Genomic DNA, 112,363 nt, shown 5'->3' with positions numbered 1-112,363 from the left:
ATTAAGTGGTATTATTCAAATTAAATTAATAGCTTATTATTAAAATAACAATATAGTTTCAATCTAAATTACAATAAATACTTATCATTCTTAAAACTTAAAAATTTAAATAATAATCCTCAGATATTAATATTAACAAAGTAAAAGTACAAGGGTCTAATATTATACAAATAAAAGTATAGAGATTTAATGTTACGCAAGAATTCAATTTTACGAAATAAAAATATAAAATTTGATATATAAAACTTAAAAATTATTTCTAATACGTGTAATACACACTCTTAACTATTATTGTTAAGAAAAGACTTAAATTTTACAAAAATAGAAAAACAAGAACTCAATGTCATGGAATAAAAGTCCAAGGAACTAATTGGAGAAAAAATAAAAAATACAGTGGGCCAAATATAGGTTATTCCAAAAAAGAAACATCGTTCTTTTTTCCCTCTGAAAAACATCTGTTACGAGAACAAAAAGCATAGGTGGCGCCAACCAGGAACTTAGCTAGAGGACATTATTATGAGTATTGGAAATTATGATTATGATGGTGAGTTGGGGATGGAGTACTTCCAATTGACTGCTTTAATACAATAACATTTTCTTATTTTCATGGGTTTATTTTAGATGTTCAATTACAAGCAAGCAGAAATAAAGATCATTAATATTTTATTTCAATTTAGTTTCTTTATTGAGGACAGAAAACCAAAGTAACAAGAAATACATCTCTTATTCTTCAAAAGAAAAGAAAGAAAATACATCTCTTATTGCTTACTATAAGAATCAGATTTAACCCCCCTTCCTGCTTTGCTCTTTAGTTTTTTCCCTTTTTTTGGTGGGTTGGGCTGTTATTTTATGACTTATTGGATTGGATTTGATATTACTATTTGTATTTGCTGCTCTTGAAATCAATAAAATGATATTTCAAGTTTTGACAGAATAAACATATAAAAGGGATAAAAAGAAAATGGGAAATTACTTTTTCTTTTGGAAATAAAAATTATATTTTTCCCCTTCTCTCCCTCCCTCTCTCCCTCTCTATGTATATTATATATATCTTTCCTTGAAATGGAAGCTACAACAAAATGAGAACTGTATAATTTTCTAAACCCATCCCTTGCCATCCACTATGATACCTATTAACAGACTGGTAACTTAGCTTTTTCAGGGTCTCTTTGATTTATCCTTAACCATTATTTATTACTCAAGAAAAAAAAACCCTTTTCTTCTCTGTCTCTCTCTCTGTCTCTCTCTCTCTCTCTCTCTCTCTCTCTCTCTCTCCTCTGTGTTACTGTTACTTAAAAGGACAGTCTCCAATTCCATCCTCCATAATCACACAAAATTGGAAGTGATAATCTCATGACTTGTTTTCCACTTGGGATGGATTGTTGTTGGTTTGTTTCCTCCTCTTAGTGTCTGGAGTATTAGTATGGGAGGAGTTTGCACATGACCCAACTGTTGTATCATCACTTTTATAGCTCAAGCATGCAGCTTCCAACACCCCATTGGGACTCTGGGGCACAGATGAAGCTGAAGCATTTGCCACATTATCACCACTACTAGTGGTAGCAGACCCACTAATCAATGACAGGTCCTTAATCAATTCAACACACTTCAACACTCTTTCCTGCAAAAACAATTTAAAAAATGTTAATCAGAATAATAACTCGTCAGATTGGTAAAAATTATCAAGCTCAAAGATCTTCATTAGCTGAAGCAAATTTGTCCAGTCCTGAGATTTTCATTTCCTGTGGTTTTTTCCTTTTCCTCTTTTTCATTACCTCTTCTACATGTGTAAAACAAGGCATTGCCTTGTAAACATCCACTGCTTGGACTTCTCCTAAAACAAATATTGCTACTGCTGCAGCAATCTCTGAAGGCCTGAATTCCAAGAAATCAATACCTACATTCAATTCCAACCGCGCACTGCATCAGAGCCCATTAATCCTAAACGACAACCAAGTACCAAAATTCAAAAGAAACAAATTAAATAAAGAATCCACTAAAAGACAGACATTTAATTATGCTTAATATTAGTTGCAATGATCTGGTGATGAGTGAGGTTGACAGATGTTGATTGCCCCTGATCTTGGCCAGGTAATAGTCTATGAAGGAGCAAGGAGTTAGAGATTGCATTCTCCACTTCAATGTGCTCAATACCAAAAGCTCCATTCTTTGTATGGTTTTAGCTTCAAACACAAACTTGGGTTCTCCTACCTACCCAAACCAAAAGAAAACAACAGCAACATCATTAGGACAATAAGATTGAAAAAAGCATTTAAATCATGACCGACTTCAGAACACGTCAAATTGTCATTTCAAAATTAACATTGATGCTTACTAATACCTGTAAATCGACAGAAAGAGGAACATTAGTCTCCTCCATTTTGGCTGCTAGTGACAAACAAGCTACAGCTAACAATTGCATAGTCCAAGCTTTACCCTTCTACATGCCAGCAGTGAGATACAGGATCGAGACAATCAGCAAAAAAACACGAAGTGACAAGATTTTAACTTGAGGAATGCTAATTTCTGCACTTACAGGCAATTGGTAGACTGACAGGAACCTATCCAAGTAATTCATAGATAGGCAAACACTCAATGCGCTAAAACTGTAATGTGCTTGAACCTGTTGATCAAGAGTACTGCCAATTATCAATAAGAATCTACTAATAGACAAGCTATGGAACCATATTATTAGCCAGAAATTAGGGAATATAAAGTCCACCAATAATCACTTTGCAGGATGAGACAAATCCAATTTCAAAATGCAAATACAACTGATCAAGAAGTGAATCCTTAATTGAATTTGATCAAAAGATAGATCTTTGAAGCAACTCCTTTTAGAAATTGAATGGAAACAGATTAGAAAAACAAGAACTCGAATTAGAAATTTAATAAAAGGATGGCAAACTTTTATTGACAAAAACCACAGTTGAGAACCCACTGGCAGAAAACCAATAAAGATCAAACCAAGTAAAGTTAAAACACATCAAAATGGGATCAAATAAACAAAACTCAAGAAACCATTTAATAAGACCAATGAAACAAACCAACCTTCCAAATCCAATCAATAGCCTGTCTCCTACTACCCATATCCAAATCACCACTCCTTAATCTCTTAAGATAATCATCTCTAGGCAAATGCTTCATTTCTCTCTCAACCATTTCTTTAACCCTATCTTCACTATTTATTGTTAAACCCATCAAAGAAGATTTCCAACTATCATCACTATCATTGAAAAAATATTCTCTCCGATTGCGATTGACTTGATGATGCCAAGAAAGGGGAATCCCGAACTCATCTGGGGCATTACAATCGAGAAGATCACTAAAACAAGTGTTTGTGTTCTCTGCACATAAAAGATTTTGTGCCATTTAAGTTAATTTAATGCCTCATAGAAAAAAAAAAAATTGAGACGCATATAACCCAAGAAAATCTCATCAAAACTGAGACTTGTATCAATGTTTTTGTAAAGAAAATGCCTTTTGTTTCGTTTCAGTGATAAACCCAGATAGAGAAAGAGACAAAGGGAAAGAGAGAAAGAGAGATGGAAAAGGAGTGTGGGGGCTGAGGAGAGGTGTTGCAAAGATAGAAGCTTTATGTAGAAAATGTTGTACAATTTTTAGGGTAAAACAGAGAGTTAGAGAGAGAGGGTTTTGTTTTTCTAGATAGAGAAGAGAACTGAAAAAAGAAAGGAAATTACCAAAAAATGTGATTATCTAAACCAAAATGGAAATAATGATAGAGCACTTAAGATGATTTTCCATTACAACAACTTTATTACCACATCTTTTTTCCCTATACAGCAAAATAAATTAGAGCAATAATGATAACAGATTAAATTAAGAGAAATGTTTTATTGCAATTTCTTCGTCATATTTTCTAACTTTAAGTAAATTATGGATGCATTATGGAAATAATGTATGCAACACATGACACATCACTGCGAGTAGGCAAAATGAACAAAAAAATAATAATCAATTTAGAGTTTTCTAGAAAATTATTATACCATACTACTATTATAAATTTAATTTTTAATTATAGTAATAAAATAATATATTAAGTAATTTATTTATTTTATATAATATTTCTATTCATATAAATTTTAAATTATTTACATAAATTAAATTAAATTTTAAAAATTTAATTGCTTAATAGTAAAGTAATATATATAATTAATTAATCTAATGTGTAATTATGTCAATAAAATATTAAAATTAAAATAATATTAATTTTTATAAATTTATACGATAGCATCTATTTATTTATATATTATAATGACTTATCAATTAATTATTTATATAAACAGTAGTAGGAATCTCGTAAATAATGATTTTCTGAAACATAATGAAGTAATAAATATATTGAAAAAATAAACTATCAATTGTGTGTTTGGTTGGTTTATAATTTTTTTTAATTTTTACATTTTTTTCAAACAATTCATAATAATATATAGATTTACAAATAAATATTATTTCTTCAATAAATTAATAAATAAAAGAAGGATGTTATATTTTAAGATTAAATTATTAGTTCGTGATCAATTATGAATTTGTTATATTTAGAAGAGAGGAAAAAATCTTCCAAAATCAATATGAATGAGAAGTTATTCTTTTTGGCCCAATGAAAAGCTATGCGCCAAGAGTCCAACTCCACTCATCTATGTGATTGCTATTGCTCCAAGGATCACATTGGGGCTGCAATGTTTTGTTACCACTCTTTTCTTTTTCTCAAGCTCCCCTTATCGCTTCCCACATATTTACATTTGTACTATTTAAAGAGGCACCAATAATTCAAAGTTATTAATGAAAATGGACTGCCCAAAATATTTACTCTATTTAATGAAGTGGGTTTAAGAAATTTTTTTATTAATTTACCAATTCGTTGCACCAACCATATTGTTCTGCTTTATTTTCTAAAAAAATATTCGTCAGATAAGAGTTATCAATGAAGATTGATGGCAAGTTAAGATATAAAGATTTACTTGATCCGGTTTCGAATAAATATAGAAATTTACTTTCCGAACTCATGTAAAGGTGTCAAATATACTGAATTTAATTATATACCAAAAAATTCTATTTATAAAGAATCATTTAAATTCAAATTTAAAAAAGGTGAATTGTTTGAAAATCACACTCTTAAAAAAAAAAAATTGTTGCCGACTCTATTTTCTTCAAATTTTATTAAAACTTCAATCACCAACCATAGTAATACCCGTCAAAGCATATTTTTAACTACAAATAGTAAGAATATAACATTTATTAGAGCCCAACCTTACCATTTGATGCAGCTTCTTCTCTATCTTTCAAAATATTAGAGATAAACTCAAAGGTGAAATCAGATTAATGTATATATATATATATAATTTCAAAATTCTAGAAAAATCAAGTTATTTTGAATTATCAAAATTTTAAAAGTTTCAACTATAGCCATTCTTAAAGCTATATTTATAGTGAAATAAAAATAAAGAGAAATTCAATGGTAAGCCATGTATGGAAACTATCATCATAAAATTTTAGAAAAATCAAAGTATTTAAAATTATCAAAATTCTAAAAACATATATAAAACACAACATTAATTTAGTTGAGTGGACATATATAACATAATATTCATCGTTTATAAACATAATATTCATTAATTTATTTGAGCAGACATATATAACATAAACATAACATAATTTGTCTTTACAGTTAATAAAGAAAAGCATCAAACTAAAGTTATTCTGTAAATATTTATATTGTGATACAAATATCTTTTTAGTAAAATAAAATTAATAAACGATAAATATTTAGTATTTAATATATATTTAATGAACATAAATTAATAAACATTTAGTATCAATTTAATGAACATAAATTTAAAAAAAAAAAAAAAAGCAAGCGTCAAAATTCTAACCCATATTTTGTACTTAGCCGGACCATATTACAATATGGTCGGGTGCGGGGTATAAGGCCTCCATTGAGAAGCTTTGTAAACAAATAATTATGTATACTAATAATCGTAAATTTTGTTTTGCAATTACTTTATTATCTATACAAGTCATGTTAATTTCTATTGACTATATATTTAAATAACATGCTAATTAACATAAAAGAATATTTTATCAAATTGAGAAAAAAAGATTCATTATTTTTCAACAAAATTAATATAAAATTCAGGAGGAAAATTATCATCTAAAAACAATTAGACCATTGCTATCACATGAATTTTTAGAAGTATCTTTATTCAGTGATTAATTAGACCACCTATTAAGGTTTTCTTATTTTCTTTTGAGATCAAAACCACCTAATAAAAGTTAATAAATATCATTGGAATATTTCTATAGGCCAAAAGACATTAATATGGTAATGGATTAGGACAAAATAGCATCAGAATAATAATCAAAAGTATATGTAATATATTATTATATGATGTTAATGGGACTTGGGTTAAGTAATATTCAGAAACTGCTGCTATAAAGTGGATGAGAAGGAATGTTTTAGGTAATTTTATCACATGTCCTGACACTGTAGTGCAAATTTTGTCATGTTCTTTCTTATTATTATCAAGATTTATTATCCACCCTAATGGTAGAGATATTATATATAAATTAACTAAAAATGTTTATGGAAGTTTTTTTTTTTTTCAATAAAGGACAAAAGTAAAAGAAGATCAAAAGATTGATAGAATGTTTTCATACATAATAGTTTTAGTTTATTGCAGATTGAACCCATTAAAAGCCCCTTAAAGCTATGCCCTCCAACTGGATTTGTTTGCTATTGAGCCCCTAATGAAAATGATCAGGGTGCTCATTTTAGGTTTTTTCTTTTTCTTTTTCTTAAGCGTATATATTACTTTAGAAATTTTTTATATAAATCAATTGTATATATCACGGTAAATAAGTGAGTGACTATTATATATTAGTTTTTTAGATAATTAATTCGTACTCTATTATTTAAAGCTAATAAATATATATCAATCTATTGGTTTGATGTATAGATAGAAACATGCATGTAGAAGTAGAAATAGATAAGAATTTTCTTTTTCTAAAAAAGAATAATATAATTATTTTTAGAGATAAGTATGAAAAAGTACAATGTGGTTTTGCTATTTGATAACTCTTAGTATGCGGTGTTTTTTAGACAAAAAATAAATATGTATTGTTAAAAATCATGACAGTTAAAATATATTGATCGGTAAAATTTAGCCATTTTTAATTCGATCGGTCATCAAAATCATATTTCTTATATTTGATAAATTGAATTTATAGCTTAACAACTCAAAACGTTATTGTTTGATTGTTAAATTAGTTTTATCATATCAATGACTTCTTAAAACCATAATTTAACAGTCGAATAATAGAATTAGGATTTTATTAAGCTTAAAACTCAAGTTATCAAACACGGGTAATATGATATGGCTGATCGAAATGAAAATAGTTGAATTCTTATAAATCTAGACTTTTCACTGTAAGATATATTTTACTATTGCAATTTATAACAACATATTTCTCTTTGTTAAAAAAATACTAAAAATTATAAACAGTGAAACTATCTTTTATTTTTATTACTTTTAATGATTGTTTGATTTTCTCTCAAAGTTGTGGGCTATTTTAGCAAGCATATATGTCATACCTTTAAAAAGAGTTAAAAAAAAAAAAAAGTTCTCAATGTCAAAAGATATAATAATTCAGATATTACTTAAAATTCAATAAGACTTTAAGAATTTAGTAGATAAAACTCAACAAATTTAGAGATTAAAAATGAATTTTCTTATTTTCTAGTAAGTTTGCCCGCATTTCAAAGTTTTTTTTTAAATAATTTTACTCAATGTTTTATTTTACGAATAATACATATTCTTTAATATTTTTACATTTGACTATGTTCAATGCATTGTATCTAACAATTGAACAAGCAACATATATCTTTGAATATTAGTTAATTTAACAAATAGAACAATGATTTATAAAGTTCAGCAATGATGAATCTTTAGGCTAACGAGATGAACAATGCTTTGGACCACTTACTTATTCAGATTGGCTGAAGCCATGAAAAGATAGAATGAAGTTTTAGAATCCAAGAACTTTGCCAAGCAATTTAAGAGATTAACATTGATAATATAATGAAATAATCAATTTGCGTACATATCTCAATTGATTATGGCTTACTCAACTAACTAACTAACCAAAGAAAGAAAACTAAATTCAATTCCAACCTACCAATCTTTATTCAAACCTATCAACTCTAAAAAGGACAAAAACAAGTTAAAAAGAAATCAAGAAAAAGAAAAGGGTTTGTGTTGAGAATTGTGAACTACAACATGTAAAGATGTTGAGAATTGTAAAAATAAATAAATAAAAATAATAATTTGAACTTAGGATCCTTTGATATTGCATTCGACAGCACTCAAAGTACTTGAGATCTAAACATATTAAACATGCCAACTGTTTTTGCCTTTATCAATGTCTTTTTAGCAACACAAATTTCTAGCCCTCTAATTCTTCTTCTTCTTCCCCATCATCATGCCTAGAGATGACATCTTTTCTCATACTTGCCTCATATTCATATTTCCACCACCCCTTTCCATTCTTTGCTTGCCTACCGAAAATTCTCGTGGGCCAAATTTCAACCACTTTGCTTTGGCATTGCAAAACCCACCTCACGTGCATTATAAAACTCATAACTTTTTATGTTTATTATAAAATTAATAAATTCTCGCCATTGTCAATATAATAAGTAAGTGTTTGTAGATAATTAAATTCTCTTTCTATAAGAGTTTTATTATCCTCTATTACGAGAGTGTTGATTTCTCCTACTGTAGGAGTTGCGATATACTTATTGAATTGTCTTGCTATAAAAATATTGAAGAGAAAGAATAGATTCAATATGATATTTTAAACAATCAAATTTTACACATTTAGAGTCAATAGATAAATTAATATCATTTAATGGATCATTTTTTCCGCAAAGTTTGAATGTATTGCTCCATCAACATATATTGTTATGAGTAAGTTTCTTTATATGCTCTTTGTGATTCATATATTTTTTCTAATGTTTACTATTTATTTTTATTTTTATATTAAAATATAGTTATTAATTCTCGTTCTACACTTTTCTAAAAAGATATTTTCTTTATAATTATATATTATTAAATTAATTAGTATGTTATCCGCTTTATTTGAGTCTTGGCATAAAGCAACAATAGTCTCCAAAATTCTATTCTATAACTTAGGCTTAGTTTGTTTCTAGCAAAATATATTTTAGAAAATGGTTTTTACATTTTTGTGTGACATTTTTTAGAAGATATTATATTCCAAAATGTGATAAATTATTAGAAAAACTAAAAAAAATTGTAAATTTTCTTATAAATCAATTTAAATTATTATTTAAATTAAAATAATAAAAATAATCGTATATCACAGTGGCTAACCACTAGTATATAGAAGTTTCAAAACGGATTAATGGATCGTGTTCGTGTCGTGTCAATCTACTTAGACGACATGATTAGAATCGACACGAATATGACCTGTTTATTCATTGGATCAATATATCGCAACCCTAATACGATACGAAATTTAAACAAGTTATACAAATATGATATGTGTAACACGTTTACTTAACTGGTTGTCAAGTAATATAGATAATAAGACACGATTTATATATAACATATTATTAACTTAAAATAATAAATAAATAAATTAATTATATAAAACAACACATCACTGTATACATAACATGTTCAATAGTAACTAAAAGGATTATAATAAACTCACTTCCCAACCCACTATACTAAATGCTTCAAGTTGTATTATAAATGAGTTAAACTATTTGTAACACCAACCCACCAAGGTTCAATCCTAACACAACAAACTTTACGCATTAAATGGATCAAATTTGGGTGTGATGACCCATTTGGACACCCTATTAGTACATATAAATCCAAATTAGATAAAACCTGGCTCAAAACCTTCTTCCCTCAAAACTGTGCAGCAGCGTGGCACGATCGTCACCAACTCAAATTCTCGCACCTACCTTTGGCAGCCATTCATATTTGGTTCACAACATGTAAATATATTCACTATGTTCCCTAAGCACACCTACCTTCTGAAACAATATCTAGTCACATCAATTATCTCTGCTAGCTGTACCCTTTATCATTGCCATATACCTCTTTAGTTATTTGGATCTTTTCAAAAATAATAGAAGAAAAAAAATTAGATGAATTCAGTCGGTCGCATAGGATTATGAGTTTATTTATTACTATGATTATATCACATGACATGTTTGATGAGGCCTTATATTTATATTAGTCGACACATAACCGGTTATAATATTGGTCAATCATAATTGAAAGCAAAAAATACATGCCTTCCAATCATCATTCACCTCTTTTTCCGCATCCTAAGTTTCTCTGTTCCATTATGCTTCCCCTAACCCATTGGAACTAAACACATTAAGCTTTACTCTATGCATCTACAGAAGTCTTTAATATTCAAGGCTGATAATTTGGATTGTGTCAGCATAACATAAATATTTTTAATCCTTAATTGATTTCGTCAAAATTCTAAATTCTAATGTATATATATAATATGTGTGTGTGTTTACGAAATAGATTATACAATACGATTCATATAACTATTTAATTAATTGTATTATAATGGATATTAGCGTGTCCTAATATAAAAAGAAAATTATATATCTGATTTTTTTTCTTATGCTATGGACGAATCATTTCTTTTATAATTTGAACACATTTAACTAAAATTTAAATTTACTCAGTTATTTATTAAGGCCGTGTTATTTGATTGAATCTTGTCAAAAATTAAGCAACAAATTTTAGTAAGGAAGAATCCAGTTCAATCGTCTCTTGAATGATGCTGAAGTGGAGCTTAAGAAGGTGATCAAAAGCTTCTAAAGCTGTAATAGCCTCACAGAGGATTGCGTGAGCCCAAAGAGACTTTGGAAGGACTTGGATCAATTTAGGCTAGCTATTGGCCACTGTTGCATTTTATCACAATTTCTGAAATATTCTTTCTTTTACGTAATTTAGGCTATAATTTCTTTGGAAGGACTTGGATCAATTTAGGCTATAATTTCAGCAAGGAAAGAAAAAAATGATATCAATATTAGAATTACTAACTCATTACAAACATATAATATTTCTTGCTATTTCCGAGTGGAATTTTAGAAATCTGAATTTTTAAATGTTTTTATTGTTGTAATAAACAACAAAGAAAAACAGAAAGAGCAATAGATGAAAAAAAGTTAGATTGCTTGGATTTTTTCGAACCCTAATAAAGATGAATAGAGTTTCAAGAAGAATATATATCATCGTATCATCTATTTATTTACTTAAATAATATAATTTTTATTTTTTAGTTGTGAAATGAGTTAACAATTTTAGTGCTAATTTATATTTTTATTATTATTGTCATCACAATAAATAGCTATATCAATAAATTTTAGCTATTTTTTAAAATTGACTAAAAATTATGTGTTAAATTTAAAAATAAATTAAAAAAATCTAAAATTTATTTAATAATTAAACCGTAAAAGAATTAAATTTACTTTGAACTGCTTAAAAAGTATTTGATAAAAGGTAACTCAGTTATTTTATAAAAAAATTTAGATGCTTTCTTTAAACATAAAGGCAAAAGTACAAAAAAGGCTATTAACCTATTTGGAAAAAGCCAATTAAGTATTTATTCTTTTTCTTTTCTCAATTATACCTTTTATTTGTCTAGAAAGAGTTCAATTAAATTCAAGTTGATAATACTGTTAAATTCTATTAATAATAGAGTCCACCCAAAATATAAACCATTAATATTATGACATGTGGCTTAATCTATTTTTATTTTTTTCTTTTAACAAAAATACTAAACTAAATTAATTAAGATAAATAATAAAATCAAAATTAGAAAAAGTAAAGAATATTAACTCCATCTCCAATCATCATCACCGCCATTATTTTTGTTATCATCACCATCATTATTCTTCTTTGATTAATAATGCTTTCAAAATCATAAAAAAGAAAAACCTAATAATTCAACACTAAACACCTAAAACATCATAGAAATATCTATAACCAAATAAATTATATCTGCAAATAGCTAATTAAAAATAAAAATCTAAAATAATTAAAAAATTTTCAATAAAAATTCTCAAAATCTCACATTTCTTATAATATTTTACCGTAATATAAATTCATCATAAATATATATATATATATATATATATATATATATATATATATTAAAAATTTTAATAATACATAAATAAAATGATGAATATTTTTTATAATTTAATTAAGTTTTTATAGTTCGAAATTTAAAATTATAATTATTTAAAATTTTTAAAATAATATTTATACAATATTTTTTAGATTCCTGTAAATTATTAAATTATAATCAAAATCTTTGTGATTGATTGATGCGACACAGAGAGAAAGAGGAGGGTAAAGAAAGGGAAAGAGTTCCACTCTCTTCAACACATTCTCGTCACCATCGTTGAAGCAGGTGCTGTTTGATCGTCTCCGCTGTGAGCTTGCCACATCGCAAGATTGTTGTCAATCTTTACCATTCCTAACGCTGCACGTTAAGAGATTCACCATTGCCCACAGTTGCTTCATGATAAGAGCTCCAAAACGCACATATGTTGCATGAATAATGGATAGGCTGCTTCTTCAAAAATGGGTGAACTATAAAAGAGATAAATGGGTTAGTATCCAGGAGGGAGAGATTATTATTATTATTATTACTATTATTCTTTTTTTATTTTATAAATAAAAAATTAACTAGAAAGTAAAATAGGAAATATAATTAGAATATGTACATATTTTAAAATAAATTAAAATAAAGAGTTAATTATTTATAATTAAATAATAAAATACTATTGGTATGCTCTTAATTGGCTTTTTTTCTGACCTTTTGTCAAACACAAATTGTAAAATTTTCAATAATATTTTTGTGTGGATTTAGAAAATATAGTTTCGTGGGCTCATTGGTTTTGGGCTTTAAAGAAACGCCCAAACAAGCGCATGGGGAAATTTTGGTTTTGGAGCATGAGCTGCATAGCAAGTGACGAGTGGCGTGGGGGAATGAATCTGACTGGAATCGGTTCCCTCTCGTTTCTATCTTCTTCTCTTCTCTTATTATTATCGTCCAATCACACTACTATTATATTATATTAGTACCCACTCTCACTCTCGCTACTCTCTCGTTCCTTCCTTTCAAACCCTCTTATCTTTCATCTGCTCAGGTCTTGTTTGGATCCTCTTCATATGGTTGTATTCAGTTGTTTCTATTTATGCTCTCATCCTAAAATGAAATTATTTCGGTTTAAAAATTAAAAAATAAAAGACTCTTCTTTTGTTTGTTTCAACATTTGGGGTCACTTTTCCTCCCTTGGGATTCTCAACCATTTAAATAATAAAGCATTTCGGATATCCTTCTTCTTTTTCTTTTTTTCTTCAATATATTAGCCACCAGCAACAACTCAATTTACAACAATTAAAAATATAAAACTAATTACTGTTCTTTCTTTTTTTTGAAATGCTAGACCTTTGTATACAAAGAAGTCTCAAATTGTCACAATCATTTCTTTTTTAAAAATCATGATTTTAATCTATTTATTAAATTTACTAATTACATTGTATTTTAATAACTATATTATTTTTTATTAAAGGCTTCATAGTTGTAAACTATGCAGTATGAGAAATATATATCTATATTAATATAATAAAACTCTTACTTATATTATATATATTGCAGAGAGAAACTCATACTTAATTTTTTAAAATTTTAAAATAAGAAAATAATTATATTAAGTTAATCTATAAACTATTTAATTCGATTGTATTAGAATTATACTCAAGTTAGAATAGCTTATTAATTGAATTTTAATTCTATGATATTTGAATAGGAAAACTATTATTATTATATTATTTTATAGATTATATATTATTTTAATGAGATGGAATTACACTCATATATATATATATATATATATATATATCAAATTGAGTATAGATTTTAAAATAAATATTTGATTAATTTAGAGTCTGAATTTGATGTTTGATTCGAAAAGTCAAGCTCAAATCCGATAGTATTTCACTTCAATTTATTAAATTATATTTATGCTCATAATAAAAATACAACTAAATATTTAATAATTAATATACTTAATGAGCTAAAAAATTATTAATACTAAAAATATAAATTTATTAAGTTTATACTGAATGAAATTTATAGAATATAATGAGATTAATATATACATATATAAATTTACTTATTTTTTTTAATGGCACATATGCGCAAAGTAACTTTTTTATAATTTATAAAATTAACAACTAAAATAAATTATGAACAATAAAAATAAAAAATACTAAAAAATATAAATATTTAATATTTTTAAATATTTATAACAAAAAAGTATTTCAAATTTATTAATTATTGAATGCTAAAATAATTAGTTATTCAAATAAGAAATGAAGTTAGTTTTTTTAAAATTTATTAATCAATAAAATTATCAATTTTAAGTATAAAAATATGGACTATACTAAAAAAATTCACTACCCTAATTGAGATTATTAAACAGTAAACTTATTTATAGAATAAAATATATTATTTATTAATAAAGTTTGATTTAATACATAAATCAGTTTCAGTTTTTTTATTACATCACTTCTTGAGAATAAAAAATATATTAAAATATATTTAAAAATTTAAAATAAAATTATATATTAATTTTATAATATTAAATAAAAAATAATTTTTAACGCATTTAAATTGTTTTAGAATTAATTATATGATAAAAATAAAAATATAAAAAATAATAAATATTAAATTATTATTTAATTAAAGACTAAAATTATTTTATATGAAAAATAAATTTATATTCTAATTTGATAATAAAATTAATTTTAAACAAGTTTGATATTTTATAATAAATTTTAAATTAAATTATAATTTTAAATTATTAATTTAATTTTTAGTTAATATTAAAATAATAATTAATTTTATTAAAATAAATAGAATTTTAATATAATAAAAAACAAAAAAATCGATTCATATTTTAAATCATAAATACTATTCAACCGATAAAATTATTGATAGAAATATATTTTAACCCTGCCAGTTTAGGTTATGGTGTTATTGAGAAGGCAAATATGCTATAATCGATTATTTGGTAGCTGTTAACAGCAACCAATGTGGGACCCATACACTCTGGCCCCCCAAGCCACTAATAGACAACTAAATATCCAAACAGCACCTAAAAAAATCACAAAAGCGTCCGCCCCTTTTATCCAATCAAAAAGCGAGTAAACTTTCATACACACTCGCGCGTAAGCCTTTTTTGCTTCTTTTCGTTCAAATTAATCAACAAAACATATTCCTTCCCTCAAATAAATTAATAAAAAATAAAAACAAACAAAACTATTCCTTCCTTGCCCTCCTTCTCCATTCAATTCAATTTCACAAAAAAAGAAAAAGAAAAGAAAAAAAAAAAAGAGAAAAGAAAGCTCTGCAATTCTTTTTCTCTTCAATGGCGATTCTAGTACCAGAAACTCTAACAAGAGACCAGTGTGTGTACATGGCAAAACTCGCCGAGCAAGCTGAACGCTACGAGGAAATGGTACAGTTCATGGAAAAACTCGCCACGTCATCAACACCTGGCTCAGAGCTCTCCGTGGAAGAGCGCAACCTTCTCTCAGTAGCGTACAAAAACGTGATCGGGTCGCTGCGTGCGGCGTGGAGAATCGTGTCGTCGATAGAGCAAAAGGAAGAGAGTAGAAAGAATGAAGAGCATGTGGTACTAGTGAAAGAGTATAGATCGAAGGTAGAGAGTGAGTTGTCGAATGTATGTGCTGGGATTTTGAAGGTTTTGGACTCTCATTTGATTCCGTCGGCTACTGCGACTGAGTCGAAGGTGTTTTATTTGAAAATGAAAGGTGATTATCATAGGTATTTGGCTGAGTTTAAAGTTGGCGATGAGAGAAAATCTGCTGCTGAAGATACTATGCTTGCTTATAAAGCTGCTCAGGTATAATTCGTTTATATACTTGTGCTTTGATTGTCTAATTGCTGTGTTCTTAATGATTAAAAGATGGTTATTTTGATTGTTTATGATCGGTTTTGGTGTGTAGGATATTGCTGTTACAGATCTTGCTCCAACACATCCCATAAGGTTGGGGTTAGCACTCAATTTCTCAGTGTTTTACTACGAGATTCTCAATTCATCTGAGAAAGCTTGTAGCATGGCTAAACAGGTTTGTTTTATTTTAGAACATGATGTTTTTTTTTTTAATTTATTTATTTTTATTTCTTATGTTAAAGCAGAATAATATAATTTTCTTCATTGAGAAAGCTAGTGCAATTATAAAAGCCATTTTGGGGTATTTGGTACTTGATTTGATTTAGCTAAACTTAAGCTATCAATTAAGTATCGAAGTCTGTAGAAATTAAAAGATTGTCAAATTGTGTGACTGGGATAGTAATTCATTAGTAATTCTGATCATGGATGTACGCGCATTGTTCAAATTGCAGATGTATGTTCTTAAGATGGTAAATATTGATAGCTTCTTGTATGCTTCAAACTTCAGTCCTGTTAAAAACATGGCTGCGATAGTGTTTTTAGATGTTCTGTTTAGCACTGCAGATAGAATGCCCTAGAGCTTCGGTGGCTTGAAATTGGTTTAAGGTCAGAGATAAATAACTCTTTGGGATCACAAAATGTCATCCCCAGAAGATGGCTCCTTTAATGGCCCAAAATTCGTTGAATATCCAAAGGCTTCAATGTTCCTTTGTAGATAGTACTACTTCTGGTAGGTTGTGTCAAAGATGAAGACGGTAATAAAAGAGATTTGACCTGGTCTTTTATTCTATATGTGATTGTTATGCTAACAGCTAGCTTTTACTTACTGTAAGAAACATCTGCAAATTACACACTAGCAGAAGCTAGAAGTATACTTGAGCGTGGCAGAATGCAGAACTAGACCGGATGAGAAATGAGCCAGCTCCAAGGGACATTGGCGAATAACCTTAAATTTTCATTTTGTGATTCTGGGCATGCATGTCAAATGTGTGTTTCTAGATTCCTACTAATGTTAGTTACTTGATCCTACAGAGACTTTGCCACTGAAACCATCCGAGTCCCAGTTCTTATGTGTTATTCAAAGAACTGTACCAAACTGGATTTTATGCAATAATCTATGAAATTTTATTTTCTGCCTACTTTTAATATTCAGGCCTTTGAAGAAGCCATTGCTGAGCTGGACACGTTGGGTGAGGAATCCTACAAAGATAGCACTCTCATCATGCAACTTTTAAGGGATAACCTCACTCTTTGGACTTCAGATATGCAGGTTAGTGCAAACTACATTATTAGATGTTTGGAAAACATATTTTCATAGCATAGTTGATATTTTATCAAAACAAAGAAACACCAATAATTTAACATCAAAATATATTAAATGAACCCATCTTTGTATCACAAATGTGATTATTATGATGTGGAAAGCGACTGTACTTACTATGCTCAGGCCTGCTCGTGCCATACATGCCTATAATATATGTTTAGGCCAGTTTTGAATCTTTTCCCAGTTTCCTTTCCCGTATAATTTGGAAATAACTAAAGCTACAATTATGCAGGAGCAGATAGATGAGGCATAGTTGGATGGAATTGTTATGGCTCTTCCAGGGGGGTGGGCTAGAATGTCATGAACTGTAATCTAAGTATGATATATTTGTGTAAAACTTGCTGTGGTTTTAGCTTCTCGACTATCTCGAAGATCTCATGTAGCTACTACGACATATGGTTGGAAACAATCATCTTTTAATTAAGAAATGAATTTCAATTCCCAGTTGAGCGATTGAATTTCAGATGAATCTTTCAAAATGTGCTGGTTTTATTTTCTTTCACTTTTTTGCTTTTGCAATTACCTGTCTGCAGGATCACTATGTTGTAGTTCTTGTTCTACTCGTAAACAAACATGTATGCAAAAAAACTGTTGCTGATTGGACAGACTTCACGTGTTCTTAGTTGGATACCATGTACTGGGCATGTAAATCCGGTTGCAGAGTTAGACATGTTCATGTTCAGTTTTTTATTTGTACTAGAAATTCATTATATTTTTTACTTTTGGTTTTCCACTTGCATAAGAGGGAAGTACCCAGTAACTTGATGATGATAATAATGACTAGATTTGTACAGGCAACTGATTAGTTGTACTGGATGTCTGCAAAATTAGCTGTAAAGGTCTGTGGCCACCTTGATTCTAAGACGAGGAATCAGGAACCCAAATCTGAGCCCAATTACGAACTTCATTCCTACTGTTGCATTTAAACTTTATTAGGAATAAAATAAAATTATAATATTTTTAAAAATATCATGATAGTTGATTTAATGGTAAATTATTTATAAAATAATTTTATTTTTTTAAAATAAATATTATATTAATATTAAATTATAAAAATTTAAAAATATTAATTTATAAGGTAGAACAATTATAAGAAAATTAAATCACAAAGCAATAAAAAAAATCAGTCCTCTATGTGTAAAAGCGTTTTTTATACTTTTTTCAATTATCTTTTAAGAAGGAAAAACAAAAGTAACAATTAATGTGCTTTATTATTTCTTTTTTAAATTTTTTCTTTGCCCTTATTTGGAGTGGAAAGTTTTGGAATTTATGAATTTAGTATAATCTATAAATTTAAAAAATTTATTGTTTAATTCAAATATAAAAATTAATAATTTTTCCGAAGTTAGTGATAATTTTTAGTATAATATTAAATTTATGAGGAATATTACAATAAAAATATTATAACAATTCATATTCTTTTAGAATTTATTATTTTCTTAAATAGAAAACTAAAATTCTAAAAAATAAGAGATTTTAAAGGTTGAAGAATTTTTTTAAAATTCATAAATTTAAATAATTTCTTTACTTATTCAACACATGAATCTATATATATAATTCTTTGACACATAGAATTTTTTATTTTGAAATTTGTATTTACTTTTTACACCTAAAATTTAAGTTTATATATAATTTTATAGTTTTAGTCTATTAATTTATTGATCAATAATTTACATTCTTAATTAAATATTGATTCTAATCTTAAGAAGTAACATATATATATATATATATATATATATATATATATATAAAATATTTTTGAGACTTAAAATTTTTTAATGTGTATTTAGTTTTGATACATAGAATTTTTGTTTTGACACGTATACTTATTTCAAACACATGGAATTCAAGTTTATATGTAATTTTATAGTTTTTATATTAGTTTATTGATTAATAAATTATATTTTTAATTAAATATTGACTCTAATATTAAAAAATAGCATATTAATTATATTTTAATATTATATTAACTAATAAATAGTTTTCTAATCATATAATGATACTAATTCTATTCTACGAAATAACATTTTAATTAAATTTTAATATTTTATAACTAACAAATTTGTTTTATAATTAAATAATACTTCTAATTCTAAAAAATAATATTTTAAATTATATTTTTAATATTAATTAAATAATAAATATTTAGTCTTAAAAATTAGTGATATTAATTTTATTGATAGTATTGATATTAATAAAAATTAATAAAACTCTATGTTGTATAACTTCATTCAAAAAATATTTTTAGAATCACTACATAAGTTACTACAAAAATATTGAAACATTATTTATATTTTGATAGTTTCTTCTTATTTATTTATTTAGTATTTATATATTCATATGAATTTGTATCATTTTTAATATTTTAAAATGAAAACGTCCCTCTATTTTTCTTTAGAATACCTTTTACGTTTTTGGTTAACTTTTCTCTATTTTTATTTTAAACTTGAATTTAATTTATTGGATTTTGTTAGTTGATTCATTCATATAATATCTCCAATCCAATACAATAAAATAAAATAAAAATATCACACGATCAAATCACTCAAATTATTTTTTATATACAACTAGATTTTAAGACTAGTAATTCCAATTATCATTTTTTTTAGATTTTATATTTTTTGTTTCATATTATATTTAATATTAAATATTAATACAAAAAAAATATTGGTTATTCAATTATTTTGTTATTCTCATTCTTTCTCTTTCATCGAATATTTTTTACTATTGATATTTGTTAATTTAATAGATGACTAACCAATTTTTTAAAATAAAAAATAAAATGAAAAAATAAAAAAAAAAGAGGGAGAGAGTTGGGATTCAAAAAAAAAAAAACTCTTGTTCTATTGCCACAAAAGTTTTTAATTTTATATCTAATTGAATTACGGAAATACGATAATCTCCTCCATAAATTATTATTATAATTTGGTAAATTCATATTTTACCCGACTTTATTTTATGGTACACAATTATACAGCAATAAGAAGACAAAAAATGATTATTTAAGATTGTTTCAATACTGATTGAAGTTAAATTATTGCATCAGAATAATGATAACTATATTGATTCAATATACTTTAAAGAAATCTTTAATGCAATATCGATCACAAAGATTAAATTTTAGTGAAATTACATTTATTGGTATCATCTTTTACATAATTGATCTATTTTAGTTGTACTAAAATACGTGGATAGCTAAAATCAATTAATAAATGTTTTAAAATAATTTTTATATTATTACACTAATAAATTTTTAAAAAAATTAAGAAAGACATTGAAAAATAATTAGTTTAATATTATTTTTTAAAATATTATAATAAATATTAAATATCAATTTTTTTATTAAATCTTATCTATCAACTTGGTTTTATAGTCGGAAATAATAACAATGATCGTGCAATGTATGAATAATTGACTAGTAATATATCAGTTTAGATAATGATTATTCTAAAAAGTGATATATTTTATTATATTTTAATATTATATTAACTAATAAATTAGTTTTTAATTAGATAGTGATTTTAATTATAGAAATTATATTTTAAATATTATGTTCCCTAATAACTTATTTTTTAATTATATAATAATTTTTAATTCTAAAAATAGTAATATTAATTTATATAATACTTGAATTATTTAGTAAATTTTTTAAAAATATTTTTCACATCAATACACTAATTAAAAACATATAATTTATTTTTATTTTTAAAATATGATAAATAAATATTAATATTCATTTAAATCTTATTTATAAATTTTATTTTATAATTATATAACAATAACGATTGTATAACGTATCGATAAACGATTAATTTTATAAAATTTCTCAATATAACACCTTTTATTTATTTTTTTCTCTTTTAATTGGAGATATTAAGCTCAAAGCTAACCTATTGCATATGAATTTAAAGGGGTCGTGCTCGTATTATTGTAATGGACACCTTGCTATTTTAAAACATAAAAAAAAATTAATTAAAAAAAATCTCGTCATAATTATAAGTGTATTTTATTTTTATTGATAATTAAATTAATTAGTCTAAAAGTCTTATGTCTATTAATTTATAAAATCCATATTATTCAACGTAATTGAAGTATTTAGTTAATAAAAGATTAATTTAGTTTTAAACTTAAAATAAGTTAATTATTAAATTTAAAAAAAATAATTTAATTTTGATGTAATCGTGTCTTAAAATCTAATAAAAATAATGTTTTATTAAATTTCTTTTCTTATTAGAATAAAAGAAATAGCAACATTTCATAGAATATTTATACAAAGATATTTTCTTATACGAATATTTTTCTGGTTTAAGATATTAATTTTTATTATTTTGATAGATATACAAAGATATTTAATTCGATTTTTAAAATTTTATGTAGCTATATGGTCTCGAATTTATGATATAATTTGTCCATTTCTACAAGCCTAAAAAAAAAAAAAAAATCGTTTTGAAATAAATTTTGTGGAGCAAGAAAAAAAAAAAAAACAAGTAAAGGAGAAAGAAAAGAAAAACCCCGGAGGATAGAAATGTAAAAGTGCAAAACCCTAGAAACGCAACCACATGTTATTAGCCTTGGCAATTTTTAAGTGCCATTCCACTTCTCAAGTGCTTGATTGAAACAGCTTCTTTCTCTCTAGCTCTGACCATGGAGCTGTGCACTACTACTACTACTCAATCCATCTCTCTTCTCCCCTCCAAACCCTCTTTATCTCTTGCCCATCTCCCAATCCCTCGCTCTATCCGTTGCCGCCGCACCAACTTTCTCCACCCCAGTACGAAACCGGAACCCTAGGTTCTTTTATTTTTGTAATTAAAGTTTGAATTTTTAGTTTTGATTTTATTCACTCGTTAATTTGTGTGTAAAGGATTCTGTTTGTTTCTCAGGATTGAGTAAGCTAGTGCTCAGAGCGACTTATGAGGATAAGCCGAGTAGTTTTGCAGCTACTACTACCGAAGAACGTGAGAGTTCAGTGGTTGTTGAGGTTGAAAACACAGTCTTCAATGACAGCCCTGTAACTGAACAAGAATCTCCTGTTGCTGATGACCAAGTTAATGACTTTTTGGATACCCTCAATCTTAAGGTTTGTTTAGTTTTGACTTGCGTTTGCTTATATTCTGATATTTCATATTTTTGTTTTGGTTTTTGTCTTCGGTCCGGAAGCTGTTCTTTTTCTTCCGTATTTATTTTTATTTTTATTTATATTCTTTTGTTTTGGTTTCTCTCATGAAAGGGCCGTATTATTATGGAATGAAAAACTTGGTTGCTATGATGATATTCTAACTTAGTAGAGAGCATTCATTGGATGCTTGATGAAACTTCGACACTAGTGTCGATCCTGAGCGGTTACCTGAGCAACATCTTAGCTGATTTCCTATATGTTTTCTTAAAATCTAAATTCTTATTTATTATTATTTGTTTTTGAACCAGAAGCCTGCTTGTTAGTTTGTGTTAAATTTGTAATCCTTGTGTTAAAAATTTAATAATAAAGGATGATGGATAGCACCATGCAAGTGATTTGAAATTTATTTGGGGGGTTACACTCCATCTTGTACTTGTATTTAAGCCTATTATTTTTATCCACTTTTCCCTCATTCTATTACACATGATTTTGACCCTTTTACTTTGTTGATGAAACGTCAGCAACCTTCTATTAATGCTATATCACAACCCTATGTTTTTGGTTTTCTTTCTATGTCGCCATTTTTTGGGCCTGCTTTTTTGTAAGTTCTGGAAAGTATGTTTTGAGTCCAAGTGATTGTAGATTGCTGTTTCTCTCAGATATACAGGCATACAAACATTTTAAGCTTCTAATAGTAAAGGACAATGAAGATATTCAATGGTTCGCTCGACAGAATGGTTGCATGGCCTTGGTGATACATAATAATTCGGAGTCCTTTTGATAATACTTTTTTTGTTTTCTTTTATCTGATTTTTTGTTTCTATTTATCTTTTCTTCTCTTTTTTTTTTTTTCCAAAAAAAGGCTATCTATACCCAACAGTTTTGATGGTCATTGGTTTTGCATTTGCATGACTATTCAATAGAAATCGGTTGCTATGATGAGTGGTACAAACTAATGAAAGTTTATACAGCAATTGCTTCTTGAAATTTAATCCTGAGCGGTTATCTGAGCAACGCATAAATACATATTTTATTTGCCTTGAAGCTGTTTTGAGCCTTTATCATTATAAATTTCCAATCCTTACAAATATTAGAATATTTACTGGAAATTGGTTGCTATGATGAGTACCAGAATATCATGAAGTTAATATATAGTTACTTGATTAAATTCATCCTGGTGCGGTTACCTGAGCAACATGTGCTTGTGTTGTATTTTCTTTTGAAAGAAAAAGCTTATTATTTAACTCCTCCATTCTTCACTTTTTACCTGAGAATATGGAAGCCGCCCAAGGGCATTGGATAATAAATCAGGTCAATATATGTCAATCTATGAGCTCTTTTGAACTTGCAATTTAAGTCTACTCCTAGTAACATCTGGGGTATTTGTCTAGAAGGCTCTCTTCTCTACAGACAAGAACAACTTATCCGACTTAGTTTGAGTGGCTCAAAATTCTTTCTCATTACATTGCAATCATTGATATTTATTTACAATCATCAGGTGTATTGTTTATGGCATTTATTAGACTTTTGTATGATGCACTGATTCCAAATGTGCAGTTTGACTCTGAGGATACATATTCTGTTCTGTTCTATGGTGGTAGTGCTGTGGTTGCCCTGTGGTTAGGATCAGCTGTTGTTGGTGCGATTGATTCTATTCCACTGGTGAGTTGCTGTAAAAAAATTTGTACCTTTGGATATCAGAATTGCAGATAATCTTCTATTCTTTTTGTTTGAGCATGACACAGTTATTGAATTCAGATTCCTAAGTTGATGGAAGTTGTGGGTCTTGGCTACAGCATATGGTTCACAACCCGATATTTGCTGTTTAAGGTGAGTCATTCAGCAGCAAATAGCACGTAACAATCTGTAGCATTAGAAGAAATTCAAAATGGTGATTGTTTACATGTTCTGCAGGAAAATAGGGATGAGTTTGTTACCAAAGTTGAAGAGCTGAAGCAACAGGTCCTCGGTTCAAGTAATGATTGACGTGCAGGATATGCTTTTCCTGGGGGTATAATTTTGTTGTGGTATACTAGAGGTTGAACGAGAGTTAGATATTATGGTATTTTGTCAAATATTAGGCATCTCATACAATTTGTCAATAATTATATACACTGCAGTATATTGTATTGCAGCTTTGAAATGAATATAGATTTAGTTATATTGCTCCATCCGTTTCCTTCAGACTTTTTTAATATACGTTAATGTTGCTGCAACATTCTTCATCTCCATGTTACGTTGCATGCACTAGGAATAGAATAGGATGCACCATGGCTGTTTGAACGGGAAACTGAACTACGGTGTAGATTAAAAGGAGATTTATCTTTACAAATAACAGATTTTAATTTTTTAATAATTTTCCTCTCTTTATATATCGATATGACCTGAATTATAATTTACTTGTAATTATTCATATGTGAGTATTCTTTTGCTATATAAATGTTAAGATCATATTTCTTTTTTACATATATATATTTTTTAAAAAATAGACTGATCTAAAATAATATATGACTTGAAAATAGCATTTACTTGTATTTAATATGAAGGCTCATAATATAATTTCTGTATTTGATGAATCATGATATTCATCAATTATTATTGAATAATCTGATTTTGCCTTTTATTGTTTTGTATCTTAGAGACCCACTGGAAGTCTTTGCTTAAGCTAAACTAATTTCTCAAGATCATTATCCAATACAAAATATTGTAAAAATCACGACGTGCCGTCCAATTAAAAATCTGAGGATATTATGGATTATTTATAGATTTAATATCTTTTTATTTTAATAACTGACCACAGAAATCTGGCTATCTATTTTTTTTTATGTCTTTTATTTTTGCAATAAAATTGTACGGATTAAGCGCATAAAAAAGAAGTGGACGGAAGTCATATTTCGAAAATACATGTAGTATTTTGTTGTTTTTGTATATTGTGAGGGCAAGTATTGGGTTGAAACCCATTTGACCATGATCGAGGCACATGGTCCAGCCCCAAAAAAGTATGGTGTGGAAAGCTTTACGCCATGATGACTATGCAAAAGGTGTCGTTTTCCAGCGTTTGGACGGTGCCGCAACATTGTCTGACTGCTTTCTCAAATTTGGAATCAATCGCAGCGCTATCTGGCATGTTGTATGCCCACTGGGAAGGCTTGGGTTTCTTCAGTTAAAATTTGGCAGCTGGGGTGGGGTGTTTTTCTCACGGTTTCTTTTCTTGATTCTAACTTAATTAAAATCTTTAAATATAAAGCTGCCATAAAAAAAGGAAAAAACTCTAAATACTGAAAAGGAAAAGAAAGGGTAAGAATTGTCCGCTTGATGCCCATCCAAATGTAGTCTCACTAATGCCTTGGTTCAGAACAAAAAAATGAAGGTATTGTGTTGATTGTTAATTTTACAAGCATGCACCCAATGAATCATCACCCATAATGGAAATTAAACTTTTGAGCAAACATTCATATTAATTGCTGAATCTATTTAATTCTTTGACTGTTTTTTTTTTATGTTTGGCAAAGGTTGGTGCTTAACAGTTGTATAGATTTGCCTTTGGAGGACAGAGAGCCAGGGTGGGAGACAATAAGAGAATTCAATCGCAGGGACCGAAAATAAAATTTAATGAAATCCAAACAAAGCGTTATAGCATCTCTTTCTTAGTAGTTAAGCATACGTCAAAAAAAGTTGACTATTTAAAAATTTATATTTATATTTTTCTGGATGCATACAGCACACTCCCAGTAAGCACTCAGTACTAAAGACTAAAAGCACAACACACACAGAATCAATGTGGGTCCCGGTTTTGTCCTGCTAATACTAATGTTAATTTACTGATCATATCAGTATTTGTATAAAAATTTACAACTTTTAATATTAAATATAAAGACTAATACTAATTATATGCATAATAATAATTAGTAAAATTAATTTTTAGTAATTATTTATTAAATTAACAACTAAAATAAAAAGTTACAACGAAAGACAAACTTAAAAAAATGAATTATCTACTTAGAAAAAAGGAAATATAATTCTTTTTTTGTTTTCCTATTGGGGGAAAATAATGCTGCAATTCAATTGTTTGATAGTAAAAGACAGGGAAAGGAAGGGAAGGCCATGGGGAGAAAAGCGCAGACTGCATGCCCAACCGAACATCAAAAACAAAAGGAAATATACAAGAAAACCTTACCTTAAGAACAGCAACTGCAACAGCAACAACATTCGACCGTTACGAAAGAGCGCGTTTTCGTTTGCCACGTCACCTTCACACGTTAATCGCACGCTTTCTCCGTTAGTTCCCTCCCAATCCCATGAAAGGAAGTAGTAGAACATCTCCTACGTTTTCTCAAATCTATTATTTAACTAATTAATTAATAATTATGTCTTAAATTCATACTTTCCTTTTTGTTTTTCGAATTTCAAAAAAAAAACTGGTTCCTCTTCTTTTATATTATATTATATTATATATATATATATATATAATACATATATATATTTGTTTTTCATTTAAATTTAATTTTTTATTATAATACTGCTAAAATATTATGTAAAAAAAGAAAGATTAAATATTAAAAAGCAGAGTGGACATAGAAAAGAAAAAAAGAAAGAAAGAAAGAAAAGAGTGACTTCACTCTAATCAGATACACAACACAACTTAAGAAAACCCCATTAATCCTTTTTTTTTTTTTCTTTTTTCTTTTTTGATTCTTTCTTTTCCTTGTCTCTCTCTCTCACATTTTCTCATTGTAAGTGCTTTCATCGCTCTCCCTCTCTCTAAAGTTCATTCTGCATTATTGAAGTTTCCATTTCTAATGTACGATCTTATGCGGGTATATCGTCGGTAAGTGATTTATGTGATGTATTCCTGATTTTTAGTGATCTCTATTCTCTTTTGGGTTACTTGTTTTTTGTTCAGATTTTCTCTCTTTTCTGTGTTTATTACTGGGAAGTCTAGTTTTGCTAGTTTGTGAATTGTGATCTTTTACTTAGATTGTTCAACATATATAGATATAGATTTTCCAGAAGAATGGCGATTACTACTGTAGATTATGATGTGAGTTCTTATAGTTTAGGAACCGTTTATAGTTATATTTTAATTGTTTTCGTGATGATGAATTAGAAGAAATGTAATGTACTTGTTTTGTCTTTAAAATTCTTGATTTGGGTATTTGGAATTATTTTCACTATTCACATTGTTGATTAGGTAAAGTTTCAGCTTTGAGTTGTGATATATTTTGACTCTTGTTTTAGTTTGGTTACTAGAAAAGTGAAAAAAAAGGGCTACATTTTTTTTTTGTTTTGCGTTCAATTTGTTCCTTTTCTTGAATTCTGGGTTTAGGTGAAGAAGAGAAGATGATGTTCACCAATAAATGGGTTCAAGAGGTGAGCCAATATGGAACTCTTCATTTTGTAGCTTATCATAGAACTTGCTATCTATGTTTGATTTAAGTTTCTAGAATTTGTATCAGGAAACTGCTACCAAGAGAAAGGATGTCTCCAATTTCATTATAACTGAGAAACTAAGTTCTGAACCTTTTGGTCATATGAAAATGGGTGGAGGAGGTGGCTTTGGGTTGCCTTCTCCGGCTAAATTCCGTAGTGGGCACATGGCATTCGATGCAATTCCTGTGTCACGAGCTATACCTGTGAGGGGGAAAAGTGGGGGGTCTGGATCAGACATGGATACATCTTCTGACTCCGAAGATGAGGTCTATGGGGATCAATACTCACTGGATTCATCTCCTCAAGATGATAAGATTTCCAATATTGTGGCTTCTAGACATACTTCTCCAATGAAAAGGAATGGGAATTATAACGTTGATGAACTTTCAGATTCTTGCTATAGCACTAAAGGTTCATATATGCAACAGAAAAGCATGAATAATTCCCATTACCATAGTGGAGTATATACCTCAAACAGTTATTCTCCCAGTGTTACTTCACAGGCAAAACCTGATGTGACAGCTAAACAGGTTTTATTTCCAAACTGCACCTCTTGTCAATACAGAAGTTAATACTTTGTTGGTAATGATGGGTGGTTACCATAACAGTGAAACTACTGACTCCTTATTTTTATTTTACAATGACATAGATAATTGCATGCGTGCAATGTTGGAATTTTCGGAACTAATTAATATTTTTTGGTTATTCGTCCATGGCTGCTGTCATGTAAAAAGAAAAAGAATTCGCTGGCAGTGATGCAGTTTTGTTTATGTATAGTCTGAACACCAAGGTTATCCACTATTATGTGCTTGAATGGCTTTATAGAAATGAAAAGATTATGGATCACTCTTGGCTCCATTAAGGCAATGCTTGAAATATGGCACAGTTAAACTGGAATGACATGTATCTTTCACTCTTTTCATTCAGGATCAAGCTTGCTGAAACTTACAATATTTTGCATTTTTTATGAAGTTTCTTAATCTTTAGCAGGAAGCTGTATTATCAATATATATTATTTAATACAGAAAAATGAGATTTTTCAATCCTATTTAAAAACCTGGCATTTAGTATAGAGGATGATGTGGCAGCATCAACTATTAATTGGACCACCTGGTGATTTTGGATTTGCAACCTTTGAGATAGCTAATAATGATGCTAGTCAAAGGCTGCCAATTTTCCTCTTTGCTTTGCTGCATTTGTTAGCTTTTCTGCACTTGGTGGAAATGCATGTTAATTATAAAGAAACCCAAATATGTTAGTAGTTTCAGTTACAGCCACTTCTTGGACAATGGATATAACGAAAACTACAGTTTTACTTTATTACAAGTTCTAATCATGGCTTGGTTATAAGAAACCATGTAATTATGTGCAAAATCAGCTTATGAAATGGCTTTGGTAGCAACCTCATTAGGATTAACCTGTTGATAGTTAGCCACCAAAATTACCAATACATGAACAAGCACTTTTCTTTTACATGTATTTTAACTGGCTTATATGGATTGGCTGTGATTGCAACTCATAGGTGAAATAGTTTCTTTAATTCGCCAATTTCTGTGATATCCAAAGAAGTGCCATGTTGCAGTTGGCCTATAGTTTATTTTTCGGTCAAAAACACATTTTTGGATGGGTTATGAAATAGTGTCTCTTCTCCAAATATTGATTACTAATTCTTCTGGACATATAAGAAGATTCTAATAAAACATACTGTTATGCTCTGCTTGGACCAGTAAATTGATGTTCTAAGTGTACTGTGTTCTGAGCTGCTTTAAGCTAAATGCTTTGCAGGATTACAGTGAGACAACAATGAAGATCAGAAAGTTTGTATATAAAGATATGCCCAGTGCACCTCCTATCAGTTCTGGTCCAGAAATTGAACACATGACCGAGAATATTTCAACTTTTGAAGATAATGGCATACCTCGTTCGGCTAATTTGAATAATTTGCCAGCCACATATGAATCAAAATCATCAAATCATGTTCATTTTAGCTCAACTATACTGGATGGAACTCGCAATGGGACTCCTAACCCAGCAGAAAGGTTTGTTTGGATGCTTTAATTTCTTTATACCTCCTTTCCTGACAAGAACTTAGAAATATATTTTCCTTTTAAAGGATTGCAGCTGGAAAAGAAGTTAATGTACCTTCAAGTTCTTTACCTGCTCGCCTCCCCACATTTCATGCAAGGTATGTTAGGTAGCAGAATTTGATGGTAGACATATGTAGGTTCGAGTTTTGATGTATGCATATATTCCCTTTTGAATCCAGTAATTTTATTGGTATAATCATTTTGACTGGATTCAGTGCACAAGGTCCTTGGTGTGCTGTGATTTCCTATGATGCATGTGTTCGGCTATGTCTTCACTCATGGGCCAAAGGTTGCACTGAAGAAGCTCCATACTTTTTGAAAGATGAATGCGCGTCTTTGCGCTATTCATTTGGGTGAGTCCATTTTCTTTCCTTGTTACTTGTTGACCTTATTTTAGCCTTAATTTTTCTTTTTCCTAGTGTTACTCCTGAAGTAGTATTTGGTAGAGCATAGATACCAACTTCTTCACCAATATTTGGATTTTAAAAAAGTGGAAGTCTTGAATAGGATTACTGAAGCTACATCATTCAATAATTTTAAATTCTTAAAATTGAAGAACCGTATACATGTTAGATTGAAATATGCCTTTTCTCATAGTGAGTATCTGCTTTATATTTCGCTGTTTGTGGTAATATTGGTTAAAGAACTGTTAAGTATCTCTATCTCCTAAAAATCAATGTTTGCAGTAATGGAAACTTTATTATGACATGCTGCATTTAATTTTAGTTTGCATCTTCGGTAGAATCCCAGTTTTCTCATTGTTTTCATACTTCTTAATATCATAGTTTACAGCATGTATTATTACAACCAGAAGAAGAGCTTTTGGCGAAACGATCTTCAGAGGTGGTAAGTGAGGGAGTTGCTTCAAAATCTAAGAAAACTTTTGGCAAGATGAAAGTGCAAGGTACTTACCTTTTCTGTATGCTTATTCATGATTCTTAATAATTAGTTTGATTTTAAGGTCTTTGTCTGTTTCTTTGAACTCTTACTTGTTCTACAGTACGCAAAGTGAAAATGGGTTTGGATCCACCTGCTGGCTGCAGTTTTTCATCTCTGAACCCATCTATGATAAAACTGGAACCACTTCGCCAACATTTGTCAACTTTAAGTTTAATATTACATTCTGGATGGGAAGCTGTGCGGAAAGTTCGTGTGACTCCCCATATTCCTCCAAACGGTTCTCTTTCACAACAAAGTCTGGCATACATGCGGGCTAGCACTCAGTACATGAAACAAGTCTCCAGGCTATTGAGAGATGAGGTTAAAACTTTGCGCAACAGTCCCTCATCATATGAAGTAGTACAAGGTATGCTAATGCTCACACTCGGCTAGAATCTTTAAACTTAGATATTGATACACTAGGCTGCACAAAAGTTATTTGCATGCTTAGACGTCGTTATCAAGTTGTTGAGCTGTTGCTAGCCTTACAAATTTTCTGCTGTGTATCTGGTAATATGATTAGTCATCATCTGATATTCATAATAAGGGACAAGCTTGAAATCTTACCATTATATCATAGAGAACAATTCAGATTATAAAGGTTTTAGGACGTATGATTTTGAGGCAGTCAAGCCTTATCCATAGTAATGGAAATGGTGAACCTTTTCTTAACCTTATTTACTTTTTGTAAGGAATGCATTGATACTTTGGCAGGTAGGTGCCGTGGAAGGAAGATGGCCATTTGTATACATAAATGAATTTCACATTTCTTGTTTCTTGTTTATCATTTATTTTTTCAGACTAGTGTTGACATACTTCTCTTTCACTTATGTAACTCAATTTGATTTCCGGTGTTATCAGAAACACATACTTGCTCGTTGAGATTGAAAAGCTCTTCTGAAGACGATTCAGTTCGAATGCAACCAGGATCTGGTGAAACTCACATGTTGTAAGTAGTGGCCTTTTCATTACTAGAGTTTTCATTTTTCTCTCCGTGTTGCTTCCTTGTCCATGAAAGTTGTTTCATTGCAATGCAGCTTTCCTGATAATCGTAGTGATGACTTGATCATCGAAGTCCATGATTCCAAGGGAAAATATTGTGGTCGTGTGCTGGCTCAAGTGGCTGCTATCGCTGATGACCCAGTAAGACAATTGTTTTATCAGTTTTAAGTCTTAGAAGTCAAATTTTGTGCTAGAAGTTCTGAATAGTGATTCAATGTAGACTGACAAGCTTCGGTGGTGGCCCATATACCATGAGCCCGAACGTGAACTCATTGGAAGAGTACAGTTGTATATAAATTATTCAACTACTCCAGATGAGAGTAATCATCCTAAGGTATGTCTTAGACTTTATTGTCTAATAATTAAGAGGTTTATAGTTTTGCAATGAGACTGCCCTTATGGTTCTTCATCCAGTAGAATCGTATATGAAACTACCAAGAAAAAAGATTTTCCATTTTATATCATAACCCATTTCTTCTGTCCAGTGTGGTTGTGTTGCAGAAACTGTAGCATACGACTTTGTTTTGGAAGTTGCCATGAAAGTTCAACATTTTCAACAAAGAAATTTATTGCTAAATGGCCCATGGAAGTGGTTAGTGACTGAATTTGCATCTTATTATGGTGTATCAGATGCATATACCAAATTAAGGTATTGTGATGAGGCAGAATGCATTGTTTTACAATGCCAATTAAAAAAAGTTTGCCTACATAATGCAGGGTTTAACTCCTAATCTACTGTCTTGTTTTTATGATACCCACAGATATCTTTCCTATGTCATGGATGTGGGTACACCCACCAAAGACTGTCTTGACTTGGTATATGATTTGCTACAACCTGTAATTATGAAGGGTAATAGGAAAAGTGTATTGAGTCATCAAGAGGTATGTTGTTTAAATAAATTGTTATACCATTTTTTTAAATTCATAGTCAGATCTATCTTACATAGAAAAGACGTGTTGTAAGAGCAACATATGTAGCAACCCACTAAGGATTTGAGTTAATTTAATGATCTATAAGTTTGAAGTTATACTCATCTTCTGGTAATACAAATTGAGCCTGACTTCGGGGCTATCTTATTTTTATTGCATAATGCCATATTGTTAGGCACTTTCGATGAGTGATAAGAAAGCCTTGACTTAGAGTAGGGGTTTCGACTTTTTCTTCCTTTTAGTGCAAGAGGAGAGACTGTAAGTTATAGCTCAATTGTAAATTCTCCACAAAAGAAAAGTTAATGTCAGTGATTATGTGATGTTACCAGAATCGCATCCTTGGTGAGGTTGAGGATCAAATTGAACAAATTCTTGCTCTGGTTTTTGAGAATTACAAGTCACTGGATGAATTAGCACCATCTGGTATGATGGAGATTTTTGGCCCTGCCACTGGATTGGCAGCTCCTGCATTGGCACCTTCTGTCAAGCTATATTCTCTCCTGCATGACGTATTAAGTTCTGAGGTGCAATTGAAGTTTTGCAGATATTTTCAGGTACTAAAGAATTACTTGTTTTCTTTTATTATTATTATTTTTTTAATTTGCCTCTTGACTTCATGTGATGCCATTGAACATTCAGGCTGCTGCAAAGAAGAGGTCAAGAATGCATATGGCTGAGACAGATGAATTTATAAGCAGTGCTGAGGGCACATTGCTGGATCCCATGGTTGTTTCAACTTCTTATCAAAAGATGAAATCTCTTATTTTAAGTATTAGAAATGAGATTTGCACTGACATACAGATCCACAATCAGCATGTACTCCCCAGGTAAAATCCTCATTTTAGGGAGAACAGCAATCTGTTACTTCTTTTTTCAATATTGTGAACTAAGCTATTTCAAATAGTCAGCAGATAATTTTAACTCAATTCCTTTTCAACTCAAACACGGTTTTGTTGCTTATTTCATATTTACCATCCCAAGACTAATTGCTCTTTTTTCTTTTCAGTTTTATAGACCTTCCAAATCTGTGTGCTTCCATATACAGTGTGGATCTTTCCAGTAGATTGCGCACATTTCTTGTTGCATGTCCTCCTCCTGGCCCCTCACCACCCATCTCTGAACTTGTTATTGCAACAGCAGACTTTCAAATGGATCTTGCTTCTTGGAACATTAAGTAATTTTATTTATCATAATATCACTTTTGGTTAATTGAATATATAGTGCTTGTAACCCCCTGTAATCATATCCATCTTGTTACATGTTACAGTCCTGTGAAAGGCGGAGTGGATGCCAAAGAGTTGTTCCACTCATATATAACTCGTTGGATCCAAGACAAGCGTCTTACCTTGCTAGAATTGTGCAAATTAGATAAGGTATAAAGTTGCAGCACCATACTTTTTTAACATTTTGTACTCTTTAAGTTGTTTAGCAATATTGTTTTTACATGTTATGGTACATTATTTATTCAAATGTATTATGATGATCATTACCATAGTTTTATGGTTGGTGCCCTTTCTTTTTGCTTGATCACGTCAAATGCAGGAAATCCATGAGATTTCTTACATTCCCACAAAATTGAAAACTCCAAGTTAATTGCATGTTAACTTCTGTGTACATGTGTACAAGTATAGGTCCTCCAGTCCTTGTGGATCCGGTATTTAAGCATCAGCATTCTAACGGTTATCTTTTTCCTCACATAGATAACCTTAAGGCTTTGATGTATTGCAAGTAGCAGGACTATTACTTTTTCATTTCAGCATTAAAATCTTTGCTTTTAAGTGATCCAAATTGGATGCCATCATTGCTGAATACTGTCACAAACTCTCAATGTCAAAACTCATTAGTCCGTAATCATGCATAACTATACCAAAAAAAAAATATTTCTTTAGTGTGATATGTGCCTAAAACTTTTTCTAGTCTAGGATGATTTTGTGACTTTTGATCAATTGAAATAAAATTAAGTTAATCTCATTTAAGTGGGCCTCTGTAATTGATGACAGAGGTGGATCAGGTAGTGATGACTCTTCTAATGAGGTACAGAGAATGATTCCCAGCGGGAAATGCAAAGAGAGGAGAAAGGAAAAAGAAAAATATTTTTGAATATACACTTAAATTAATTAGAAAAATAATTTCCGAAGGAAACTTTTGTTCAATAGATGTGTATGCATTAGTAATATAGCATGTACAAAGGGGGGCACATTAGGTGGAGCAATACATAGATACATGCAATCATGCATATAGAGATATATGTTCCCATGAGATTACTCATATGGTCTTTCTTTTTGTTTTCTTAATATGACAAGTTGAATAAAAATTGGTTACTTTCAGGTGAAGTGGTCTGGTGTCAGAACTCAACATTCAACAACTCCTTTTGTTGATGAGATGTATGAGCATTTGATGAATATGCTGAATGAATATGAAGTAATAGTTTCCCGTTGGCCAGATTATATTGTTGTCTTGGAGAATGTATGTTCTTATATTCCTCGATCTTATACTTCTTTTACTCTTTTATTTGGCTTCAGCTTTAATTACTGTTGAATAACATCTGTATATATCAAAAGGCCATTGCAGATGTTGAGAAGGCAATCATTGAATCTTTGGATAAGCAGTATGCTGATTTCTTATCACCATTGAAGGACAGTCTAGCACCCAAAATCTTTGGCCTCAAATATGTTCAAAAGTTTGCCAAACGGACAGGGGAAGCTTATACTGTCCCTGATGAGGTGAACATCTATACTTATTTGCATTTGCTCTTAGAATTGATGTATCTTCTTTTCTTTGTAATTCCAATTGTTAAATTTCTGTACTTATGTTTTAGTTGGGAATAGTTCTGAATTCCATGAAAAGGATGCTGGATGTGCTGCTGCCCAAGGTTGAGACTCGGATGAAAACATGGATTTCTTGCACCCCTGATGGTGTAGATACAGTCGCAGGAGAATGTCTTAGTGAAATTACAGTTCTACTCAGGTCCAGATTCAGAAGTTACCTACAAGCAATTGTGGAAAAACTTGTAGAAAATGTACGTCCTCTTGCTTTTCAATTGGCTTGCTGAATAGTAGTGTTTATGGAAAGAGAATTAATACTTTTCTTCTATGCCCAGTTAAATTTAGTGATTGATGTTTATAGCTCCATTTACGTTGTTACATTTGGTAGCCAATCCAAAAAGCAATCTGCAATGAGCTACCATATTCTAAAGGATTTCTCAGTGAAGGATACAGTTTGCTAATAAGATTCATCCTTAATTGCTTGTAGTATCTTAATACATGTCGTGTGTAATTTCTTGCTCTTTATTTATGCATTAATGACGATAGATGCAGCTTTGTATTCCGAAACCGGCCCATTAACGAGCTTGACTAAGAAACATGCTTTATCATACCACACCAATTATACAATTTGGAGCGCTTGTCATCACTTGGAAACATGGTGATTAAGATAGCATCTAATTAGTCAATGACAACTCTCTGCATAATGGTTCTCGCTGTTATGTATGTTCTGTCTAGCAGCAAATGCATTTGTTTTTTCACGTTTTCTTCCTCTTTGAAGCTGTCTCTGTTGTAGTGGCTTTATTTCTTCTAGTGTGCCGATTAGATTGAGCATATATATATTCAGGTGAAGTTACAGGAGATCCTTGCATTGCTTGCTGAGTGGATGGTGGTGGTTGTTGTTTGGTTATTTGTTGTGTTTTTTCCTTTCCTTCCTTGAAACAAATGATAGGATCTGAGATGCATCTGTTTTCAAGTTAGTTTGTTCTTTATCTGCACATCAAATTGCTCTTTTGAGGATGTGAATAATGTTTTTGTTCCATTACTTTATAGACAAAAATGCAGAGTGCTACAAAACTGAAAAGCATAATCCAAGATTCAAAGGAAACTATGGTGGAGTCAGATCTTCGAAATCGAATACAGCCTTTGAAGGATTTGCTAATAAAGACAATAGATCATCTGCAAAATGTTGTTGAACCTCATGTGTTCATAGCCATTTGCCGAGGTTTCTGGGACAGAATGGGACAGGTATATTTATTTCGCATCATTTGTATCTTAATTGCATGTAGGGATATGAATTCTTTCATGATTCTTTTAAAAGAACTCCTTGCTCTAACATCTTTCTTTATGATTATTGTTATATGAATCAGGAGATTCTACAGTTCTTGCAAAACAGGAGAGACAATAGATCCTGGTACAAAGGCTCCCGAATTGCTGTTTCTGTAAGTCGCACTTTAATCACTGATCTACAGTTGATGTGTCATGAGCTATCTCATCTATGTTTATAAATTCACAATTATGGAAACAAACTTGCAAATTTTACCTTTGGTCTTGAACTATTAAATCTCCCATCAAAAAGAAAAAAAATTCTAATGCTGTTGAGCGTAGCTCAATTATCTTGCTGAAACTCTGCAGGGTTGGTTCCATTACATTGCTATTTTCTTATTTCTGAGATGGGATCCAACTATATGCAAGCGTGTCTAGAGTTTCTAGTGGATCTATGCCAGCAACTTAACATGGACTTTTGCTCAAGCTGCTATTAGAAATAGCTATTTCTTGACATGTTCATATAGCCATACATGCTACACTATAACTGATCATTGGACTTGATAGATATTTAACCAATTAATATGAGCATAATTCTCTTTTTCTTTTTCATTGACTTACTTGGTTTGCTTCATTAAATAAATGGGTTTGATGAGTGAATATATTTTATTAAACAAAGTAATTTGCGACTTATCGAGTATTCTTAGCACCTTTTGTATCCATAACGAGTGAGTGCTCTGCTGTTATACTCTGGTTCATAACTGCTACTGAATTTGCAGATCTTGGATGATATTTTTGCATCACAAATGCAACAATTACTTGGAAATGCACTGCAAGAGAAAGACTTGGAGCCGCCAAGATCCATAATGGAAGCACGGTCAGTGCTGTGTAAAGATGCCGTAAGCCACCAAGACAACAACTACTATTATTAGATTCTTTGTTGCTGTACATACAGGGTTCATGTTTTCTTTTGCTCATTTCTTCATTGAAGGAGGAATGGTGAAAAAAATATATAGCTGAAAGAGGACCACACACATTGACTTCCACAGAATGAATTTGTGTCAATTTTGATCCATCATCTCTCATTTTTGTAAAGCTTTCCCATCCACCATGGCCTTTGTGGTGAATTTCCCCCCTTGTCAGGAATGTTAAAGTTTGGGAACTTCATTGCAACTCATCCCAATTATAGTTTATATGTAAAAATCTTGATTATATAATCTCACCTATTATTCTTCTCCACACGCTGGAGATTTTATCTTTAATTATTTTATCTTTTCTTTTTCACTCTTTATTTTGATTTTTAGGTCTAATTACAAATTTAATTGTGCACTTTACACTTTTGACAATTTTATTCCATGGTTTCAAAATTTTAAAACAAATATTCATTTTTTAAATTTATTTTCACATATACCTTCCGGTGACAACTTTTGAGATCTCCAGTACAAAAGATGATGTAGGAAGTCGATTGTGCTTGCTAAAAGAATAATAATTATGAATCGGTAAAAATAAATTATTCTAAATTTAATAATATTGTGTATTTTTTTATATATTTTATATTTAAATGAAATAAAAAATTTATTATCTCATTAGTTTTTATATTAATAAGTATAATTGACTTGTCATGCTATTTTCTTTATTGTAAAATTCTAAAATTTATTATTAAAAAATATTTTTGAAAATAAATTGAAAGTATAGATATATATTTTAAAAATTTGAACAATTGGATAAAATTATTAAAAAAATATAAAATTCAAGATTTAATAAATAACTAGACCTTGATTTAATGCACTTTCACCGGTAAAAGTTAAAAGAAAATAAAAGAAAATTTTAAATGGCCATTTATATATTTAAACACATAAATTTTAGCTATTTGGTCAATTTAACACTTTTAATTTTCGGTTTAATATAATAGATATATCAATTTGTATTCTTTATAATATTTAAATACTTTTTAACATGTGCCTTCATTTAATATGTACACGTATAATATGTGTAAGTATTTTAATGTTATTATTTAATAAAACTCAGGTATCTATTAAATTAAAACGAAAATTAAAATTGTTCAAGAGATTATAAAAATAAAATTTAAATGTTTATTAGATTAAATTAAAAATTAAAGTGGTAAAGTGATTAAATAATCAAAGTTTAAGGATCTAAAGATGTATTGTGCCAATTTAAACCATTAATACTTATAAAGAAATATAATATTGAGCAAAATATTAAAAAGAATTATTGAATATAAATAATTTTTTTTATTTTTTATAATTAATATTTTTAATATATTTATTATTATAAAATTAATACTTTATAAAATAGATAGCACTATTAGATTCCTCTAAGTTACCTCTACAGTGGTCTGAGTACCAAGCCAGGCTGTATGAACTGTCTTTTTTGAAGACATATATGAAAAAATATTAAAATATTATAAAAAATTAAATTAAATTAAAAATTAAAATATTAGAGTAAGTAGTAAAATAAATATATGTTTGCCCCTTTGAAGTTTTCACTATCGAGTTTATGGTACCACTTGCACGTGGCAAGATGAATAAGAGTTGCCGGTGGATAATCTTTTATTACAAATGCTTTTCGTGTGGGACAATTTGGCTTTTCTGTACCGCACATCAGGATTTCTTGCCCCTTGTTCATCCTCTCTCTCTCTCTCTCTCTCTCTCTCTTTCTTTCTTTCTTTTTTTTTAAAAAAAAAAAAACTATTTATTAAGCTTTGAAACTGAAAATCTAACTCAATCTTAATAGGCTTTTAAATATAAAAATAAATTTAATTTTTTATGATATTAATATTAAGATTAAATATTATTTATTTCATATAGTTTGGCTTAATATATGAGTCAATTTCTATATTTCTTCTTATTATATTAAAATTATTTTAAATTTTAATAAAACTAATTATTACTATCTTTCATGTCTATTGAAGGACTAAACTAATAATTTAATATTATAATTTAATCTTTAAATTTATTATTAAATATCAAATTCGTTCGAAATTAATTTTATTATCAAATTAAAGTAATAAATTTAATATTCTTTTTCTTGCTCTAATTCTTTATTTTTAATATAATTTAATTAAAATAATTTAAATATTTTAAAACTACTTATATTTATAATAATAATATTAAATTACTATATAATTTAACTTCAGTTATTAATATAAAATAAATATTTATAATTAAAAGATATCATTCTATTATTATTTCTCTTATATATTATAATTAAATTATATAAAACATAAGAATTAAATTAAACAATCATATCTTAATCTAGTGAAATAATTTAGACATCAAATTGATAAATTCACTATCAATGAAAGATTATGTTAATCTTGTATGTTAAAAATGAAATCTTTTATCAACTATTCAAATGAGATTAATACGAGTAAATTTTTATTTTTAATATAATTTGATTTGAGTGTCTAGTAAAAATAATAACTTATAACTATTTATTTTATTTAAAAATTTAGAATTAGAATACGTAATAATTAAATATATTAAACAAAAAACAAATATTTTTAATATGTTTAAATTTTTTAAAATTAGATTATACTAAAAGAAATAAAAGATAAAAACAAATAAAATTTATTATTTTAAAGACACTAAAATTAACTTGTGCTAAAAATAAAATTTTATTCTAATTTGATAATAAAATTAATTTTGGATGATTTTGATACTTGATAATAAGTTTAATGATCAAACTGTAATATTAAATTGCTAATTTAGTCATTCGATTAACACAAAAGAGACCGTAATTAGTTTTATTAGAACTCAAAGAGATTTTAATATAATAAAAAGAATACAAAAACTGAGTCATATATAAATTACATAGGATAAATAGTATTTAACTCTTAATATTACCATTCCAATCCAAATGAATATTAGGTGAATTACAAAACCCTCCCTGAGGTAAGATAATATTATATTTACATCCATCTTTTTTTGAAAAATTAAAGTTCCTTTAAACTTATATTCGGTAAATAAATTTATTTACTTGTACATAAATCATAACTTAACCTCTACCCTTTTGTTCTTTTCCATCATAACACTGTTTTTTTGTATTTGTATTTGTTGCTTTTTCTCAATCTTTCTCATACATTTTCTTTCCTTTGTATTTTTCTTACATCTAAGTAAAGAAAGAAAAAAAAGGTTACAGGCTTAATGCATATGTGGATTGTTCTTTCACTTCTTTCCATTATCTTTTCTTTGATCCTTGTCTAAACTAATTATACTACTAAGAAATGCAGCAATCTGATGTGACCGAAAAGAATTAAAAGCAGAGAGTCATATATAATTGATGCAATTTAATTTTAATTTCCTAATCAGGAGTAATTTCAGAAAATAAAAATTCGATTTTGAATATGGATCATATCATTTAATTTTGACAAGAAATTTTTATTAAAATTTTTTGTGAAGAAATAGATTATTGATAAGATTGAATATTAAGTATTAATTAGTTCGATTGCTAAAATTATACAGATGCAATTGTTTTATATTGTCATACGTTGGCAATTAAGTATTTCACATATTCTTTTAATTAATTTTATTGTTGGCTTGAAGACAACCTCAGGAATTTCATCAATCCAAATATGTTCTAAACTTGACTCACGCACATGAATGTCTATTACTTGATCACACCAATATTAACTAATTATAAGCTGAATATTTACCATTTAGGCTTTGTATTTCACATATGCACTGGATGTTTTTCTTTTCATTTTTCAATTCTTTTTTTCAATTTTTATGAGAGGGACTGATTTGTTGATAGCGTCAAAGAACCATTCCATCCAAAAATAAAATTGTCCAGTGAAATTTGATGTATAATTTTTTATATCTCTAATGGACGTAATGTAATATCAAGAGGTTTTAATTTATTTTTTAAAATTTCAATAATAATTTTATATCTCTAACAGATAAAATTTCAAGATTTAAAAAATAATTTTATATCTTTAATAGAGAGAATGAGACTTTAGGTCATTTTTCTAGATTTTAAAATAATTGTATAAGAGACAAAATGTAACATAAAGAGGCATTGTTCACTTTTCAATAGAGGGGATTATAATTGTTAATATTGCCACAGTGGCAGAATAGGAAATGGGATGAGAATGTGTCCTTACCAGGATGAGGACTGGTTTCAAACGACCTAAGAGGAGGGTAAATTCAAATATGGAGGGTGGCTTAGGAGCTCGTTGAATCCCGGAATAGGTAAGGAATTGAGGTATGCAAGGCAGGAAGGGTTGGCTCCACATTCTCTTATAGAGCTCTATTTGAAATGGAGATCCCAGGTGGTATTTTTGTCTGAAACGAAGCAACAAAGAAGATTTCTGGATAAAGTCAAGCGAAGGCTAGGCTTTGGAGATGGTTGGTACGTGGAACCTCATGGTATTAGCGGGGGTCTTGCTCTCTGGTGGCACAACAGTGTGTCTGTAAAGGTACTTAACTCCTTTGAACATTATATACATACTTTTATTTCTGGCTTTGATGGTAAAGATTTCTCTGTGTCATTCATTTATGGGAGCCCATATAAGCATTTAAGGAATTGTATATTTGATTGCATCTCCAACCTTAACCTGGGGTTGGATGTTGCTTGGGTATGTGCTAGTGATTTTAATTGTGTGCTTGAGGATGTTGAGAAATGTGGGGGGAATGTACCTTATAGGTCTCAGAAAGCCCTCTTAGCTAATCTGATTAGCAGATGTCACCTCTTAGACCGGGGATTCAAGGGGAGCCCCTTTACCCGGACCAATCGTCAGGGTGGGAATAGGTGCATAATGCAAAAGACTTGATTGAGCTTTAGCTAGTGTGAAATGGCAAATACTCTTTCAACATGCTCAAGTCTGGCATGGGGAGCTTATTGGCTCTGACCATCGCCCGCTTGTCTTGGTGTTGAAGCCTGATGGGGGCAATAAGAGGAGGTGTTTCAGATTTGAAGCAAAATGGCTTGACCATCATGAATTCCTTAGTGTTCTGTTTGAGGCCTAGGAGGGAACCGTTAGAGGTTCTGAAATTTTTAGGCTTGCCAGAAAATTGGAGGCCTGTAGGTCTGCCCTTATAAAGTAGAATAAACAATTGAGGGTCAATGCTGGAGAGGCCATTAGATCCATTTATAACAGAATTAAAGACATCCACAAAGCCCCCTTTTTTAGGAGAGTATAGCGGAGGAAAAAGCACTTACAAAGGATCTGGCTAGGAAATGGAAGATGGAAGAAGTATTTTGGTACCAAAGTGCCAGGGTGAATTGGTTGCAGTTAGGGGATAGAAGCACAAGATTCTTTCATTCAGTCTCTATCCAAAGGAGACAGAGAAATCAAATCCTTAGACTACAGACTAATTCGGGGGAGTGGGTGGGATTTGAGGATGGTATATTCCAAGAGATCATGTCCTTTTTTCACCAGCTTTATTCATCCAACCCTTATAATAGGGGAAGCTCCATCCTCAACAACATCCCTAGCTTAGTCTCGGTCGAGCTCAACAGTTCACTGTCTAGGCCTGCTTCTGAGGAGGACATTAGAAGGGCCGCTTTCAGCATGGGAAGCTTCAAGGCCCCTGGGCCTGATGGGTTTCAAGGTATATTCTTCCACAAAAATTAGGACCTTGTTAAAATGAACATATGCAGGGCTATTAATCATTTCCTCAATAACGGGCACATGCTTAAGGAATGGAATAGGAGTTATATTGTGCTCATTCCAATAATCAGGCACCCCACTTCAGTCTCCCAATTTAGAACCATAAGCTTATGCAACTTTATCTATAAAATTATATCCAAACTGCTAGTGTTGAGACTCAAACCTTTTGTAAGCCGCCTAGTTAGCCCTTTCCAAGCTGCCTTTGTCCCTGAGAAGTACATTTAGGATAATATCCGACTAGCTCATGAAGTCTTCCATGCTCTTAAAACCAACAGATCCAAGCACTTCAAAGGAATGTCAATCAAGCTTGATATGCACAAGGCATATGACAGAGTTAGTTGGTCCTTTTTGGAGGAGGTCTTACGACAGTTGGGTTTTGAGCAGAAAGCCACCTCAATGATTATGCAATGTGTAACCGCAGTTTCATATTCCATCATTATTAATGGCTTCCCTAGACCTCAATTTAGGTCATCTAGGGGTCTTCGCCAGGGGGATCTGCTCTCACCCTACCTATTCATGTTTGTGTCTAATGCCTTATCTTTCTCCCTCCTTAAAGCTGTTGAAGTGAACTATCTCAAAGGATTGAAATTAAACAGACTATGCCCCTCACTATCCCATTTGCTCTTTGCTGATGATACCTCAATTCTGGGGAATGCCTCAGTCTAGGAAGCGAGACATATTACGGACATCCTAGCTGAGTATTCTCTCGCCTCGGGCCAATTCGTGAATGTTTCTAAATCTGCAGTGTTTTTTAGTAGAAGTGTTGATAGTTGCACTACCAACTCTATCTTGTCTACCTTAAATATGCAGAGAATGCAAGGGGGATAAGTATCTAGGGCTCCCTGACATCTGGGAATCTTCTAAGGTAGAAGCTTTAAAGTTTATAGAGGAAATTATCTCTAGGAAAGCTCAGGCGTGGCAAAGGTCCTTGCTGTCCCATGCTGGCAGAGAGGTGATGGTCAAATCAGTTCTGGCAGCCATTCCTACTTACACCATGAGCTGCTTCAAATTCCCTAAAAGAATTTGTCTCATATTAAACAACTGTCTGGCTACCTTCTGGTGAGGTCTAGATACAGAGAGGAGGGGACTTAGGCTAGAAAGGTGGAAAGTAATGACTAGGTCAAAATTCAAAAGGGGACTAGGTTTTAGGGATATAGAAAAGTTTTAACACTGTTCTTCTTTATAAGCAAGCTTGGATACTTGTACAAAATCTTGAGTCTATATGGTCTGTTTTTATGAAAGCCCTGTACTTTCCTCATTTGTGCTTTCTTAAGGCTGCTAAGGGTTCTAGGCCTTCTTGGGGTTGGTCTAGTATGTTGGTGCAGGGGATCTAATTAAGCAAGCCATTAGGTGGAATGTGGGTAATGGTGAGTCTATTTCTATCTAGGAAAGACCCATTGGTCCCGTGGCTCCCATCTTTCAAGCCATCCACCCATAGACCTAGACATTGTGTTATTGACAAGGTTTCTGAGTTGTTTATAGCATCTAGGGGATGGAATGTACCATTGTAATCTACCTTAATCTCCAAATCTGAAAAGAAGGCGATATTCGCTATTCCTATTGGCCCACAGATTAAAGAGGACAAGGTAGTGTGGCATTATGATAAGAAAGGAATTTTGTCTGTTAAATCAGCCTACCATCTCCTCTGCAACATCTCAGATGAGTACAGCAGAACTAGAGGGTCGTCCTCCTCTGCACAGAGTGAGGAAAGGTTTGGAAATCTATTTGGAACTCCCTTTTCCCTCCAAAACTAAAAGTGTTCTTGTGGTGCGCCTCCCATGACTCCTTAGCTACTAAGGAGGTATTATTCAAGAGAAGGCTCCTTTATGCTTTGTGTGTCGTATGCATAATGAATCTGTTGGGCATGTTATATTTTTCTATGATCATGCTAGGGCTTCTTGGCTACAGCATAATATTAGCTTTGTCCCAAATCATAACTCCATTTCATCCTTTGGAAACTGGTGGATGCAATCCGTGGATCTATTAAGTCAGCTGATGTTACATGGGCAATAAAATTTATTTATTTGTGTTGGAGCCTTTGGAAGTCTAGAAATGATATGGTGTTTAATGGGATTCGATCTATTCCTGAAGCTTCATGTCAAAGAGCATCTAGTTATGCTTTTGATTGACTTCTAGTATTATGCCCTGCTCCCCCTGATAACTTGCATATTTCAGGTGCTGCTGATACACCCCAGATGCAGTGGACCCCCCCTAATGTTGGATTCATTAAGCTGAAAACCGACGCGGCCTTTGATGCTAAGAGGTGCATAGCAAGGATAGCCATAGTTGCTCAAGATCATGTGGAAATCTCGTGGATGGATACTGTAAAATTGTGGAGGCAGCATCTCCTTTGGTTGCAGAAGCTTTGGCGCTTCTTGAAGCAGCCCTTTTTGCGCAGTCTAGGAAATTCTCGAAATATATTTTTGAAACTGATAGCTTAGTTATTGCTAACTCCTTTATAGAGGGAGCCATCGTTTGTTAGGAGATTGATGCTATTATCTCCTCTATCTTGGATTTGTTTAAGCTGCTTTCGTCGCATGCAATTACGCATACTAATATACACTGTAACCAGGTGGCGGATTGGGTGGCTTCGGAAACTCTTATAGGGTCCCTGTCGAGTTGTTGGATCGCCACCTGTTCTGATCCTCTTTTGGCTCTCCTTTGAACTTGGTTAATGAATTCCTTGTTTGTTCAAAAAGTTTTTTATAATTTTTGCTCATGAGTGAATTGGTTATTGATTTGCTTTACAAAGAAATGACAGATTTCACAAAGAACATCACCCAATCCCACTATTTCTGTGATAAGTGTTGAATATGACATGAGCATATATAAATATCCGAATAACTTAGACAAATAAAATTTAGAAAACAAACAAAATCACCTGCCAAACATGGAACATGCATTTGTCACAAATCCAAAAATTAGTGCTTTCCACTCAATTTCAATTCTCACATCACAGGGACCAGCAATTGGCGTGCCTAGTAATGATGGGTCATCCCTGCTATCATTTGGGATTGGATCATTTACTATTACTCTCTCTTAGAATTTCATTTCAACTTTTGCTAAAAAGGAAAATACATATGTAAATTATTTTCTTTGAAAAGTTTGATTTAATGTTTCTGTGAAGAGAAATTATAAAGTTTTTTTAATTATAGATTTACATTAGCCTTAGTTATGGGTTGATTAACCTCTCTTATATGTGTGTACTTGATCATTTGCTAAAAGGAAAATATTCTTCTTGCTTCTGACAAGGGAACCAAAAGACATGAACTCAATAATTCAAAGATATTTCTAGGAACACATTTTGGAGTTCAATGCTCAAACTCCTAAAAGAATATATATCTAAATGAAAAATAAATTATGAAAATCATCCCTTATTAATAATAGAGATTAGTAGATCATAGAGATATATCTAAAATACTTTTAATTATTAATGAGAATTTTATTATTTTTATAGTGAAATTAAAAAAAGTTGGCTATTATTATTGTGTAGCCCATGTTTTTAGGCTTTCCCATGAATAAAATAAATAAAGAAAAGAAATCACTACTAATTGTGAAAACCTGACATGTATCAATCATGTGTATGGTGCAATATGGAGGTGATCAACCGGAATCAATTGAGGCACAATTCTTGGAGCAATTTGCTCAAACATATATTCCTTTCTTAGAGGCTATTCTTTGATTCATTAATTAATCTTATTATAGAAAAGAATGATGCTGCTTTTGCAACATTGGTTTTTCTTTTAGGAACCAAAAAATTGTTTATAGCCATAATTTGGTAAGGGTAGACATATATATGTTGCTTCTCTTGACAAATTTTGTATAGAAAGATAAGAAATGAATTAGGGTCCACTTGTAAATGTTCTAAAAGACATCTTCATGTGCTAGACTACCATATTCCCATGAAACTATCTTTTTCTTTTTTAACAATTAAGAACTGGGAGAGGAGGCAATGAATGGTAGCGACCGAATGATTCTTTCTTACAGTGATCATACGAGCTTTCCTTTCATTATAAAATATTTGTAAGATCATGAGGCTGAAATCCGTCATCGCTTAATGAAAATATTTGTAAAATCATAGGGTTCAAATCCGTCATCGCAACACCAACTGCGGAGCTAGATAGAGAAATCCAACCAAAGTAAGACTCTCTAATATTTCTTTTCTCCTATTGACGGCAGCAGCTGTGAGAATAATGCAAATCCCAGTTCAATTTCCTACCTACTAACATAATTCTGTGATGTAATCAAAAGATTTGAACTGCAAAAGGAAAACCCTTTTAGATAAATTTTACTATATAATAATAAATTTTATAACTATTTATTAGTTGGGACTTAGAAATCTAAAAAATTTCAAGGTAGCCCACCACAAGAATGCTTTGTCTGCCAATAAAAAGATCTGATTATTTGGGATATTTTGCACTTGAATGTTATGCTAAAATATGATGGCTGAAAGCAAAACCAACCAATCTAATTTTGAAGAGAAACAAATTGAATTGGCTTTCAATTGCCTAAAATGGCAATGCTTCTGGATGTGCACATACCATTGGACAGAAGCAAAAGGGTTTGACATAAAACTAAAAACACAAGCTTTCCCTTTCCCTTCGGCCAAAATCGCAAACCTACTGTTATTTGTCTGTCCTATCTTCCCCATTTGGCAATTCTGGGTTTCAGACCTCAAACCAGAAGCCACATACATACAATTTAGCTTATGAAGCTCAATTTCAAGTGTTAACCAACAAGAGGCAAGAATTTAGTATATATTAAAATAATGAAATGAACCCCTTTTTCTTTTTTGATTTGTTCTCATATTAATAGCATTACTCTGTGGTCAAATTTAGTACAAAATAAAATGACTGTTAGAAGTTAAATCCGATCTTCTCTGTTATGATCACATATTAGATACTCGATGATTTAATTATTATTTTTTCAATAACTAATTATTAATTTATTTAGACTATAAGAGAATGACCATTACACATAGAAATAGAAATACAAATTTTGGAAAAAAAAATGAAAAGAAAAGCTTGATTATGAAAAACTAATATTCATAACCACCGATCCAAATCCAAAGAATTTTTTTTTTTTTTTAAAAAAAGAAGCTAATTTTCATCATCATCATCATGAATAGATCCTCAGAAATCCTTGAGCAATTTCCTGACCTGTTCCAAGGTCACAAACAACACAATAGTGAAAGGCCCTTGTCTTGAAATCGTTGGTATAAACCCTTTATACAACGCCATCGGCCCTTCAGCTTTTACAGTCTTCAACGCGCAATCCAACGCTCCAGAATACGGCGGCGCCTTTCCTGGTTCCACCTTCATATTCATCACCCTCGTCTTAATCACATCCACGGGATTCGACGCAACAGCCGCCACAAACCCCGCCGCAAAACTCGCCGTGACATGGGTCCCAAGCCCATCACGCATCCACCCTTTTTCGAGAATCATTTCCTTGAATTGATCGTATGATGCTAGCTGTGATGCTGTTACTAACATGGCACGGTTCACTGTTAAAGATGAGCCGCGCCAGAGACTAGTAATGCCTTCCTGTTTTGTCATGCGGGTGATCGCATCCACAACGCTCTTATAATTACGGCGTTGAGCAGGTGGGAGACGTCCGTCAGCTTGCATACGTACCATCGCCACGTCAGCAGGGTTTCCGACGGCAGCTCCGATACCACCGGCAATTAATCCTGCGACAATCTTGCTTGATAAAGGCATGGTTTTTGTGTTCGGATCTGTCCACTTCTGTTTCAAGATGTCGTACAGACCCATACGGGAGGTGGAGTAGAGAGTCTGACGGAGAACCGTGGCGGAGACACCTGAGAAAAGAGCGGCAACACCCTCTTGCTGGACGATACGGACACCGACAGAAATGGGGCCCACGCGAGGAGGATGGACGTGTATGGCCGATGCGGGGGTAGTGGTGCCAGGAGGGTGGAAAGCAAGAGCAGGACGGAGCGTTTGGACAGCAGTCGGAGCGTGAGTTTCGCCTTGGAGTTGCATTCGGACCTTAATAAGGTCAAGAGGATGCGTGGAGCACCCAGCAATGATTGAAGCTATCCCTCCTTCAACAAAACCTTTCACTCCCATTTTTGGTATATAAGTAAATAAAAGATTATCTTTCTCTGGGTTCTGGTTTCTCTCTTTCTCCAAGAAATTAGAACGATTTATATAAGAAATATATAAATTCCGGGAACTAGAAGAAGAAACACCAGTTGGAATTTGGGTTCATCTCACTGGAAACCAAGAGATGGGAATGGAGACCAAAGGCTACAGAAGAAGAGTGAGGGACGTTTGGCCTCTGAGACATATGCTATTATAACAGATAGATTTGTGTTTTTTCTTTTTCTTAATTGGAGGGGTGAGAAAGAAAAAAGAATGAATGATGGGTTTTGAGGGACGAAGGTGGTGTAGGTATTTATAGTGACTAATGGCTGTGGGTGGAAGGGAAAAGGTAATGGAAATTAGGTTCTTACGCGAAACATTGTGAAGATATGGAAAATTTGTAGCCGTTTCCTTTTGTTTTACGCGGTTATGCGGCCACTTTGTTCAGACTTTTCTCAAGTCTCTGCTGTGTCTTGCACATGCCAAAATCTCCACAAATTATTCTTCTTGTTTTCTTTTTATGCCAAAATACAAATAAGCTCCTGAATTTTGAGCCAAACGCACAAATACATATTTTTAGTCTTTACAATTATTCAGTTACATAATTACATAGTTTTGAAGTTTAATACCTTCTATTTTATTGTATAATGCATGAGATTCAGCTACTGTTAAACCTCAAACTAGTTTATTAACTTTCATGAAAAAAAATATTAACTCTCTTCTTTAATACATAAAAATTAACAATATTATCATTAATTAAAACATAAAAATATCAATAATTTTCAAAATTTTATTATTCTAATTTTCAAATTTAAAGATTATAATTAAGCTATAATTTTAAATTATATTATCTATAATTTAAATCATTATCTAATTAAAAAAATTAATTTATTAATTAACATAATGTTAGAAATATAATTAAAATATTAATTTTCTAAGACTATATTCATTTGTTAGTTAGGAGAAAATTTATCAATTAATAAATTTTGTGAGACTATAATCATTATTTAGTTAAAAAAGAATTTGTTAATTAATAAATGAATGTAAATAAACTATAAAATTAGTCATCAACCTGAATTCTATCCGTCAAAAATAAATTTCATATAAAAAGAATATTATGAAACAAACTAATTATATATATTTATATATATATATATATATATATATATATATATATATATATATATATATTAAATGAATAATTTTATAATTAAATAATAATTATTTTACTTTAAAAAGATTATTTTGAAAATAATTATTTAAATCAACCTGCAAAAAGTAACCTCCATTCAATGCTTTGAAAAATAGTTGACATATTTTTTAGAATTATGATTTCCCCAATTAATTTATGTACCAAACGTGTAACCATTAATTATTTATGCAATCTCAGCCACAAATTTGGAGTCAAAATGGACTCCTAAGTTTCATGATTTCTCACGAAACTTTCTGGTCTTGCTTGCTTAAGTCTTATTTTTTGCTCTTTCTAGGCTACATTTAATTTAGCTATGTGGTGAATTGCAATGTATTTCATATGATTTTTAATTAATTATTCCTGTTATATTACTCAATATATATATATATATATATATATATATATATATAGTCATGGGTATTTATAATATTTGGAGTTATTCATTATTAGAAAAGCAAGTGTAACAATTAGAAAGGTAAAACAGGGAAGACTAAAATGAGTTCTACTGACATCAGAAATAAATTTCACAATATTTCTGGAAACATGATTTTTTTGAATTTCAAAAATGTCATTGGTGAGCAAAGACAAAGAATCCTTACCCTTTCATAGCATCTAGAATTTTCATATTTACAGATATTTTCCTTTCTCTAAGTAATTATCTTGTTCATTGGTCCAATTGCTGAGGTTTTTGTTGTTTATGTAACAAAACCAAAATTACTTAATTTATTTAAAAATAAGGTAATAATAGACTCATATTTCAAATTTTACCTATATATGCTTAATAATTAAATCTTGCATGACTACATGCATAAAATTAACATGTCCTGTTTTTACCATGTCCTTCATGGTAGCATTATAATTAGATTAATTATAAATCTGTAAAGGAATCCCATGATTACATGCATAAAATTAACCATGCATTACTAACTTAGATGAGCATAGTTCTCCTTTCTTCACTTAAAATTGTTCATCTCCTGTTTTTACCCTTTTCTTCTTCTTCTTCTTCTTCTTCTTTCTTGAACAAAACAATAATTTTTGAATTTCATATTCCTCTAAACTGTAACAAAAAAACATTCTTACTTTTGCACCCACTAAATTTTAAGTTTAAATTTTACTTTAGTAAAGATTAATGTATCAAATATACTTAATATGGATATCTTAAAGCATAATCAAATGTATCATATATATGATTAGCTGCCAATTTCTCAATATGGGGAGTTATTTTAGTAATATTCTAAAGAGCAAGAGTATTATGATTATCTCAATGTATATAATGCTCCCACTCATTTGACCTAATCCAAAGTCAACAAAATAACCCAATAAAAATAAAACATAGTTGATTTTTTTTTTTTTTATGTAATATGGAATTTTAATAAGAACTATACATTCTGTTATTTTGTAAAATAATGCATTAAAATGAGACAAATACATGGTCAAATAGAATAACCCATATAGTAATATACAAAATTGAAAGGTATAGCATCATATAGAAAGAATCATAATAAAAAAAGTAATCAATTAGTTATAGATGATGGAATTAATTACCCCTTTTGAGAAAGGCATTAGCTAACTAATGTGTGTAAAGGTAAAGAAGAGGGAGGTGGTGGTGGTGGAGAAAAAGGGCAAATCAAATTACAAAGAGGACCGTCCATTCATTGGGGCCAAATGCTATTCTTGACTTGGATTCCCACCTATGAATTGATTAAAAAATATATATATATATTTTTTGTTTAAAGAAAAAGAAAAAGAGTTCAATTTGGCCAGGTTCTATTCGGGGGAGGATTGAAGCTGTTGTTTACTCGCTGGAATTGGCTTAAATGACAATTTGTCCCCTGAACTGTCCAGTTAGCTCCATATTAAATTTTATCGCCAATTTAACATATTGACTATTTAGGCAATTTATCCCCAATTGTTTCTCTTCTCACTATTGGAGAGAGTAGTGAGAGAAGAGGAATGTGAGGGAAGATAAATTATTTTATTTCTTTTTTAAAAATATACATTATTTTTTACCATTATAAAATAAATTACTCTTTAATCTTAATAATTGTTTATTGCTTAAATTGGTGTGTGATTTCACATATATGCTTGATAAGAGGGTATAATTAGAGCAATAAACACGTCTCGCGAACTATTCTAAGTTTGTATTGATAAAAAACTCGTTTGAAGTCGTTCGTTAATTTAAATAAGCCGAATTTGGGCTCAATTTCAAGCTCGATAATTTTATCTAGCCGAGCTTGAGTTTGATAGAATTTGGTATGGTAGTTTATGAACCTGTTCCTTTACTGGCTCGCGAACAGGCTCGTGAGATCAAGCTTGAGCTTGATTCGTTTATAAAGCTCACTATCTGGCTCATTTATAAAACTCGTGAACATGCTCGTTATAAGTTTAACAAGCAGGCTTGTGAACAAGAGCTCGAGTTCAAAATAATAATAATAATAATAATAATAATAATAATAATATAACTAACATTTAAATTAAATGAAACTATTATTATTAGTAAGAACTGCAACAAAAATAATACATGATAAATAAATATTTTATATAATATTTTAATAAAATGAGCCAAGCTCGAACTTTATTATAAAAGCTTGAATTGAGCTCGAGCCTTTACTAAAATTAAACAAACTAAGCCTTTATATACTTGACTTGATTTGGTTTGATTATAGGTTATAAAATCTTTTGGGTAAATTCACTATGATTTTCATGTTGGGGCTAATTAGACTTGAGTGACAGGGCAATTTGCCACTTTAGCCCATTGTAATTTGTTAGAGAAACAAAAACAAAACACGCAAAATAAAAAAATTTCACCATTTTCGTCGCCTGAGAGATTCGAACTCTCGCGGGGAAACCCCATGTACTTAGCAGGCACACGCCTTAACCACTCGGCCAAAGCGACATTTTTGCTTTTGTTTAAGAAGTATTAAATATGAACGGTGTCTCCAGTGGTGACCGTGGTCCACATTTTGAAACCTTGGCAGCAGAGCCAGAGAACATGATTGAGTACTCATTCTACTACATAATTGGAGGGGGCTTAAACACCATTTTGAGCGTCGCCTTCTGGCCCAAAAATCACATATGATTACTCACTACATAATTACATCATCAATCATCTTCACAAAGCAAATTAGGTCCATAATCACACAATTTGCAAGACTGAAGTTAACCCATAATACCCATATAATACAGCAACTAAAATCCAACTCCCTTTTCCCTCATCAACACAATTTTTTTAAAAGAAAAAAAGAATTATCTTTTACATTGCCACAAATCAGAAAAAAGAAAAAGGAAAAAGAAAATTTATTCACCTTTCTGTCTTAAATTAACAAGAACCTTGATTTCTTGAACTCAGATTGCACGATTTCGAATTAATGTATAAGAAATTTGGAATTGTAGGGTTTCTTTGCTCAGGTCTGATTCTGGGCACTGGGTAGATATATCCAATGTTAATTGTTGAAATTATAGGGTTACAAACCCTACTTTTTCTGTTGATATCTCTTATTTGCAGCTGGTTACACTACAAGTGGCGCAATGCGGTGGCTAAAAAAGAGGAAATCAAACGACTTGTCGACATGGTTTCTAAAGAATCTGAAATGTTCGAGTTTGATTCTGTTTATCAATGCAATTCGGTTCCTAGATTAAACCAGTGCGCTGTTTGCTTTTCCCCTACCACCACGCGCTGTTCCCAATGTAAATCTGTTCATTACTGGTGCGTTTTCTTTGATTTTTACTTGCATGTTATATTTATTTCATTGTCTATACCCAGTACCTATTATCGTCAAATTGTGATAGAAATGTTGTTTATGAATATTATTAGGGCAGTTTGTGCTATTCTAGCTAGTTGTTTGAGTTATGATGTTTTTGATTCCTCTTTATATTAATGGCCAGATAGGATTCCTTTTTTTTTTTTTTTTTTTCTTTTTGTAGTTTTTAGTGTGATTGAAGTACCGGAGGAGGGAAAAGAAAGACTTAGGTGCTGAACTGTAGGGTGGAGTTAAGTAGCAAGTGGGAAGGGGATAGTTAAAAGTAAATGAGGAAAGGAGAATGTTGTTGTGTAAGTATTAACAATTGGTGTGGTGGGTGAGTGGCTGTTATAATTTTGTGAGGAAGTAGGTAATATTCTTGTTACGGATGGGTGGTGTTGGAAATAGTTTCCATGTTCTGTAAGAGTGATGATTTTAGGTCTCTCAAGGTTCAAGCTCTGTTTCATGAATGTGCCTGCCATTTACCTGTCTGAAAATATATACACTGAACATAACTGGGATTTGTGACATTTATTTTATCTAACCAATTCTATGTACTCCATCCTCTGTGTTGAATTAGCTCTATTCTTCAACTATTGCACCACCACTAGATGGGCTTAGTCAAAAGCAAACTATCATAATTTTCAGGATAATAGCTTCTGAGGCTCTTTCATAATTTAGGCTTTGGCTAAAACTCTCCTCTTATAAGAGTTTGACAATGAATTTGCAACATTTATCATATGAGTGTTGGATTTTAAGATGATCATTTATATTCGGTCTATTATCTACATGTGCAGTACTAGTTTAGCATAGAACTACTCACATTCTCATGGCCAAAAATTAAAGTCCTGATTTGGAAACTTGATGTTTGGCCTAAAGAGAATTTCAATACCTGAATCTGGCAATAGGCTCGATTAGCCTGTTCATCAGTTACTAATTTTCCATTCCTAAATTTTTGAAACCTCCTAAAAGTTTGACCTCTTTGTTACTAAATGTCTGTACTATTTGCATTTGTATGTGCATTGACCACTAAATTTTCATCTTTTGTAGTTCTGGAAAGTGTCAAATAATTCACTGGAGACGAGGTCACAAGGATGAATGTCGACCTCTAACTACTGCAATGCATTCAAAAGGGAAAAATGAATCTTTTGAAAGATCTTCAGAAAAAAAAACTGAAATGCATACTGAAGGAAGTGAATTGTTAGCTAATTTTTCTACCAATAAAGAAATTGGTTATAGTGGTACAGGCAGATCGGAGAGACCTTCTGAAGATATTACTCCTGATATGCTGAGTGCAAGGGCTACCTCTAAGAAAATGCAAGAAACTAAATTGCCTCCTTCAATGTCTGCCAAGTCTACTTGTGCAAATAGTGTTTCATATGCAAGTAAATTAAATAAGATGAAATCCAGTACCAACGAAGTGGTTGGTTGCAGTTCTCAGCTTCCAAGTGGCAAGGTCGTGTCTGATGAACTTCCCTCAGCAAAGTCAGTTAATAAGAAGTCAGTCAGAAAAGCTGCATCATCAGAAATATTAGTTACTGATGCTTCTAAGTCTAATTTCTCAGCATCTTTGAACGGTTTGAGGTTGGATTCTATAACTGATAATGGGGAAGATGATTTACAATTACTTAAGGATAAAGAAGCCAGATGTTTGCTGTTTAATGCTTCTGGTAATCATACACGAGATGCTTCTAATGGCTTGAAAAATTCTGTATGGAAAACTGTTCAGCAGTTAAGAGTGAAGCAATCCTACAATTATGAGGTTGGGGTTTTTAGTTGTAATTTGCTTATCCTTAGTGCAACACATACTCTGTTAAGACAAAATGCAATGATTTCGTTGATTCTTTTGGCAGATACTCTTTCCGTACGAACTGTTTCTGAAACTTTATTCGTGTGACGAAGAACTAAGTCCATTTGGACTTAGAAATTGCGGGAATAGGTAAGGAACTCCGATGTGGAGTTCATGCTGTGTTTTGGACTGGTGCATGTTTGTTCATTTTCATAATGTAAGATAAGGCCATGTAGTAATTCAATTTATAGGCAATACAAATTCAATTAGCTATTTTAGAACCCTGGAGCTTGGAATAGTGGTTTCTTCATTTTGATGAAACTATATATATGCGGTTATTCTCTTGTTTATTCTGGAAGAAAGATGTAGTAAGTTAGTGTATGGGTGCCGGTATTTCAATTAAGCTATTTTAGAACTTTGGAGTTTGGATTAGTGGCTTCTTCATTTTGATGAAATTGTATGCTGTCATTTCCTCATTTATTTTGTAAGATGAGCTTACAAGTATCCTTTTATTTTATATTTTTTCTTGCATAAGTATGTTTTATCTTTTCATTGCTGTAGTCTCTCATTTCAGTAGTAACATAGCTTTCTTTGAAACTTCTGCAGTTGTTATGCTAACACAGTTATCCAATGCCTGGCATTTACTCGGCCTCTCACTTCCTACTTTGTTCGTGGCCTGCATTCCAAATCATGCAAGTTTACTTTCTTGAATCTGTTGAGTTTTCTTTTTCCTATTAGTGTAATACTGGAATTTTTAGCTTGAAGGCTTCTTCTTTTTATAGTACTCTTCTTTAACAGGTCGAAGGAAGGGGTGGTGCTTCAATTGTGAATTTCAACTTTTGATTCTGAAAGCAAGGGAAGGGGAGTCCCCTTTGTCACCCATTAGGATTTTATCCAAAATACAAAAAATCGGAAGTCATCTTGGTCATGGGAGAGAAGAAGATGCCCATGAATTCTTGAGGTGAACTGGTCTTCTCTTCAAAATATTGCTGGTCCATAGAATCTCATCCAGTATCAACATATTTAAGATTTATATGTTCTCATTTTCTATGAAGTATGTGATGTGTCAGGTACGCTGTTGACACGATGCAGTCTGTGTTCCTCAAGGAAGCTGGATCTCTGGTTCCATTGTCAGAAGAATCAACTCTAGTAGGACTGACTTTTGGGGGTTACCTTCAATCTAAGGTTGTTTTTCTTTGATAATACCCCATTGTTGCTCTTATCTAACTGATATCCACTCTATCAAAGAGCACACCATTCTGATTATAATTCTTTCACTTGCAATATCATGACTGAGATTCTCAGATAAAATGCATGAGGTGCCTTGGGAAATCTGAGAGATTTGAACGGATAATGGATTTAACTGTTGAGATAGATGGGAATATTGAGTCTCTTGAACAAGCTCTTACACAGTTTACAGCAGATGAAATGCTGGACGGAGAGAATAAGTACAATTGCAGCAGGTTGGTCCATTTTGTTGTCTAAGAATTATAGAAGTGTTTGCAGTCCAATATATTTCTTTCAGCATTTAGGCTCCATTTGGCTGGATTGCTTTTTTCATTTTCTTTAATTTTTTCCCTTTCATCTTTTGCTAATTCGAAAGTAAACAAAAGGAAATAGCAATATTTTGAAGTACAGGATGGTTATTTTTTCATGAAACAAAATTTGTTTCCTTGCTGTGAATTTGTGATTCCCTTGCTCTTTTCTCATGTGAAAGAACATTTATTTATCATCTATGCATTCTAATAATTACATTTAATTCAAGCAAAACTAAACTTGTGGAAGATACCGTTTATTAATCAAAGGAAAAAAGTGGTTAATACGGCAAGTGAACTAAATGGAACCTTAGTTTTCCTTGTTATGTAGATACTGTGACTCCTATATATGCAAAATATATACGGGCGGCTTAGGTGAGTTGGTTTGAGGTTTCAGTTATGCAAATTGAAAGATCCTTTGTATTATTATGATTATTGGTCTTGTTGTTTTCTTATCAGGTGTAAATCTTATGTGAAAGCTAAAAAAAAGCTGACAATATTAGAGGCACCCAATATCCTCACAATTGTGTTAAAGCGATTCCAGGTTATTCTTTGATTTCAATTCTTTGCCTGAGTGATCTGAAATAATTTATAGTTGACAGAAGGTGACCTTGTTACACTTTTTTTTTTTTTCTGTTTGCAGTCTAGTAATTTTGGAAAACTAAACAAGTCAGTTCGATTTCCCGAGGTCCTCGACATGGCTCCCTATATGTGTGGAACAAGTGATAAATCTCCTCAATACAGTCTCTACGCAGTAGTTGTTCACAGGGACACAATGAGTGATGCTTCTACAGGTCATTATGTCTGTTACATAAAGACTTCACGTGGCGAATGGTTTGGGATTAATGACAGCATAGTATGTGACTTATTTATCTCTCCTGCATTGTAGTTGGTCTTCGTATTCACTTTCCTTTTCCCAAAGAACAATAGGAAAAAGGTGTGAGAATGGGAATATTTTATCAGAAGATCCGATTACTATTGGGGTGTTAACTACTAAACATTCTATGTCTAGTATACATTACAAAGGCACTCTTCTGAGAACTTGACTGCACTTGGATTAGAGTTGACAACGATTGCGGTCTTGCATCCCCATCTGCATAAAGCACATAAACTATCATAAGACTTGATAGAACTTGTTTGAATAATTGAAGTTTCCTTTGCATTTTTGTGTGAGAACCCAGAACTAGGCCTTCAACTTAAGATGCATCATTCGGTTTCTAGGTGTCTTTTAATCATGAATTTCAGTTATGGATAATAGTGATAAAGAGGTCCATATATATTTGGAAATTCATAGGTCTTATTGGGGGATTGATATTGTGTAGGTAAAGCCTGTTGAGTTGAAGAGAGTCTTATTGGAAGAGGCATATATGCTCCTTTATGCAAGGTAAAACGTCTGCTTCTGATGGTCTATAAGCCGTCTCAAAACCTTGTTTTTGTGTTTATTTACATTTTGGTTCTCTTAATTTTTTAGGCACTGTCCACAAGCTCCAGCTGTACGGAAGAGCAATGTAGAGACACATTGTACGAAGTCCAAAAAAAGGATTTTAGAAGCTGTTCCTGCCAAAAATCTTAATACATCAAAGACTAGGTGTAACTCCCACTTCTCAAGCACTGATCCTTCAAAGGCACAACTGAAGCATGACAAGCACCTATACTGGATGGATTCGGATGATTTGACCAGCACTAAATTGCTCGATCCAGATGACTGCAGATTTCACCCTGTGGATTCCTCAAGCGAGAGTTCTTCCCTTCTTAGCTGGTCTGATGCAAGTTCTTGCAGCACTGCAAGCACCAAGGACTCAGTGAAGAGTGAAGACTTCTCCGATTTTCTATTTGGGGACACAGGACCTGGTTGGTACGGGCATCGTGGGTTTTGAGCTAACACCCATTGAACGACCTTCCTTGTATAGCAACTCGCATAAGAAGAAAAATTGACGCAGGCAACCAGACCTAAGGAGAGATTGGTATGAGGGTATGGAAAACCCTGCATTCTTTGTATACTGATACAAGTTTTTAGAAAAAAAGGAATATTGTGGAAAGTCAACCCTTCTAATTTTGGTAGTGACAGTAGGTGCGACCTGACTTAGGACAATTAGTGTAGGCTAACCCTCACCATATGAGACTTATGGTGGTGTAATATTAGGAGCAGCAAGGTGAGAGCGAATATATCAACTCAAACATTTTGCTTGAGGTTTGGGTTGAGATGAACTTGAGCTGCTAGTTATTGTTATTATAACTGGATCATAAATTAATCATCAATTCTTTTCTGCTCCTTCCAGACCAGAGAATTGTTCTTAAATCTCCTATTTATTTATGTACATTCTCAGTTAGGAATCAAAGTTATGTATCGTATAAGTTTGATCACATTATGGTAAATGTCATTTGATGCAGTGGCTAGTAGGATAGTAAATGAATGGAAGAAAAAGGAAGGGATAAAATTAAATTAAATTAATATGAACAGAAGTGGCAGTGGATGTCAATTCCAATTATCTCGACATTTTAAGGCTCAAAGGGCTCATGGGTCTGCAGTTAAGAAACAGTGGTATTGTAATTCTTACTCGCTTCTTTTATACTTAAAAGACAACGTCGCCATCTAAAATGCAAGGCCCGTTATCTGTTAAAAACCTTGGTGGCTGAACCTTAATAAAAATAAAAGGAAAAAAGAGAGAAAAATGCCAGTGGCAATAACAATACCCAGTTACCACCACCATTTCCATAAGCTAACCCATCATATCTCCTTCTCTCTGCTGTCAGTCTCCTCTTTGAAGAGAACCATGAGCAGTAGTGGTAATGCTTTCACAACCATCAAAGAAAGAGTAACCTTTGAAAGAGAAATCAAGAAGAGCAAGTTCATAGCCATAGCTGGCCCAATCTCTGATGAACAGTCTGCCTTTTCCTTTCTTTCTCAGGTTACTGAAACACTCTTATTGCGTTCTACTAAAAGCATTACTTTGTATATATTTATAGAAGCCCTGTAACCTTTTTTATTGATTTGATTATTACTATTCTATATAGGTTAAAGATCCACGTGCCACTCATAATTGCTGGGCTTATAAGGTGTATATCCATTTTCCTAATTGTTTATTTTATTTTATGTATCTTGGTTTTCTTAGCTTCAAGATTTGTTCTTTCTGCTACCATTTTAATTGGGTCAAATGTCAAAATCTAATTGAGCATAAATGATAAATACTGTATTGTGTGGGATAGGTTGGAGATCAGTTTAGGTCTAATGATGACGGTGAACCTTCAGGCACTGCTGGAAAACCTATTCAATCTGCTATTGATTCTTCCGGGATTGATAGAGTCATGGTTGTGGTAATCAGGTAATCTCCTGTTATTCATAAAGAAAACTTTTCTTTCTATGGTGCATTATGCTAATCTTTGCCTAGGATATGTCTTGTTTCATTTGAGCACTTCAATTAGTTTTCAACGAGTGAAGTTTGAAACTTTTTGTGGTGTAATTTCTATTCTGGGTTGTTTCGTTTTTTGCTTTACTGTTGTTTCTTTTTAAAAAATTGAATCAACCTGTAGGTATTTCGGAGGTATCAAATTAGGCACTGGAGGACTTGTCAGGGCTTATGGAGGAGTTGCATCAGAATGCTTGAGAAATGCCCCTACTTGTCTTGTCAAATCCAAGGTTAGGCTTCTACACATTATTGTACTTAACTCTCCCTTTTGATTACTCACTTTCTTTCAAAGTTAGTCAAGATGATTATTTAATTTTGAGAATTATTAATTTGAATTTTCGTTGGGCAATCCTTTTAAAATTAATTTTTGCTGGTTGTAGATTCCAATGGGCATCGAGGTTCCCTTTGATCTTATAGGAATTTTGCATCATCAGGTGAGCATGATATGATTCATCAGGATGAGCAGTTAAATGCACGTCTTTCTCAATTTAATACCAGGGTCTGCTCCAACTATTATGTGTTCATTTGATCAGAATAGAAAATTGCACTAATCAGAATATTTTTAGGATTGTCCTTTTGCTTCTTGCTTTTATCATGTCATGCTACTTTAATTGAGTGATTATCTTCTTAAAAGAAATTTATGTTTTGAAAGGGCAGGAGGCATTAGTGGATAACATAATATTTGGAAATTCAACAATTTACATGAGCAACAACTTCTAACTGCAGCAGTTGCTGCCATCAGTTTTAGGATAAACATTTCACTAAATTGGCATCTGAGCATCTTATTGTAAAGATAACCTACTAATATTCATATTAATAGCAATTATTTCCTTCCCGAAACGCCAGTTTTATCATGCATTTCATTCACTTTCTTTTACCCTTATGGCGTATAGACTGAAAAGGATACCTTGTGGTCTTTTGCATATTGGCATCTATTTTCTTTCTCCATGTTTCTTGACTTCTTGCGTTGTGCTTGGTTGATGCAGCTACAATCTTTTCAAGTTGATAACATCATGCAGGATTATGAGACTGGTAAAGATGGCATTGCCATGGTTTCTTTTAAAGTTGATTTTGATCAGGTTGAGAAATTGGAGGATGCTATCAAGGCAAATTGCAGTCGAGATATTGTATTTTACAAGCGGTGAGACAGAACTTGGTGTTAGTCATGCATATGGATATAACAAGAATTATTGCATGGACGATGCCATCATAAATCAAATAGTATCAGGAGTGGTATGTATATTTCTCTTTCCTCTTCTTAAAGCAAATCTTGTATACATTCACATGTAAGCCCAAAGTTTATCCACATTTTGTTCCAGGCATTGTTTTTGTACAATTACTCGTAGGTTGCTATAAATGATGATTACTGAGCTGTGCCCAAGGATGTGGCAGGTAACCCGACATTCAGTACCAGTTTAAAGGCTTCTAATTTATGCCACTTTATAAGCAGAGGCACCTACATATCCTCCCAAACCACTTGTAGGACAGAAACTAGCAATATCTTCTCCATGCTAGGAAATCCTTGGACAGATGGAGATAGTTTTTTTTTTTTTTTCCCTAGATTTGGTCGTGTGTTTTCGAGCTGTTTGCTATCAAATAATATTCTTTTGACAAAAGAATTGGCAAAGATAGCAATACCATGGCTGGGACTGTAAGCTTATTGTTTTTTTTTTTTTTGTCTTTTAAATGTTCCTTTCAAGAAATTGAATGAATGATTTTACTGAATTATAATGAGAAGTTTAGTACGTTACATACATCAAGAAAGTATGAAGTAAAACGAAAATTCCAATTAAATTTGATGAAGCTGGTAATTTGTAATCACTTATTACTATCTTGAAGTGGAAATCTTAATTTTCTGCAAGTCTTCTAGTAAAAGTGTTCTATGCATTTTGTGATTCCTACATCGTGATTAAGTACACTGATGTAGGAGTTGCAGAAATCCTAATGTATTGACTGGCATTCTCCAGGAACATAACTAACGCGTCATACTCCATAGCTGACCTTTCAAAAGCCTTGCACCGGTGAATCGAGGGTAAGAACAACCAAAAATCAGTAACCATCACGAACCCGATAGTCAAAGGCCCTGAGATCAGCCATGGCAACTGCCACCTGCCACCAAAAGTCTTCTTCAGAGCAACCTCAACCGCTAGACAGGATCCATGAAGGAGAAAGAAGCATGTGAATCCCCATGTAGGCTTCTGACGTCCAAGGTAATAGAAAACAAGCTCATGCATGAGACCCGACACAAGAAATGTCCACAAGATTGCCGGAATTGGAGCCCACTTTCTGTGTACTACAAGTGGCAAGGTTGCGGGTGGCTCATAAACGCTGGGTCGCAGTATGGCTGAAACCATAAGGTTCCATCTTTTGCCCTAGAAGTCTTGTAAGGAGGTAGAGAGGTATGGCTCATTGAACTGTGGCTCTATCACTAACCCTAGGAACACTCGAGCCAATGCTCCCATCAAGGCTAGGACTAGTTCAAGAGAAACGTATACTTGGATACAATATAGAAAAGATATGATCTTTGAGTGGATATATTCACTATACTTATAAATATGAATCAACAGTTTGCCGATGATTTCTTACCACCCTCGATCATCTGGAGAGATGGTCTTTTTTGGATGTTGATGGGTAGACAAGCCAGACCAATAAAGCGTGAAAGAGAAAAAAAAGGATCTGAAGCTAATGGACCTTTGCCGAAGGCAAAGAGCAAGAGTTTGAAATTTGCAAGCCAAGCAATGAAAAATGCTGTCTTTCCACCAAGATGCATGGTGGAAAGATGGAGAGGAAGGTAGAGAAAGAGGCAGAGAATTGGGAGTAAACAAAAGGGTCTTGTAATGCCTTTTGGAACTCCCTGACCAAGAGCATGGCAGTAGGCCACAGAGAAAAACTAATAACCAAATTCTTATGAAATTGCTAATCTCATTCTTCATTTTCATTTCTTTCTGATATATCCTTGTTTATTCTTTCTTTTGTTTTTGATGATCCATATATATACACGTCTCTGTGATAGAGAATCGAGACTCGTAAATGGAGCTCGATACATTCAAGAAAGTGTTGCTTACCTTCTTTTCTTTTTTCAGGAAGAAAAGTTAATGAAAGGAATTGAAGATCTTGCCAAATGGTGGCATAAATACATATATTCTTTTGGAGGAGAAGTTCTTTAAAATCCTTCCAATTACGTGACATACATACTCCATGGCTTGAGTCTGAATAAATTGTGAGGACTCCCTAAAGTTTGTCCTATAACTAAACACTCTAAGATTTTCATCAGTAACCCCTTTCCGTCTAAGATTTTGATCAGTAACCCCTTCCCGTTAAAGCTCTACTAAATTCACAAATAGAAAAATGACATGACACACTACGTATTTAATTTTAAAAAGTTTATACCTCATTTATTTTTGCCATGCCATTCATCTTCCTTCTCTCTTTCTCTGTCTGTCCGTATTGTTTGTTCTTTTCTTGATAATTCAATCAACAAAATGAGCTATCAAATAAAATCTAAAGATCACCGGAGTACTTACAATAATGGTTAAAAAGTGTCGGACTGGATTGTCCAACCACTTATTTTGATGATTAAATAATCTGTAAAATATCACTTAAAATATAATGAGTGTGTAAAATAGTATGTGTCTATAAATAATATATTATAGTTTCATATATAGATATTGAAGGTTTTCTCGTTCTATTAGGAGAAGAATTTTATAGATATAGGTCATCCTAATTATAATATGATTTATCCTCTTGGCTGTTCGAAGAGTCCTAGATCGGATCAGACTCTTCGATTAAAGTCCGGCCGTGACACGGTCTCTTAAGCTTCATGTTGCAACGAAATATAAACTTGGTCAATCCTGTCTTTTTTGTTAAAAAATAATAAATAATGCTTGGTTATCACTATTGTTATACTATTAACTTTTTTTTTTTTCATGTCCATATCCTTCCCATATAACTCTTCAACGTAATCAAATTTTTTTGTCAAAAATGAAAACCAAAAATTTCACTCCTCTAAAATATGTTCTCAACTAGAATCCATTAATGTTTAGACACCTGAACTTTGATTATTTAGTCAGTTTAACAATTTAACTTTTAATTTAATATGATAAATACTTGAACTTATATATTTTGTTATATTTAATCAATTTTTAATTTATGGTTTTATTTAATATGTCCACGTGGATAATATATATGTATTTTGGTATTATTATTAAATAGAGTTTAAATGTTTGATAGATTAAAATGAAAATTAAAAATATTTAAAAAATTATAAAAATAAAATATAAATATATATTAGGATAAATTGAAAATTAAATTATAAAAATAACTAAATAATTAAAATTCAGATGTCTACGAATGTATTGTGTATTGTGCAAATAATGATTCCACAGTATCACCACTTTGTTATAAGTTAAGACCTAAAATCCTTCTTAAATCACCAGTGGCAACAACATTAGCACTTCATGAAAGCTGGTAAAAGAGGTAGTAAAAGCCGATCCAACATTAAAACCATGAGCTTCATTATCACGAGACTCAACCAATTGGATGGTATTAGCTCCAAAAGAGGTCCAAGCCTTCATAGATTCTTAAATAATTTATGTTGATTCAATTTATACTAAATATTTATTAATTTATATTTATTAAATAATATATTAAATATTCATTATTTAAAAATTAAAAATTTATTATTTATTAATTTAACTTTATTAGAAAAATATATATATTACTATATAAATATTTGTAGTATAACTTTACATTGAATTTTTTTTTTGTTCACTAACTGTTAAGATGATTTGCATTATGTTTATATTATATTATGCCTATGTTAGGACAATTTACGAATATCTATTAACAAACTAATAAATGTTATACATACAAAAGATGAATGTTTATCAATTATAAAAATATTTTAATATACATCACAAATCAATAAATTTTTTATAAAAAATTAATATTTTATTTAAAAATATTGATGAATATTATTTTTAAATTTTTAAATTTTTGAAAATGACTGCCAAATGTTTTATTATTGTTATTATTATTTAAGAATGAGGTCTATTTTATATCATATTTAAATTATATATTTAGATTGCCATGCCATTTTTTAGTTTGTATTCTAAGCGGAGTTTGATGAAAAGGAATGATACTCTAATTAAATTTAAAATGTTTAGTAATACAAATTAAAAATTAGAAATAATTATGATAGTTAGTGCAAAATCTAGAGAGTAATCACTAAATCTTTGGTTTAGTCGGAGAGCTCACTGAAGGTTTCAAATTTGAACTTCTATTTCCATCTAAAAAGAAAAATTTAAAAACTATCCTGAATCTCAATGTGATAATAAGATGTTATATTGCAATTTAAAGATCAGGAACTTGAACAGAAAAAAGATATATTTATTACAAAGTATTGTCCACAATTATTTGAGTTTTGAATTTATAAGTGATTCCTTTCTCTATAACATTGCTTAACATTATAAGAAAACAATTGAAGCTATGATGGGCCATTAGAGACATAAAATGCCGATGATACAATTGGTGCATCTAATAATTTTAAGCTTTCAATTAGAGATAGCAGTGAGGCAGACCCATTTATGCAAGTATTCCTGTACAGAAGTCATGATTCTAAACAAAACTTTCCGCGTTTTGGCTTTTGGTGGACAAACAAAAGTCTGAGTCGCCACTTCCATCCCCATCAACGGTTTAATCTGTTGAATTGGAAGCTGTAATTAATAATAATAATAATATCGTTAAGAAACTAACGTATTCGAATATTGACTTGTATAAGCGATGATACATTTTAAACTCATAATTAATTTTAAGATCTACACACGTTATTGGCTTGTTTTTCTTTTTCCTCTATTTTATTTTAATGCATAGGAATATTAAAGGGTTAAATTGACGACCTTTATTCTTTTTATATATATATATCTAAATTTAAATTATATCATGTCGAATAAGACCCTTACTGATGGTAAGATACTTTCTAAAACTTTTAGTGCAGCTGCATATTCAAAATTTAAATTTAAATTTTTTATTAAATTAAAAGAAAAATTATCACCATATGCTCTTAAATAATATTTTTAAATATTAATAATTCTTTTTTTGTTAATTTACTTTTATTGGAGTTTAAATTTGACACTCAACCCCTGCATTTATTGATTTAGTATCATAACATAACATGAAATTTTTATTTATTTTTATCTAAACTAATTTCAACATATAATTTTAATAGTATTATAACTTTCTTTTAATTTGCATTTAGAGTATCTCATACCGCATTGATATGAAATCATCTCTATGCAAACCAAAAGTAGTGTAAAAGTTAAAACCCTTTCAAGAAATACAACTTTAAAGATTTGACCTTGTGATCTTTGGTTGTTTTTGGGCTAAAGGGACATTGAGTGGGATGGAATTGGTCATATAGTGATTAAAAGAAAAATTTTAATTGTTTTAATAAGTAATTATGTCTCATATTCCACACGGCAATATATTCTCCGTCTAGAAAGCAAAGTCAACACTTTTGGCCAAGGAAAACAAAGAGTAAATTAACACATGCAAATGGACTGCTTACCCTTCTTCTCTTTGAAAATGAAAGATAAATGTGTTTTTCAATTTAGGAGTGCGTAGATGGTTTAATTTTAACTTTGACTAACGTATCTAATTCAAATACCTAATAAAAATTTTGAAATAATATTTTATAATTTGCAATATCTATATAATTAATTTTATTATTAAATAAAAATATATACAATTTTTATTTAACAGCGTATAAATTATATAATTTAATTAAAATTTTAAATTTAAAGTTTAGATATATATAAATTAAAAAAAAAAAAAAAAAGGACATGCATTGGTGTACACCTTACTTCTAAAAGTCCATAAATTAAAGAGCCCATGTATCCCCCAGCAAGTATTGATTAACGAACAAACATGAAGTTTTCCACAGCGCGAAAAATGGGTACTTTAACACTGTGGATCTCCTATTTTTATGTTCTTCTACAACTATCTTCTCCAGCCATTGCTCAACCAGACTTCATGCACATGACCTGTTACAACGAAGAAGGTTTCTACTCTGCAAACTCCCCCTACCAAAGAAACCTTGCCAGCGTACTTTCGTCCCTAGCTTCCGACACCAGCACTGAATCTGGTTTTTACAATCTATCCGTCGGCGAAGCCCCTAACCAAGTAAATGCTATCGCATTTTGTAGAGGAGATGTTGGGGTAGATGACTGCCGAAGTTGCATTACTAACTCTACTCGTAAGATCTTAGAGATCTGTCCGAATCAGACGCATGCAATTGGAGTATATGATTTATGCAGGCTCCGATACAACAACATATCAATATACGGTGTTGTAGACGAATCACGCACTTTCTTTATATGGTATCCGAACAATGCCTCAAATGTAAACCTGTTCATTCAGGCACAACAAACTTTGTTTGATAGACTTCGAAGCGAGACGGCATCAGGGGACTCGACTCGAAAGTTCGCGACAGGAAACGAAAGTGCAGGATTCGAAAAAGTGTTTGCGCTTATGCAATGCAGTCCTGACTTATCCTTCCAAGGGTGTGATCAATGTCTGTCTGAGGCTATTTCGAATATTGGAAGCTGCTGCGCGGGGTTTACCTCAGCCAGTGTAATAAAACCCAGTTGCGATGTCAGGTATGATATCAAGCTTTTTTATGACCCTACTGCCTCTACCCCACCACAAGCGCCGCCCCCACGCCAAGCATCGCCGGTACCTGAGCCTCCTCCTCCTCCTCCTCCTCCTGAACCACAAACAGAAGGCAGGCACATACTAGTCTTCTTAAACTGCAGATTAAAATTCAGCGCTTAAAATCTCTAAATGAACACGATCTGAATTAACTTCTGCAGGAAAGGAGAGCAACAAAGCAAGGACAATCCTTATCTTCACAGTTCCAACTGTTAGCGTTGTGATAATATTTGTCATCTGCTTCTGCATCTTCCTGAAGAAGCAGAAGCCACAGGGAAAAGCTGAAAGTATAAGTAAAAGTTAGCCTGTTCTTGTTTTATTTCTATATTTCATTTCCATGTATGCTAACTTATACCTTCTTTTGTGAAGCCGTGGATGAAATAGAAAGTCCAGAATCTTTTCAATGGGACTTCGAAACTGTTAGAGTGGCAACGAATAACTTCTCCGAGGGAAATAAGCTTGGACAAGGTGGATTTGGTGCTGTTTACAAGGTAATATAGAACCCAAAATTCTAATGGTTGACATGTATTGTTAGAACCCAAAATTTTTGAATCTTTTAAATCTAATTAAGAGACAATTTACAGGGTACGCTGTCTAATGGACAAGAAGTAGCCGTCAAAAGGCTTTCTAAGAAATCAGGACAAGGAGATCTGGAATTTAAAAATGAAGTCCTACTGGTAGCCAAGCTTCAACACAGGAATTTAGTTAGGCTTCTTGGTTTCTGCTTGGAAAGGACTGAAAGGCTTCTCATCTACGAGTTCGTTCCTAATACCAGCCTTGATCATTTCTTATTTGGTAAGTCTACGAGTCTATTTAGTTTTCTGGTTTACATTTTTATCAAGATAAATTGTATCAATTGTCACTTTATTTCACACTAAATTTTAATTTGGTCATATATATTTTTTCTTTTTATTTGTTATGGTCATTTAATTTTAAGTTGAATACAGATTAGTTACTTATCCGAGATCTAATGATTTAATTCGCTAGAATAATGATATGTCTAAAGCATTCAATGTTAGATGAATACGTGTTTTAAAAAATTAATAAGTCATTACCCTAGTCATTAAACCATTTAATTAAATTACTAATTTAATCCAAAATCAAACACAATTTTAGGCTTCAAAAACTCTATAGGCTTTGATAATAAATCTTGGTTGTAGTTTTCTTATTTATCTTTTCATCTTTTTTTTTTATTATTACAATAATATCTTTTTTCAGCTTAATTTAATCAATATTAATTACTTTTTTTATTTATTTTTATCAAGATATTATTTTTAAAGTAATAATAATAATAATAATAATAATAATAATAATAAACAAAGAAAGAAAAAAGCAAAAAAAAAAAAAAGAGTGTCTAACCACTGAATTAATAATATTTTTACACTTGTTTGTATTTAAGCTATCATTTCTTTTATGTTTCTTACATGTCTACATATTTATTTGAGGATGTATGATTAGTTCCTATTTTGTGTAAAAACTTCAATAGTAAACGAGTGTCTAACCACCAAATTAATTAAATCTAGATGCTAATTGTAAAATAATAGATACGTAGAATTTACAGTATATGAGAATATTTTTTTCCTAATTGTTTACGACGCTAATCCATTGAAATTGATTTTTAAAAATTGGAATTCAATACTTCATTTTAAAGCTTCAAAATTAAGGATTTCATTTTATAGCATTAGAGATTGTGTATTGTAGATTTAGGAGATTTAGAGATTTTTTTTTTTCGAAAAATAAACCACCAGATTTTAGACAAGTGATTAATCTGTTACCCAGCTTAAAGTTAAATAACTTTAATAAAATAAAAAGAATTATGTGTCCAAAATAAAATTTAGTGTAAGTTAAGTGACCATTGTTATAATTATCCCTATTTTGATTATATCACATTCATTTCAGTTAGTCATTATAAATGATAACTGAATGCATCAACATGTAGATCCAAGGAAGCAAGGAATTTTAAATTGGGAAAGGCGTTACGAAATTATTTGTGGCATTGCTAGAGGAATTCTTTATCTCCATCAAGATTCTCAGCTTCGAATCATTCATCGTGATCTCAAAGCCAGTAATATTTTATTAGATGTAAATTTAAATCCTAAAATAGCAGATTTTGGTACGGCAAGATTATTCGTAATAGATCAAACTCATGGTATTACAAATAGAATTGCGGGAACCTTGTAAGTATTAACCAAGTTGAATATATATATATATATATATATATATATATATATAATGGTTATTAATTATTATAATATTTTGATAGATAATTTCTTTATAAATTAATTTCATTTTGTTGGTATATATGCAGCGGGTATATGGCTCCTGAATATGCATTACATGGACAATTTTCAGTTAAATCAGACGTTTTTAGTTTTGGTGTACTACTTTTAGAAATTATAAGTGGTCAAAAGAACACCTCTTTCGGCAAGGAACAGATAGATAATTTATTGAGCTACGTAAGTATGAGTAAATTATTTGTCTCTTTAAAAGAACCATTATAAAGATATTTATATAATGTAATCATTGACAAATTTTGCAGGCATGGAGAAATTGGAGACAAGGAACATCAATGAGCATTATAGACACCAGTTTGAAGTTCGGTTCGAGCAGTGAAATGATGAGATGTATCCAAATTGGATTATTATGTGTTCAAGAAAATGTGGGTAAGAGGCCTACCATGGCCAATGTTGTGCTCATGTTAACTAGTCACTCCCTTACACTTTCGGTGCCCTCAAGACCGGCATTTTTGATCCGACCCAACACTAATTCAGATGTCTCATCTTCATTGAGATATGATTCAAGACCGACCCAAGCTGAAGCTCTTCCCTTGTCCAAGAATGAGGCTTCAATTACAGAGTTATATCCTCGATAAGGTTGTATCATTAATTACTTCTTCACTTCCTCTTTTTTGCATGTTTTGTTTTTGCTTTTTATGGCCTATTTTTCAGCATTAAGCTATGTACGATTGTTTCATTTTCTTTAAGAGAAATTTTAGGTATAATCTGGTAAAATTAATTGCATAATAATATATGAATAGTATAATTATATTGGTTAAAATTATATTAAAAAAACATAAAAATATATGTTGTAGTTAGACACTTTTACACTTAAACCACTTTAATTATTTTTTGATGATAAAAAATATTTTATGTTTTATTTTCTTGCAATTTAATATCCTATTAATTATAATAATAATTATTTTATAATAAAATATTATAATTATTATACTAATTTTAAATTATAAAAATCTAAAAATATCAATTTATAAAAAATAAAAATATAAAAAAATTAAATCACATAATACTTTAAAATCACAATTCACTTTAACACCATAGTTTTTTTAAGTGTGAAAGTGTTAAACTGCATAACACCTTTTTTTTTTATATATTTTTTTCTAAAATATGATATTGCTAGTCACCTATAACTAAAACTAGCAATATATATCATTGAATAAAAATAAATATATATATAGATATATATTATTTACATTTCTTATTCTACTTTAACCCTTTTCTTTTTTACTATTTATCTAAAATAAAGAGTTGGTATCTTTCTTAAAAAGAAAAAAAAATTAATATATGATTCAATTTTTGTATTTTTTTATTACATTAAAACTCTCTTCAATTTTAATAAAACTAATTACTATCTCCTTTCGTATTAATTGAAGGACTCAACTGGTAATTTAAAATTAAAATTTAATTTTTAAATTTATTATTAAGTGTCAAACTCGTGTAAGGTTAATTTTATTATCAAATTATAATACAATCTTATTTTTAATACAAGTTAATTTTAGTGTCTAATTAAAATAATAAATTTAATATTATCTTAATTGTTTATAACTTTTATTTTTTACCATAATTTAATCCTAAAAAAATTTAGACATATTAAATTCAGCTGGAGAACTAAGAAGTTTTATAAAACCATTCACATATTTAGCTTATTTATTTGTGTAAATCCTGCTGTTATGTGCTAGTATATTAAGCTGCCGCATGGCAGCAGGAAATATTATATCTACTGGATGATGTAGAAGACCGATTCCAGATAAGAGTTTCTACAATTTGAGATTTGAAATTCAATTAAATATATATTGCTGACGAAGCCTCTATAAGGCTTGTATGGTGGCAATGTGGTTATTGGTAGACTTGGTTGGATGCGCAATGTGGGCTGAGAAACTGAAATGCAGCAGGTAGTGGAGGCAATTGGATCGTTGGCAGCGGTAAAGTTGTAAGCAGTGGCGCTCCTGGTGGCGGAGCTGCGGGAGTGGCCAAAAGGTTTAGAACCGCCAGGTTCTCACCGCTGAAAAGAAAACATGAAACTATGGCGGAAAGAAGCCATTTAATATTTGGTGATCGAGGGAGGAAGAATTGATTGGCTTCTTCTTTGGCAACATGGAGATTTGCTTGTGACTTGAGTTGAAGGGCATACGTGTCATGGCTTTCTGCAGCTCCTGAAGTACCAGAAACTAATTCATTGGAGTCTCCGTGGACAAAACCTCCTCTGACCATCATAGCTCCGTTTAGTAGAGAAATCTACATCTTAGAACATTCTTAAACTACAAACCTGGTACGATGTTTTTCCCTGTAGTTCTGTTGGAACTAAAATCTCAAGTTTCTATATAAGAAGAAACAAAAACAAATGGCATATAATATGAGGTGAGCCAAGCTAAATTAGCTTAGGCTACTTTGATGGAGGTGAGCTTATTTAAAAGTTCAATTTTAATTTGATAAACCCATTGCATTGGCACTAATGCTTTTTCATAGCATAAGCCCCAACGACAATTTAAAATTTATCAATTATCATACAGTTCGTTCCTTTTCTTGTCTTCTTCTTTATCTGCTGAACTACTTGAAAAATATAATTATCGAACTTAAACAAACCAGACACGAAGTTGCATTTTTACGAGTCAGCAAGAAGGACGGCTTCAGATTCACAACCAGACCTTAATCGGAAGCCTTGGCCTTCAACGGATACATGATAACAAAGTTTACAAGCACGCAACAAACAAAATGTATATAAAAAGTTACATAAGTTTCTTCTTCTTATAGAAAAAGAATTTGACAGTTGGCTTGGACTACAGAATAAAGAAAACATACATCTCTTATATCTGTTATTAATTAGGATGCTGTTCAGATTCTACTTATTGGGTGTTAATTAATAGATTGTATCATACTGGCCAATTCTCCTATGTAACAAGTTCGTCAACTTATATGCATTCTCCTTCTACTGTTACTGGTATTAAATTCTTAGCCTTCTTCAACCAGCACTCTGAAACTCCCATGACACTGCAAATGATCACCAACAGAGCTGTGGCTTGTTATTTGGCCTTTTAGGCTCAATAACAGCACCCAAAGCTGTCTTAAGTATCTGCAACTGTTGATAGCTATTTATTCCTTGCACCCATAAAACACACTCAGTCCACCCGCACATTATCGATATCTCTGCCTTCACCAACTTCCCTTTTACTGACCTCACTGCCCTTGCAATATCAAACATTAGCTTCCTTTTATCCTCACAGCTTAACATGACCTTGACAAGCTTTAGGCCCTGCCCAGGGCTGTACTCTACTCTTAACATGTCAGTCCCACCAGAAAATACAGAACTCAACCTGCCAACACCATATATTTCTTTTAGCTCTGATAGGGTGTTCACCAGATCTTTCAGACATTTGATTGTCTCTGCAAGAACCGATGCTTTCTTCCTCTGTGTTTTAGCACAATTGTGTTACCAGAACAAAAATCAATCAAGCTAACTAAAACCTAGAAGAAAAGGTCATATCTTTGTCTTTAGGTGGTGAAGGGTGTTACATCACATACCTTTATTAAGTTCGGAAGGACAGTGCGGAGTTCTGCAAATTGACCATTGATTCGAACTCGCCGTTTCCTCTCAGCTTCTTTGTGTTTCAGGGCAGACATTAGTTTGGCCTCTTCCTTAGGTATGGATGTGGCCAGTAAGTTTTTATAGTTTACTTCATCCATGAAGTTTGCTGCTGATGAATGAACGTTAATCTTCTTTGAATAGGAGCCTGAACTATAGCAAGTTGAAATAGGTTTTACGCCATGTATCTGTTGAGCAAAGAGAGCATATGAATAAAGAGAAAATTACACATAGAACGAGCAAGAGAGGGAGAGAGAGAGAGAGAGAGAGACCTGCTGCAGTGAAACCATGGAGATAACCACGATTTTGCTTCTTATAGAAGGTTTTTTTTTTTACCTTGAAAGGACTGAAATGATACCTGCTGCAGTGAAACAATGGAGAAAACAACTCTGCTATTTGTAGGAAGTTTCTCCACATCATAAAAATGGGAAAAAGAGGTGTAAATGCTAATTAATGTGGAATAATTGCAAGGCCATTGCCCTCCAGAAAAAATCAATAAGATAGGATAATATATGAGATGCGTATCGTCATGAAGATTGCTGATCAAAGTTATTGAATATCATCAATCTTGAAATAGCATTTTGCATATATAATAATATCAATAACTCCAAGATCCTGTAATCTGCAGTACCTGATATTTTCTTATATCTACTTTATGCAGCATCCCAGCTCCTAACACCATATGTGCAAACCAAGTGTCAGGACGAAAGAAAACCATGAAACCGGAAATGCAATGAGTGCTATTGAAATAGACTGGAAAACGGATACCAAATTCTCAACATTCATTAGCAGACATTTGTCCTTACAATCTGCAGAACAAGAACATAGTTTCTAAAAGCACAACTTTGATGTCTTTGTTTTGCATAAGAGAAGCAAGATCATAATTATACTAGAAAGGTAAGGTCAGCACTGTTGAATCAAAAAATAAATAAAAATTGCACTAGATGATGATAGAACTATTTCTGGATCAGAATCAGAAACTACGATTCTTTCCAGCACAACGATAACTTCAATATAATGGATCAATTATGTAAGATACTCAGGATAAGAACTTACAATTAGTAATTATGCAAACTATTAATACTGTTCCATGTAACAGATATTAATGGCATCATAACTAAAATACATGTTTAAGTTCGTTTTCAGTTGTCAATAATTAAGTTGAATTCAGAATCAAAAAGCACACAAGGCAAGAACAATAGTAGATATTTCCTTTCCTTTTCATAATATAGAAAAAAAGCAGATTGTCAACAACTCAACCATAACTATTTCATTATGGAGAACTAAAAGGTAATTTTAACTTTCCTTTTCAACTATGATACTATGTAGCCAATTTTTTCTACTCTATGCTATACCATTATACAGAGAAAAAAAGAAAAAGTTTTTTCCCCCTAAATAGAACTCCAAGAAACCTTCTTAATCTATCCCATTTCTGTCATCAAGCATCAGTCTTGAAACCAACGTAGATATCATCCTCTCCCATAACGAACTCCAATTCACTCTCAAAAGATCCTTCTATACTTCCATTTCTACCTGCAGTTTCTGGTTGTGCATCTCCATCCTCTTCAGTAAACTCACCACTCATATTTGACATCCCTCCAACTCCAGTTCCCTGATTTCCACTGGATTCTACCATCATAACTTTCTTCCCTCTCCCCATCACCTTTTTTGTTTTCCTTGCCACTGACTTTACCTTTTTATTCACAATCATCCCATCAATATCAACCTTGGTTCTCAGACCCCCCCTGCACCAAAGATCCTTATTGACCGACAATAACATTCTTTACCGTTTCACCTTCTAATCCCAAGCCACAATCTTTTCCACTTCTGTTTTCTCCCTCTTGCCCCCTTCCACAATCACCATCGTCACTGTCATCACAAATTACCACAAAGTCTTCATTTTTCCCTTTCTCTCCACCCAAGAAAGAATCACCACAACCACCACTACTTTCACCTTTCTTGTCACCCAAGAAAACACCCAAATCATACTTCAATGGAAAATACCCAAGCCCGCAATAATAGTGTTCTTTCCCTTCCACCACCATACCCACCGGCGGCGGTGCCACTGGTACCCCATGAAAAGGCCTCTTACAGTTTTGACACCTCAAACAACACTCCTTATAAACCCCATCATACTCGTACATATAGTAGCAATATAGACACACAGTCCAAAAAGTCCCAACTTCACTCTTTTGTAGGTCGTTATCATGCTGAATTTTTTTTTTCTTTTGCGGGTCTGATAAAGCATGCATCCTGGAAGAATAAGGAAATGCCTCTATGGAGTTCCTTGAACTGGTATTTAAACGGGTCGGGTTGTGAAAACGGGTCGAGGTCTCAGCAGAGAAAATACTGGAGCAGTAGAAAAGGCGATGGTTAGTGGGGATGATGAGAAGAAAGGGATAAGAATTAAGTAAGAGAATTGGAGCGAATGCGTGGACTTTCAGGTGGTGAGGAAGTAAGTGGAGAGTCCGATAAGGAGTTCGGGTACCAATTTGTTTCCTATGAAGGTGGCAAATGTGGAGACGGATATTAAAAATATATAGAATATGATTCACAGCAGGTTAGAAATAATATCAAAGAGAGCAGTGTAGGTTTTTAGTGACAACTGCCATAAATAAAAGTCTTTTCTCTTTTAAAGAAAAAACCGAGAGCTTCTGTGATTTTCTCTTCTCTTTTATTTGATCATTTCGACACTTTTAGAAGTATACCGTTAATAATTTTGTGACACTATTTTTTCTATTTCAATTTCTCTTTGAATTCTATATAGAAATGGATATGATTAGTTTAAGTTGATAAAAAATAAAATAGTAATGGAATTACAAGTAATTTATTATAAATTAAATAAAAAAATTTAATAATTTTAAATGTAAATTGCTAATAATTTTTAATATTTAATGTATTGATATCTATAAGTTTGTATTCGCAAGTGTACGACTGTTTTTATAATAAAAATAAGTTTATCTCAAGATCGATCTCATAAGAAACTGTAGTACCACTATTATATAGACTAATTATCACACAAAAATATTAAAAATAAATTTAAATACTCTAAATTAGTAATTTAAAAATTAAAATATTAATAAAATAGATAAATTATAAACTAAATATGTAAAGATATGATTGATGAAAATTATATGATAAAAATAGTATTTAGCCTAGCCAATTACTTAATAATTTTTTTATTTTAACTATAAGTCTAGATCTAATAAATAAAATGATGATATTTCTTTTTCTTTAATTACTCAAACTAATAATATAATAAAAGCTTTTTCTGTCAACATAGATTGAAGTAAAACATAGATTGAAGTAAAGATCACGTTTCTAACCTAAATAATTTCACAACAACTATTATTTTTGAATTAATATGATGGTCATCCAACTATAATAACTAAAACTAATAAAAATATGGAGATAAAGAAATCATTCATTAAATAAGACAAACAAGATCAATAAACACGTAAAAAGACTAAATTAAATATTTATGAGAACTAGTCTGACATATTTAATCAAATAATCATTATAATTAAATAGAAAGATATTAAAACAAAACTAAAAGTAAAAATTTCCTTTTTACTTTAGATCTTGAAAGAATAATAAACTAAAAACTAAAATATTTAGATAAGACGAATTTTAGAAAAAATTATAAAAAGAGGAATAATTGACAAATGCATACTATGTATATCAATTGTGTATTTGATCTTTAATATTTGGAGATATGTAGAGATACCCTTTTGTAGAGTCTTAACAACTCTTAATTATCCTAAATAAAAATAATTAATTAATAATAGACTATAATTATAAAAAACTAATTAATTTCTCCTTTAGACCTTTCTATTATTCGGCCAGGTCTCTAGACATAGCATCCCACGTGTTTTAATTTTGGGACTTGGCAGCATCAGTCTTATTTAAGCTCATTTGTTAATATTTAGCTTCATATCCTTTTTTTTTTATTAATGATATCCGAAATTAGACAATAAAACTAAAATGAAATAATAATCATATGTTTTCATATATTATATATAAAACATACTACTAAATCACTAAAATATTCTAAATACATATATATATATATATATATATATATATATATATATATATATATATATATGAATCTATTACGTATTTTAAAATATTAAAAGAATCACATATTTTTTATATTAAAAAGTTAAACTACATGATTAAATTTTATACTTCTTTCGAATTAAAAGATAATTCTAATTTTGAGTTGAACATCCACCTCTCTCCTTTCCTAATTATAACCGTTTAAAAAAATGTGTCTTTTCCTCAGTATTTTTGTTCATTTTAGCAGTTTTTAGAATTTAACTTTAAAAAAACAAAAAGGAACAGAAAATAAATAAAATTTTCTAAAGTAAAGTACCACATGAATGGCGTAATTAATTACTGATTTTGAAATGGTAGATTAAAAGAAGAGGTAGAGATGCTGATTCATTTATATCTCATATACCAGAAGATTCTAGGAATTCTTTTTATTCTTTCTTTAATAGCATTTTATTTTGAAAAAGAAAAAAAAGAAGGAACAATAAAGTGATAATAGAAGTTGAAACTAGAAAGCGTTAGGTTGTATTCATGGGTTGCAATTTGCAAATTGGGTGTGTGGATCTTAACATAACAAATTAACATCAGCGAAATCTCAATTTTTCAAACACAGCCATCAAAATATCAGTATCGATGAGATCTAAACCGTTGGGCAGATAGACAATCAGATCGGATCACATTCACAGCTGGGAGATTGGAAAAAAAAAACTCATGTAATTTGCCAATTTGGATTGTTTATTTTATTTCTTTTTACATTCTTGAGAGTCGCAAACAATTATGTTAAAAAATATAATCAAATATTAAATTATTTATGCTATGAGAACAATCTCTACATTTTTCGAATAGTAATACTATATTTCAATAATATTAATATCTGAATAATTTTTACATCCGAATTCTGACATTTCTGTACTTTTCACGTTTGATCCTTGACATTCAGATATTCCTATACTTTTTACATTTGATTTTTGACACCCATGTACTTCTATTTTAATCAATTTCATATCCTAACTTTTATATATAACCATGAAACCTACTTTTAGTGTTTGATCTCATTTGATTCTTGTAAAAATACAGCATATTGCCAAAAGCGCATAAAATAAATAGAACACTCACTTTCTTATAATGAAGAATAACAACCTAATTTGTGACGAAAGAAAGGAAGAATTAAAGGTTTTTTTTGTTATGATTTACAATGTAATTTTATTATTTCAATTTCAATTGCGTGATTTGAAAATTTAAACATTTGTGATTCTTTCAGCTCAATTGGTGAGCTCATTAAAATATGTCCGCAGCATTACAATTTGTTCAACCTTTCGTATTTTCAGGAGTGAAATCGATCATGAATAAAAAGTGAAATGTAAAACTGATTAAAAAATAGTGATCACTCGGAAAAACTAAAAGAGTGAAATAATATATTGTACCCTCAGTTAAGCTGTACACTGACAATTTACTGCTTTTCCTTTAGTAAAATTAGGACAATTGTCAGGCAGGAAATGGGGACCATCCAACTTCAGACTAACTGGCATTTTTCCCACGTTTTTGGAAAATGATGCTGACGACCAATTAATAAAATTATCACATAAGTCGTTTTCAGCCATTATCCTGTGCTCCGCGAAAAAACAACAGATACTGACACTATTTATCCAAAAGCATGTGTTAGCCAAACTATAACAAAGACACTTGTATGTCCATTACACATGTTTTGCTTAATATCCCAAAAAAGATAAAAAGAAGGAACAAGAATTCCAGGGCAAAAATGGTCATCTGATATCTCAAGCAAATAAAGAGAAAAACTGGGGGTTTCTAGGCATGTAAAAGTTCTATCTAATCGCATTACCAGAAACCTAGATTTTTCTCCGTAGTGTAAGCACCATATATATATAGACCTCAGTTGCAGCCACCACAAAAACCCCAATGTAGATGCAAATAGTTGTTGCGCACACATACAAGTACCTGAAGTAACAGATACATCAAATTAGTTTAGCATAAATGACATATGTCAGTATTGATGGCACCTGAGCAAATGCTTGAGCCACATCAACAAGTGTTATATTTACTTTGCATCATAAATCCTTTGCAAGTTCAGGGAGACTTACTTTGGAGAGAAGACGCTCCAAACAAACAAATGGTTCCTCATTAGGAGCAACACTATGGTATATGCAGTCAACAAAATGGAATTCAAACCCAGTGGAATTAGGCAGGGAAAGACGAGCATCGCTTTTAAAAATTGCCCCAAATCTACACTCTGGATAGTTACAGCATAGCTTGTGTCCTTCACAGATATGTACATCACCATGCTAAGAAGAACTAGCATGGGGGATGCATAGGTGATTATGAACATCAAAATGCCAGAAAGTAATGTGGAGTGACTTGAGAGGCCCTGGCAAAGAATAAAGCCAATGTTCAAAATTTAGATGATAATGACCCCATTAATCTAAAATAGTAAGAGAAAGAATTATATGAATTGTAAGGACATTGAGAAAGAGAATGTTTATTTTAACTTGGACACCAAAAGAGGGTATATTTAACTATAGCAGGAAAGTGAGTGTTACAATAAAAGCTCCAGCAACATCTATAGTGGCCAAGGTATTGCTGTTCCCTAGAGAAAAATGTCCTGCCATTCCCAAATAGCATAGTAAAGCAACCTAAGACAGTCAAAGAATGTGGCAAATATCAGTACTTGAAATGTAGTCAGTCCTTACATAAATAAAAATAACCAGCTCCTTATCAGCAAATACTTCATATAAATTTGATTTACCTGAAAAACATAATTAGTTACAGACAGTTCTACAAGTTACGAATATTAGTTACATCCTCTACTTAACACAAACCTTATTCTCACATCAGTTAGAATAAATATGGCTAAAGATTTCTACAAGGGTAATAATATCGCATATTCCATTCATTAGTCACAGTTGATGAGACTCCATGCTAACATATCTAGCTGTAATCTTAGCAAGTGATGTTATAGGAACTAACCTCAAGCCATTCCTTGTTTTGTGGACCACTGTAGGAATAATACAACATGCTGGCCAAGATTTGCATTAGAAGCAAAAAGACAGGCATTGAATTGATTGGTTGTTGGAGCAACAGTTGTAAAAGACACCAACATAACATGTATGCCAACCCAATTAAATATGACGCGTCTTTAAACTCCAAAAAAGGGGACTTGTCTTGAATGTTAGTGGAAACTAAATTAGATGAGTTCATATTGTGCCTTGAACATGTACTAGAATTCCAAATTGGCATAATCCATGGTAAGGCTGCAAAAGTGCCAATTGTGGCAATACCCAGAAATGTATAGATAATCTGAGCCAATATGGTAGCACGGTAACTGGATGATACATAGTTATCTTGGTACTCCATAATATGCCATAAAACCAGCAATCCAGATATCAAAAAGCAAAATCCAACCACTTGAACAATTTTTCTCTTCGATCTAAACAGACATAAAGCAAATAAGCCTAAACTGACCACTAAGAGGCCTGAGACCAGTTGAATTAATCTTATAGTATCACTCCCAACCTGTTCAAGCCACTTTGAAATGTCTGGAAGATGTGTCCAGTTAACACCACCCTGATGCCAACCCCTCAAAATCCGCCCAGAGATAAGAAGCAAGAATATGGAAAACAGTTGAAAATTAGTTCTTTCATAGCATCCCTTAAAATATAAAACACCTTCACTGCTCCCAGGAAGAAACTGTACTGTCTTTCGGAGTAATAACAGATATGATGTGGATATCAGAAAACTCCAAATATATTGCTCTTCCTCTACCAGAGAACTCGAACCCATACTCATAACAAGGATCAAAACAGCACCCAATATAAAGGCCTCATCTAAGCACCATCTATACTTGCTGTTGCTCGATTTAGAAAGCTGTTGCTTCTCCCCAGGGTAAACTTCCCTGCTCATGCAAATTATGATGCCTAATAATAATAGAGATGATAGGGTCATTGCCACAACCCCAACAGCAAGTGAGGAAACTGGTTTCTGCCAATCAACAAGAAACTGGTCAGACTAATTCATATTGTTCACAACCTTCAAGAAGAAAAAGAAAATGACATGGCCAACATTTGTTGTCCACTTTTTCAAAATCGACAACTGAATATACATACATCAGTGACACTGCGTGATAACCACTCACTTGCAGTTTTCAGAAACTCATGATATGCTGCATAAGTGCTCCTAAAATCATCCCTGCTTTTGGACCTATAAGATCAATTATAAACAAAGTAAAACCAGTGTCACTACTTACATGAAATACACAGAAAGCCGTGCAGGTAATACAAATATAACAAACAGAACTTTGTTTCATGATAAATATCAAATATAAGAAACCTACCCATATTCTTTCTTGAACTTCCAGGAGTTGTGCAAATTTGCAGCTTTCGTATATAAACAACAAAGTATCCTCTCCATGCTGACGCTGCATTCCCCAGTTCCAAACCCCAGACCATCACTAAAGCAATTGCACGGAAATTTTTCACATGATAAACCAGGTAATTGTGCTTCCAATAATCTGAGTAACTGCCAGGAATTCAATTCCAGTGCCCTCAGCTTTTGATCATCTGAATTCACCGAGAACAAACGAAAGGATGTAAAATGTAAAATTTCAAATATTATTAAGGCTTAAAACTAGATCCAGATGGCACCTCTTAATTTTAGAAGACCCCCCAGTTTAACATATTATAACAATTCGCAATGCTTTTGCCCTATATGGTTATAATCTTTCTATAGAAGGCACTGCAACTTTTACAGTTTAAACTAACTTCACAAAGAACTGCAACTTGCTATTTATTTCCATAGAATCCAGTGCCATTTCCTACTGAATAATTTCTCATTTTTATTTTTTTATCATTTCTAAAATGTTTCTACAGTAAACCAACAGACTGACAAACGAAAAACAGAGAAAGCTGACCTGTCAAAGCATCAAAAGTTCCAGAAATTAAGACACCGACATTGTTCTTAGGAATTGGAACACCAAATAGAAGAGCTAATGTTGGAGCAATGTCCACCTGGCCCATTTGTATTAATTTGCTAACAATGAAACTGTTAATTGCACAGCAATAGAACAAAAGCACAGTGGAAGCAATTTGAAAACTGAGCATTTCTTCTTCATTCTTATTTTTGGGGTCATATCAAAGACTACATAATTTTTAAGCATCATTTGACTAAGGACCAAATATTAGTCATCTGAAGAGATTGAATATGAGTTTATTACAAGAGAAAATAACCAACTGTTCCCTCAACTTTAGAGAGCAGCTAAAAGAATTTTGGGCTCAATTCATTATTTGATAGTGCTTCACATTGGTGATGATGTACTAGGTCTATGATTGGGACCTTCCCAAGTTCCAAAGCAAAACAAAATTTTGGAATTCTAGTTAGATAAACAGATCATGCTTTTGCTTCTGTAATCAGGAAAACTCAAGAGGAAGAAGTGCTATATCAAAAGGAGAGAAAATTTTGTTCTTTCAAATCATGAACTGAAGTAAACATCTAGATACCATCTGCTTTCTTTTCCTTTCTATTAACTTGACAACTATAATTAAAGAATCTCAAAGATGAATCAAAAAGGACATATGACATGTCCCAAAATGGAAATCTGGATAAACAATTTGGAAAAAGTACAATTCTTTTTATTCTTTGAACCAAAAGCTCTATAAAGAATGCAACATATACATCCAAAACACTATTCAAAATAGCCAACGCAAGGTTTTGAAGTAAGGAGAGAAAGAAACAGAAAAAACACATAAGGCATTATATATATATATATATATATAAAATTTAAAAGGTTAACATCAAGGCATTTTATGCAGGATGGTGGAATACAGAAATCTAAGAAAGACAGGGTTGTCTCTTACAATGAAATATATCCAATTAAGATTCTAGGCGTGTATTACTTAAATTTTGTGCCAGAAGCAGATGCAATAGGCCAAAAATTAGGAAGCTTCCAGTACAGAGTGAGTGAGTAAAAAGGGTTGTATAATTCACATACCTGGTGAACAGAATTATGTGTAGCCGATGCATAATCAGAGACACTGTTTTGCAGGCCAACAAAAAGAGCTAAAGAATCAGTTTCTTCGTATGAAGAGCCCCCATGATTACCACTCTCAGTCATGCCATGATCGCTTACTACTACCTACATAAGATGTACAGCAAATAAATATGACACAGGGACATGCAATGTATATCTACAGCAATGAAACCATCAACATTAGAGATAAAGCAAGTGAAGCTTAAGATGCAAATACTAGCCATCAAAAATCTCAAAAAATGCATAATTCATATCATGTATCATGGCAGTGATAGCACAGTCCCTGAGCCAGCAATGGGTGTAGCAGAATAATCCATCATAGACTCTGCATAATCCAGGAATTGTAATATAGGCAATGCTACTCCCACTCAATGAGTTCAAAGTTCATCTTGGTGTTAATTTATGACTTAATAATGTAACTTTTGAAGCTAATGTCCTAATCCTGTTGAAATAATGAGGGCCCATGAATATCTATGAACATCCATCTCCCAGAGTTGCTGAATTAGATTATGCCCAAAATAACACGGATCCAGAATTTTTAATGCTAGTCTAAGTACTTAGAGTTAGCTGAAGAGTACAGAAATGAGGTGAACCAACCAAAAGTGTCCGTCCTTGATTATCATTATTCGTCTGAATAGTACTTGAATGAATCATCTTCACCACTCCATCCATCTCCATAAGTTTTGGGCCCATCAAGAAACTGAAGTAGTTGAACAAACATCCAAGTGAAGCACAGGAAATAAAAGGGAAAAAAAATGACGCTTGATAGAAATGTATAATCAGGGTGCAAATAAACAAGGCAATACCTGCTGCGCCCACCAATATGTCCAACATGATCTAAGCCTAGATAATGAAGAATCTACAAATAAAGTTAGAATGAGAATCATATGACAGAAGAAAATGCAGCATGACTAAAAGAAATGGATATGATCAAGTCTTCAGCTATATTAATGCAAAAACGAAGATATCAATCCAAAAGAAAAAAAAGAGCTCCACACTTCCTAAATGTCACAAGAAATTAGTTAATATAAACAGAATCCTCTCAAACTGAACATCAACTTGCGCAAAAGACTTTGAAAACAGGAGCGGAAATAGAAGAAGCAAACAAAAGCTAGATATTGCCAGGTTCCATGTTCAGACCTGGAGGACCATATGAGGAAGAGTTGTAACTAGTGAGGTCAGCAAGTAACACAGTGGAGAAGATTGCAATAGAATAAAACCATGAAGCAGACATGAGCCTACTCAACAAAGACTAACCAACTCAAGGTTAGTTACACAAATTTTCTTTTTCTCTATATTCAAACAAATGGATTCCACTATATCTTTTATAACACCATGGTCTTTCTCTTGTAGCATTGTTGACATAACTTCCCATTTATTTCAAAGAGAAGCAATGTCAGAAGATTAAGTTATTAATTTTCAAACGAGAGGAGAACAGAATATGAAAAGGAGGACAAACAAGAGCATAGAAAGACATGAGAAGTATATTAAAATAACCCATAATTGAGTAAAATGATGGCAAAGGATTCCAGTTAACCTATATCCTCAACAGATGAATGGCGCTTTGCCATTAAATTCTTTTGTCGGGATGTTTAAAGTTAATCATCCTCAGCTTTCTGATACTTACTCTTAAGAACTGTCATCTGGCAGTCTTAGCCATAACTTTAAGCATAAGATGAATTGGGATGATTCTAAGCCTCGAGATACACTAAATTTTTTTTCCAATGAGGTGGAACAACAAGTGATAAAGCAAAAGCTTGAAAGCATATACAAAAATAAATAGTGCTCAAGCAATGGCCAGTTGCCTCTTCACTTTTTCTTTTTTCTTACAGGCAAGTTGCTCTTTCACTTGAAAGTCAAAGCAGTACAACACTGCACTATTACAATTCATATAAGTGCCAAAAATCAAATTGTTAGATTCAAACTAAATTATTGGCAACCAAAAAATTCACCAACCAGAAGATCCCAGTCATCTCTGCTAAGTTCATCCTCTAAATGGCGGGATACATTCTGATCTACTTGTACTGTGTCTTTAACCTGTAGCCAAAAGAAACTTAAGTAGAAACAAGAATAACAATAAAAGGCCTACAGCTACACCAAAATAAACAGCAAACAATATTTTGTTTATTATCTCGAGATTTCCACTGCCCCAAGCTAAAAATGATCAGCTAGGACATAAATAGAGGTCTTAATATTAATTTAAAAAATTAAAAAATTAAAAATAAAGACCATCCTCCATATTTCATTTAGTGTAATGCTCTTAGCCTTTTACAAGTTATAGTAGTGATGGAATATGTAAAGACTCAATAGCTAGCACATGATAACCTTAACAAGAAGCAGTCATGATGACTTACAAGTGCATAAAAGAGATAGGGATATATAGAAACACGGTATATACTGACTAGCAGAAAGCAATGTATAAAATGATGAAAACAGACTTACAAAAAAACTGCTAACTCCATCATATCTAACAAATAATCCAGGAAACAACTTAAGCCATGTCTCGTCACCAAACATGATCATTTTCCAACCAATTCTAAAAAACTGCCCTGCGATGCAGAAGTTATAGGGAAAAGAAAAATATTCAGTGATCGACAAGCTCAAATTCGACAATATAAATAAAAAAAGGATTCACTTTTTTCGACTAACCAAGAAGATTATCATCCAATAAAGCCTGTGTATTAAAATTGAAAGCCACATCCAAGAAACCTCCAATTGCACCAGAAACCATAGCCTGCAAATAAAGACAGTAAAAAAACGCATACAGAAAAGCATTACCTACTTGAGTTAAATTGTGAATTAAAAGACAACCTTCAAGCGAGGCATAGTAACAGTAGGAGGAGCAGCCTCGGCATGGTAACCAATAGCCATTCCACTATTTAGCAATGACTGAGTATAAGGCATTGCTTCAATCAAATCCTTCTGCGGAGGCTTGCCATCCTTCCCAAGCACAAATTCAGCTGGAAGACCATCAATAACCTAAGAAAAAACAAAAAAAGAAAAAAATAACACTAAAAAACAAAGTAATGCGTTGTATTCTACACGGACTAAAAATAAAATAGGAACATGATTGTCATGCGTACCATAAAAATTAGCCTGTCAAATGAAGGGGGGATTTGAGAGAGCTCCTGGATATATATATCACGTTAACTATATTAAAAAGAAGACAGTAGTGATTAAGCATTTTTCTTTAAAGAAAAAAAAAAAGGAAAAGAAACCTTGTATAATGATTTGAGGTCTGTCTCAGTTTGATTATCGACGACAGAATCGCAATGCGGTGCGTAAAAGCTCTCTCGACTGCTGCCATTAATTAAATCAAAAGGTAACAAGTATTAGCGGCGATTGTATTAGAGGAGAAAATGAGAAAGGGAAAAAATAGGAACCTACCTGATGCCTGAAAGAGCGGGTTTAACGGGGAAGAAGCCGAAGACGAAGAGAGAGAGACCGATCATTTGAATGAAAACAGCGGATAGTGTCAACACTGTTAATTTAAAACACGACATCGTTTCGGCCATATTCTTCTTTCTTCTTCCTTCTTATTCTTCCTCTGAAAGAGAGTGGTGGTAGTTTTTCAAGGTTGTGTTTCTTCCAGTGGATGTCATGTCACTGTACCCTGCGAAATTCCCTGGACTTTGTTTCGGAGAAATGATGTGTTTTTCTTTTTTGTTAAATAAAACAATTGTTTTTATGAATCTTAACTAAATATAGGATTAATATCAAAGTTTTCCAAACAAAGGATCTTTCATTGAGCTACAACACCATCATTATGCCGTGTTATTTGCAACGTTATGAGTTCCATTTCCGATGTTATTTTTTTTGTTTATTATTGCAACAAAATATTTTAGTATTGAAATATTTCGATACGTTTCATTTTCAAATTTATTCAGAATTACATATATAATTTAATTATAATTATTAAAATAAACTTTACAAAATTATTACTATAATCTCATTAAATAGAATATTAAAAAGAAACAAATGAATTTATATCTAATTTTTTATTATAAAATTATAATAATAAAATCTCTTTCTATAAGATTAAGAGACAAAATAATATTTTATAAGATAAATTATAAAAATTAAATTGTATATATTTTAAATTACTATTATTAAATAATAAATTAAATTAATAATATTTTTAATGAATTAGTAAAAAGAATACAAAATTAAATTGCAGAGTATAAAATAAAGTAATAAATAAAAATAATAAGATGATTATACAGGATTTTTAGACTTTCAGTTTTAAAATTTTAGATTTCAATTTATTTTAATTGATAAAAAGAAAAAAATTATTGACTTAGGATTAAATATTATTAAACTATTTAACTTAATTAAATAATATAATTTTTTTATAAAATTGTCTCGTTTTAATCTATTTTATTAATTTCGATTGAAATGCCTATGCGATCTAATTTTGGACTCTCGATCCGGATAAACGAGATTTTGGCCGATACATAACAATATATACTTTATTATATTTTTTAATAAAATAAAGATATTTTGACATTTTGTAATAACTTTTTATTTGGGCTTTATGCCAAATGAAGAATCAATGTTGAATTTAAGATGCTTGGAGAAGGACTCCAACGTGCTTCTTTTCGGCTGATTATCTACCTTTCATTTTTTTTTCTTTTTAACAATTATAATCACATAGTGTTATTATTAGGATTTTTTTATATACCTACAAAAAATGGGTTGTAAGATATTATTTGTAAGATCTAATATTCTTTTACAATTTAAATTTAAAAAAAAGATTTATATAATTTTTTAAACTGCATTATGGTAATTTTTTTATATTTATTGATATTCTTTTAATATTTTTTTATCATTTTTTTAATAAAATTATGGTACATCATCTTTATTCTTTATTTCTATATTTATATATTTTTATTATATTTTTTTATATATTATAATATTTTTTAAAATATATATTTACATGTCATCGAACACACTAGTTGTTATAAATTAAACATGTAATATCGTTTAATTTATGAATACCAAACATAAGAATATAAAATATAAATGATAAATCTAATAATACAAAGATATATAATATTTTTTCAGTATTTTTTATATACATTTTTATTTTTTGTTCTCATATAAGATTTAAAAAAGATAAAAGACTGTATAAATAAAAAAATAAAAAAAATTTAAAAATAAATCGTAAAAATAAAATTTTAGAAAAGGTTCTATTAATTAAGGCATAAGCCCAAACAACATGCATGGTCGTCACAAATAAGCATTAGCTGGGGGATGTATCAATTTGCAACTTAAGACACCCATTTTTTTAGAGGGGACATTAAGGAGGCTACGTTCACTATATAGGGAGTAATGTCCAGGATTTTATGGCTCTCAAAGTATGTTTTACGACCTCACTAGAATGTTGTGAAAGATAAAAAAAGTTTATAAAATGCAAAATACATATTTATGTGTATAAATTTATATCAATTAGTCACTTTAACATTTTAACTTTTGAATTAATCTAATAGACATCAGAATTTTATTTTTTTTAACATCTAGACACATGTCACTTCAATTTAACCTAACATATATTTGAACTTTATTGTTTGGTGATATTTAAATATTTCTATGCAATACATGTGAATATATTGAATGAATACACGTGTTAAAGAGTGCTCAAATATCACAAAATAGCAAAGTTAGGTATTTATTCACTAAAATTGAAAGTTAAAATGATAAACTGATTAAATTATCAAAGTTCACAGATATAAATATGTATTTGACGTTTATAAAATGATTAAAGATTTTCATAGATTCTGAAGCAACATCTTACTGTCGCATTTTTTATCGATACAATATTATTAACAAAATCATATCTTCACGATTAATAGGCTGAAGCCTATGACCGGAAACAAATCGAGCCAATTCAAGTTTTAATAAATTGAATTGAGTTCAATTTGGTCCAGTTTTGAATTTAGTTCACTATTATTTTACATAAATTTGAAATGACTGAGTTGAACAACAATAAGCTCGAGTCAAAATTAAAATTCTTTAAACTTGGCTTATTAAAATTCTAAATTTAACTTGAATTTCTAAACTTTATTGCTTTAGTATTTTAATTTATTACTTTTTTTGAATTGATTAAATATTAAACATTTAATATTTAATACAAGTTAGTTACTAAATATAATAAAAATAAAAATATTTTTACACATTAATTCATATAAATTGATATACATATAATAGTTACAATATAAAAATTACATTTAATTTTTTAGATAATTATTAATACATCCATAAATAAATTAGCTAATAATGAAGCTATGAATTTATAAATAAACCAGCTCGCAAAGAGCCAAATATTGACAAGCTTGAACTTAGTTTGTCGGTGCTAACGAATTCCAACAAAATTTTATGAAGCCGAACTCCAAGTAATTTATGAGAAATTTTATCATTTACAGCTCTGCTGAAAAAAGATAGTGTAGTTAGTGTTGAAGTTTTAATTTTGGTATTCCATTATGTTCAATTGCAGAGTACAGAATACACACATTAAAAGTTTCAGGGTTAAGATATCGTGTCTTTGCATGAAAACAATGGAAATTGCCAGAGTTCAATAAACAAAAAAGAAATATTAACATATCACAACTCTTTGTTCCATCCTTGGCGGAAATGATGCATGACAAAAGAAGGAATGAATTTTACACAAAATTGTTAACTATATAAACAATAATATCCGACCATACGTGTGATACATTACACTGTAAATCTAATACAGGTTTCAAATACAACGACTTTCTTCGCCCAGAATAAACTACAACACCAATTTCTTTCAACACATAACACCTAACTCCTCCAAGCCCCAAGTCCTCTTCCCACCAAAATAAAAATAATTTATCACCACATTGCAATACAAGAGGGGCATATATTAATTTCTCATCAATATACCTTGTTTTCATGTGTTCATGATCTTACATCTTTCAGCACTCCCCCCTTCTCAAGTTCACCAACTAGGTCCCTCAATGACGGAACTTTCATGGCTAATGTTCTGTACAGTCTAGAATACCGAGCTCTCGTGCCATCTGCAGTCCTTGCCAAAGCCAGCAAGCTTAATGCCTCAGGTAGTTGGGAGAATACTTGCTTCATTTCCTCCAAACTCATATTTTCCAATACTGATGGCCTTGGAACCACCCTTATGATCTCACCTCCTTTAGGTTCCTGAACCCGGGCATCTGCTTTGATCACCAATTCAGAGTTCGAGTTTGCTCCACATTTTATGATAAACGGTGTTGTAGACCCCGTGTTGAATTGTAATACATTCCACTGTGCCACATCAGTTTCAGTACCAGACACCAAATCTGTAGATGATTTCCTCGCATCTGCCAACTCATTTAGTCGGTCATCTTCTTCAGGAGTTGACTGTAACAATGTAAGAAAGACTGAAAAATTAGTTCAGGTAAAATAATAGTATGGCAATCAAGCTGACTCAGACAATCCACATTCAGTTGAAGATTCAGAAGTACATTTCAATATCCAAACTTTCTTCTTGAACATGGAAATCAAGCATTAATAATATTACAGGGAGAAAAAAGAAAAGGACGCAACATTCATAGGTTTTACCTGTACAAGAAAAGTTTATTCTGTTCCTTTAAATAATGAATTGTTACTATGTTCCCCCAGCCTTACTATGCAGCATAAAATCAATTCAATACGTTAGAGCATGACTTCTTCATTTTGTTGTCGTGTTTATCAAGAGTTACAATGACTTCAGACTTGCAAACATAATAATTAGAAAGACAAGTGTATCAATAATTAAACTTATTTTTCTATTTTATTTAAGTTTTTTTGTACAAGAATTAAGTTTGAGATTGAGCCTTGGCCCAATGGTAAACCTGCTCCTTTGTGACTGAAAGGTTACCAGGTCAATTTGTGAAAACAGCCTCTGTAAAACAGCAGGCAAGACTACACAGAACAGACGACCTTCCCCCAATTTTCTGAAAATGTGAAACCTCATGCATTGGGTTCACCTTTGAGCAATTAAATTTACTAAGAGGTCATAACTCATATATAGAAGTGGATAAACCACAATTAAGTAAGCGTATGGTCCTATAAGTTGTTCATAACATTAAATTTGCAATTTGAAACAAAGTGTGGATTTGAGATGATTTATATCTGGCAATTTAAAGTAAGCTCAGATGTTCAAATGATTTGATCAGGTGTCTCAGCCAGGCCAAACAGTCCATGCAACAAGTCAGTCAAGCCTGCGCCTACCAACAAAGCACATCCACTAGTTCCCACATTCCGAATAATTTCCAGTCCAACAAACAGGAAACAAATCTCTGAACGAAACTAGCCGGTGGAAAGAAAAACCATATATAAATACCTCAACAGCATGACGAGCATCCGCAATTTGGCGCTGAGCACATGGATGATCAATTTCCAGAAGGGAAGGCATCCGTTCCCCGAGTTCATCAAGAGAACTAAGCAACGCTTTCTTCTTAGTTTTACTCAAGGTGTTTACAGAGGATTGTCGCAATATATCCTGTTCCAATAGTAATTGAACTATTCGCTTGTTATTTATTCCACTTCAATCCAATGATCATATAACAGAACAGTTTCAGAAGAGAGAAAACCTTGACTTGCTTCAATATGCCATCAAGTGAAATTAGAGATGCTAATCGTGCATCCTCAGCAGCAGTTGAAGGATTATGAACAGGTGAACTGCCATCATCCAATGTTAATAAGGCTACATCGTTTCTCATTTGTTGCAAAGTCTGACAAAAAGAAATACAGCAACTTAAGCCAAGATGATACCTTTTAGAAAACGAAATTGTCAAAGCACAAGATGCACACTCAACCAGAAGTCTTTTTCATTCTTAAAAATAGATGGAAAGTCAAAAGATCAATCATCCATACACCCATGTACTATAGAAGGCATACTGACCCTCCACAAGTTTGTTCTCACCTCAAGTACAAATGTTAATGTACATATAATATAAAAGCAGACATTAGAAACAAATATCTGAATTCAATAAATGCAGAGTAAGGGAAAATCAACTGAGGACCTGAAGGTTTTCATGAATCAGACTGAAGATCTTTTTCCAACATGTCCAACACTTTTCCCCATTTTAAATCAAACCAAAACTTTTATCTTAGTTAGAATCATCTAAAAAATTGTTAATAAATATCAGCTTTTAGTCGTTGGTTTTAAAACCAGAAATTTTAAGAATCATGGAGATCGTTGTTACTATAATACAAATATTATAGACCAAGTCTTCAGTAAATTCTCATCTTATATTTTTTCCTAGAATTTACACAGATAAAATCCAAGCATTGTTACCCACAGGTTCCATGACCAAAATAACAATCAGTTTCAGCTGTTAGGATGTTGAAACTAAAGTACAACCATTTTGCCATTACCTGCACTGTTGGAAAGAGTTTGCAATTGGAGAAACTAATTTTCAAAAAGGAAGGGGTCTCCTCAACCCCCCCGAACCCCCTCCCTTCCTCCCTCTCTGAGAAATGAATGTTCTATTATCAAAATCCTATAGCAAGTCAGCTCGAGCAAAATTTCAAAATCAATGTCTTCTTAACTGAATTTTCATTGTTTTGGCTGTTAAATTTCCTTCATGACATTTTACTTTATTTCTGTTTTGAGATACAGAATTTGTAGTTCATCCATACAGTCACAAATTAAACATTCAAGAGAATAGCAGCAGTTGAAATAATCACCAAAGAATGACAAGTAAATGTGTATGTGCTAGATAAATGCTGCTTTAGTGAATTTTAACCTTTCTTCTCTTGTGATCAACAGATTCAAGAGCTGAACGCAGTTTTCCTACTTGTGTAGCATCTTCTGCATCCTCAGTTGCTAAGGTGCCAGCAATATCCTGACAAAAACACTGAAACATTAGAAGGTGCACAAGAATGCCCCCAGTCACCAACAACCCCATTAAAGCACAACTAAGATGCTCTTGGGAAAGAAAAGAAGAGATCGTCATATCACAATTCTTTTTGAAAATAGAATCTTAAACACATTCTTTCAGCTCACACCAGATAATATTTGGGCATAAATATACAAAAGCTGCCAATTGAAGAAAAAGCACCACAACATAGGGTACTATCGAAAACGACTATATCATTATACCATCATTAATAAAGTGATGCAACAGAGCAAAATTTCAGTGATCATTTGGCTCAAAGATCCCAAGTTACCATGAAATGATGAGAAGTTGAGCAACAGAGAAAGAGAACAATGGAGCAACTATTCTGAAATCATAAGAGGACATGCCATTAGATAGCCCCTTGATATATCTGTTTAATTGAGGGATTCGTAGCACAATCAGACCCAATGACAAAGGAAATTCTCAGTATACAAACAGACGATCACTTCCTGAATATATGAAGTAGAGTTCTACAAAATGAAGATAAAACACCGGTAAATAACCTTGAACATACACCACAACTGGTAGCTTTTCCTTCCCAAACAGTTGCTTGCTGAAATGAACTGAAACTTTGGATCCCAAAATTTCTAGGTTTATTCTGAAGCTCCATGTCTTTTCAGTAATTATAGCGAACTACCACGATACAATCATAAGATAATTTGCAACAGAGCAGACTATATCTGCACAAAAGAGTATACAGTACCAGGAAAGATTCCTCCAGGTTTATTCCAAAGCTCCAAGCTTTTAAAGGTTGACTGCACTACATGCAGATGGAGAGAGACAGAGAAGAAGGGGAGGAAGAAGAAGGATTGTTAAAACAATTTCATGGGAGAAAAGGGCGACCAGAGTTCTTGGATATTTGTATGTTGTGCATTTATCAATGTAGTGTTCTACCGGTAGATTCAGGTACAAGACTTTTAACAACCAAGATATGCACCAAAAGCTCCACTCTATTTTCTCACTCCAGATTAAATCTTTTGTTTTAACAACCATGATATAAACCAAAAGCTCCGCTCTATTTTCTCACTCCAGATTAAATCTTTTGGTTTTCCATCCCAGTCATTTTCAAGATTCTAGTTGCATGCACAAAAATTTCACCCGAGGTTCCATGAGAAGTACACTACAGTACACAGCATCTACATCTTCAAGTTCTGAATAAAATCACTCCTCTAAACAAAACCCCACTCTCAACATTGTAGCAATAAATCCTCTCCAAGTTCTTATCTGAAGTGTCAAATATATCTGTTAAAGACTGTTTTCTCAACAGCTCAGTTATCTCTATCTTCAAGAAAATATTTACAATGAAACTCCATCCTCGGTGAAGCATCACTGCTGTGACCAAACCTATGCTCTCTGGAAAAATGCCAATACCCCACAAGAATGGATATGACTCCTTTCAGCACCAAAGAATTCCTCTCCAGAAAGAAGAGATATGAAAGAAAACAAAACCATGAAATATATGCTTTCTTAGACAAGCCTAATCATGTAAAATAGCAGTACCTGTACCTTGTATAGTTACCCAGTGACACACTTTCTCACATATTCGATCAGAATCTTTAAAGCCCTACCCCAAGAAGAACTTCAGTAGAAGGGACGATGCAATAAGGATCAAACAGAATTTGGTTGGCAATGCATACAGAGACCAAAAATTTCTCCACCGAATATTAGTGAGAAATGACTCCATGAGAAATAAAGCTTCCCAAAGATGACAAAGCGTATGTTTGCAAAAAAGGAACTTGGATGCAAATATGAGTGAACAATAAGCAGAAGGTTATCACCAGGTTCAGTCATCACATCTAAAGTTCACATTGACCCTACCATCAAACCCATAACATGTTCATTCAGAAACAGCTGCCTAACAATAGGTTACAACCAATGAAGAGATATACCTTTAAGTGTTGCAATTGGGAAGTATAGACCCGCTTTGCATACTCAGACAGAAGTTGCCCAAGTGCGTCAGTACTGGGGGGCAGTGCAGCACCCAGTCCAGCCATCCAGCCATCCATAATTGCAGTTGAAAGGAGTTCTAACTGGCCAGTGTTCCCCCCTGAGGCATCATCCCCTGTAACAGAAAGAAACTCAAAATGTTCTGCAAGCCAGGACCTAATTTGTCGTTGCAGCTCACCAGCTGGAGTGTGAACAAAGAGAGCAGCAAGACCCTTGTTCCCTATAGCAAAACTTTTTGCTTCCTCTTGTATTTCTCTTAATTTTCCACCAGTAACCTGTTGCCTCCAAGTATCCTGTGAACATGAAAAGAAGATTCTAAGACTTGGAGTACATTTCCAACATGAAGGAATATCTTGCAAAAAATTGCTTCAGAAGCATAACCAAGTGGCTCCAAAATTCAAATTTCACGATAATGTCATGAGAAAAAAAGTGAGCATGCCCTAAACTAAAATCCCGCAGCCCATTCAAATCCTAAAACAGTTCCTCTTTGTATCCAGTTTGGTTCGGTTGAGTTAGATTTGGTTGCGCCTAGTACAAATGCTTGATATCCATTGTAGGAAGCCACAATTTCATTTTCTTTTAGCAAAATTGTGGAACAATAGAAAACAGCAAATAGCACAATATGACAGCAGCTACCTGATCAATTCCTCGCATCCTTAAAACAACTGACGACAACTTAGACTTCTTTTCTGGCTTTATATTCACCCTGAATCCCTGGATCTGGTCATCTGCATAACGCACGGGAGATCTTCCAGGACTGCTACTTCGGCTGGAACTTCTACTTCGTCCAGTATTAGCCTTCTCTAAAAAGCACTCAACAGGAGAAACCTACAAATGTAGAAAGTAAAACAGCATGCATAGTGATCTCAGTGGAGATACAGGTGACAGAAGATATTCTCAGAAGAGAAGCGAATAAAAGGCCATCATATTTTTACCTTTATAGACTGCAGTTCTGGGGACCTAGCAAGTAAAGATCTTATATACAGAATTCTAACCCGAGAAACAAGCATGGTATCCATCACTCTTTTAGGCTCCATTTTACGGATAAAAGAGAACACAGCGTCTCTAATTTCAGCAAGTATTTCATGCTCTCTAGAAGCACCTGCTTTAATGACTGCTGCAAGCACCTGTAATAGCAATAGTTACAAACAGGAAAGACAGAATTTTGGAAAAACAGAAAATATGAGGCCATATAATGTAAATTTTTCAGCCAGAGAGATAGGAAATTCAATGTGCTCTCTTTATCTATTATCAAGCCTAATCATTGTTAATTCTAAGTAGCAGGACAGACATAAAAGCATCTGTTTACCCTCAGGAACCAGTTGAAAAGTTAAAGGACAAACAACAAACATGAAGCATCAGAATATCAAACCAGAAAAAAGATAATAGAGGAATGAGCAGAGACAAATAATAAAAATTCCTACAGCTAAGATTTTCTGACAATTATTTCAATTGAAAAATTAACCAAGATAAAGAAACATGAGTGCATAAGCTATTTGGTCAGAAAAGCACTAGAATAGATCTAACTTTTCTATGCCTTATCCATGAGAAGGTACAGCACATTTATTCCCCACTTTCACATTGATTATACATTATAAGACCAATACAATTTTTTTTTCGAAACAGCAAACAGATCATAGTGAGTCTGTAAAGTCATCGTTCAAACCGAATTATAGAACAATTAAACACGTACCAGCATCAAAAGCTTGTTTGCTCCATCTGAAATTGCAGCAAGGCTGTCATATTGGTCAGGATCAAAGTCATTAAGGGCAGCTGTAAGATACTCTCCTGCTGGTGTAGATTTAACACTCTCAGAACCCGACTTAACCAGAGCAACTGTGCCATCTGTCTTATCTGCTACCAGTGGTGAAGAAACATCCATAGAACGTCCTTTATTGTTGCTATCATTCCTGTTATAAAAGAAACATTACAGGAAATCAGCATATAGCTACAAGGCTATGAAGAAGATAAGAAACAGAAAACCATCAAATCTACTTTAATGTGTTAGAATAACACCTTGCCATGTCCCGTGTCTGAACATTAACTGTTCCTCTGGGTGATGGACTTGCCACCTGAGAAAGAATGTAGAAATTAAAACTTAGATACAATTGTTAGGTGAATAATAGAAGAATCATTGCCAAAAGTAGATTGATAGTATCCCACTAGGCATACCAGAAACTGTGAAAAAATTTACACAAAACTCAATAGAAGTTTGGAAGCACAACAGTGAACATATAAAAGCCAGCAGACCAGCAGAACATGATACATAATTTTTAACAACCTGATCTAAAATAAATACTTTCATGCCTGCCTACCTGCATACAAATACATAAACATACATATTTGGAAAGCCACTAGAGAAAAGCTTTTCTCGATGCAAGATTACCATTCAGCTAATTGGAATCAGCAAATGATTTTAAAATCTTGGAGTTTACATGGATGGTGATAGTCAGTGTCATATACCGAGCCTTATTTTTAAGTTCTTTAAACCTAACTCATATACATAGCATGATGTTGACAAGTGAAGTGAAACAGCTCACAGAACCCTCAAATTTCAAATGATTTACTTATAGTAACTTCATGTAAATGAAGGAAATGAATAATACCGACAAAAAGGTACAGAAATTTGAAAAGCATGCAGATGTTGAATCAGCAAAAAAACAATATATACATGCATAAAAATAAATATAAACATGTCCTCACAGTATTGCAAAAAAAATACCTGGGGAGATCCAACTAGTGATGCTTTCTCTGTTAATCTATCAAACAATTTTTCGTTTTCCTCATGCAGTCTCTGCAATATCACAGTTATGGTCAATAATAAGTAAAGGATATGAAAGCAAGACCATAAAGTCGGGAATAAGATTGACGGATTCATGATGATAGGAAAACCACATAAATCATTCAGTACTTGCTTTTCCTTACCTTTTCTCCATAAGGGCCATACCATTCACATGGAGAAAGGAAAGTAAGCAGGTTTATGCAAATGCATTACCTGGAGCTTCCATTGAGCCCTTTTGGGACTGCTTCTGCAAAACCCAATTTTCAAAAAAAAACAAAAAAAGAAAAGAAAAGATTTTGAGTTTGAAAACTGCTTTCCAAAAGAAGCAGGTGAATTGATGTTTTTTCCAAAAGCAAGTTTGACAAAAGCAATATATATATATGTATTAAATCAAAGAAATTCTAAACCTATTTCTTTTCGCTCAACAACAATTTCAAATAGGCCTATTGTCACGTAGGTCGAGGCTTATGCAATGATGTCCAGATTTCAGTTAAATTTTGAATATTCATAACTATTTTAACATGTAGGTTTGTAGAGTTAACAAACCTCAATCAGTGCATCACGTTTTTTAAGTTCTTCTTCAAGCTTTTTGGTTACTGCTGAAGAATCCATGCCATCCCCAGTTGCCTTGGAAATCGAAGAAACTCCAGGCCCTAATTCTGAATCAAGTGCTGACCTACCTTCATTGGAACGAAGCGCTTCATTGAGCTGTGACTCCATGCTTTTGATTTTGGCCTACGTAATAATGCAAGTGTTTACATCATCATATGACAATGTACAACAAGTTTTGACTAGAACAAGAGAAACAACAGTTAGACATTTTATTTTCATTCTAATTTTAACTAAGCTCTAACTCACAAAAATGTGAAAAAGGAAAACTCTATTTCTTATGAAGTGAAAAATAGCTACATGAATTGTTTTGATTGGTTTATTTGAAAGTCATTTAGTTAGTTATAGATCCAACCCTCCCAAGATGTCCACTTTTCTCTCATCCAACTACTCGATACAAAAATTCATAAGATTTATTCAAGTTGTGTAGCACTAATATAAATAAAATATATAAATGCAAGCCAGGTTTTAGATATTATTAATCAATATGAGTTGTATTGCCTGGTGCATATGGGTTTTTTAGCATGCCAAATGGAACTTGCCATTTGAGGAAAGTAAAAGAAAGAAAGAAGAGGAGGCATAGTTGTTAAACTTGCAAGTCAACTTGTACAATTTTTACGAGTTAGAATTTGTCGGTCGAATTAACACTTACACCAAACCGTCTTTGGATAAAGTTTAAACTAGTGAGTTAATATGATAAAATCAGTATTCAGAAAGAGAAGGGTTTGCTTACTGAAAAATCAAATTTTGCATCTCAATAATATAGCGCACGCTTTAACTTAAGTTAGATAGTCCCTAAAAAATTTAAAAAGAAAAAAGAAAAAGAAAAGGAAATGCTAGAAATGTAGTTCATATTATTAATAAGGGGTATTTAACTGCAAGAAGTTAAAAGAAAAGAATAAATTGAAAGAATCCACTGTACTCAAAAACTCATCCTTAGCACATATCAGTTTGCATGCATAAAACAAACCGAGGGATACATTAGTAACCCAAGTATCCATTTGATTATATTTCAAATGATATGCATAGAGCTTTGGAGGTCCACGTTACTCTTCCACTCATTGATTGTTAGGATTCAAAATGTTTTAACTTCAACAATCCCAATAAACCTATCATTTGTGAATTTTAATCTACACACTTTGTCATATTGAAATAAGCAATTGGAACAGGGGCTGGAATTCGGTAGCTGGACATTTTTCTTTCTGCTTTTCTATATCCATCTCTCGAGCTTCCCTAGTTTCTAATGAAAGCTTTCTTCTTTTAAAGCCCTAGTATCTTCTGGGCTTGAACTGTAATTTGTTTTGCAATTGGCAGCTCACTTATATGAATCGGGCTATATGTACATTTAAAAAAAATTCCAAAGTTGATTTCTTATGAATTCTGCATTTGGATAGTCAACCCTTTTTCATCTTCTTTTTTATATATAGACATTTTTGTAGAAAGTGGTTTCTTCATATAAATTCATTATTTTCTTATGAAGCAAAACTATTACACGCTATTGCCCTCATGATTTCATGTGAGTGAATAGTTTGTTTGATATTTATTATAATAATTGGTTGAATTTTTAGTTAAATTGATAATAAATTATGAATTTAAGCCTTTTTTTTCAAAAGAATAATCATAGTTTTGCCAGACTGCCAGCAATACGATCACATACAAGCTAAGAGCACAACTGAGACCGATAGCTAATACCATAACCTATACATTAGTTAAAGCCCTGATACAACCTGGAAACATGCTCATATCAAGAATGAGAGAAATGTCAAAGCAGTTCTAGGTAGAGCACATTAAGCAGAAAAGATATTCATCAACAGCCAGAACTCTTAATCCTCATAAAATAAATGAATAATATTGCATTCATGTGGAAGTAGCATGACATGGTAATTCCATGTAAGTGAAAGAAACTTTATGATTATACCTACTAAAATCTATTAAAGAACCTCACGATATAAAAGAAAATTGATACACACCAACCTGCAATGTCTGAATTGTGGAATCTCGTTGCTGCATCTGTATTTTCTGCTCCTGTTCCATTTGTAACAACTGAGCCACTTGATTTCTAAGCTGAGTATTTTGTTCCTTTTCATTCTTATGCTTGTCTGCAAGCATGATATTCTCAGACTGCATCAATCAAACAAAAGCAATGAAACAATTTAGTACTTACCTGAAGCGGCAACATTATTAATTGTAAGACATGGAATTTGGAGGTGTGGAAGAAGCAGGGAACTATAAACAATCTTATACCAATACCCAACCCAAAAGAATAAAGAGAATGTAGAGCTTTTGCAATGAAACACAGATGCATGTCATCATTCATCAAAAAATAGCAAGTATATAAAAATCATCAAATTACAAACCTTTAAGTCTGATTGCAATGTGAATGAGACTTTCCATGCCTTCTGAACTTCATTGTAGAGTAGGACACACTGATCATTAGCATCTTTAAGCGCTTGCTTTAGTCCCAAAACCTCTTGTTTCAGATCCTGGATTTCCTTTTCCTTTTCATATAACTCTTTCCTTGCATCATTTGCCTACAAGAGCCGTCACAAACTAGAGAATTGATATCTTCCATGATGGTGCTATATCCATGAAGTTCCAGCAAAGAATTTTTAGATTATGGCATGCTGAACTACAAAAGTTATGTAGACTCAACAGTTATATTTCCAACAGGAAGTTCAGAAAAAAAAAAAGTAAACAAGAAAAGAACATGAATCCCAAATAGCAAAATGGAAGATGCAACAACAAGAGTAAATTTCACACATAAGAACCTTTGGAAGTTCATATCTGGTACATTTCTGTTTTTCCTATTAATAAATACAATACTAATGATGGGACTTGTATTTGCTTCTGGAAGATATCTGGTGCAGTCCAAAATATTTTTCTTACCTCGCTAATTACATTTTTTGCTTTGGATAATGCTACTGTTTCCCACTTTTTAGCTCATACTAACAATATCTTCTCCTAGAACTTTCACTAAAATTTATAGAAATCTTCATGACAGTGAGATGATGAAGTTATATTCATCATTTACTAGTTAGATTCTCTTCAACTGCATAAATGAAAGTCTTAACTGAGTACAAAGGAGACAACATATTCACATAGCAAACACCAAGTAGTTTGGGATCAAGGCTTAGTTGAGTTGAGTCTATCTAGTGGCGGCCCAGGGCGCATAGGAGGATTTGGTCTATAGATTCTCTGGAAGACTCTACCAAATTCTTCCATTCATTTGTTCCTCTCATGACTATTCTTTTCACTGGACTAATAAAATCTTTTTCACTTGACAATAAAATTCGAAAAGTTACAAGTGTCACTCAAATCAAGGGCTTACATTTGGCGAGTAAATCTCAAAAGGAGGGATACTAGTGATGCATTGCATAAGAGAAGGAAGGTCCTCCAGCTTATTTTGTTATGTGCTATAAGCATGGTGCGCCTCATTCTCGAAATCAACTTTTAGTGTTTTACTGTTCTTTCAAGCATTATCTGGAGATATTTGTTGGTTTAAAACAAAGAGGATTTATGTTAGCATAAATGCCAAATTTAGGATTTTTTTTGGCAGTATTATGGAGAATTTGTTCGAACAGGAAATGCATTTTCAAAATTTAGAGCTTGTCACTCAACTTGTTCTGTCCACAAGGTAACTTGTCTGCTTCTATGGGCTTATGCTTGAGGAGCTTTCAAGGAAAATTAAATAAGTATTACTTAAACTCGATTGGGGGTCATTAGATTAGTCTTGGCTTTATGCTTTTTCCTGTAGTTCTATGTTGATTCCAAAAGAGGATTACATACTCCACATGATCATCTCCTTTATTTCTTAATAGAACTTCTTTCCTCGTTAAAGAAAGGAAAAACAAACCAAAATCATGCTCAAAGTGTGTTCTCCAAATTTATCAATTCTTTTGTTTTACTATGATTGGCCCTTTTTCTAAGCAAGAAAAGTAAGCTGGTTCCAGATTTTGTCTGCACAAGGTCCTCGACAGTTGATGCAGCCAAGAGGTATGCTACTAAGTTGAGTTTATTTTAATTATGAAATACATGACACCCTATCCTACACCAATTAATTATTAAGCAAAACCACTGATTTTAAAAGTAAGAAGAAGAAATTACCACATCTCTCCATTTCTTAATTGTATCACGATTTCCAAGGCTTAATATAGCGTTTCGAGCCCTGGAGCAGAAATTGAGGGATGATAATGTCTCGGACAAATGTGCTGCATTTGGAAAAACATTGAGTATCATCAAAGTTTTTGAGCTTCCACCTGCAAAAAGAAAAGGGAAGAAATATTGACCATTCCTAATCAAGAAAGAAAAAGGTTATTGAGGTAAAGGAAACAAGAGGGAGAAAGAACGCAGCAATTGGACAAGCAGTGAACTCAATTCCTTATTGAAAGAAAAATAGAAGAATACTCTTTTCTGACAGATCAATAGCAACAACATTCTAGATGGATCATTGGATAGAACACAAAAAGAAGTAAGGACCAGTATTGTATCATCCAACAATAAGGCCAACATGATTCACAGCATCATAGTGTGATTTCTGGTTGAAGATCTAAGCAATGAAGCATAAATGTTTCTATCATAGTTGTTGACATCAAAAGAACTCAAACTACTCGAGAAAACAAAATTCCAGCAAAACCTATTATACCTACCATGTGTACCCAGTATACCAATTAGCTAATGGATTAACATCAATTAAATGGCAACCACATACCTAAAAACAAATAAACTAAAGAACAATTTAATATAATGTGAATAGAGCACAATTAGAAAATCACCATTTAGGCCATTCTAAAGAAGTCAATTTTGTTGATCTTATAATTCATACTGAAACATTGGAAAAAAATTTCATTCATACATGACAAGAGCATGATACCTAGGGAGTCTGCAAGTAGTTTTGTGAGCATTGAATTTTCATAAGGAACAACATCCTTCCTTGAAGTCAAAGAAGATAAAACATCCCCCAACCTACAAGCAAAAGATATATTGCAGTAAGACCATGCAATGGAATGATAAAATGAAACTCGGAAAGGACAGGTCGTAAATGTCAAAATCATTGCAACTTCACAAAGTAAGTGGATAATAAATGCCCCACCTTGCCAACCAAGTGTCTCAAACTATATTCTATTCCCAGAAAAAACTAAAAAAGAAATAATCTCAGCTTCAACAACTCCCGAGTCCAAAAACCTCCTCAATATTATTAAACAAGAAAAAGTGCCAACACAACATACGCTGAAAGTGATTTCATCACATGCAGCAAGTCTGTCACACGCTCTCCACTATCATCTTCTGTAATTAAGCCTTCGCTTCCAGCCAGATCAACAAGAGAAAGTTTGCTGTACAAGTTTTCTCCACTGATCAAGTTGTTATAATACACATGTATTGTAATGATCCTGACAAGTGCAAGACAAGAAATTTACATAAATTAACGAGATAAGAACTTAAAATCACCACCACAGAATTGATGGCAGTTTCACCCAATATATAGCAGAACCTGACAACAATATATAAATTTGCTGTAGAAATTATAAACTTAGTACTATAAACAAGCTTGTGATTTGTCTCTTCTTTTTTCTGGAGATCACTGCGTAAAGTTTAAGGTTGCAGCTTTGATGCTTATTTCATTAAAATTTTAACAGCTAAAAAGGTTGGAACACAAGGGAATATAACATTTTAGCAAACTTTAAAAAGAAGGCACTACCAAAATATTCAGAACTGTCCTCCAAAATTAATAATACAAGCCACAAGAGACCCCCAGCTGTCCTTTTAACAGTCTTATGACTTTTAATTACGTTTCTTTTAATTCCAACCCGGCTAATTGGGGTTCTTGTGAGTTTCCTAGAATTGTAGTGATTTCTAAATTTTCCAGAGAAAATTAGTGAAAGTTATCCATGAGATTCTGCGCTGCAACAATTCTTATTTTGAGGTTTTATTATGTAATCTTATTTTTAGGAAATAAAAGCTTATAGTTTTTTATTGAATAATGCATTTAAATTAGGACGAGGATTACTGGGAGTCTGAATATTAATAAATACAGTAAGGAATGAAGTTTAATTTTCACAAACGAAAACTGGTCCTTTCAAACAAATATACCACATTAAGCATAAATAATTAAGTGATTTAAGTTCAGGATTGATGATATATCAACGCAATCATTTTAATAATCTTCACAACCTAAGTATGGTGTTTTTCTAACGCATTGTCCAAGAATTTATTTCTGACTGGAGAGGTTATAAATTCTTCTTCTAATAGTTGACTAAGTAAATGCACAACAAAGTATCGTCATATGAGAGAGAGAGGGAGAGAGAGAGAGAGAGAGAGCAGTCTTAGCAGGTAGAAAATATAAGCCATACAAATGAGAAACATTGAACTTTGATATGTTGCTTCCCCGAGCCTGAAATGCAGCTTTCAAGACTTTAGAAAATTCTAAGGGATTATCTACTTTTGCTTGCACAAGTTCGATAAGAGATTCTTCCAATCCCATGTGAATCTTCTGCAGACCGCTCTCTGATTCTGATAGCAAATCTCTTATCTGTAAGAGCATGAAAAAGGTCAAGATTAGAGCAAAGATGGCATGTTGAAGTTATAATTTAGTCACAATGCAAACCAAATAAAATGCAACAAACTAAACCCAGAAAACTCAGCTATTAAACAGTGGACAAAAGAAGTCTAGAGACAGAAAGAGATTAGCGCATGACCTGTTCATTATAAAGCTCGAAAACTGTGACAAAGAAATTGAATCGAGAAGTAGAAGTTGAATCGGAGTTAGCTAAATCAAACAATTCCTCAAAACATCGTGCGTATAGACCACGATCATGGCTAGATCCTTCCTGGAGGAAAAAAGAAGTAAGATCATGTCAAAGAAGCAATGTACATATTAGATTCCTAAAGTATGCCAAAGGCATACTAAGAAGGCAATTAAATGCCATCAAAAGGCAACAAAACCAGAAGAATCAAAATAGAAAATCTAGCTTAATCACTACATGTTTTGGTTTCTTTTAAAATTATTCAGCTGCTTTCAAAAGATTATGATGTCTAAAGAATGAACATAGAGAATTTCAGATCCAAAAGGAGAAAAGATATGTCACCAATCAACCTGACTTAAGACTTAACCACTCTAATTTTTTAAGACTATGTTTATGTGTAATATGATATGCAACAATATGATAATAATGATCAAGCATTTCAAACTTACAAAACCTTTACGACTAATCTACACAGAAACACATTCTTATGCATGTACATGCATGAAGGAAAAAGATATAATACACAAAAACACGAGTGTCTGCTTGTCCCTGTCTACATATTATATGCACAAACATAATACATTAAATATAAAGATCTGGAGAGAGAGAGAGAGAGAGAGAGAGAGAGACCATAGTGTGTGTCTTTCCAGAGCGAGTTTGTCCATAAGCAAATATTGAAACATTGTATCCATCCAAAGCTGATTGCACAAATGGTTGAACATTACTAAACAGTTCAGCTGCATAACAAACATCCAAGCCAAGAAGTTTAATACAGAAGCTGACACACTGCCATGGCACAAGTAAAATAAAACAATAACTGAGGATGAGTTCCAGAAAGTTCCCCATTTCCTAGGGCCATTATGATTAATAAGAAAGAAAAATTATACATAGAAGATTCACATATATAGCAAAAGTTTTTGTATAAAAACCTTGTCCAACATGGGGTCCATACACTTTGTCAAATTCAAAATCCTTTTTGGGGTTGGCAATGGTATCATCACCAGTAGTGATGCGGACAGTGCACTCATCGGGAAATTCAATGATGGAAGGACCTTCATCTTCAAATAATGGTCTTGCACGACAGAAAACCTTTATATTTCCTGAAATTAAAAACTTAGTTTTATCAAGTGACTACTTCATGAAATTGTGTTATCTCAATCCAGTATATTTCAAAAAAAATTACATACAGAAAAGAATTAATACTGAGTACAAGTGAATGTTTGCACATTACAGACAAGTCAGAAAAGATAAAGTTACAGAAGATTAGCACCTTTGGCCGTCAGCAAGTCGTTAAACAGCCTTTTCTTCTCATGGATCAATGGAGATATTCGAGCCTCAGTTTCAAAGGCAACTTGATCTGGCATTTATATTTAGATAAAGTTCAAATCCATCAACAGAACCCACCAACAACAAAACCTTGAGAAAAAAGAAGCAAAGATGGTGTGACAGTGTGAAGCACATAAAATGTTTTACATATTTGAAATTTTTTCACAAATTCACTATTTTAAGGATTAATTATGTCCATAACACAATCTTACTAGCATGCAATATTAATTCTTCTTATGCGTACAGAAGATTGACAGAAAACTTATAAAAGTAATCTCAGACAAATCCACATCAAATGCATTAAGTTATTTCCAAACAGAAAGACTAACACCCATCTCTAGGGTGAAAGATTGTCCTCTAAAAGTATTTAATTCAGTTCAAAACAGAATTGGAGAAGAACTCAATTCCTTACCTAGCTTGCGAGTTTTCTCAGCAAGAACACCTAAATAGCGTGTTACTCGATCAAGTTTTGCATTAGAGTATTCCTGCAGATCACTTGCTTCTTGCCTCAATTCCAGGTAATCTTCTTTTGCAAGCTATTCAGAACATGTGAACATGTTTTTTTATCAATACATGTGAGAATTTACTAAGGGGTACCAGGGGGTGAAACCCTAGTACAAAAAGAAAGGAAATCATTTACAAGACAGATAATCCACAAATCATTTACAAGACAGATAATCCAAAAATCCAAAAGAAAGAAAGAAAATCATTTACAAGACAGATAATCCACAAATCCAAAAGAATATGACCATCAACCAAGAATCTCCTACACCAACGGCATACTATACTCAAACCCCAAGAATTTCACCTTCACATACAAGTTACGACAGAATTTTCCTAAAATTATAGCCCCCTCCATACTCTTTTCCGATCATGACCCATGTCCTAATTGACAATATCAGATGATTGGCATGTCAACATTTATGGTATTCCTAAAATACCCTGAAAACCTTGCAACACCATTATGCTATAATGTTAAACTTCATTTATTTCGCAAACAAAAGAAGCCTCTGTTTTCCAGTGTTTAACATGTGAAGAATAAGCGGCCGCAAAATATAATTTCCTAATTAAAAAGAAAACAATAAAGTTACCATACTTTTACAAACTCAGAAAAGAAGGATCATGAGAAACATTAAATGTATCCACCAGTTCAGAAACCAATGCAAACTGTTGTCTATCTTTATTAGATCATACATGATCGCCACAATTTACCCCATTTCACTTTATTCAAGTACACTAAAACTAAGCACAGGAAAATAAATGGAGTTCTCACAGGTCCAATCATTCCCATGGTTTCTAAGTTGAAATAAACTTAAATTTTATGGTGTACTCCAAAACACCAAAAAGAATTGTGTAGTTGAATTTCAATGTTAAAGCCAAACAGAAAATATTTCACTTTCTCATAAAATATTTCCGTACTAATAATCTCCATAAAGGACAATGAAGCCCTAATGTTAAATTTTCAAAAGAAATTACCATAAAAATAAAAAGTGAAAGAGTTAAATTATTTCTCAGTTTTTACCACATCTTCCAAACTTAAATCACGAAGAGTTAACTTGTATAATAATGCTGGATTTATTAGTAAATTTTTTATTTTGAGAATAGAGAATGGAATCCATATTAGTATTCCATTTGCCATCCACAAATTTTAGGAGTTTTCTTTTATCAATCAATAATTATCAAATTGGATCTTAAATTCCTTAGTAGCAGCTAAATATAATTGTCTTGCAAATATATCATGATCATATACGAACACACAAATGTGTAGGATGTTATCAACAAATAACTAAATATGTTAGCATCCCTTTTCATTGCAACTCTTCCTATTGACAGTTAAGTAAGTTTGAAAATGGGGAAGAAAAAAAAGACAAAAGAATTCTGATCTATTATTTACCAATGAATTATGTATCATTTACAGGAGCAAAGGAAGGTTTCCCCTCGCTCCCAAAAGCCCTCCCACCATGTTCAGTTTTGTCAATTTGTAAGAGGGGTCAATCAGTAACATTTCTTCCTTTTTTGAACAATAAGAGTACACTTGCTCAGCTACAGTTAATATGTAAATCCCAACAAATATAGTCCAACCAAAAACATGCAAATCAAAATGAAAACAAATACGTTAAACAACCATAAGTTGGTCTTTTGCATCCTAGCAACCTTTCTTCAACCATAACCTAGTTCACATAAGAAAAAAAATAAAGCTTTCACATCCTAGCAAGAAACCATCCAAAAAGAAAAATTCTTGACCTATCCAATATATTAGAGGTGAGAACCCCACTAAAACAAGCCCATCAGTCATGTCTGTCACAGTCGCTAGTTCACAGAAATGCTATAGTCCAGCAACTCAACCCTGTCAGGTTCAACAAGGAAGATCCTGCATTATGAAAACTGATCTACAAGACTAGAAAAAAGAAAAGGACAAATCACATTATGCAATATGGTCATTCTTTAAGAGCCTCAGCTTACCTGCTAATAATCTCATTATATGCAGCTTGATTCACAACTACTCTGCTGCAAAGCCCTATACTGCAAGCTACTATGTCCAAGAAGCATCACCTCTCCCTTTTAAGCCCAATTTACTTCGGAAGAGAGGGGCAGAATTCAATATCCCATAAATAGACTAAGAAACCACCAACACAAAGGTAACTACATAAACTAAGGACGGTATACATGAACTGAACTCAACATGCATTACCCAAAACTTCATTTCTCTAAGTTCAAGCCCATTCTTCAAATGTAAAGACAAGGACGAGAATGAAAACAAGAAGAAGAGAAAGAAAACCTCAAAAAAGCCATACATGCTATTCTTTTGCTTCTAACATTATGCAAATTTGGATAAAAGTAGTAAACTTTTGAACTCAAAACTCAATGGATTGTAGTGCAACCTTATCCACCCCATTTAATCCAATACTTCATAGCCACACAGTAAGTGCCAATATTTGCGTTATTTAATTCATGATTAGTACATTAATAAGAAAAAATCAAACTTTCACCAAACATTTTCCAAATTACTGTAATTAAAACACTAATGGGCTTAATACATAATTCAAAATGCATTACATATATACCTTAATCTTATCCTTCAATCGAAGAACTTTAGAAGCCAAAGCTTGTTTAGAAAACTCAAAATTCTCCCTTGGCAAAACCGAAGCATTAGAGATCGAGTACCTCCGTAAAAGCGGAGCAGCAGCCACCACTCTATGTTCCTCCTCTGCCTCCACGGTCGGGGCCGATGACTTCCTTGTCTCAAATCCAGTCACCTCCCAGTTCCATCTGTTCCTCTGCTCCGCCATTTCAAAAAGCCCTAGCTTTCTCTCTCTCTTTCTCTCTATCTCTCTATCTCTCAGTTTCTCTCTCTAAAAATTAACAAGAAAACATCAATGTCTATCCTAGTGTTACCTAGAGATCATCATCAAAATTGAAGCTTTTTGTTGGCATCACTGCTGGTTTTTGTTTTTCCCTCTAACGAGATTTTAATGGTGGAGAATTGGAGATGTAATAGCGTCTATACGGTGGCGTTTTAACGTTGGACACTCTTTGGGCTTCAGGGACACTAGTTTATGTGCGCTTGTAATTCGGTTACATTTCGCTCTCAATTCAATTCGATAAGGAGAGAATGAATTGTGGACCTGTGGTGATGCACGTGACCACTGTTCGCTCCCTCTCTTTTCAAAATCAAAAATATTGAAAATAATTTTTTAATAATCAACCAAATAAACTGCTTTGCTTTTTTGTCTTCTTATGAGCTGGCAAGCTTCTTGTGTTTGATTGGTAGGTTCAGCCTGGAACCTGGACCCACTTCATAGTAATGGCTCCCAATAGCATAAACTACAGATCTTTTAATGCGACCATAACTATACTTATGTCTAGCCGGTCAATTTAATGGCTAAGTAATTACATTAATTAATTATTACTTAATCTTTTATCCATCCATTTAATTTTTTTTATTTATAAAAAATTTAACCGATCGTAGATTATTCGACAAAGGAAGTTATTCGTCTATGCTTATTTTAAAAATGAAAACCAACATACTACAATAAAGATAACTCGGAAATAA

General features: G+C 31.9%; 13 protein-coding genes, 1 long non-coding RNA gene and 4 other non-coding genes across 36 annotated transcripts; 10 read left to right on the top strand and 8 right to left on the bottom strand.

The window, feature by feature from the left end:
- Positions 1-642: 642 nt before the first annotated feature.
- LOC8267059 (cyclin-D4-2) lies at positions 643-3,680 on the bottom strand. The gene is made up of 6 exons (XM_002530655.4): positions 3,052-3,680; positions 2,537-2,623; positions 2,342-2,440; positions 2,010-2,211; positions 1,776-1,897; positions 643-1,621 (listed from the first exon to the last, which is right to left on the bottom strand). Exons 1-6 carry the CDS (start codon positions 3,370-3,372, stop codon positions 1,352-1,354), a joined length of 1,101 nt encoding a protein of 366 aa, XP_002530701.2. The 5' UTR covers positions 3,373-3,680; the 3' UTR covers positions 643-1,351.
- Positions 3,681-15,413: 11,733 nt separating this feature from the next.
- LOC8267058 (14-3-3-like protein GF14 kappa) lies at positions 15,414-17,856 on the top strand. 2 transcript variants are annotated; one of them, XM_048376594.1, is made up of 4 exons: positions 15,414-16,018; positions 16,122-16,244; positions 17,223-17,339; positions 17,632-17,856. In XM_048376594.1, exons 1-4 carry the CDS (start codon positions 15,521-15,523, stop codon positions 17,644-17,646), a joined length of 753 nt encoding a protein of 250 aa, XP_048232551.1. In that variant the 5' UTR covers positions 15,414-15,520; the 3' UTR covers positions 17,647-17,856. The 2 variants fall into 2 exon arrangements, with proteins under 2 accessions (XP_048232551.1, XP_048232550.1); XM_048376593.1 differs by having other exon boundaries at positions 17,626-17,856.
- A 4,110-nt stretch (positions 17,857-21,966) lies between these two features.
- Positions 21,967-24,683, top strand: LOC8267057 (protein CURVATURE THYLAKOID 1D, chloroplastic). Its single transcript, XM_048376595.1, has 5 exons — positions 21,967-22,164; positions 22,277-22,473; positions 24,070-24,174; positions 24,271-24,342; positions 24,427-24,683. The coding sequence occupies exons 1-5, from the start codon at positions 22,038-22,040 to the stop codon at positions 24,496-24,498; spliced, it is 573 nt and encodes a 190-aa protein (XP_048232552.1). The 5' UTR covers positions 21,967-22,037; the 3' UTR covers positions 24,499-24,683.
- Positions 22,654-22,748, top strand: LOC125370754. The gene has a single exon (XR_007216857.1). It is a non-coding gene; the product is annotated as a small nucleolar RNA snoR128 (small nucleolar RNA).
- LOC112536593 lies at positions 23,443-23,526 on the top strand. The gene has a single exon (XR_003080585.1). It is a non-coding gene; the product is annotated as a small nucleolar RNA snoR128 (small nucleolar RNA).
- LOC112536594 lies at positions 23,626-23,707 on the top strand. The gene has a single exon (XR_003080586.1). It is a non-coding gene; the product is annotated as a small nucleolar RNA snoR128 (small nucleolar RNA).
- A 2,383-nt stretch (positions 24,684-27,066) lies between the features above and the next one.
- LOC8267056 lies at positions 27,067-38,190 on the top strand. Of its 4 annotated transcripts, XM_048377169.1 has the most exons (24): positions 27,067-27,340; positions 27,839-27,882; positions 27,957-28,472; positions 29,728-29,981; positions 30,056-30,127; positions 30,245-30,382; positions 30,815-30,933; positions 31,030-31,335; positions 31,830-31,917; positions 32,006-32,111; positions 32,191-32,304; positions 32,456-32,619; positions 32,732-32,852; positions 33,230-33,454; positions 33,540-33,727; positions 33,907-34,074; positions 34,168-34,273; positions 35,229-35,366; positions 35,462-35,623; positions 35,719-35,919; positions 36,716-36,910; positions 37,033-37,104; positions 37,708-37,827; positions 37,920-38,190. In XM_048377169.1, exons 2-24 carry the CDS (start codon positions 27,853-27,855, stop codon positions 37,929-37,931), a joined length of 3,615 nt encoding a protein of 1,204 aa, XP_048233126.1. In that variant the 5' UTR covers positions 27,067-27,340; positions 27,839-27,852; the 3' UTR covers positions 37,932-38,190. The 4 variants fall into 4 exon arrangements, with proteins under 4 accessions (XP_048233126.1, XP_048233124.1, XP_048233125.1 ...); XM_048377167.1 differs by having other exon boundaries at positions 27,070-27,340; positions 37,708-38,190; XM_048377168.1 differs by having other exon boundaries at positions 27,071-27,340; positions 27,969-28,472; positions 37,708-38,190.
- Positions 38,191-41,216: 3,026 nt separating this feature from the next.
- LOC8267055 lies at positions 41,217-46,257 on the top strand. Its single transcript, XR_001536066.3, has 2 exons — positions 41,217-42,365; positions 45,735-46,257. It is a non-coding gene; the product is annotated as an uncharacterized LOC8267055 (long non-coding RNA).
- A 2,212-nt stretch (positions 46,258-48,469) lies between these two features.
- On the bottom strand, positions 48,470-50,005 carry LOC8267054 (mitochondrial uncoupling protein 5). The gene has a single exon (XM_002530649.4). It carries the CDS (start codon positions 49,649-49,651, stop codon positions 48,692-48,694), a length of 960 nt encoding a protein of 319 aa, XP_002530695.2. The 5' UTR covers positions 49,652-50,005; the 3' UTR covers positions 48,470-48,691.
- A 3,667-nt stretch (positions 50,006-53,672) lies between these two features.
- On the bottom strand, positions 53,673-53,754 carry TRNAS-GCU. Its single transcript has one exon. It is a non-coding gene; the product is annotated as a tRNA-Ser (tRNA).
- A 123-nt stretch (positions 53,755-53,877) lies between these two features.
- On the top strand, positions 53,878-60,205 carry LOC8267052 (ubiquitin carboxyl-terminal hydrolase 17). Its single transcript, XM_048376734.1, has 11 exons — positions 53,878-54,564; positions 55,649-56,360; positions 56,452-56,537; positions 56,994-57,079; positions 57,186-57,348; positions 57,458-57,572; positions 57,693-57,850; positions 58,382-58,466; positions 58,566-58,778; positions 59,245-59,306; positions 59,394-60,205. Exons 1-11 carry the CDS (start codon positions 54,299-54,301, stop codon positions 59,797-59,799), a joined length of 2,352 nt encoding a protein of 783 aa, XP_048232691.1. The 5' UTR covers positions 53,878-54,298; the 3' UTR covers positions 59,800-60,205.
- A 287-nt stretch (positions 60,206-60,492) lies between these two features.
- On the top strand, positions 60,493-64,297 carry LOC8267062 (IMPACT family member in pol 5'region). 4 transcript variants are annotated; one of them, XR_001536064.3, is made up of 7 exons: positions 60,493-60,831; positions 60,938-60,979; positions 61,130-61,245; positions 61,454-61,559; positions 61,710-61,763; positions 62,316-62,562; positions 62,676-63,083. XR_001536064.3 is itself a non-coding variant. In XM_002530647.4 (6 exons), the coding sequence occupies exons 1-6, from the start codon at positions 60,595-60,597 to the stop codon at positions 62,472-62,474; spliced, it is 714 nt and encodes a 237-aa protein (XP_002530693.1). In that variant the 5' UTR covers positions 60,493-60,594; the 3' UTR covers positions 62,475-63,083. The 4 variants fall into 4 exon arrangements, 1 of the variants encoding a protein (XP_002530693.1); XR_003080583.2 differs by lacking the exon at positions 62,676-63,083 and adding an exon at positions 63,297-64,297 and having other exon boundaries at positions 60,494-60,831; XR_001536063.3 differs by having other exon boundaries at positions 60,494-60,831; positions 62,649-63,083.
- LOC8267051 (acyl-CoA--sterol O-acyltransferase 1) lies at positions 63,228-64,262 on the bottom strand. Its single transcript, XM_015726303.3, is given in 3 exon segments — positions 63,228-63,895; positions 63,898-64,208; positions 64,210-64,262. Coding segments are annotated over 3 exon segments (1,032 nt in total).
- Positions 64,298-68,131: 3,834 nt separating the features above from the next.
- On the top strand, positions 68,132-75,933 carry LOC8267050 (cysteine-rich receptor-like protein kinase 44). Of its 4 annotated transcripts, none has more exons than XM_048377406.1 (8): positions 68,132-69,109; positions 69,198-69,329; positions 69,406-69,527; positions 69,621-69,831; positions 70,976-71,213; positions 71,345-71,492; positions 71,576-71,909; positions 75,572-75,933. In XM_048377406.1, exons 1-7 carry the CDS (start codon positions 68,254-68,256, stop codon positions 71,906-71,908), a joined length of 2,040 nt encoding a protein of 679 aa, XP_048233363.1. In that variant the 5' UTR covers positions 68,132-68,253; the 3' UTR covers position 71,909; positions 75,572-75,933. The 4 variants fall into 4 exon arrangements, with proteins under 4 accessions (XP_048233363.1, XP_048233362.1, XP_048233361.1 ...); XM_048377405.1 differs by lacking the exon at positions 75,572-75,933 and adding an exon at positions 73,220-73,849; XM_048377404.1 differs by lacking the exon at positions 75,572-75,933 and adding an exon at positions 73,223-73,849 and having other exon boundaries at positions 68,133-69,109.
- LOC112536590 (transcription factor bHLH131) lies at positions 74,186-75,127 on the bottom strand. Its single transcript, XM_025159395.2, has 2 exons — positions 74,850-75,127; positions 74,186-74,736 (listed from the first exon to the last, which is right to left on the bottom strand). The coding sequence occupies exons 1-2, from the start codon at positions 75,009-75,011 to the stop codon at positions 74,329-74,331; spliced, it is 570 nt and encodes a 189-aa protein (XP_025015163.2). The 5' UTR covers positions 75,012-75,127; the 3' UTR covers positions 74,186-74,328.
- Positions 75,934-76,092: 159 nt separating the features above from the next.
- Positions 76,093-77,524, bottom strand: LOC8267048. Its single transcript, XM_015726308.3, is given in 2 exon segments — positions 76,093-76,643; positions 76,645-77,524. Coding segments are annotated over 2 exon segments (813 nt in total). The 5' UTR covers positions 77,163-77,524; the 3' UTR covers positions 76,093-76,348.
- Positions 77,525-80,607: 3,083 nt separating this feature from the next.
- Positions 80,608-88,785, bottom strand: LOC8267046 (GPI ethanolamine phosphate transferase 2). 7 transcript variants are annotated; one of them, XM_015726310.3, is made up of 17 exons: positions 88,391-88,785; positions 88,222-88,300; positions 88,087-88,131; positions 87,815-87,982; positions 87,653-87,737; positions 87,446-87,552; positions 86,960-87,040; positions 85,810-85,862; positions 85,601-85,703; positions 84,965-85,108; positions 83,888-83,984; positions 83,312-83,537; positions 83,085-83,178; positions 81,949-82,959; positions 81,522-81,614; positions 81,066-81,349; positions 80,608-80,922 (listed from the first exon to the last, which is right to left on the bottom strand). In XM_015726310.3, the coding sequence occupies exons 1-17, from the start codon at positions 88,516-88,518 to the stop codon at positions 80,814-80,816; spliced, it is 2,907 nt and encodes a 968-aa protein (XP_015581796.2). In that variant the 5' UTR covers positions 88,519-88,785; the 3' UTR covers positions 80,608-80,813. The 7 variants fall into 7 exon arrangements, with proteins under 7 accessions (XP_015581796.2, XP_015581795.2, XP_048232936.1 ...); XM_015726309.3 differs by having other exon boundaries at positions 88,222-88,303; positions 88,391-88,784; XM_048376979.1 differs by lacking the exon at positions 81,522-81,614 and having other exon boundaries at positions 88,222-88,303.
- A 2,856-nt stretch (positions 88,786-91,641) lies between these two features.
- Positions 91,642-111,869, bottom strand: LOC8267045 (kinesin-like protein KIN-14B). Of its 3 annotated transcripts, XM_048376530.1 has the most exons (25): positions 111,375-111,513; positions 110,773-110,885; positions 110,554-110,656; positions 108,722-108,845; positions 108,254-108,399; positions 107,913-108,083; positions 107,614-107,720; positions 106,936-107,067; positions 106,591-106,769; positions 105,469-105,630; positions 105,114-105,205; positions 104,348-104,499; positions 102,601-102,774; positions 102,218-102,364; positions 100,181-100,369; positions 99,575-99,646; positions 98,869-98,924; positions 98,546-98,762; positions 97,788-97,979; positions 97,489-97,680; positions 96,795-97,145; positions 94,753-94,851; positions 93,595-93,735; positions 93,345-93,503; positions 91,642-92,380 (listed from the first exon to the last, which is right to left on the bottom strand). In XM_048376530.1, the coding sequence occupies exons 5-25, from the start codon at positions 108,345-108,347 to the stop codon at positions 91,925-91,927; spliced, it is 3,534 nt and encodes a 1,177-aa protein (XP_048232487.1). In that variant the 5' UTR covers positions 108,348-108,399; positions 108,722-108,845; positions 110,554-110,656; positions 110,773-110,885; positions 111,375-111,513; the 3' UTR covers positions 91,642-91,924. The 3 variants fall into 3 exon arrangements, with proteins under 3 accessions (XP_048232487.1, XP_048232488.1, XP_048232486.1); XM_048376531.1 differs by lacking the exon at positions 110,554-110,656; XM_048376529.1 differs by lacking the exons at positions 110,554-110,656; positions 110,773-110,885 and having other exon boundaries at positions 108,254-108,340; positions 111,375-111,869.
- Between the last annotated feature and the right edge of the window lie 494 nt (positions 111,870-112,363).

This window comes from Ricinus communis, chromosome 7 (genome assembly GCF_019578655.1).
Source record: "Ricinus communis isolate WT05 ecotype wild-type chromosome 7, ASM1957865v1, whole genome shotgun sequence".
NCBI classification, from domain to species: domain Eukaryota; kingdom Viridiplantae; phylum Streptophyta; class Magnoliopsida; order Malpighiales; family Euphorbiaceae; genus Ricinus; species Ricinus communis.
Note: the sequence above shows the minus strand (reverse complement) of the source record. Positions and strands in the feature narration are given on the sequence as shown.

Coding starts and splice junctions, on each gene's coding strand:
- LOC112536590 (XM_025159395.2), bottom strand. CDS start 75,011: ATGGATGAAGTAAACTATAAAAACTTACTGGCCACATCCATACCTAAG. Junction 74,737..74,849: donor TCCTTCCGAACTTAATAAAG/GTATGTGATGTA, acceptor GCTAAAACACAG/AGGAAGAAAGCATCGGTTCT.
- LOC8267056 (XM_048377167.1), top strand. CDS start 27,853: ATGATGTTCACCAATAAATGGGTTCAAGAG. Junction 34,075..34,167: donor CTTGCTTCTTGGAACATTAA/GTAATTTTATTT, acceptor TACATGTTACAG/TCCTGTGAAAGGCGGAGTGG. Junction 35,920..36,715: donor TGGAAAAACTTGTAGAAAAT/GTACGTCCTCTT, acceptor ATTACTTTATAG/ACAAAAATGCAGAGTGCTAC.
- LOC8267052 (XM_048376734.1), top strand. CDS start 54,299: ATGTTAATTGTTGAAATTATAGGGTTACAAACCCTACTTTTTCTGTTG. Junction 57,080..57,185: donor TGGCCTGCATTCCAAATCAT/GCAAGTTTACTT, acceptor CTTCTTTAACAG/GTCGAAGGAAGGGGTGGTGC. Junction 57,851..58,381: donor AATAAGTACAATTGCAGCAG/GTTGGTCCATTT, acceptor TTTTCTTATCAG/GTGTAAATCTTATGTGAAAG.
- LOC8267057 (XM_048376595.1), top strand. CDS start 22,038: ATGGAGCTGTGCACTACTACTACTACTCAATCCATCTCTCTTCTCCCC. Junction 22,474..24,069: donor TGGATACCCTCAATCTTAAG/GTTTGTTTAGTT, acceptor CCAAATGTGCAG/TTTGACTCTGAGGATACATA. Junction 24,343..24,426: donor CCCGATATTTGCTGTTTAAG/GTGAGTCATTCA, acceptor CATGTTCTGCAG/GAAAATAGGGATGAGTTTGT.
- LOC8267045 (XM_048376529.1), bottom strand. CDS start 111,599: ATGGCGGAGCAGAGGAACAGATGGAACTGGGAGGTGACTGGATTTGAG. Junction 108,341..108,721: donor TGAGAAAACTCGCAAGCTAG/GTAAGGAATTGA, acceptor TATAAATGCCAG/ATCAAGTTGCCTTTGAAACT. Junction 106,770..106,935: donor TCGAGCTTTATAATGAACAG/GTCATGCGCTAA, acceptor ATGCTCTTACAG/ATAAGAGATTTGCTATCAGA.
- LOC8267062 (XM_002530647.4), top strand. CDS start 60,595: ATGCCAGTGGCAATAACAATACCCAGTTACCACCACCATTTCCATAAG. Junction 61,560..61,709: donor CTTGTCTTGTCAAATCCAAG/GTTAGGCTTCTA, acceptor TGCTGGTTGTAG/ATTCCAATGGGCATCGAGGT. Junction 61,764..62,315: donor TAGGAATTTTGCATCATCAG/GTGAGCATGATA, acceptor TGGTTGATGCAG/CTACAATCTTTTCAAGTTGA.
- LOC8267054 (XM_002530649.4), bottom strand. CDS start 49,651: ATGGGAGTGAAAGGTTTTGTTGAAGGAGGGATAGCTTCAATCATTGCT.
- LOC8267058 (XM_048376593.1), top strand. CDS start 15,521: ATGGCGATTCTAGTACCAGAAACTCTAACAAGAGACCAGTGTGTGTAC. Junction 16,245..17,222: donor CTTGTAGCATGGCTAAACAG/GTTTGTTTTATT, acceptor TTTAATATTCAG/GCCTTTGAAGAAGCCATTGC. Junction 17,340..17,625: donor TTTGGACTTCAGATATGCAG/GTTAGTGCAAAC, acceptor ACAATTATGCAG/GAGCAGATAGATGAGGCATA.
- LOC8267059 (XM_002530655.4), bottom strand. CDS start 3,372: ATGGCACAAAATCTTTTATGTGCAGAGAACACAAACACTTGTTTTAGT. Junction 1,898..2,009: donor AATATTAAGCATAATTAAAT/GTCTGTCTTTTA, acceptor AATTGAATGTAG/GTATTGATTTCTTGGAATTC. Junction 1,622..1,775: donor GTTTTACACATGTAGAAGAG/GTAATGAAAAAG, acceptor TTGTTTTTGCAG/GAAAGAGTGTTGAAGTGTGT.
- LOC8267046 (XM_015726309.3), bottom strand. CDS start 88,518: ATGGCCGAAACGATGTCGTGTTTTAAATTAACAGTGTTGACACTATCC. Junction 81,615..81,948: donor AAAACAAGGAATGGCTTGAG/GTTAGTTCCTAT, acceptor TGACTGTCTTAG/GTTGCTTTACTATGCTATTT. Junction 80,923..81,065: donor TGGAGCGTCTTCTCTCCAAA/GTAAGTCTCCCT, acceptor CTGTTACTTCAG/GTACTTGTATGTGTGCGCAA.
- LOC8267050 (XM_048377406.1), top strand. CDS start 68,254: ATGAAGTTTTCCACAGCGCGAAAAATGGGTACTTTAACACTGTGGATC. Junction 69,110..69,197: donor TCCTGAACCACAAACAGAAG/GCAGGCACATAC, acceptor TAACTTCTGCAG/GAAAGGAGAGCAACAAAGCA. Junction 69,832..70,975: donor CCTTGATCATTTCTTATTTG/GTAAGTCTACGA, acceptor ATCAACATGTAG/ATCCAAGGAAGCAAGGAATT.